Source organism: Pongo pygmaeus, chromosome 5 (genome assembly GCF_028885625.2).
Source record: "Pongo pygmaeus isolate AG05252 chromosome 5, NHGRI_mPonPyg2-v2.0_pri, whole genome shotgun sequence".
Lineage (NCBI taxonomy): Eukaryota > Metazoa > Chordata > Mammalia > Primates > Hominidae > Pongo > Pongo pygmaeus.
In genome coordinates this window covers 149,997,084-150,141,262 of record NC_072378.2, presented here as the reverse complement: position 1 = coordinate 150,141,262, position 144,179 = coordinate 149,997,084, and the positions used below count along the sequence as shown (strand labels likewise).

The 144,179-nt window shown below is 42.0% G+C and overlaps 3 protein-coding genes, 1 non-coding gene and 1 pseudogene across 9 annotated transcripts in view; 2 read left to right on the top strand and 3 right to left on the bottom strand.

Moving 5' to 3' along the window:
* The window catches only part of LATS1 (large tumor suppressor kinase 1), a 66,129-nt gene extending 22,721 nt beyond the window's left edge, over positions 1-43,408 (top strand). The window contains exons 3-9 of one of the 4 annotated variants that reach the window (XM_063667105.1): positions 6,522-6,669; positions 17,074-18,587; positions 21,190-21,772; positions 24,853-25,035; positions 25,233-25,339; positions 32,406-32,510; positions 39,313-43,408. In XM_063667105.1, the coding sequence (XP_063523175.1) occupies positions 6,522-6,669; positions 17,074-18,587; positions 21,190-21,772; positions 24,853-25,035; positions 25,233-25,339; positions 32,406-32,510; positions 39,313-39,822 (3,150 nt within the window). In that variant the 3' untranslated portion in view covers positions 39,823-43,408. Of the gene's footprint in view, positions 1-6,521; positions 6,670-17,073; positions 18,588-21,189; positions 21,773-24,852; positions 25,036-25,232; positions 25,340-32,405; positions 32,511-38,241; positions 38,362-39,312 lie in introns of those variants that run through there. The other 3 variants (XM_054491985.2, XM_063667102.1, XM_063667103.1) reach the window with 3 other exon arrangements.
* Positions 43,409-52,513: 9,105 nt separating this feature from the next.
* KATNA1 (katanin catalytic subunit A1) lies at positions 52,514-115,168 on the top strand. Of its 3 annotated transcripts, none has more exons than XM_054491981.2 (11): positions 52,514-52,654; positions 63,890-64,064; positions 69,513-69,670; positions 78,936-79,116; positions 105,174-105,295; positions 106,674-106,779; positions 108,294-108,452; positions 111,705-111,831; positions 112,415-112,549; positions 112,867-112,993; positions 114,810-115,168. In XM_054491981.2, exons 2-11 carry the CDS (start codon positions 63,903-63,905, stop codon positions 115,006-115,008), a joined length of 1,476 nt encoding a protein of 491 aa, XP_054347956.1. In that variant the 5' UTR covers positions 52,514-52,654; positions 63,890-63,902; the 3' UTR covers positions 115,009-115,168. The 3 variants fall into 3 exon arrangements, with proteins under 3 accessions (XP_054347956.1, XP_054347955.1, XP_063523171.1); XM_054491980.2 differs by lacking the exon at positions 52,514-52,654 and adding an exon at positions 52,947-53,088; XM_063667101.1 differs by lacking the exons at positions 52,514-52,654; positions 108,294-108,452 and having other exon boundaries at positions 63,894-64,064.
* Positions 115,169-115,275: 107 nt separating this feature from the next.
* Positions 115,276-115,410, bottom strand: LOC129039770 (small nucleolar RNA SNORA2/SNORA34 family). The gene has a single exon (XR_008503471.1). It is a non-coding gene; the product is annotated as a small nucleolar RNA SNORA2/SNORA34 family (small nucleolar RNA).
* Positions 115,411-115,452: 42 nt separating this feature from the next.
* On the bottom strand, positions 115,453-117,395 carry LOC129038677 (small ribosomal subunit protein uS13-like; annotated as a pseudogene).
* An 879-nt stretch (positions 117,396-118,274) lies between these two features.
* On the bottom strand, positions 118,275-143,792 carry GINM1 (glycosylated integral membrane protein 1). The gene is made up of 8 exons (XM_054491979.2): positions 143,437-143,792; positions 137,708-137,767; positions 137,449-137,545; positions 131,017-131,168; positions 129,992-130,148; positions 129,255-129,385; positions 127,369-127,532; positions 118,275-119,285 (listed from the first exon to the last, which is right to left on the bottom strand). Exons 1-8 carry the CDS (start codon positions 143,554-143,556, stop codon positions 119,174-119,176), a joined length of 993 nt encoding a protein of 330 aa, XP_054347954.1. The 5' UTR covers positions 143,557-143,792; the 3' UTR covers positions 118,275-119,173.
* Positions 143,793-144,179: the final 387 nt, after the last annotated feature.

The window sequence follows — 144,179 nt, the reverse complement described above, 5'->3', positions numbered from 1 at the left end:
CAACCCCTGCCTTTTTTTGTTTTCCATTTGCTTGGTAGATCTTCCTCCATCCTTTTATTTTGAGCCTATGTGTGTCTCTGCACGTGAGATGGGTTTCCTGAATACAGCACACTGATGGGTCTTGAGTCTTTATCCAATTTGCCAGTCTGTCTTTTAATTGGAGCATTTAGTCCATTTACATTTAAAGTTAATATTATTATGTGTGAATTTGATCCTGTCATTATGATGTTAGCTGGTTATTTTGCTCGTTAGTTGATGCAGTCTCTTCCTAGTCTCGATGGTCTTTACATTTTGGCATGATTTTGCAGTGGCTGGTACCGGTTGTGCCTTTCCATGTTTAGCGCTTCCTTCAGGAGCTCTTTTAGGGCAGGCCTGGTGGTGACAAAATCTCTCAGCATTTGCTTGTCTGTAAAGTATTTTATTTCTCCTTCACTTATGAAGCTTAGTTTGGCAGGATATGAAATTCTGGGTTGAAAATTCTTTTCTTTAAGAATGTTGAATATTGGTCCCCACTCTCTTCTGGCTTGTAGAGTTTCTGCCGAGAGATCTGCCGTTAGTCTGATGGGCTTCCCTTTGATGGTAACCCGACCTTTCTCTCTGGCTGCCCTTAACATTTTTTCCTTCATTTCAACTTTGGTAAATCTGACAATGATGTGTCTTGGAGTTGCTCTTCTCGAGGAGTATCTTTGTGGCGTTCTCTGTATTTCCTGAATCTGAATGTTGGCCTGCCTTGCTAGATTGGGGAAGTTCTCCTGGATAATATCCTGCAGAGTGTTTTCCAACTTGTTTCCATTCTCCCCGTCACTTTCAGGTACACCAATCAGACGTAGATTTGGTCTTTTCACATAGTCCCACATTTCTTGGAGGCTTTGCTCGTTTCTTTTTATTCTTTTTTCTCTAAACTTCCCTTCTTGCTTCATTTCATTCATTTCATCTTCCAGGGCTGATACCCTTTCTTCCATTTGATCGCATCGGCTCCTGAGGCTTCTGCATTCTTCACGTAGTTCTCGAGCCTTGGTTTTCAGCTCCATCAGCTCCTTTAAGCACTTCTCTGTATTGGTTATTCTAGTTATACATTCTTCTAAATTTTTCTCAAAGTTTTCAACTTCTTTGCCTTTGGTTTGAATATCCTCCCGTAGCTCGGAGTAATTTGATCGTCTGAAGCCTTCTTCTCTCAGCTCATCAAAGTCATTCTCCGTCCAGCTTTGTTCCGTTGCTGGTGAGGAACTGCGTTCCTTTGGAGGAGGAGAGGTACTCTGCTCTTTAGAGTTTCCAGTTTTTCTGCTCTGTTTTTTCCCCATCTTTGTGGTTTTATCTACTTTTGGTCTTTGATGATGGTGATGTACAGATGGGTTTTTGGTGTGGATGTCCTTTCTGTTAGTTTTCCTTCTAACAGACAGGACCCTCAGCTGCAGGTCTGTTGGAGTACCTGGCCGGCCGTGTGAGATATCAGTCTGCCCCTGCTGGGGGGTGCCTCCCAGTTAGGCTGCACGGGGGTCAGGGGTCAGGGACCCACTTGAGGAGGCAGTCAGCCCGTTCTCAGATCTCCAGTTGTGTACTGGGAGAACCACTGCTCTCCTCAAAGCTGTCAGACAGGGACATTTAAGTCTGCAGGGGTTACTGCTGTCTTTTTGTTTGTCTGTGCCCTGCCCCCAGAGGTGGAGCCTACAGAGGCAGGCAGGCCTCCTTGAGCTGTGGTGGGCTCCACCCAGTTCAAGCTTCCCGGCTGCTTTGTTTACCTAAGCGAGCCTGGGCAATGGCGGGCGCCCCTCCCCCAGCCTCGCTGCCGACTTGCTGTTTGATCTCAGACTGCTGTGCTAGCAATCAGCGAGACTCCGTGGGCATAGGACCCTCTGAGCCAGGTGCGGGCTATACTCTCCTGGGGCACCGTTTCCTAAGCCCGTCGGAAAAGCACAGTATTCGGGTGGGAGTGGCCCGATTTTCCAGGTGCCGTCTGTCACCCCTGGAAAGGGAACTCCCTGACCCCTTGTGCTTCCCCAGTGAGTCAATGCCTCGCCCCTGCTTCGGCTGGCGCACGGTGCACTCACCCACTGACCTGCGCCCACTGTCTGGCACTCCCTAGTGAGATGAACACGGTACCTCAGATGGAAATGCAGAAATCACCCGTCTTCTGCGTCGCTCGCGCTGGGAGCTGTAGACCGGAGCTGTTCCTATTCGGCCATCTTGGCTCCTCCCCCCCTTATTTTTTAATTAAAAAGTAAACTTTAATGTCAAAATGCAAACTTGGGGAGGGCAGAAAGATCACACCCAAGGCTGTCACTTCACACATGGAGGGTTGCACAGTGGCCAGGCAGAGGCGCTCCTCACTTCCCAGACAGTGGGGCAGCTGGGCAGAGGACTCCTCACTTCCCAGATGGTGCGGCGGCCAGGCAGAGGCGCTCCTCACTTCCCAGACTGTGAGGTGGCTGGACAGAGGTGCACCTCACTTCCCAGACAGTGCAGAAGTATGGTATTATTTATACCAATGGTGATATAAAGAATCTGTCAGTCCACTTCTACTTCCTTGAATCACTCATTCTGGTAGCATCCCATTATATTGTAGAGTTTATCTTGTTCAAGATCCTAACTTGGTATTTCAAAATTATTATCTAGTTTTCACTTCGTTCTTTTTTATCATTTCAGAAACCCTAACCTACTCTTTTTATTAGCTATGCCAAGTTCAAGATAGTTCCTTTTTTTTTGAGAATATGTTTCTGGTGACCCTGTAAAATTAAAAGCTCAAATATTTCAAGATTAATTTTCTCATAGGAATAAATGTTAAATAGGATTGATGCATTCTTGGAGCACATAATACAATCACTGGGGTATATTTTTGCTTATAAGCATGAAAAACAAAAGCATAATTATGTGGACATATTTTCTTATCACATAAGACTTCCGGCCAGGCATAGTGGCTCACACCTGTATCCTAGCACTTTGGGAGGCCAAGGCGGGTGGATCACTTGAAGCCAGGCGTTCAAGACCAGCCTGGACAATATGGTGAAACTCCGACTCTACAAAATAAAACATTAGCTGGGCCTGGTGGCGCATGCCTGTAGTCCCAACTACTTGGGTGGCTGAGGAAGGAGAATCATCACTTGAACCTGAGAGGCGGAGGTTGCAGTGGGCCGAGATCACACCATTGCACCCCAGCCTGGGCGACAGAGTGAGACTCTGCCTCAAAAAGAAAAAACGACTTCTGGCTGGATGTGATGGTTCACACTTGTAATTCCAGTGCTCTGGGATGCCAAAGCAGGAGGATTGCTTGAGGCCAGGAGTTCAAGTCCAGCCTGGGCAACATAGTGAGACCCTGTCTCTACAAATAAAAGTTAAAAATCAGCCAGGTGTGGTGGCATGTTCTTGTAGTCCCCAACCACTTAGGAGGCTGAGGTGGGAGGATCACTCAAACCCAAGAGATTGGGACTGCAATGAGTTGTGGTTGCACCACTGCACTCCAGCCTGGGCAACAGAGCAAGACCCTGTCTCTAATGGAAAAAGAAAAAAAAGACTCCCATTCCAAAGTTACTGATTTGAGCATGTTCTTTTTCACACTGGCACTAACACCTCCACTTAATGAATGCTTGGTTGATGTTTTTACAGCTGTAAGAAATATTGTAAAACATAGCAATAAATATTAAAATATAAAGGTTAGCATAGTAATCACCAAAATCACAAGGCTGAAATTCTAGTGCATTTAACAAGAATATGGGCCAGGAGTGGTGGCTCACACCGGTAATGCCAGCACTTCAGGAGGCCAAGGTGGGTAGATCACTTGAGGTCAGGAGTTCGAGACCAACCTGGCCAACAAGGCAAAACCTTTTATATATTTACTAAAAAATATAAATTAGCCAGGCGTGTTTTCGGGCGCCTGTAAATGCCAGCTTCTCTGGAGGCTGAGGCAGGAGAACTGCTTGAACCCGGGAGGCGGAGATTGTAGTGAGTTGAGATCACGCCACTGCACTCCAACCCCGGGCAACAGCGAGGCTCCGTCTGAAAAAAAAAAAAGAAAGAAAAGAAAGAAAAATGATTCCCACAATATTGGAAAAGGGTAGTGGGTGCTAATTTTCTTACCAATGGAGGTGTTACTGCTGTGTAATAATAGCATAAATACATACAGAGTTCACTTGACTTAACCAGTTTTAAAATTAAACACTCCCTGATGAATTTTAGTGGGTGATTTCTATTATTTTACAGTTGCACATATTTGGTTTTAACAAAAATCTAAATAATAATGCTTTTAGCAAGATAGTGATTCAGTTAATTACGATTAGCTCAACGTCTTAAAGATTTCAGAGGCTAGGACTCTTATGAATATCTTAAATTTTACTTCTTGGTGGCAACATGCTCTAGCACAGGTGTCATATCTGTTGCCTAGGAAACGGGGTCAAGGAAGGACCAGTACCTAGATAAGGCAGGCATGGCAAAATTTTTATGGCAACCCTTGCTGCTTCCAACAAAATCAGTAACTTTTTCCAAGAAAGGGAGAAATGACCTTAGGTAGGCAATAAGTTCTTACCACATCCTTTCTTTGGTTGGTCTCACATTCTTCTCTTATCATTTCATATAGGAGGATCATCTGTCAGTAGCCTGTTCACCCATTAGTCTTACTAAGCCATTTCTCATTTAAAAATGTCATTTGAAATACTGAATCCTCTAGGACAAGTAAGTAATTGCCTCCCTCTTGAAAAATGCATGTCAGCATACTTTCTGCATGATAGTGAGTGATTTATGTTTACATAAAACATAAAGTACAAGGAGTGGAAGAGAGCAGCCAACATTTTAGCTCCAGGCACTGTGCTTGGTACCTTACATGTTTTCTTATTTAATCCTCACATCAACCCTATGAGCCTATTACAGGCAAAGACACTGAGCCTCTGAAATGTGAAATAACTTGCCAGGTGTCACTCTACTTTACAGAGCTGCTGGAACTCAAACTCACATCTGTCTGATTCCAAATCCTCTGTTTTTTTCATCGTACTATATAGCCTCCTAAAGTCTTTATCACATAATCATATATAGTCTAAGTATCTTCTTTCGTCTGATATTTGTATTCCTGTAATATAGTTCTCTGAAAACGTAATCTCTAAGAGGATAAGAGCCAGAACTACTAAACACAATGGCAAATGTGCTTAATAAACTACTAAAATACTCATATAAAAAAGTAGTTCTTTTTTTTTTTTTAGATGGAGTTTTACTCTTGTTGCCCAGGCTGGAGTGCAGTGGCGTGATCTGTACTCACTGCAACCTCCACCTCCCGGGTTCTCCTGCCTCAGCCTCCCAAACAGCTGGGATTATAGACATGCACCACCACACCCAGACAATTTTATATTTTTAGTAGAGATGGGGTTTTACCATGTTGGTCAGACTGGTCTGGAGCTCCTGACTTCAGGTAATCTATCCGCGTCGGCCTCCCAAAGTGCTGGGATTACAGGTGTGAGCCACCGCACTCAGCCCAAAAGAGTTGTTTCTGATATTTTGATTGCTACCTTTTTAACAATCTGATAGTCTCTGATTGTTTATATAAGAATTAGAAAGCTGGGAGCGGTGGCTCACGCCTGTAATCCCAGCACTTTGGGAGGCCGAGGTGGGTGGATCACCTGAGGTCAGGAGTTTGAGACCAGCCTGGCCAACATGGTAAAATGCTGTCTCTACTAAAAGTATAAAAAATAAACCGGGCATAGTGGAGCGCGCCTGTAATCCCAGCTACTTGGGAGGCTGAGACAGGAGAATCGCTTGAGCCCAGGAGGCAGAGGTTGCAGTGAGCCAAGATCGCACCATTGCACTCCAACTTGGGCAACAAGAGCGAAACTCCATCTCAGAAAAAAAAAAGTAAAAAGAATTAGAAGTAATCAGAATCATGTTGCTATGATTGTACCCAAAGAAGTTGTTAATCCTAATTCAAGCCAACGATGGTGTGTTGAACAAAATAAAAATTTAAAAATACTTTAAAAAAAGACGTTAATCCTAGGAGGAAATAGAAATACGTTACATAAAGATGAAAATGCTAAAGAAACATTTGGAAGATTTGAGGGTTTTGTTTTCTTTCTTTCTTTTTTTTTTTTTTTTTTTTTTCCAAGACAGCATCTCCCTCTGTTGCCCAGGCTGGAATACAGTGGTCATCTCAGCTCGCTGCAGCATACTCCTCCCGGGTTCAAACAATTCTCATGTCTCAGCCTCCTGAGTAGCTGGAATTACAAGCGTGCGCCAGCACACCTAGCTAATTTTTGTGTTTTTTTTGCAGAGACTGGGTTTCACCGTGTTGGTCAGGCTGGTCTTGAACTCCTGGTCTTAAGTGATCTGCCCACCTCGGCCTCCCAAAGTGGCTTGAGCCACTGCGCCCTGCCTGTTTAAGTTGAGATTTTGTGCGGGGTTTTTAGTAGCTACAAACAGAACATTAATATCATGGTTTGGGGCCCTGTTCTTCATAATTATGGATTTCGCTAGTGGAACTCATAGTATTCTTTCCCTTGTATTATTATAAGATTTAAATTTTGTTTCTTTTTTTTTAAACTTCATATCAGGATATGGTTATACAAGCTCTTCAGAAAACTAACAACAGAAGTATAGAAGCAGCAATTGAATTCATTAGTAAAATGAGTTACCAAGATCCTCGACGAGAGCAGATGGCTGCAGCAGCTGCTAGACCTATTAATGCCAGCATGAAACCAGGTGATTAATCAGATATTTCATTTTCTCATTTCTTCTTTTACTGTGTAGTTTAAAAATACTGAAGTCTATCAAATCTTCCTTCTTAGAAATTGTAAAAGCATCCCAGTAAATGAAAGTCTCAAATTAAGGTAATATTATAATGTTATACCAAAATGAATTTAAGGATGGGGTCCTCACATTTAAAAGTTAACAGATAATTATGGTAAGCAGCAGTCTAGATTGAGATCTATTTGACGGGTAATACTGCAGCTGAAATATGTCTATTTTCCCTCCAAATCCCATCATTCAGACTACTCTTTTTTCTTTTTATATATTTTTTTCATATTATGGGAGTAAAATATGATCCACATAGAATATTTAGAAAGCAAATACAAACGTCGCTGTTAATAACAATATTTTGGTGTATTTTGTTTCCCAGTCTTTTTTCCTGTGGGAAACCAGAATAGGTTTCTCTGTGCGTATTTTGATTCTTGTTGTTTAAGCAAAAAATGGGAACATACTAAAACCTAGTTTTTTCACTGAATATAGCATGCACAATTTTACTTGTTATTAAATTTTCTACAGAATGATTTTACTAGCCACATTAAATAGACTTATTTGCTGACTGCAGTGGCTCACACCTGTAAGCTCAATACTGTGGGAGACTGATGTGGGAGGATTGCCTAAGCCCGGGTGACCCTGCCACTGCACTCCAGCCTGGGCAACAGAGCCAGACCCTGTCTCAAAACAAACAAACAAACAAAAAAGATGTATCATATACTTTATTTAACTAATCTCCCATTTTTGGGCATCAGCTTTGTTTCCTTTATTATTTGCCATTATAGACAGCACTGCAGTAATTACCCTTTATAGCTAAATCTTTGTACATACCTAATGATTTCCTAAAAGTAAGTTTTAGAAAACTTAAAAAACGTTAAGGCTTTTCATAGATATTGCTGTCTAGAAAGATAATACCAATTTATTACTTTATTATTTTTTTTTTTTTTGAGATGGAGTTTCACTCTGTTGCCCAGGCTGGAGTACAGTGGCATGTTCTCAGCTCATTGCAACCTCTGCATCCCAGGTTCAAGCAGTTCTCCTGCCCCAGCCCACAAGTAGCTGGGATTACAGGTGCCCGCCACTATGCCTGGCTAATTTTTTGTATTTTTAGTAGAGACGGGGTTTCACCATGTTGGCCAGGCTGGTCTTGAACTCCTGACCTCAAGTGATCTGCCTGTCTCAGCCTCCCAAAGTGCTGGGATTACAGGTGTGAGCCACCGCGCCCAGCCAGTAGTACCAATTTATAGTCTCCCTGTCAGTTTACTATGAGAATGCCTATGTTTGTAAAGCCTTGGTATTATTATTTTTGTCTGTTTAATGGTTATGGAAACACTATCTTATTTTACATTTGCATTTCTTTGATCACTGCATTTGTTTATTGGTTTGTTTTGGTGTTTGTTTGTTTTTGAGATGGAGTCTTACTCTGTCACCCAGGCCAGAGTGCAGTGGCACAATCTTGGCTCACTGCAACCTCCACCCCCCGGGTTCACGCGATTCTCCTGCGGCAGCCTGAGTAGCTGGGATTATAGGCGCCTGCCACCGTGCCCGGCTAATTTTTGTATTTTTAGTAGAGATGGGGTTTCACCATCTTGGCCATGCTGGTCTTGAACTCCTGACCTCGTGATCTGCCTGCCTTGGCCTCCCAAAGTGCTGGGATTACGGGTGTGAGCCACTGCACCCGGCCTATTGGTTATTTTTCATTGCCACTTTACCTCTTTTAATTTTTTTTTTTTCTTTGAGACAGAGTCTTGTCACCCAGGCTGGAGTGTAGTGGCACAATCTTGGCTCACTGCAACCTCCACCTCCCAACCTCCGCCTCCCGGGTTCAAGCAATTCTCCAGCGTCAGCCTCCAGAGTAGCTGGGGTTACAGGTGCGCACCACCATGCCTGGCTAATTTTTGTATTTTTAGTAGAGATAGGGTTTCACCATGTTGGTCAGGCTGGTCTCGAACTCCTGACCTCGTTATCTGCCCGCCTCAGCCTGCTGAAGTGCTGGGATTATAGGCGTGAGCCACCGCGCCTGGCCTGTCTTTGTGTCCCAGTGCAGTGGCTTATGCCTGTAATCCCAGCACTTTGGGAGGCCGAGGCGGGCAGATCACTTGAGGTCGGGAGTTAGAGACCAGCCAGACCAACATGAAGAAATCCCATCTCTACTAAAAATACAAAATTAGCTGGGTGTGGTGGCGCGTGTCTCTAATCTCAGCTACTTGAGAGGCTGAGGCAGGAGAATTGTTTGAACCCAGGAGGCGGAGGTTGCGGTGAGCTAAGATCGCACCATTGCACTCCAGCCTGGGCAACAAGATCGAAACTCCGTCTCAAAAAAAAAAAAAGAAAAGAAAAAGAATTGATTTATAAGAGGGCTGTAGTCATTCTTCCTAGTCAACAAATTTTTATTGGTCAACCACTGTTTCAGGCTCTTTGTTCTGCATTGGGTAAGTTCTTGCCCTTTTGTGGAGCTTACCTAGTAAGGGAGATTAAATAATCACCCAGATACATGTAGAATTACAGCTATATATGGCGTGAATGAAGAGAGGAGAGTTACATGGTACTGTGGACTCATATAATAGTGGGTTTTTTTTTTTAACCGCATCAAGAAGTTCAGAAAAACCCTTCCTTACAAACTGATTAATAAAGCTGATATCTGAAGAAGTACAGAGTTAATGGGAATGGGTTTAGTGAGTGTCCCTTTGCATGGCTGCTTTGGCAGATTCTGATGCCACAAAAAAATGAAAATGCTTGGAGCACTGAACACAGGATTGTGAAATGTGACTGGAAAAGTCCATAGGGGCCTGATTCTGCAGAACTGTTTATTAATTTTATCCTAAGAGCAGCAGAAAGGTGTAGTAGTGTTTCAAGCAGGGTAATAACATTATTAGATTTGTATTTCAGAAAGATGGCTGCAATGGATGAGAATGGGTTAGAGAGGAGCGAGGATAGATATGAGGATGGGTGTGATAGGAAACACAGTAGTTTCTGAGGGTAATTTGGGCTTGGGCAATAGCAGTGAAGAAAATGAATGAATTAAGAGGGATGGGAGTGGTAAAATTGACAAGGACTTGGTAATAGATTACATATGGTGCGTGATGATAGAAGGGGATAACTTAGGTTTTTGGCTTAGAAAAATAGATGGATGATAATACCCTACATTAAGAAAGGGAATGTTAAGAGAGAATAGAATTGGGTGGGAAAGATCATAAATCTGGCTATAGTTTTCCAAGTGGAGATGTCAAGTAGGGAGCTGGGTATGTATGTATGAGCCATGCATATGAAATAGGTCACCTAAGGGATGTTACATAGACAAAATAATAAGATGGCCTGCAACCAAGCTTATTATTTAATAGCTAGTAGGAAGGGGTAAACCTGCAAAGGGGGCAGAGAAGAAATAGGTGAAAAGGAAGAAAACCAATAAGGTTTTCAGTGTTTTGGAAGCCACAGTAAGAGAATGTTTCAAGAAGGGGAGGGAATGGTTAAAATGCCAGATACTGCTAAGAAAGAGATGTTGACCAAGATGAGAGCTAAAAAATAATCTTGTTGACTTTAGTGACGTGGTGTATTAGTTTGCTAGGGCTGCCATAACAAAATAGCACAGACTGGGTGGCTTAAACAATTAAGATTTATTTGAGTGCTGGAGACTAGAAGTCCAAGATTAGTTACTGGCAGGTCTAGTTTCTTCTGAGGCCATTCTCCTTGGCTTACAGATGGCTGCCGCCTTGCTGTGTCCTCATATGTTTGTCCCTCTGCATGTGCATGTGTCTGGGGTCTCCGTCTCCATGTCCAAATTTTCTCTTACAGGGATACAGGTCATACTGCATTAGGACCCACCCTAATGACCTAATTTAATCTTAATTACCAAATACAGTCACATCTTGTGGTACTGGTGGTTAGGACTTCAGCATATGGATTGGGGGTTCAGCAAATGAGGTAACTTGTCATGTCATGGGAGCATAATTCAGATTGGAGTGGGTTGAGGACTAAATAGGATATGTAGTAGTAAAAAAAACAAGGTATACCTTCAAGAAGTGTTTCTGGAGGAGAGAGTGAGGACATTAGCAAGAGTAGAGCTTCTCAAACCATCTATGGTAATTTTTCAAATTTCCAATTCATCATGACTTCAATTCATAATTTTATAACATACAATAAATTATTAGAAAATGAAAATTTAAGTGCCAGGCATGGTAGCTCATGCTTGTGATCACAGCACTTTGGGAGGCTTGAGCTCAGGAGTTTTAGACCAGCCTGGGCATCATGGTGAAACCCTGGCTCTACAAAAAATTATCCAGGTTTGGTGGCATGTGCCTGTAGTCCCACCTACTCAGGAGGCTGAGTTGGGGGGATTGCTTGTACCCAGAAAGTTGAGGCTGCAGTGAGCTGTGATTGCACCGCTGCACTCCAGCCTGGGCAATAGAGTGAGCCCCTTTCTCAAAAAAAAAAAAAAGAAAGTTAAAATTTTAAATGACATAAAAATATAAGTTTAGGCTGGGCACAGTGGCTCACACCTGTAATCCCAGCACTTTGGGAGGCTGGCGGGTGGATCACCTGAGGTTGGGAGTTCGAGACCAGCCTGACCAACATGGAGAAACCCCGTCTCTACTAAAAATGCAAAATTAGCTGGGTGTGGTGGTGCATGCCTGTAATCCCAGCTACTGGGGAGGCTGAGGCAGGAGAATCACTTGAACCTGGGAGGCAGAGATCGCGGTGAGCCGAGATCGCGCCATTGCACTCCAGCCTGGGCAACGAGAACAAAACTCCGTCTCAAAAAAAAAAAAAGAAAATAAAAGAAAAAAATACATATATGTATATGTTTAAATAGTTTATCATTGTATTTAACAGACATAAGTTTATTCTGTCAAATTTCTATAAATGTTTCTCAATCCTCACTCTCCATTTCCATACTTAATCTCATGTCAGTTTGTGATATATCTTATGTCAGTTTGTGGACCAGCACCAGATAACACTTTGAGGTAGAGCTCTATATATGGGAGTGGAAGGAGAGTCTTTTTTTTTTTTTTTTAAGTAGAGACTTAAACATGTTTAAAAGATAATTAGAAGCCTCCAGTTAAGAGGATGAAATTAAATATTCAGGAGATACTTGAGGATCAAGTAAGCTTCCTGAGAAACCGGGAGGAACAGGATCCAAAGCATAGCATGAGGGACTATTAGCCTTAGATAGAGGAACAGCTATTTTTCTCTAACAGCAGCAGACGGGCCTAGGTTATGTAAGGAAGCTAAGGGAGTACTTTCTGATGCCTGCTGTTTTCTCTGAAATAGAAAACCAAGTCATTTTCTATGAGTGATGAGTGAGGAATAGAGCAGGCAGTTTGAGGGGACGGAGGACTGGCAATAGTGAGACTATAGAAAGAGTTTCCTGGTGGTGCTGAGGCCATCAAAGGATGCTGATCCTGAATTATAGTAAAATCAGTCTGCCCACTGCATCACTTTTTCTTTTAAGTTAAAAACAACAACAAAAAAAGATAGCTGGAATTATCCCTGACTGGAGTTTCACTGAACCAGTACAAAATAAGATCGATAATATTGCTAAAAGGGTAATTTTTTTTTTTTTTTGAGACAGGCGTGAGCCACCGTGCCCGCCTGAAAGGATAATTTAAATCCTTAATCAGAGCATACTCCTCCTCTACCTTTATCGGCTTCTTATTCTTCCAAATTCCTTGTCCATGGCCTGGCTACCTCTTAGATCCCATCCAATACCACATTCCCCCCTCATTTACTGTTATACAGCCATACTGGGTTTATTTTGTTCTTGGAAAATACCAAGCTCCTACCTCAGGACCTTTATGCAGTCTTTTTTTTTTTTTTGAGACAAAATTTTGCTCTGTCGCCCAGACTGGAGTGCAGTGGCACTATCTCAGCTCACTGCAACCTCCACCCCCTGAGTTCCAGTGATTCTCCTGCCTCAGCCTCCCAGGTAGCTGGGATTACAGGCATGTGCCACCATACCCAGCTAATTTTTGTATTTTTAGTAGAGACAGGGTTTCACCATGTTGGCCAAGCTGGTCTTGAACTCCTGACCTCAGGTGATCCACCCGCCTCGGCCTCCTAAAGTGCTAGGATTACAGGCTTGAGCCACCGTGCCTGGCCTGTGCAGTCTGAACTCATATATTATCCCTCAGAGGAGCCCTTATCCCTTTCTAGCCTCCTGTTGGTCTCTATCATTTGATGCCATTTATGTTTCATTCACAGAGCATTTATCATACCCTGAAGTTACCTCGTTTATTTATTCACCTGCTTTGTGTCTGGCTTCTCCTTCGAGAATGTAGGTTCCATGGGCCAGGGATGTTCTGTTGTTTACCAATGTCATTGGATTGCTTAGAGCAGTGTCTGGTATATAGTTGATACGCAATAAATATTTAATGAACGGCCCGGGTGCAGTGGCTCACGCCTGTAATCCCAGCACTTTGGGAGGCCAAGGCGGGCAGGTCACGAGGTCAGGAGTTCAAGACCAGCCTGGCCAGCATAGTGAAACCCCATCTCTACTAAAAATACAAAAAATTAGCTGGGCATGGTGGTGGGCGCCTGTAATCCCAGCTACTTAGGAGGCTGAGGCAGGAGAATCGTTTAAACCCGGGAGGCGGAGGTTGCAGTGAGCCGAGATTGCGCCATTGCACTCCAGCCTAGGTGACAAAGCGAAGACTCCATGTCAAAAAACAAACAAACAAACAAAAAACCCAAATATTTAATGAATGAATAAAAAGGAGGTGATCTCGGAGAAAAAGAATAGAGAGGGAAAAACAAAGTGATAGACCATGGATTTAAGTTGGCTAAAATGTGTCATAAAGAAAGAGGAGGGCCAGGCTAGGCACGGTGGCTCATGCCTGGAATCCCAGCGCTTTGGGAGGCTGAGACGGGCGGATCATGAGGTCAGGAGATCGAGACCATCCTGGCTAACACAGTGAAACCCTGTCTCTACTAAAAATACAAAAAACTTAGCTGGGCGTGGTGGTGAGCGCCTGTAGTCCTAGCTACTCAGGAGGCTGAGGCAGGAGAATGGCGTGAACCCGGGAGGCAGAGCTTACAGTGAGCCGAGATCGCGCCACTGCACTCCAGCCTGGGCGACAGAGCGAGACTCCGCCTCAAAAAAAAAAAAAAAAAAAGAGGAGGGCCAAGTACGGTGGCTCACGCCTGTAATCCCAGCACTTTGAAGGCCAAGGTGGGAAGACTGCTTGAAGCCAGGAGTTTGAGACCAGCCTGGGTATATTAGGGAGACCCCGTCTCTACAAAAAGTTTTAAAAATAGGCTAGGCTTAGTGTCTCCTGCCTATAATCCTAGCATTTTGGGAGGCTGAGGAAGGAGGATCACTTGAGCCCAGGAGTTTGAGACTAGCCTGGGCAACTTAGACACCATCTCTACAAAAATAAATAAATAAAATAATTAGCTGGGCTTGGTGATGCATGCCTGTAGTCCCAACTACTTGGAAGGCTGAGGTGAGAGGATTGCTTGAACCCAGGGGTTCAAGGCTGCAGTGATTCATGATCATGCCACTGCCCTGTAGCCTGGGTGACATCAAGACTGTCTCAAAAGAATAAAAATAAGAAAAAGGAGGACTGATAAAGTAGGGGATTAACCTTGGAGATGTTGGCTGGATGCGGTAGCTCATGCCTGTAATCCCAACACTTTGGGATGCTGAGGTGGGCGGATCACCTGAGGTCAGGAGTTCAAGACCAGCCTGACCAACATGGTGAAACCCCATTTCTACTGAAAATACAAAAATTAGCTGGGTGTGGTGGCACCTTCCTGTAATCCCAGCTACACAGGGGGCTGAGGCAGGAGAATCGCTTAAACCCAGGAGGCAGAGGTTTCACTGAGCCGAGATCATGCCACCACGCTCCAGCCTGGGCGACAGAGCAAGACTCTGTCTTAAAAAAAAAAAAATCTTGGAGACCTTGGTGGGGTTGCTACTCAATAAAGTTTAAAAACTTTTGCAGTAGGAGTAAACAGAAGAAGAAGTTGTAGTCTGGGAGTATAAGCGTATAAACCTTAAAGTAGTGATTCTGAAACAAGAGCAGATATGAGTAATACCAAAATTTGAAATATAATCATGAGAATGATACTTGATGTGGAGTGGAAGAGGGGACGTCAAGAAGCTGAGATATGAGGGCAATAGATGGTTTATCCTTGTGGATATTGAGGTTACAGGATGAAGGCAGGGCTTAGAGAAGCTGTGGCTGAATGAAACAGAGCAAATAGGTAGGAGCTCATTAGGTGAGACGAATTAGTGTGGCCTCCCACATAGCATGAAGTTCAAAAGAGCTGGCTCTTTAAAAGGAGTAATATCAACCTGTAAGAACAAATGTTAGAACCCCATCTTTTGGCCAGGTTATTTTTAAAGAAAACCTTAATTTCAAAGGGCTGAAAGGAAAGTAGTATCAGCAGAAGAAAACCAGCTTCAAGGAGGTGGCAGGAAAGTTTGGAGGAGAGGTTACTGATAAGGCACATTTGCTGGCTGTGGAGCCAAGTGGATCCAGAGGGCATAGTGGAAAGGTTCAGGAAGTGGAAGAACTTGGAGAGCTCTGTGGGAGGCACAGAACAACAGGGGTGACTGTATACTCTAAAAGCTGAATGAGTGACATGGTGTATTTTGCCTCAGCTGGCCTCTGAGGAAAGTGAGAAAGAGCCTGATGGCCAGAGGACTTGTCCGGTTTATCCGGAGTGATAATGTTCCCCAAACATAATTTACTCACTTGCTTTTTGTCTGGCTCCTCCTTCGAGAATGTAGACCCAAAATGCTGTCCAGCCTAGATGAAAGGGAGTGTTAAACTGAACATTATGAACATTTACCACATTTTACCACTTTTTTTCTCAGATGTGTTGTTAGATATATTTTTGCCCAGGATGATGTTGACCTTTCAAATTTATTAGTATTCTTTTTTGTTTTGTTTTTAATGGTAATGAGTGTTTGTATTTAGATCTCTACTTTTGTCATGCCTGGGAAGACATTCGCAAGAGGTACCCCAATATTATTGAATAGTCTTTTGTTTTTTTCTAGTGCTTACATGATTTCATCTTTAATATTTAAACCTTTAGTCCTTCTGGAATGTATATATGTATTGTCTTTATACCAATGTATCTTGCATATTTTTCCTAAGTGGCTGGACTATTCTATTTTAAATACTTCTCTTTTTTTGGTATTGTATTTTTTTTTGCTTGTTTTATTGATTTGGAAATTCTATTAAAGACAGTTTCTGTAAAATCTATACCTTATTTAATGTTCAGCTAATTATAGCCTACTATCTTTTTCTGTTTTAAAAACCATATTAAAAGGCCAGGTGCAGTGGCTCACACCTGTAATCCCAGCACTTTGGAAGGCTTAGGCGGGCGGATCACTTGAGGTCGGGAGTTTAAGACCAGCCTGGCCAACATGGCGAAACCCCGTCTCCACTAAAAATACAAAAGTTAGCCGGGCGTGGTGGCGCACGCCTGTAGTCCCAGCTACTCAGGAGGCTGAGGAAGGAGAATCGCTTGAATCCAGGAGGCAGAGGTTGCAGTGAGTCTGCCACTGCACTCCAGCCTGGGTGACAGAGTGAGACTTTGTCTCAATTTAAAAGTATATATATATATATAAAAATATATTTAAAATCAGTAGTAGCTATGAAAATTACAAATAGATATGCCCTTTGGCCTAATAATGCTACCTCTAATAATTTATCTACAAATATACATGTATATATATGAAATTATATCTCTTCAAAAATATATATATTTTTTTGAGTTGGAGTCTTGCACTGTCACCCAGGCTGGAGTGCAGTGGCACAATCTCAGTTCACTGCAGCGTTGGCCTTCTTGGTTCATGCAATTCTCCTGCCTCAGCCTCCTGAGTGGCTGGGACTACAGGTGCACATCACCACGCCTGGCTAATTATTTTGTATTTTTAGTAGAAATTGAGTTTCCCCATGTTGGCCAGGCTGGTCTCAAACTCCTGGCCTCAAGTGATCTGCCTACCTCAGCCTCCCAAAGTGCTGGGATTACAGGCGTGAACCACCACGCCTGGTCAAAAATAAATAAAATTCTAAAAGGTAAAAGGAAACCACTTAGTGAAATTTTATTTTTATAACTCTTTTTTTTTCTTTTTTTGCTAAATTGAGCCAAATAACATGTATTATTACCTCACATATCATTTTTTTGTAGTGAGAACGCTTAAAATTTACTCTCAGCAATTTTCAGGAGTACAATACGTTGTTATTAACTACAGTCACCATTTTGTACAAGAGATCACTTGAACTTTTTTATATTTTTATAATTCTTGAAAGAGAAATGAGTATCATTTGTAATCAGAATTGCAAGCTAAGGTTTTCAAAAATAAGAGGTTAAAAACATGATTCTTTTTTCTCTTTATCTCTCTTATAACCATAGGGAATGTGCAACAATCAGTTAACCGCAAACAGAGCTGGAAAGGTTCTAAAGAATCCTTAGTTCCTCAGAGGCATGGCCCACCACTAGGAGAAAGTGTGGCCTATCATTCTGAGAGTCCCAACTCACAGACAGATGTAGGAAGACCTTTGTCTGGATCTGGTATATCAGCATTTGTTCAAGCTCACCCTAGCAACGGACAGAGAGTGAACCCCCCACCACCACCTCAAGTAAGGAGTGTTACTCCTCCACCACCTCCAAGAGGCCAGACTCCCCCTCCAAGAGGTACAACTCCACCTCCCCCTTCATGGGAACCAAACTCTCAAACAAAGCGCTATTCTGGAAACATGGAATACGTAATCTCCCGAATCTCTCCTGTCCCACCTGGAGCATGGCAAGAGGGCTATCCTCCACCACCTCTCAACACTTCCCCCATGAATCCTCCTAATCAGGGACAGAGAGGCATTAGTTCTGTTCCTGTTGGCAGACAACCAATCATCATGCAGAGTTCTAGCAAATTTAACTTTCCATCAGGGAGACCTGGAATGCAGAATGGTACTGGACAAACTGATTTCATGATACACCAAAATGTTGTCCCTGCTGGCACTGTGAATCGGCAGCCACCACCTCCATATCCTCTGACCGCAGCTAATGGACAAAGCCCTTCTGCTTTACAAACAGGGGGATCTGCTGCTCCTTCGTCATATACAAATGGAAATATTCCTCAGTCTATGATGGTGCCAAACAGAAATAGTCATAACATGGAACTATATAACATGAGCGTACCTGGACTGCAAACAAATTGGCCTCAGTCATCTTCTGCTCCAGCCCAGTCATCCCCGAGCAGTGGGCATGAAATCCCTACATGGCAACCTAACATACCAGTGAGGTCAAATTCTTTTAATAATCCATTAGGAAATAGAGCAAGTCACTCTGCTAATTCTCAGCCTTCCGCTACAACAGTCACTGCAATTACACCAGCTCCTATTCAACAGCCTGTGAAAAGTATGCGTGTTTTAAAACCAGAGCTACAGACTGCTTTAGCACCTACACACCCTTCTTGGATACCACAGCCAATTCAAACTGTTCAACCCAGTCCTTTTCCTGAGGGAACCGCTTCAAATGTGACTGTGATGCCACCTGTTGCTGAAGCTCCAAACTATCAAGGACCACCACCACCCTACCCAAAACATCTGCTGCACCAAAACCCATCTGTTCCTCCATACGAGTCAATCAGTAAGCCTAGCAAAGAGGATCAGCCAAGCTTGCCCAAGGAAGATGAGAGTGAAAAGAGTTATGAAAATGTTGATAGTGGGGATAAAGAAAAGAAACAGATTACAACTTCACCCATTACTGTTAGGAAAAACAAGAAAGATGAAGAGCGAAGGGAATCTCGTATTCAAAGTTATTCTCCTCAAGCATTTAAATTCTTTATGGAGCAACATGTAGAAAATGTACTCAAATCTCATCAGCAGCGTCTACATCGTAAAAAACAATTAGAGAATGAAATGATGCGGGTAAAACCTTTTAAAATGTCCATTTATATACTTAATCATCTGTTTGCTTGATGTTTATTTTAAAATATTGTGTCCAGTATTTTTCTTTCTTTTTATAGCTAAATACAATATATTATCAGTTACAGAATTTAAAAGCGAATAAATATTAAAGTACTTTTGTAGCATTTTATTTTAGTATTTCAAGATTTATTCAGAATTTCCTATAATAAAATCTCGTGTAAATTAAGAAAAATATAATTTGCGGTATACAGTTTAGGTGTACATAATACCTTTATATGAAAATTGGAGGAAGGGTTGTCTTCTAGGTTTCATACAATATCTTACAACATTTAAAAATAAACTAGAAATATGTGGGTCTCAGGCCAGGGCATGGTGGCTCACTCCTGTAATCCCAGCACTTTGGAAGGCTGAGGGGGTCAGATCATGAGGTCAGGAGATCGAGACCATCCTGCCTAACACAGTGAAACCCCATCTCTACTAAAAATACCAAAAAAAATTAGCCGGGCATGGTGGCGGGCACCTGTAGTCCCAGCTACTCTGAAGGCTGAGGCAAGAGAATGGCATGAACCTGGGAGGCGGAGGTTGCAGTGAGCCGAGATCGCGCCACTGCACTCCAGCGTGGGCGACAGAGCGAGACTCCGTCTCAAAAAAAAGAAAAAAGAAATATGTGGGTCTCATCTCTTGATATACTTACGAAACATTTACTTTTAGAAAATTTGGAGTTTATAGGTTTATTCATCACATAGATCTTATTAAAAAGTGTAAAAGAAGTTCCCTTCAGTTATTTCTCCCTTCTCATTTCATTTTTATAATATACTGGAGAAAAATGTGCTAAAATTATTTAGTGAAACTATACTAAAAGGGAGATCAGAGTAAGTAAACACTTTAATCTGTGTTGTCATTCCACATAGATCTCTTCACTAGATATTAAGGTAGTACGATCATCATTTTTTGTTTGTTTGTTTTTGAGACAGAATGTCACTCTGTTGCCAGGCTGGAGTGCAGTGGCCCCATTTCGGCTCACTGCAACCTCCGCCTCCCGGGTTCAAGCAGTTCTCCTGCCTCAGCCTCCCCACTAGCTGGGACTACAGGCGCCCGTCAGCACGCTGAGCTAATTTTTTATTTTTAGTAGAGGCGGGGTTTCACCGTGTTGGCCAGGCTGGTCTTGATCTCTTGACCCCGTGACCCACCCACGTCTGCCTCCCAAAGCGCTGGGATTACAGGCGTGAGCCACTGCGCCCGGCCATTATTGTTTTTATCATATGCTTAGAATTCAAAGATTTGACTCCTAATCTTACATCTGTTACTCACAATCCAAGAGGCTTCACCTTGTGATTAAACACCTTTATATACTTGAACCATTATTTTAAAATGATTTTAACAAATCTGATTTTACAGTATTGTTATTTCTATTTTATATTTTATTAAATGAGAAATACCATAATAATTTCTATGACTTATCCATATTTTAGTTCTTAGGATTTCTTACTAAAGTCTGTCTATGTGTATTTTCTTAGTTTATTTTTCCTTTTTCCTCTTCACTTTCACTAATAGCTGATTTAAACTTTTATGGTGTTGGAAGCTTTGCTGACTTCTGTAGTCTCCATTACTGTGTAGGCAAGTAAGATTTTAAGAGAAACAGTTCTGAACTAAGTCTGGCATGCCATCCTTCTTAAAAGATTTTGCATGCAAATGTGAATCCTAACAGAAGCATGTGGTTGCTCTATTTTAGTCTTGTATTTCTAGAATTAGACCCCACTTTTCCAACTGAATTTCTTTTCTATTTAAACCCTTTAATTAATTCTTTATTAATTGGCCAAAATGTTTCTCCCTTCTAAATCCAGGCATTCCATATCTATAATATTTAGAAGTTTTTCTTTTTAATCTATTTTTTGATATCTTCATGAGTCACACTGAAGTATTCCTAAATATCCAAAGGATATCTTGTAAACAACAAGGTTGTTCTTTTCGAAGTAGGAGAAACCCTTTGCAATTTGTGTTAGTGGTGGACTGTGAGTCGCACCTTTACTGTAATGCCCTGAAAAATAGAAAAGGAAAGATTATTAATGACTGTTGTATATTTATTGAGAATAGGGAAAGGATTGGTGGGTTAGAAAAGGCATTGTTTTGTTGTTCTTTGGTACATTAATTTTTTAGAATAAATGAGCCTGAAGTGGAAGAATTTTTTTTCATGAAAGACAAAATAGGAAGAATATTTGAGGCCTAGGCATTCCACCAAGAGAAGCATATACAGAGAGATAAATGAAGATGCATGTTAACAGATGTTTGTTGCACACTGAGAACCTTTTTTTTTTTCCGAGTGCATTAGAGAAGAGTAGAAAGCTTACTCATCTGGTACCCTCTTCTTGCGCTCCGCAGCTGAATTTGCATATGTACTCACTTTGAATATCCTTTTAACTACCCCTTAGGCTGCACTTTTGATCATTAATTTCCTTTGAAATGTTTTCTAGATTTCTAACATGCTTTATTAAAAATTATGCATTTAACCTTTAAATATATGCCTGAATTTTTCCCAAGCTATTTCTTAATATTCAATATTGAAGAAGATAATTCTTATTTAACATCTAGTTTATTTGCCTAGGTTGGATTATCTCAAGATGCCCAGGATCAAATGAGAAAGATGCTTTGCCAAAAAGAATCTAATTACATCCGTCTTAAAAGGGCTAAAATGGACAAGTCTATGTTTGTGAAGATAAAGACACTAGGAATAGGAGCATTTGGTGAAGTCTGTCTAGCAAGAAAAGTAGATACTAAGGCTTTGTATGCAACAAAAACTCTTCGAAAGAAAGATGTTCTTCTTCGAAATCAAGTCGCTCATGTTAAAGCTGAGAGAGATATCCTGGCTGAAGCTGACAATGAATGGGTAGTTCGTCTATATTATTCATTCCAAGATAAGGACAATTTATACTTTGTAATGGACTACATTCCTGGGGGTGATATGATGAGCCTATTAATTAGAATGGGCATCTTTCCAGAAAATCTGGCACGATTCTACATAGCAGAACTTACCTGTGCAGTTGAAAGTGTTCATAAAATGGGTTTTATTCATAGAGATATTAAACCTGATAATATTCTGATTGATCGTGATGGTCATATTAAATTGACTGACTTTGGCCTCTGCACTGGCTTCAGATGGACACACGATTCTAAGTACTATCAGAGTGGTAAGTAAACTCATAAAATTTATTTTAGTTTATTCATAATAATGTAATTTATTGATACAGTAAAATATAAGATGGTATCATCACTGGATGAGAGCCAGAAGATGTGGGTCAGGTCTTGATTCTGTTGGATAAACTTGGGTGAATCCTTTAGGCACTTAGACTTATAAAATGAAAGAATGTGCTAGACTTGAGATTATTTCTAAATATTATTAACATTTTTGAGTCACACCTTTTACATTTTATTTGAAAATATGTCAGACAAATAACTTTTTTTTTTTTTTTAATGGAGTCTTGCTCTGTTGCCCAGGCTGGAGTGCAGTGGCACGATCTTGGCTCACTGCAACATCCCCCTCCTGGGTTCAAGTGATTCTCCTGCCTCAGCCTCCCGAGTAGCTGGGATTACGAGCACCTGCCACCATGCCCGGCTAATTTTTGTATTTTTAATAGAGATAGGGTTTCACCATGTTGGCCAGGCTGATCTCGAACTCCTGACCTCACTGATCCACCTGTCTCAGCCTCCCAAAGTGCTGAGATTACAGGTGTGAGCCCCTGCACCTGGCCAAATAACATTTTAAAAATAATTTTTTAATGAATCCTCATATCCACCATTCAGTTAAAGAACTAGATTATCAGTACTTTAGAAGCCCCTAAACAATCACTTCCCCTTTTCTCCTCCACAAAGATAATTATTATTTCAGAACTTTATAATCGGTTCTTTACTTTTATCGATACTTTTATCACAAATGTGTATATCTTTAAATAATATATTATTTCATTTTGCCTACTCTTTAACCTTTATTTAAATATAATCTATATATATTCTTTGTGTTGACTTTTTTGAGGTTCCTCCATGTTATTGCATGTAACATTTATTTTCACTACTATTTAGGATTTCATTACATGACTGTTACACAACTATATAACCCTAAACACTTTATGATCCTTGATCCTATTTTATCCTCACAATGTCACTGTGAGGCAGGATGAAGAAACAGACCCAGTTAGATGAAGTAACTTGCCCAAGGTCAGACAGAAATCAAGTGTAAGGGCTAGGCTTTGAACCCAGGTTTGTCTGATTTCAGGGCCCATGTTATTTCTACTACACCACACTGCCTCACCAAGATCCCTCCAAGCGCTAATGGAAGTGTAAGTCAATCTAACATTTGTTAAATACTATGTACTAGGTGCTTAACTATATTCTAATATGCTCACAACAATTCTCTGAGGTAAGTATTATTAGCCTCCTGTGCTTCTGTGAACACAAGTAGATTGACATTAAAATGGGTAGAACTGAGACAATTGAACCTACTTTAATGTTTGACATAGTGGAATTTAGTGTCTCCCCAGATTTGACTGAATTATTACCTGGAAAGCCTCTTAAAAACATGATTCCTAGGCTCTATTCCCGTCTTTTGATCAAAAATCTTCACTGGGGCATAGAAATCTTTTTGTTGTTTTTTGTTTGTTTGTTTGTTTGTTTTTGAGACGGAGTCTCGCTCTGTTGCCCAGGCTGGAGTGCAGTGGTGCAATCTCGGTTCACTGCTAGCTCCGCCACCCAGGTTCACGCCATTCTCTTGCCTCAGCCTCCCGAGTAGCTGGGACTACAGCCGCCTGCAACCACGCCTGGCTAATTTTTTTTTTTTTTTTTTTTTGTATTTTTAGTAGAGACCAGGTTTCACCGTGTTAGCCAGGATGGTCTCAATCTCCTGACCTCGTGATCCGCCCGCCTCGGCCTCCCAAAGTGGCTGGGATTGCAGGCGTGAGCGACCGCGCCTGGCCTGTTTGGTTTTTTTTTGAGACGGAGTCTTGGTCTGTTGCCAGGCTGGAGTGCAGTGGCGCGATCTTGGCTCACTGCAACTTCCATCTCCTGGGTTCAAGCGATTCTCCTGCCTCAGCCTTCCAAGTAGCTGGAATTACAGGTGTGCTCCACCACACCCAGCTAATTTTTGTATTTTTACTAGAGATGGGGTTTCACCATGTTGGCCAGGATGGTCTCAATCTCTTGACCTTGTGATCCACCCTCCCCGGCCTCCCAAAGGGAAATCATATTTTAATCAAACATCCCAGATAAATATTACAATTAGGTTAATTTCTTATATTCTAGGTGACTTCATGCCATCTATATGTCAATGAATTCCAAATCTCTCTCTCCAGAAATGGCCTTTCTCTGAAATTCTTAATTTCTCTATCCAGCTGCTTCCTGGCTATCTTCACATGGATTTCAAATAGGCCTTTCAAACTTCACATGACCCATAAAGAACTCTTTTTCTTTTTTTAAGCATAAATCAGATACTGTTATCTTGTTGCTTCGAACTCTGCAATATCTTTTCACTTTACTTGAGGTAAAAGGCAGACCATTTCTATTGCTTGCAAAACCCATGTGTATTCCTGCCGCATTTCTTACAGTTCTTGCCCCATTTCCTACACTTCTCCCCTTTATCAGCTGCACTGGTCTTCTCTCTGTTGCTGTTATTTCTGTGTGGAATACCTAATCCTGATTTTTAAATGGTTGAGTCCTTGTTTTATTACGATTTAGCTGAAGTCACCTTCTCAATTGGTCTTCCCTAGCCATTCAGTCTTATGTAGCTATCCAGTCACATTTGTTACATCGCCCTGTGTTGATTCTCTGTGTAGGGTATGTCACTGTTCCTTATATGTGTAATTGTTTGTTTTGTTTCTTTTCCTACTAGAATGTAACCAGAGCTTTGTCTTATCACTGTCATTTATTGAATGAAAGATGGATCTAATTTGTTTGAAAGTTTGTCCAGAGTAGTAACAGGGAGTGGGCTAAATAACAAACTCTTAATCTCCCGATGACTCATATTGTTGTTATTTAACATTGCATAAATTGCTAAATCTTAGGCTAATTTTTTTTTAAGTGTAAAATCCTTCCTATTGACATCTCAGAAAGCAGGCTCTAATTGGTAATAAACACCATCAGTGATTTGGCATACATTGTGTCTTAGTTTGTCACAAGGGAGAATATTGTTAACCCTAAACCATGATGTCAGAAGATTAAATAGACTTCAGGTTTACTGTCGTCCTTGTTGACTTTATTTATTTATTCTTTTGTTGTGCAGGTGACCATCCACGGCAAGATAGCATGGATTTCAGTAATGAATGGGGGGATCCCTCAAGCTGTCGATGTGGAGACAGACTGAAGCCATTAGAGCGGAGAGCTGCACGCCAGCACCAGCGATGTCTAGCACATTCTTTGGTTGGGACTCCCAATTATATTGCACCTGAAGTGTTGCTACGAACAGGTAAAGCACTTCTTTCATATATATTCTCAGTAGGCCTTTAGACCAGCCAAAACGACACTAGAATATGCCTTATTTTTTAGTCTTATAATAAAAGTATTAATTTTAAAGTATAAATTGGTGATTTAATGTTAATTTTTATTGTATTCTGAGCATTTTTAAAGTGCTTATAAATAACTAACTTTGATATCTTATTTTAGGATACACACAGTTATGTGATTGGTGGAGTGTTGGTGTTATTCTTTTTGAAATGTTGGTGGGACAACCTCCTTTCTTGGCACAAACACCATTAGAAACACAAATGAAGGTAAGGTATGGCATCTATATCAAAAGAATTCTCACAAAGTTGCTACATCATTGACTTTTATTTGTTAGTACTTAGAGCATTTTAGTCTGGAGTTAAAGAATGAACTTGGGCCGGGTGCAGTGGCTCACACCCATGATGCCAGTTCTTTGGGAGGCTGAGGCAGGAGGATTGCTTGAGCCTAGGAGTTCAAGATCAGCCTGGCAACAACGTGAGACCACATCTCTACAAACAAATATTTTTTAATTTAAAAAAGGCAAAGAATGAACTTGTAAGGGTATATGAACTCACCAGAATTGCATGTGTGAACTCCAGTCTCCATGATGCCATATCCCCATAATCTTGTATGCCCCCTCACTCATACACCATACTCATATATCATATATCATTCTCAAAAAGGTCTTTAGGCTAGGCACGGTGGCTCATGCCTGTAATCCTACCACTTTGGGAGGTGTAGATCACCTGAGGTCAGGAGTTTGAGATCAGCCTGGCCAACATGGCGAAACCTCGTCTCTACTAAAAATACAAAAATTAGCGGGGTGTGGTGGTGGGCACCTGTAATCCCAGCTACTCGGGAGGCTGAGGCGGGAAAATCCCTTGAACTCGGGAGGCAGAGGTTGCAGTGAGCCAAGATCTCGCCATTGCACTCCACCCTGGGTGAAAGAGTGAAACTCCTCAAACAAAACAAAACAAAACAAAACAAAAAGGTCTTTAGTCCATTTTGAAGATTTATTCCAGTTTACTCTTTGTCACCTACTGCCTCCTGGCTTTGTCTCCTTCTATGCAAACTACAAACAAATGTTTATATCCCCACTTGAAAATACCTCTGGCACTTAAATGAGAAGCTACCCACAATTTTGACCATACACTGTCTGATTTAATACCCTTTAGTGATTGTCCGTGGGTTAAAGTTGAAATTTGCCCTCTGTTCATACCGTTCCCTCTGTCTGGAATGTGCTACTTCCATCTCTCTCCTCTATAACCCTTCCTCCTTTCTGAAGTCTAATTAACTCCTGGTCATTCTTTTTTTTTTTTTTTTTTTTGATACAGAGTCTTGCTCTGTCATCAGGCTAGAGTGCAGTGGCGTGATCTCAGTTCACTACAACTTCTGCCTCCTGGGTTCAAGCAATTCTCGTGCCTCAGCCTCCCGAGTAGCTGGGATTACAGGCACGCGCCATGACACCCAGCTAGTTTTTGTATTTTTAGTAGAGACGAGGTTTCACCATGTTGGCCAGGATGGTCTCAATCTCCTGAACTCGTGATCCTCCCGCCTCGGCCTCCTGATCATTCTTAATTATTCTTTGAGGGCCAGACATGATGGCTCATGTCTGTAATCCCAGCACTTTATTTATTTTGAGATAAGGTCAAAACATTTCAGCTACGGTGGAATGCAGTGGTGTGATCTCCTCTCATGCAACCTCTGTCTCCTGGCTCAAACGACCTATCTCAGCCTCCTGGGTAGATGGGACCGCAGGTGCATTTTTTTTGTATTTTTTGCAGATACAGGGTTTTGCCATGTTGCCCAGGCTGGTCTCAAACTCCTGGGCTCAAGTGATCCACCCACCTCAGCCTCCCAAAGTGCTGGGATGGGTGCAGTGGTTGACACCTGTAATCCCAACACTTTGCAAGGTCGTGGCAGACAGATCACTTGAGCCCAGGAATTTGAGACCAGCCTGGGTAGCATGGTGAAACCCCATCTGTACAAAAAATTCAAAAAACTTAGCCAGGCATGGTAATGCGTATTTGTGGTCCTAGCTACCCAGGAAGCTAAGGTTGGAGGGTCACTGGAGCCTAGGAGACGTTGCAGTGAGCCATATTTGTGCCACTGCACTCCAGCCTAGGTGACAGAGTGAGATCCCGTCTCAAAAAATAAAAAATTTGGCTGGGTGCAGTGGCTCACACCTATGATCCCAGCACTTTGGGAGGCCAAGGCAGGTGGATCACCTGAGATCAGGAATTTGAGACCAGCCTGGCCAACATGGTGAAACCCCGTCTCTACTAAAAATACAAATATTAGCTGGGTGTGGTGGCACACCCCTGTAATCCCAGCCTCTTGGGAGGCTGAGGCACGGGGATCGCTTGAACCCAGGAGGCAGAGGTTGCAGTGAGCTGAGATCACACCATTGCACTCCAGCCTGGGCAATAAGAGCAAAACTCTGTCTAAAAGAAAAAAAAAATTATTCTTTGAGAGTTTCCTGAGATTCCATCGTTTCTTTCATTTCCACCTTTCTTAAGCTATAACTTCTTCAGTCATTGCATTTAATATAGAAATGGTTTTACATTAGCCGGGCATGGTGGCTCATGCCTGTAATCCCAGCACTTTGGGAGGCTGAGGCAGGTGGATCACCTGAAGTCGGGAGTTCGAGACCAGCTTGACCAACATGGTGAAACCCCGTCTCTACTAAAAATACAAAAATTAGCCGTGCATGGTGGCTGGCACCTGTAGTCCCACCTATATGGAGGCCCTGAGGCAGGAGAACTGCTTGAACCTGGGAGGCAGAGGTTGCAGTGAGCCGAGATCGCGCCATTGCACTCCAGCCTGGGCGACAGAGCGAGACTCCATCTCAAAAAAAAAGAAAAAGAAAAAGAAATGGTTTTACATTTTAAAACTTTTTTTAGGATTTTTTATAGTATAGGTCTGCTGATAATGCATTCTCTCAGGTTTGTCTCAGGTATGTCTGAAATTATCTTCATTTTGCCTTCATTTGAATATAAGTATATTTGTGTGTAGGTGTATGAGAGAGAGACAAAAAATTGTATGCTTTCTCCCTAAGGTTGAGAACAAGGCAGGAATGTTCATTCTCATCAATTCTATGTTCTGGAATCTTAGCCAGCATAATACAGCAATGAAAAGAAATAAAAGGACTGGGCGCAGTAGCTCATGCCTGTAATCCTAGCACTTTGGTAAGCCAAGGCGGGTGGATTGCTTGAGCCAAGAATTGGAGACCAGCCTGGGCAACATGGCGCAACTGTGTCTCTACAAAAAAATAGAAAAATTAGCCGAGCATGGCAGTGTGCACCTGTAGTCCCAGCTACTCACGAGGCTGAGGTGGGAGGATCACCTGAGCCTGGGGAGGTCAAGGCTGCAGTGAGCCATGATTATACCACTGCCCTCCAGTCTGGGTAATAGAGTAAGATCCTATCTCAAAAAAAAAAAAAAGAAAAGGAAGAAGTAAAAAATAAAAACTTCACCTATTCAAAAATGATATAATTTTCTATATAGAAAATCACAAGAATAACACATAAAATCCATCCATTTCTTTGTGTTTTTTTTGTTTTGTTTTGTTTTGTTTTGTGAAACAGTTTCACTCTTGTTGCCCAGACTGGAGTGCAATGGTGCTATCTTGGCTTACTGCAACATCTGCCTCCTGGGTTCAAGCGAGCCTCCTGCCTCAGCCTCCTGAGTAGCTGGGACTACAGGCGTGCACCACCATCCCAGCTAATTTTGTATTTTTAGTAAAGACCGGGTTTTACCATGTTGGTCAGGCTGGTCTTGAACTCCTGACCTCAGGTGGTCCACCCGCCTCGGCCTCCCAAAGTGCTGGGGTTATAGGCGTGAGCCACTGCGCCCGGCCAGAATCCATCTATTTCTATATTTAAGCAATGAAAACTGGAAAGTAAAATTTAAAAACTATACCATTCGCAATAGCTCCTCTGAAACAAAATACTTTGGTATAAATCTACAACATGAGCAAGATTTGTATGCAAATTGCTACTGAAAGAAATCATAGGCTGGGCATGGTGACTCACACCTGTAATCCCAGCACTTTGGGAGGCCAGGGCAGGCAGATCACCTGAGGTCAGGAGTTTGAGACCAGCCTGGCCAAATTGTGAAACCCTGTCTCTACTAAAAATAAAAAATTAGCCAGGCATGATGGCAGGCACCTGTAAACTCCAGCTACTCAGGAGGCTGAGGGAGGAGAATCACTTGAACCTGGGAGGTGAAGATTGCAGTGAGCTAAGATTGTGCCACTGCACTAGCCTGGGTGACAGAGCGAGACTCCATGTCAAAAAAAAAAAAAAAGAAAAGAAATCATAGATCTTGGCCAGGTATGGTGGCTCACGCCTGTAATCCCAGCACTTTGGGAGGTCAGGTCGGCGGATCACTTGAGGTCAGGAGTTTGAGACCAGCCTGACCAACCTGGCGAAACCTCACCTCTACTAAAAATACAAAAAAAAATTAGCTGGGTGTGGTTGCACACACCTGTAATCCCAGCTGGAAAATAGCTTGAACCTGAGAGGAGAGGTTGCAGTGAGCCCATATAGTGCCACTGTACTCCAGCCTGGGCAACAGAGTGAGACTCTGTCTCAAAAAAAAAAGAAAGAAAGAAATCATAGATCTAAATAAGTGGAGACACATACCATGTTCATTGATTGGAAGAGTTAATGTAGTAAAGCTATAACTTCTCCTGTAATTAATGTGTAGGTTTAACTCACCTCTAGTCAAAATCTCAGCAGGATTTTTTGTAGATATAGATGAGTCAATTTTAAAATTTATATGGATGGACAAAGAAAGTAGAATAGCAAAATCGATTTTTAACAAGAAAAGTTGGAGGGTTCAACTACCTGATTTTAAAATGTACTGTGAAGCTTCAATAATGTAGACAGTAAGATAGTGGCAAAAAGATACACACTTAGATCAATGGAACAGAATATAGAATGCAGATATAAGACCACATCACTATGGCCATTTGATCTTTAACAAAGGTGCAAATGGAAAAACGATAGTTTTCCAACAAATGGTATTGAAAAAACTGGCCAGCCGTATACAAAAAAACTGAACATCAGGCCAGGTGCGGTGGCTCCCACCTGTAATCCTAGCACTTTGGGAGGCCGAGGCAGGTGGATCACCTGAGGTTAGGGGTTTGAGACCAGCCTAGTCAACATGGCGAAACCCCATCTCTGCTAAAACTACAAAAATTAGCCAAGTGTGGTGGTGCATGCCTGTAATCCCAGCTACTCGGGAGCCTGAGGCAGGAGAATCTCTTGAACCCAGGAGGCAGAGCTTGCAATGAGCCAAGATCATGCCACTGCACTCCAGCCTGGGATGACAGAGAGAGACTCTGTCTCAAAAAAAAACAAAAACAAAACACTGAACCTCAAGTGACCTCACTCCTTTACAAAGATTAACTCAAATTGAGTCACATGTATATAGATAAAGCTTAAAACTATAGTACTTTTAGAAGAAAACATAGGAGAAAATCTTTGTGGGCTGGAGTTAGGTAAAGAGTTCCTAGAAATGACCCCAGAATCATGACCCATAGAAGAAAAAATTCATCAAAACTAAGAACTTTCCCTCTACCACAGATAACAGTCAAGAGAAAAGACAAGCTACAGGCTGGGAGAAAATATTTACAAATCACATAGCTAAGAAAGGTTTTTTTAATCTATCATATATAAAGAACCCTCAAAACTCAACAGTAAGGAAACAAAGAACCCAAGCCAGTGACCTGACATGTTTCTTTAAATGTCTGGGTCAAAAAAAGAAATGAATCTCTGTCTCTTTAAATCTGCCAGAGCAGGTCAAAGAAAGGCAGGCATCTGTGCTGGTCCCTCAGGGAATCACTAACACCAACCAAGATGGACAACCTCAAATTTTTGGAGGGCAATGTTCTTACTGCCCACCTTGGCACTAACGAGCTGCTCCAGGAAGGCAAGCTGTGGTTTTCATGACTGCTGCAGGACTGAGGAATGGTAGATGTAGTGGGTTCACACATGCTGCTGTCTGAACCAAATTTTAGCAGCCTCTCCCTTCATGAAGCACTCTCCTGGCTGCTGTAAGTATCTGATCAGGTTTCAAAGTTCCAAAATAGTTTATCCTGATAGTCTTTTTCCAGTTTAATTATTGTTTTTAGGGAAGGGTAGACCTCTGATGCTTCCTACTCTGCTATTTTCTGTGATGTTTCCTTCTACTGTGGTTTTTACTGTTATCTCTTTGTATAGTTTTGTTTGTGGTTGCTCTAGTGACTACAAAATATATATTAAGTTTTCTTTTTTTTTTTTTGAGATGAAGTTTCACCCTATTGCCCAGGCTGGAGTGTAGTGGTGCAACCTCATCTCACTGCAACCTCCACCTCCCAGGTTCAAGCGATTCTCCTGCCTCAGCCTCCTGAGTAGCTGGGATTACAGGTGCCCTCCCTGACACCTGGCTAATTTTTGTATTTTTAGTAGAGACAGGGTTTCACTATATTGGCCAGGCTGGTCTCGAACTCCTGACCTCAAGTGATCCACCTGCCTCGGCCTCCCAAAGTGTTGGGATTACAGGCATGAGCCATCACACCCAGCCTAAGTTTTCACTATCTACCTAGAATTTATACTTTACCACATCAAGTTCATTGTAGAACCATACTGCCATATAGGTCCCTTTATTCTCTACTATTTATGTTGTAGTTATTTGATTTTTCTTCTTTTTTCTTTTCTTTTTTTTTTTTTTTTTTGACAAGGTCTTGTTCTGCCGCCCACACTGGAGTGCAGGGTCGTGATCTCAGCTCACTGCAACCTCTGCCTCCCGGGTTCAAGATTCTCCCGTGTCATCCTCCCAAGTAGCCTGGATTACAGGCACATGCCACCACGCTTGGCTAATTTTATTATTATTTTGTAATCAAGACTAGTCACTATGTTGCCCAGGCTGGTCTTGAACTTCTGGGCTGAAGCAATCCTCCCACGTTGGCCTCCAAAAATGTTGGGATTGCAAGCATGAGCCTGCACCTGGCTTGTAGTTATTTTATACATTACATCTACATACGCTTAAAACCTCATCCAGCCAGGCACGGTGGCTCACGCCTGTAATCCCAGCACTTTGGGAGGCCAAGGCAGGTAGATCATGAGGTCAGGAGATCGAGACCATCCTGGCTAACACGGTGAAACCCCGTCTCTACTAAAAGTACAAAAAATTAGCTGGGTGTGGTGGTGGGTGCCTGTAGTCCCAGCTACTCAGGAGGCTGAGGCAGGAGAATGGCGTGAACCCGGGAGGCGGAGCTTGAAGTGAGCCGAGATGGCGCCACTGCACTCCAGCCTGGGCAACAGAGAGACTCCATCTCAATCAATCAATCAATAAATCCTCATCCAGCCAGGTGTGGTGACTCACACCTGTAATCCCAGCGCTTTGGAAGGCCGCAGCGGGAGCAGGAAGAACACTGGAACCCAGGAGTTTGAGATCAGCCTGGGCAACATAGTAAGACCCTGTCTCTACAAAAAATTTTTTTTAATTAGCCTAGCATGCTGGTGCGTGGTAGTACATGCCTACAGTCCCAGCTACTTGGGGCGGGGGCACCAGTAAGTGGGAGGATCCCTTAAGTCCGGGAGGATCCCTTAAGTCCAGGAGGTCAAGGCTGCAGTAAGAGCTAAGAGTGTACCACTGCACACCAGCCTGGGCAACCAAATGTGACCCTGTCTCAAAACCTACCTCATCCAACAATGTAACAATTTTGCTTTCAACCATCAAGTTCTTTTAAAGAACTCAAGGTGAGAGGCTGAATGCAGTGGCTCATGCCTGCAATCCCAGCACTTTGGGAGGCTGACGCAAGAGGATTGCTTAAAGTCAGGAGTTCAAGACCAGCGTGAGTAACAAATCATAGACAGTGTCTCTACCAAAAAAAAATAGCTGGGCATGGTGGATGGTAGCACATGCCTGTGGTCCCAGCTACTCCAGACATAGGAGGATCACTTGAGCCCGGGAGTTTGAGGCTGCAGTGAGCTATAATCATACCACTATGCTGTAGCCTGAGCAACAGAATGAGACCCTGTCTCTTAAAAAAAAAAAAAAATCAAGATGAGAAGAATAGTCATTTATGTTTACCTGGATATTTAGCGTTTTCCTTGCTCTTCATGCTTTCCTGGTGTTTCAAGATTCCTTCTATATCATGTCTCTTCCATCTGAACAACTTCCTAAAGCAGATACTTTAGAGCAAGTGTGTTGACAACAGAGTCTCTTAATTTCTCTTCATATGAGAATGTCTTTATTTTGCCTTCCTTAGAATATTATCACTTGAGGCCGGGTGCAGTGTGGCTTATGCCTGTAATCCCAGCACTTTGGGAGGCCGAGGTGGGTGGATCACCTGAGGTCAGGAGTTTGAGACCAGCCTGGCCAACATGTTGAAACCCCGTCTCTACTAAAATACAAAAATTAGCTGGGCTGGTGGCGTGCACCTGTAATCCCAGCTACTTGGGAAGCTGAGGCAGGAGAATTGCTTGAACCCAGGAGGCGGAGGTTGCAGGGAGACAAGATGACACCACTGCACTCCAGCTGGGGCGACAGACCGAGACTGCATCTCAAAAAATATATGTATTATCACTTGATACAAAATTCTGGGTTTTAGTTCTTACAGCACTTCAAAATGTCTACTTCCTCCTGTCGTTCATAATTTGATGAGACATCTGCAATTATTCAGATATCTCAAATAATGCATTATGTTTCTCTAGCTGCTTTCAATAATTTTTTTTCTGTATTGTAATTATGATATGTCTAGGCATGGATTTCTCAGGTTTTATTCTGTTTGGTATTCACCAGGCATCTTAAATCTGTAGGTTTATGTCTTTGATCAAATTTGGGGTGTGTTCAGCCATCATGTCTTCAAATATTTATCTGTACCACACATTTTCTTTTGTGATGTTAATCACAGGAATGTTAGGCCTTCTGGTGTGGTCCCACAGATTCCTGAAGTTCTACTTATATTTTAAGTTTTTGTTTTTTCTGCTGTTCAGAATGAGCAGTTGATTGAATTGCATAAATAGTATCCACCTCCTTTTTTTTTTTTTTTTTTTTGAGACACAGTCTTGTTTTGTTGCCGAGGAGTGCAGAGGCATGATTTCAGCTCACTGCAACCTCCAGCTCAAGCTCCTGGTTCAAGCGATCCTTCCACCTCAGCCTCCTGAGTCACTGGGACTATAGGCACACCACCACACCCAGCTAATTTTCTGTATTTTTAGTAAGACAGGGTTCTCACCATGTCAGCCAGGCTGGTCTCCAGCTTCTGGCCTCAAGTAATCCACCTGCCTCGGCCTCCCAAAGTGCTGGGATTACAGAAGCGACACCACCGTGCAGGGCCAGTATCAACCTATCTTCAAGTTCACTGATTTTTTTTCTCTGACATCTTCACTCTGCTATTGAGACTATCCATTGAGTTTTTTATTTTGGTTATTTTTCCATTATAAAATTTCTTTTTGATACTTTATATCTTCAATTTCTTTGTTGCGACCTATCTTTCATTTCATGAGTGTTCATCCTTATTTGGAGCATTTTTTTTTTTGAGACGGAGTCTCACTCTGTTGCCCAGGCTGGAGTGCAGTGGCGCAATCTCTGCTAGCTGCAAGCTCCGCCTCCTGGGTTTACACCATTCTCCTGCCTCAGCCTCCTGAGTAGCTGGAACTACAGGTGCCCACCACCACGCCTGGCTAATTCTTTGTATTTTTAGTAGAGGTAGAGTTTCACCGTGTTAGCCAGGATGGTCTCGATCTTCTGACCTCGTGATCTGCCCACCTCGGCCTCCCAAAGTGCTGGGATTACAGGCCTGAGCCACCATGCCCAGCCTGGAGCATTTTTATAATGGCTACTTTTTTTTTTTTTTTTTTTTGAGACGGAGTCTTGCCCCGTTGCCCAGGCTGGGGTGCATTGGCGCTATCTTGGCACACTGCAGCCTCCGCCACTGCCTCCCGGGTTCAAGCGATTGTCCCGCCTCAGCCTCCCGAGTAGCTGGGACTACAGGTGCCCGCCACCACGCCTGGGTAATTTTTTTGTGTTTTTAGTAGAGACGGGGTTTCACCACATTGGCCAGGCTGGTCTCGAACTCCTTACCTTGTGATCTGCCCGCCTCAGCCTCCCAAAGTGCTGGGATTACAGGCGTGAGCCACCGCACCCAGCCTATAATGGCTACTTTCAAGTTTTTGTCAGAAAATTCTAGCATCTATGTCATATCAATACTGACTTTTTCTATGTCGACATTTTCCGTTTTTGTTTTTTTGTTGTTGTTTGTTTGTTTTTTGTATACTAAGTTATTTTGGATTGTATCCTGGACATTTTGAATAATACATTATGAGACTCTGGATTTTTTTTTTTTTTTTTTTTTTTTGGAGACGGAGTCTCTCTGTCACCCAGGCTGGAGTGAGTGCAGTGGTGCGATCTCGGCTCACTACACCACCCAGGTTCAAGCGACTGTCCTGCCTCAGACTCCCAGGTAGCTAGGACTACAGGCGTGTGCTACCATGCCCGGCTAATTTTTGTATTTTTAGTAGAGACGGGGTTTCATTATGTTGACCAGGCTGGTCTCGAACTCCTGACCTCAGGTGATCTGCCTACCTTGGCTTCCCAAAGTGCTGGGATTACAGGTGTGAGCCACCGTGCCCAGCCGAGATTCTGGATCTTATGGAGAATTTTGACCTTGTTTTGGCAAGCATTAAACCCGGTTGGGTTCAGGCCACAAGTTCCAACCAGGGTTTTTTGATTTCAATGTCAGTTTCAAAGCCTTTTCCTTTCTAGGCAGATCTCTTTGTAGGCTGTGGTCTTTTCCTTAGTTCAGTTCTCAAAGTCTTTGGTATGCTCCTTAGGATTAGATCCACATAGATACAGTTTGGAGGGGGAGCCCAGCAGTTCATAAGCAACTTAATGGGGTCACTTGCCCAATCTCCTCCCTCTCTGTGATGTCCCCAGTACTGTCCTGTTCCCTGGGGTTCCCTATTTAGTTCTCTGACCAGAAAGTGAGACTTTACTTATCCAACTCTGCCAATATCTCATAACTACATCTGAATCCAGGACAAGGTGGCAAAAGGACACAGAGAGAAAACGAGCAACAGAGATTCAACCCATCTTCTTGGGACCCCATGCTTTATTAATTTATATATTTATGAGATGGAGTCTCACTCTGTCACCCAGGCTGGAGTGCAGTGGCACAATCTTGGCTCACTGCAACCTCTGTCGCCTGGGTTCAAGTGATTCTCCTGCCTCAGCCTCCTGGAGTAGCTAGGATTACAGGTATGCACCACCACACCCCACTAATTTTTGTATTTTAATAGAGATGGGGCTTCACCATTTTGGCCAAGCTGGTCTCGAACTCCTGACCTCAAAGTGATCCACCCGCCTCGGCCTCCCAAAGTGCTGGGATTACAGGCATGAGCCACCGTGCCCAGCCCCGTGCTTTGTTATTTTATTTACAATTGGAGAGGAAGGTTTGCCTGTCAGTTTTAGGTGCATACTGGCTCTTATTGCCACCTCCGTTGCTACCAGGAAACTCCTTTTCTACATCCTGAGCCTGAACTAGAGGGACTTCTCCTAGAGCTCTCTGTCTGTGCTCAGCTCCTTCCAAGTTTTGGGCTACCTTGAGTCCAGCCTGCAGACAACTAGAGACAAAAAAAATGGAGCTGGGTGTGCTGGCAGAGGCCTGTAGTCCCAGTTACTCAGGAGGCTGAGGTGGGAGGATTGCTTGAGGCTAGGAGTTCAAGACCAGCATGGACAACACAGTGAGAATCCTGTCTCTTACAAAATAAGTTTTTTTTAAATGGTCACCAGGTTTAATGGTACTTCAAATTTACATCTTCTCCCCTAATCTACCTGTTATTATTTACTTTTCAGGATCTTGAAGTAGCTGCTTCATGCATCCTGACCAGGTTTTATAGCTGCCTTCCGTGGGAGGGAGATGGGAGAGTATATGTAGTACATCTTCCTCAAAACTGGGACCTCTCTGGTTGCTTTTAGGGTTTTTTTCTCTTTAACTTTGGTTTTCTTCAGTTTGACCATGGTGTGCCTATGTGTAGTTTTCTTTGTATTTTTCTTGGTTGAGATTCACTCAGTTTCTTGAAATGTACATTAATGACATTCATCGATTTGGGGAAATTCTCTGTCATTATCCCTTCAAAGATTTATTTTGCTTCCTTCTCACCTTTTGAGACTCTAATGATTATGCATGTGCTATTCCTTTGATACTGTCCTCCATTTCTCTTATGCTTTATTCTTTCTTTTATTCTACATGTTTTCTCTCTGTGCTCCAGTTTATATAATTTTATTCATCCATCTTTGAATTATCTGAATCTTTTGCTGTGCTTAGTCTTTTTTTTTTTTTTTTTTTTGCCTTAAACTAAAAAATCCTAAATATACCTTAAAATAAAAAATATTAAACTTGGCCAGGCACAGTGACTCACGCCTGTAATTCTAGCACTTTGGGAGGCCAAGGTGGACAGATCACTTGAGGTCAGGAGTTTGAAACCAGCCAGGCCAACATGGTGAAACCCCGTCTCTACTAAAAATACAAAAAAATTAGCTATGCGAGGTGGCGGGCACCTGTAATCCCAGCTACTCAGGAGGCTGAGGCAGGAGAATCACTTGAAACCAGGAGGCAGAGTTTGCAGTGAGCTGAGGTCACGCCACTGCACTCCATCCTGGGCGACAGAGCGAGACTGGGTTTCAAAAAAAAAAATTGTTCATCTCATTATATATTTTTTTATTTCTCCTGTTTGAAATAAGTGATGGAACTGGAAGCATAAATAACTATTATTAACTGTATCATTTTTTTTTCCAAAAAGGGTTTTTAAAATATTCTATTATTAGTTGAAGCCTCTCCATTTTCTAATCTGGGATAAGACTTTAAAAGGAACAAATAATAGAAGAGGGAGTATATTTTTCTTCCCTCTATAGTAGCTGACTAGCTCCTCTACGAATAAGGAAGATTATACTGTTCATTCATTCAGCTTTTTAACAAATATTTATTGACTGCCTACCATGCGACAAGTTGAAGATTTTTTTTTCCTCTTTTGAGACGGTCTTGCTCTGTCGCCCAGGCTGGAGTGCAGTGGCACAATCATGGCTCACTGCAGCCTCGACCTCCCTGGGCTCAGGTCATCCTCCCACCTCAGCGTCTCAAGTAGCTGGGACCACAGGTGTCCACTACCAACCTGGCTAACTTTTGTATTTTTTGTAGATATGGGGTTTCACCATGTTGCCCAGGCTGGTCTTGAACTTCTGGGCTCAAGCAATTCACCTACCTCGGCCTCCCAAAGTGCTAGGATTACAGGTGTGAGCCACAGTGCCTGCCCAAGTTGAAGGTATCTAAACTTGGTTAAATGACAATGCATTCTACCACTTAACAGAGTTTGCCCCAAATCCATTTAATATCGTACTTGGAGTTGTATACCAATTCCCCTGCCTCCAAGAGTTCAGCAGGAGAGACTAGGTAGTCTTAGGTAGTCTGGCTTCACTTGGCATTCCTTTCTTCCTCATTTCATTTTATTCATAACTAGAGGTTTTTTTTTTTTTTTTTTTTTGGAGACAGTGTCTCGCTCTGTCACACAGGCTGGAGTGCAGTGGTGCAGTCATGGCTCACTGCAGCCTCAAACTCCTGGGCTCCAGGAATCCTTCTGCTTCAACCTCCTGAGTAGCTAGGACTACAGGTGCATGCCACCATACCTGGCTAATTTTTACAGTTTTTTTGTGGAGATGGGGTCTCGCTTTGTTGCCCAGGTTTGTCTTGAACCTTCCCGGCTTCAAGCAGTCCTCCCACCTCCGTCTCCCAGGGTACTGGGATTACAGGCAAAAGCCACCACACTTGGCACCAGAAAAAGTTTTATCAAACATGTATTAAGTATGTGCCAGGCAATTTACTGAGCACTAGGAGATACAAAGACCACTAAAACATAATCCCTAGCCTTAATGGATACATTTCAGTAGGACATAAACATAAATAGGTACCACAAGGTATTAGAAATATGATAGAAATAAATATATGGTACAGGGGAGGCAGAGTAGAAGTAGTCACTTCTACCATAGGCAAAAAGGTTTACTAGGGGAGATTAAAACTGACAATGAGTCTTATAATGTGCGTAGAAGTTGCCTGGAGAGGATGGGATAGGAGAAAAAATTATTTTCCAGCAAAATATCATGTAATTTATTTAAAATACAAAAATAGCCCAGTGAGACTTTTGGTATAAAACTTGAAGGAAATCTTTATTTTTCTAATTTATCTCTTCCCCCTAATTTTAAAAAATCTTTAAAGGTTATCAACTGGCAAACATCTCTTCACATTCCACCACAAGCTAAACTCAGTCCTGAAGCTTCTGATCTTATTATTAAACTTTGCCGAGGACCCGAAGATCGCTTAGGCAAGAATGGTGCTGATGAAATAAAAGCTCATCCATTTTTTAAAACAATTGATTTCTCCAGTGACCTGAGACAGCAATCTGCTTCATACATTCCTAAAATCACACACCCAACAGATACATCAAATTTTGATCCTGTTGATCCTGATAAGTTATGGAGTGATGATAACGAGGAAGAAAATGTAAATGACACTCTCAATGGATGGTATAAAAATGGAAAGCATCCTGAACATGCATTCTATGAATTTACCTTCCGAAGGTTTTTTGATGACAATGGCTACCCATATAATTATCCGAAGCCTATTGAATATGAATACATTAATTCACAAGGCTCAGAGCAGCAGTCGGATGAAGATGATCAAAACACAGGCTCAGAGATTAAAAATCGCGATCTAGTATATGTTTAACACACTAGTAAATAAATGTAATGAGGATTTGCAAAAGGGCCTGAAATGCGAGGTGTTTTGAGGTTCTGAGAGTAAAATTATGCAAATATGACAGAGCTATATATGTGTGCTCTGTGTACAATATTTTATTTTCCTAAATTATGGGAAATCCTTTTAAAATGTTAATTTATTCCAGCCATTTAAATCAGTATTTAGAAAAAAATTGTTATAAGGAAAGTAAATTATGAACTGAATATTATAGTCAGTTCTTGGTACTTAAAGTACTTAAAATAAGTAGTGCTTTGTTTAAAAGGAGAAACCTGGTATCTATTTGTATATATGCTAAATAATTTTAAAAGACAAAAGTTTTTGAAATTTTTTTGAAAGACAGTTTTAGTTTTATCTTGCTTTAACCAAATATGAAACATACCCCGTATTTACAGAGCTCTTTTTTCCCCTCATAACCTTGTTTTTGGTACAAAATAAGCTAGAGAAATTAAGCCATCGTGTTGGTGAGTGTTCCTAGGCTAATGATAATCTGTATAATTCACATCCTGAAACTAAGGAATACAGGGTTGAAAAAATATTAATATGTTTTGTCAGAAGGAAAAATAATGCATTTATCTTCCCCCCACCCCACCCCGTGGAATATTTAATCTATTTAATCTTCTTGCATTTATTTCTCAAGAATTACTGGCTTTAAAAGAAGCCAAAGCACTACTAGCTTTTTTTCCATATTGGTATTTTTGATGCTGCTTCCAATTTTAAAAGGGAACAAAGCTGCCATAAATCAAAATTTTCAATACTAAAAGTAAAATATTTCTCACCATCCTAAGCAGAGAATTATTTTAATTTTCATATACTTTTCCTGTATAGTAACTATTTTGATTATATCATCAATGTTACCTGTTTCCTCTTTCAGAACAGTGCTGCATATACAGATTGTTATTGGCAAAGGAAAATCTGGCTATCTGGCAATATTTTACCTAAAGGCAGATTAATTGGTGAAAAAATTAACTCTTAAGATGGCCATTAATAATTAGGAAAGTTTACAGAGTGGTCTTAGTAGAAAATTCAAGTCCTCCTAATTTATTTAAGGTTAAATAATGTGTTCAACATGCCTATTATGTATAATGCTTAGGTTCTAAGGAAGATTAAGGTTTCATACCAAAATACATGTAGCTTATCTTTTAGGAAGGGGAAAAAGGCTCTGTTTTGACCATAGTAAAATTTGTATTGTATTTTATTTCCTTTTCTTAAGCTCCACTGATAAGGGATTGTTTTTATCAAAAGTTACTATTTGTAGATTGGAGGCATAATTTTAAAGATTTTCATACTTTTAGCTTTCTTCGCATAAAAGCTAATTGAAACCGTGTATGTAGCAAAATTAAAGGCAGAGCTGTTGCAGTTGAATTGGAGAGTCAGGGCAAAGAACACTTATTAGCCCACACTTCCCACCTTTCTACAGGTGGTCCTTTCAGAGCTCAGCCTGAAAACCTACTACTGTGTTATCGTGGGTCTTTTGGGGTTAGTGGTTCTTTTGAGAATCTGAAGGAAGCTGTGGACTCTTCCCAGAAAAAAAAAACAAAAAAAAATCAACACATACACATACAATGTTGGATGCAGTTTCAAGGGATTTTGGACATATTGAAACCTATCACAGGCTCTAGGTTATGGACATCTGTCCCATGAGAAAATTGATACATTAAACTAAGAACTTTGTTTTTAACTTACCAATCACTACTCAGCGCATCTTATATAAGCTGATAGTTTGTGATGGAAAAGGTCTGTAGCATGTGATATAAGGTGACCTTATGAATGCCTCTCTTGCTGGTACATTAAGTTGTTTTAAATATATCATTTGGAGGGGACTGAAATGTTGGGCTCATTACAAGCTTGATACAGAAATATTTCTGAAGGATTTCTAATCAGAATTGTAAAACAATGTACTATCATGAAATGGCAGTCTTCACCTCATGCTTCATGGAACATTTGGTTAGTCCCATAAAATCCTATGCAAAACATAGTAGTTCAAGAATTTTTAGGTGGGTACTCACATTTATAAGGTATTCCTCTTACTCTTTGGGCTTTTTCAGTGTGATTTATTTAAATTTTCATTTAGTTGTTTTACTTTTGGACTAAGGTGCAATACAGTAGAAAATAACTTTGTTACATTTATGTTGTAGGAAAACTAAGGTGCTGTCTCCTCCCCCTTCCCTTCCCACAAAATCGTATTCCCCCTATTGCTGAAATGTAACAGACACTACAAATTTTGTATTCTTTTTTTGTTTTTTGTTTTGAGACAGGGTCTCACTCTGTCACCCAGGCTGGAGGGCAGTGGCGCTTCACAGCTGACTGCATCCTCAACCTTGGGGGCTCATGCCAGTCTTCCCGCCTCAACCTCCCAAGTAGCTGGGCATCCGCCACCAAGCCCAGCTAATTTTTGTATCTTTAGTAGAGATGGGGTTTCGCCATGTTGCCCAGGTTGGTGTGGAATTCCTGGGCTCCAGTTATATGCCCACCTCAGCCTCCCAAAGTGCTGGGATTACAGACGTGACCCACCATGCCTGGCGCAAATATGTATTCTTTTAAAATTTTCTCTGATACTATAAGCTTTTTGCATTTATCTGAAGCAGTATATATGCCTTTGGTATCAGCAATTTTAACAGTTTGGATATACTTATCAGCTATCTTATTCCAAAACTACATCTACTTCTTCCAGTATAGAATCTGGTGCTTCCTGACCAAAAAGATGAGAAAAACAATGTTAAAAATATAGATGCTTTCCATTGAAATGGAGTGAAAACATTGGTTCTGTATGTTTTCTTTTAAAGTAATTTTCTTATTAAAAACTTGCTGTCTTTATTATACTTACCCTTTTTATGCATATCAATAGTATTTATAAAATGTGTTCTATAATTATGTAATTGTAGATACTGTTATGTATTGTCCAGTGACATCATAAGGCAGGCCCTACTGCTGTATCTTTTCTACCTTCTTATTTGTAATAGAAACTATAGAATGTATGACTAAAAAGTCACTTTGAGATTGACTTTTTAAAAAAGTTATTACCTTCTGCTGTTGCAAAGTGCAAAACTGTGAGTGGAATTGTTTTATTCTGACTTAATGTGTTAGGAATTAGAGAATACAGTGGGAGGATTTTTAGACATTGCTGCTGCTGTTACCCAAGGTATTTTAGATAAAAAAAATTTTAATAAACATCCCTTTGGTATTTAAAGTGGAACATTTAGCCTGTTCATTTTAATCTAAAGCAAAAAGTAATTTGGGTCAAAATATTGGTATATTTGTAAAGCGCCTTAATATATCCCTTTGTGGAAGGCACTACACAGTTTACTTTTATATTGTATTGTGTATATAAGTATTTTGTATTAAAATTGAATCAGTGGCAACATTAAAGTTTTATAAAATCATGCTTTGTTAGAAAAGGAATTACAGCTTTGCAATATAACTAATTGTTTCGCATCATTCTGAATGTAATAGATATGAATAATCAGCCTGTGTTTTTAATGAACTTATTTGTATTTTCCCAATCATTTTCTCTAGTGTAATGTTTGCTGGGATAATAAAAAAAAATTCAAATCTTTCAGTTATGTGTGGAAAGCTAATTTTTACACTGCTTAACTATGTTGTTTTCTAATTCAAAAATTTATGTAAATCTTTTTATTCTCTGAGAAAGTTATGATTAAAATTTTGATGCTTTGGAATTAAAATAACTAATGATAGTACTTAGGTTAAGGCAAACTGAGTATCATGTAAATGTCCAATGTTTTCAATTAAATGTTTTCATTTTGTCCAATATAAGTACAATATTTCCTGTTAAAGGCTTCCATTAGATTACAGGTTTAGAATTTAATGATTAAATTCTACATTTAGTACCATTTGATTATGGTATATAATTTTTTAAATGTAAAATTGTTGGTTAATCTGTTTTCCTTTATAATCCTTTTTGTTTGTTTTATTTCTTAGAGATGGTCTTGCTTTGTCACCCAGGCTGGAGTGCAGTGGCACGATCAAAGCTCACTTTAACCTTGAACTCTGGGCTCAAGCTGTCCTCCTGCCTTTGTCTCCCAAGTAGCTAGGACTACAGGAGTGTGCCACCACACACAGCTAATTTTTTATTTTTATGTTTGTAGAGATGGCGTCTTGCTAAGTTGCCCAGTCTGATCTCAAACTCCTGGATGCAAGCGATCCTCCCGCCTCTGCCTCCCAAAGTATTGGGATTACAGACCTGAACCACTGTGTCAAAATATATATGTTGATATTATATCTTATATCAACTTTATTTGGATAAACAAGTACTGTTTTTCATCTTCTTTTCAAGCATTACCATCATTAGATCTTCTTTTATCCTCTTGTTTGCACTCCCTTGTAAGTTTGTATTTGTTCTACATAAGGCTATTGTACAGCTGACACAAATTGCATTATTCCTATGATTTATTGTACTACATTGTGGGCCCACATTTGGTGTACTTAAAATTGTGACTGTACTTTGCTACACACACACACACGCGTGCACATCTGCTTGTGTATGTGAAGAGTAGAGGGAGGTTGCCAAACAGACAGTTATTGTCCAGTTTTTCCTCCTTTCTTTCAGTAACAGCTACCCAGAGATTCCAAACATTTTGCTGGATTTAGGCTATGAATGGAACTTCGGGTTGTTTCCCTTGGGGAAGGGTTAAATTTGTTCTGGAGGAGAAAAAAAAGATTCTCGTGAATACCTAGTTCACAGAGGGGTTGACAAATGACAGAGGCCACTCTTGCTCCCCAGTATCCACTCTCCCATTTTTCCTTTTACTAATAGAGCCAATATCCCTTTCTAAGTTTTGACTACCCCAGTAGAGTCCATGTTTCTCCTATTCCCTTGTAATTAGTTTTGGGCACATGACTAGGTTTTGGCCATTGGGACATGAGCAGACGTGGTATGTGCAAATTATACATATAATTAAAGTTGACATTGCTTACCCACCACTTGCTCTTTACCTCTTCCCACAGGATGGAACACGTACATAGTGGTGACTTTATATTGACCATGAAAATTAGAAAAACACTCTAGTGGCTGGGTGCAGTGGCTCACGCCTGTAATCCCAGCACTTTGGGAGGCCGAGGCGGGCGGATCACGAGGTCAAGAGATCGAGACCATCCTGGCCAACCAACATGGTGAAACCAGTCTCTACTAAAAATACAAAAATTAACTGGGCATAGTGGCGCACTCCTGTAGTCCCAGCTACTCTGGAGGCTGAGGCAGGAGAATCGCTTGAACCCAGGAGGCGGAGGTTGCAATGAGCCTAGATCACGCCACTGCACTCCAGCCTGGGCAACAAAGCAAGACTCCATCTCAAAAAAAAAAAAAAAAAAGGAAAAACACTCTAGTGATGGTGAATCAACCAAATGAATACAATCTGGTTACCTGAGAGATTGTGTGAAGCAGGGTCATCTTTCTAGTCTGGACTGACTGCAGGATGTAAGAGAGAGGGGAGAAAAATCAAATTATATCTATATATATAATATCCATTTGTTACTGCTTCTGAGCCTGTACCTTAAGTAATACAGCATATAATTTGTATTAGTGTATAATCTGATTTGCAGGACAATTTAAAGTCATTTTGTACTTTGGCCATCTCCTATGGACTCAACCATAAAATTCAGTTATTTTACCTCTTAGGTTTTTCTCTAATTCATCATCTTTATTCTCGTTGTTAACTAATTTGGTTAAGGTCCTCATCAGCCTGAATTAATGTAATAATTCTCTAACACGAGTCTTACTTTATTCTGTTACCTCAAGTTTATTATCCAACCTGTCACCAAAATGACCTTAAAAGATAATTCCAGATTCTGCTTCTAATACAACCAATCAGATCCTAATGGATTTACTGTATGACAGCTAACAACTATAAAGTCTGGGGGAAAATACCCAACTACCTAAAGATATTGGAATGGAACAAAACCAGGCAAATTCTGGAATGGAGCTGATCCTTGGAAGAGAGGAAGGGCACTAAATGAGTATTCTGTTTTTATGACATCTTGCCTGAGAAAGGCCCAAATCTTTGGCTGAATCATGAATCAAATATGTAGGGAAGGCTGGGCATGGTGGCTCACGCCTGTAATCCCAACACTTTGGGAGGCTGAGGTAGGCAGATCACTTGAGGTCAGGAGTTTGAGATCAGGCTGGCCAACATAGTGAAACCCCGTCTCTATTAAAAATACAAAAATTAGCAGGTGTGGTGGTGTATGCCTGTAGTCCTAGCTACTCAGGAGGCTGAGGCAGGAGAATCGCTTGAATCCAGGAGGCAGAGGTTGCAGTGAGCCGAGATCACCACTGCACTCCAGCCTGGGAGACAGACAGAGACTCCAAAAGGAGAGGAGAAGTGAGGAGAGAGGAGGAGAAGGGAGGGGAGGGAAGATTACTCAAGAAAATCTATTAAAATTTGGTGTGAGTTTTGAGAGTCTGTGATATTTGAACCAATATTCACTTAAGGGTTTTCTATCGCCCATGTTAAGCAATTTAATTATGATGTGCCTGGTGTCAAGTGTTTATTTTTCTTGTGCTTGGGGTTTGTTGAGCTTCTTAAATCTGTGGAGCAATGGTTTTCATTAATGCAAGATTTTTTTTAGCCACCATTTCTTTTTTTTTTTTTCCATCTTTTTTTATTATACTTAAGTTCTGGGATACATGTGCAGAACATGCAGGTTTGTTACATAGGTATACATGTACCATGGTAGTTTGCTGCACCCATCAACTCGTCGTATACATTAGGTATTTCTCCTAATGCTATCCCTTCCCTAGCCCTCCACCCCCTGACAGGCCCCGGTGTGTGATGTTCCCCTCCCTGTGCCCCTGTGTTCTCATTATTCAATTCCTACTTGTGAGTGAGAACATGCGGTGTTTGGTTTTCTGTTCCTGTGTTAGTTTGCTAAGAATGATGGCTTCCAGCTTCATCCATGTCCCTGCAAAGGACATTAACTCATTCTTTTTTATGTTCAGCCACCATTTCTTCCAATTGAGTGCATACTGAAATAATATCTCTGAAAGGTAATGAATGAATTTGGTATCCTTTTTTTTTTTTTTTTTGAGACAGAGTCTCACTTTGTTGCCCAGACTGGAGTGCAATGGCGTGATGTTGGCTCACTGCAACCTCCACCTCCTGGGTTCAAGTGATTCTCCTGCCTCAGCCTCCCAAGTATCTGGGATTACAGGTGTCCGCCACCACCCCTGGCTAATTTTTATATTTTTTAGTAGAGACGGGGTTTCACCGTGTTGGCCAGGCTGGTATCAAACTCCTGACCTTAGGTGATCCACCTGCCTGGGCCTCCCAAAGTGCTGGGATTACAGGCGTGAGCCACCATGCCCAGCCCTGAATTTGGTATCCTCGATTGCCTCTGGGAATGGTAAACTGGATTTGTAGGGTGACAAGAATTGTAGAAATACTTCTCACTATATGACCCTCTATATCATTTGATTTTGCATCATGTGAATGCATTGCCTATCCAAATATATAACATAAAATGGAATTAAAAAACAAAACAACTCAAAACTTTAAGTCCAAGTGGAAGAACTGGATTTAGACAAAGGAAGATACACATTCATTGGGACATGAGGCAAAAACCAAAAGGCAGATGTGAGGTAAAGAAGTTTGTAAGTTGGAGAGTAAGAGTATTAATTTAGGTTAAGCTCCGCTGCACATAAAACCCAAAACAGCCATACCTTAGACATATAATGTCTGAAGTTGGCAGTCCACTTCTGGTATGGCAGCTCCACAAAGTCAGCCCACACTTCATCTATTCAATTCTGCTGTCCTTGTCAACCTAAAGTTTGCTCTGGTTAGTAGTTGGCTGCTTATGTTCTCTACACCTTGGGTGTGTGTGTGGCTTTGTTTGTTTGTTTGTTTCTTTGTTTTTCAGGTTTTTTTAATATTGAGTCTTACTGTCTCCCAGGCTGGAGTGCAGTGGCACGATGGCTCACTGCAACCTCCGCCTCCCAGATTCAAGCAATTCTTGTGCCTCAGCCTCTAGAGTAGCTGGGATTACAGGTGCCCGCCACCACGTCCAGCTAATTTTTGTGTTTTTAGTAGAAATGAGGTTTTACCATATTGCCCAGGCAGGTCTCAAACTCCTGGGCTCAAGCAATCCACCCACCTCAGCCTTCCAAAGTGTTGGGATTACAGACGTGAGCCACTGTGCCCAGCCTTCTTTTCCTTGTTCTCACCTGGTGAAAAGACCAGGGGGAGGGGTGGAGGGAGATTTCTATGGCTTCTCCTTTTAAAGATGCCTTCCTAAAAGTTCTACACAACACTTTCACTACCAGAAGTTAGATCCATGGTCGCATCTAGCAGCAAGAGTGTCTGGGAAATAGTCCTTATTCCAGGTGGTCTGATTTTATCAAACCAGGTTCTGTTATGAGAATGGGTATTTGGCATCCAGTCTCTGCCACAGTGAGCAAGCTGAGAGAATTTCTTTTTTTTTTTTTTTAATTATTATTTTTTGAGACAGGGTCTTGCTATGTTGCCCAGGCTGGAGTGCAGTGGTGTGATCTCAGTTCACTGAAAGCTCTGCCTCCTGGGTTCAAGCAATTCTCCTGCCTCAGCCTCCCAAGTAGCTGGGATTATAGGCACATGCCACCATGCCCAGCTAATTTTTGTATTTTTAGTAGAGATGGGGTTTCACCATGTTGGACAGCCTGGTCTTGAACTCCTGACCTCAGGTGATCCACCCACCTCGGCCTCCCAAAATGCTGAGATTACAGGCCCGAACCACCGTGCCTGGCCCAAGTTGAGAGAATTTCTGATAGCTTCTATTTCTTTGAGGTTGGAGGCATAGTAATTCACTGAAAGGGCAGAAAGGGCTGGGTAGCTGCCTTTCTGGGGTAAAAGTCTGAAATAGGTTGGGTGCACTGGCTCACATCTGTAATCCCAGCACTTTGGGAGGCTGCAGCGGGAAGATCATCTGAACCCAGGAGTTCGAGACCAGCCTGGGCAACATGGTGAGACCTTGTCTCTACAAAAAAATTAAAAATTATCTGGGCTTGGTGGCATGTGCCCGTAGTTCTAGCTACTCAGGAGGCTGAGACAGGAGGGTGGCTTGAGCCTTGTGGGTCAAGGCTGTGGTGAGCCGAGATCCTGCCACTGCACTCCAGCCTGGGGGACAGAGCAAGACCCTGTTTCAAAAAATAAAAGTCTGAACTAATGGGAAGAGTGAGACATAACTGAAGTGAGACAGGCAGAAAAATGTTTCAGCTGGGTTAGAAAGACATGAAATTATGGCGCATCAATCTTCACAGAGATGTGATTTTCTTGGTAGCGTTCAACAGCCTGGTATTAGCAGATCAGTGATGGAAGCTGTTGTTTAGGAAGAATGTGTATAAGGTTAGTGAAGAACACTGGTGAATCTGTCCCAGTCTGTTACTGCAGCTATGGTGTGACATAATCTAAAAATTCAGTAAATCTTACTTATGGTTAGATTTTCTAGCCTTATACATACTGTATCCCAGGAGATGGCTCAAATGTTTGAAGTATAGAAGAGGAATGCCAGATGCATCAACCACGTGAGTGAAGTTAATAAACTGGTCCTGAAAGTCCTTTCCAATTCCTCTCATGAAATGTAAAAAGTGTCTCAAATTCTTTTATGTATTTATTTTTTGAGACAGAGTCTCGCTCTGTTGCCCAGGCCGGAGTGCAGTGGTGCAATCTCTGCTCACGGCAACCTCCACTTCTGGGTTCAAGTGCTTCTCCTGCCTCAGCCTCCCGAGTAGCTGGGACTACAGGCACCCACCACCCTACCCACTAATTTATGTGTTTTTAGTAGAGATGGGGTTTCGACATTTTGGCCAGGCTGGTCTCAAACTCCTGACCTCAGGTGATCTGCCTGCCTTGGCTTCCCAAAGTGCTGGGATTACAGGCGTGAGCCACCACACTTGGCCCTCAAATTCTTTGAAATTATTTTATTTTATTTATTCTACAAATATCTAATTAACACCTACAATATGCCAGACATTGCTCTACTCAAATGGACAAAGTATCTGACTTCATTAAGTTTACTCACTGGGGCAAGAGAAACAAATATATAATGTGAAGAAGGTCTTCATGGCCATTCCCCTTCTGTGTAATTCCAGGGGTCACAGTACCTCTTGCAACAGTCCCCCAATCTATTCTCTCTCCTCTCCAAAACTTCCTACGTTTAGTTGTCAAATTAATCCTCCTATTTGCTATATAACTTATGTCTTCATTTGAAACCTTTCAATGGGTCCCCTTTTGTCTACTGAATAAAGTTTAAACTCTTTAGCTGGCACCTATCTTTCTACGTCTTTTCCCCTAACTTCTTTTTGTGTGTCCTGTGATTCTGCCCAATTAATCTGACCATTCACCAGGAAAATATAATCTCAGGTTTTCTGAGTCACAGTTTGGATACAATCATTTTAGAAGGGTGGTGGTTGTAGAAGCCACACTGTAAAAGAAGAAATGACTCCTAGTCATGAGAGTGGTACACAAATATTCTGCTTCTTCAAGGCACAATGCAGAGATGAACAACCGCATTTCTTTGAAGTCAGGCTTGACGAGTGACTTGCTCTGGCCAAAAAAATGTAGGCAGAGTGGCAAGTTTCACATCCAGGCAGAGGCTGTGCACTTTGTCTTCCTTTCTTTTTTTCACTGCCAAGGGTCCCACTGCCTGCATCCACTCAAGCTATGAACATAAAGAGTACATAAGAAAAAAATGCTGTTGTTGAAGCCTCTGTGACTTAGAGGTTGCTACAGCGTAACCCACTCCTGCTTGACTAGTACAGCTAGTAAAGAAATGGAAGTAGTGAATATAAGCCACTCTCTGGAGGTTTGTCTTTCCACCTAAAAAAAATCTTCAGCCAGGAGCGGTGGCTCACACTTGTAATCCCAGCACTTTGGGAGGCTGAGGCGGGCAGATCATGAGGTCAGGAGTTTGAGACCAGACTGGCCAACACAGTGAAACCCCGTCTCTACTAAAAATACAAAAATTAGCTGGGCATGGTGGCGGGCACCTGTAATCCCAGCTACTCGGGGGGGTGAGGCTTCAACCTGGGAGGTGGAGGTTGCAGTGAGCCGAGATCGCGCCACTACACTCCAGCTTGGGCGACAGAGCTACACTCTGTCTCAAAACAACAACAAAAACCCAAAAAATCTTCATATATAATAGGCGTATGTACACGAATGTGCCCAGTTTATATACTGTTGATGAATTTTAATAAATGTATACACCTGTGTAAGCACTACCCTAACAGAACATTTCCTTCCCATCACCTTAAACATTTCCTGGGGACTTTGAGCAATCTATTTCTTCTCCCCCTCTTCCTGAATACAGCCTCAGGCAGCCAACCACTGATCAGCTATTACTATAGATTAGTTTTACCTGTTCTAGAATTTCTTTTTTTTTTTTTTTTGAGACAGAGTCTTGCTCTGTCACCCAGGCTGGAGTACAATGGCGTGATCTTGGCTCACTGCAGCCTCTGCCTCCTGGGTTCAAGCGATTCTTGTGCCTCAGCCACCCAAGTAGCTGAGATTACAGGTGTGTGCCACCAGGCCCAGCTAATATTTGTATTTTTAGTAGAGACGGGGTTTCACCATGTTGGCCAGGCTGGTCTCAAACGCCTGACCTCAAGTGACCCACCCGTCTCGGCCTCCCAAAGTGCTGGGATTACAGGTGTGAGCCACCATGCCTGGCCTAGAATTTCTTATAAATGGAATCATACAATATGTATTTATTTTGTGGCCTTTGACTAGTTTTTAAACTGTAAATTGGCTTTATAAATTAGCATAGCTTTGAACTCACATAAAGGATGAAGGTTGAATTAGGGTAATTAATCTGTACCTCCCTGAATTGGTTTTGATTCCAAAAATATATACTAAATATAGTTTCTGTTCCCTATTACAATAGAATTCATATTTACTACAGTGAAACCATTATTTTCCACTCAGTTGAGAATGTTACAAGACTTTAAGCCCCACGTAACATTCTATTTTGTGACCGCTGTATATCCAGTGCCAACGCTGTCTCACACATAGTAGTTGCTGAGGAAACATTTGTTGACTGAATGGATGTATTTCCCCTGAATTGCTTTTACATGTCTATGTTAGATGACTGGGATGCTTTTATCTTTGTAGAGATAGGGCCTCACTTTGTCTCCCAGACTGGAGTGCAATGGTGCCATCATGGCCCACTGCAGCCTCCAACTCCAGGGCTCAAGTGATCCTCTTGTGTCAGCCTCCTGAGTAGTTGGGACTACAGGCGTGCACCACCATGTCCAGCCAATTTTTGTACTTTTTGCAAAGACGGGGGTCTCACTATGTTGCCCAGGCTGGTCTTGAACTCTCGGCTCAAGCTATTCTCCCGCCTCAGCCTCCCAAAGTGCTGGGATTACAGGGATGAGCCACTGTGCCCAGTCGGGATGCTTTCATGTTAGAAACTCAATTACCTTGCGTTTTTAAAGGAATGTGTGATAAGTGCCCTATTCTGCCTCAAGTGATGGCAGAGGGTGGAGATTGAGACTGGAGGAAGCCCTGTGCAGTACATATCTGTAAGTCATTAAATATCATTTTCCTTGTCTCGTCGTATTAAAACGGTGATAAACAAATCAAGAAAATAAAATCCCACTAGCAGTGTGTCCGAGAATCTTTGTTTACCTCCTCCCTATTGTTATGTCATGACACGGAGCCCAGCTGGGGAATTCTGAATACTAGGTTCTAAAACAGGATTTGTCATAAACGAATTGCTTGATCCTGGACATTCACCTCTAAAATAGACACCTGACCTCGGTGTGTGTGTGTGTGGTGAAAATCAAATGGGAGGGAAAGTGAGCAAGCACCTGAACAAGGTACAGAGGCGCGCGAGGTAGTACTACAATACCACCTATACCAAGGTCTATACTATCTCTGGTCTCCGCCGCGTCCGCTGGGAGGCGGCGGCGCCAGACTGCGCACGCGCGCCCCCGCGCCCGGCCACACCCTCTTCCGCCGCTCCCGCCCAGCGACCTCGCTCCCGGGGCGTCGCCCCGCGTGCGCTGGAGTCGCTGAGGTAGTCCCCGGCACCGGAAGTGACCCTGGCGGGTTTGTCTTCAAATTCTTAGCGAGCAGGAGCCGCGCCGGCAGGTGGTGTTGACGATTGAACTGGGCAGTACTGGGGCCGTGAGCGGAGAGCAAGGTGGGCTGGACTGGGTCAGGCCCGCCTTCCTCGCTGCCGGGACCTCCACTCGGCTAATCCCCTGTGCCTGGCGTTGGGCGGTTTCCCGAGGAGCTTGGGCCGCCGCAGGTGAGTTTTCAATCTGGCGGTGCTCTGGGGACCCCCGATTTTCCAGGGCCGGGCTGGTGAGGGACTCGGGGGGCCCGCAGCGAGAACCCGCCGCCCAACCCTCCGTGAGCCTGCCTGTGCCTGAGCTGAGATCTTAGGTCCTTGCTGTTGTCCCCGATAACTTGGCTTAGGTGACAGTCCCCCTACCTGAGGAATCCTGCCCGGCGGGGGACTTTCCGGGGGCTCCTGTCGATCCCATTTTTTGATCTGTGTCGTTAGCGAGAGTTTTTAGTCCTTCGCTTTTTCGACTGGTTCTCTCCCCAACCCGTTCACGCCCCCGACCCCGAAACCCTCAGAGGTAAAAACCCCAATGGCCATGACATTGGGAGGCAACTTCTTTTCTTAAAATTTGTTAGGTGCGAGTGATGTTGTTGGGGATGTTATTTCTTATTTATTCTAGAGCACGGCTTCCTCTGGAAGGCCTGTGGGCCTTTTGGTTTAGAGTTGGTACCTTTTAGAAAAGTTTTCCCTCGAAACAGTTGTTTCATACAAATGTGATGACAAAGTTAGAGATCAACGTAGATCCTGAAGTGCCTTACAGTGGATAATCTCTTATTTAATCAAAAATAGTTTCCTGTTATAACCGCGAAGGGCCGCTTTTATATTAGTTACTAACTTCCAACAGCACAGTGATGCTCTTTTCTCTTGAAAGCACTAATTTACATCTTCCTCTTTGAAATTAGACCTTTAGTTATTGCTGAAAATATTCCCGATGTTTTAGAATGGGTGCAGTAGATCTTTGTCACGTAGTCACAGTGATAGTCACCTTAGTAGATATTAAGACAGATTCTTGAAATGTTTTTACGGGCTTAAATGTCTCAGTATAAAGCCCTATTTTCTTTTCCAAAAGAGCTGGGTTTTGTTCTTTTTTTTTTTTTTTTTTTTGAGACGGAGTCTTGCTCTGTCGCCAGGCTGAAGTGCAGTGGCGCGATCTCGGCTCACTGCAACCTCTGCCTCCCGGGTTCAAGCGATTCCCCCACTCCACCACGCCCGGCAAATTTTTTTTAATTTAGTAGAGATGGGGTTTCACCATGTTGGCCAGGCTGGTCTCGATTTCCTGACATTGTGATCCGCCCGCCTCCGCCTCCCAAAGTGTTGGGATTACAGGCGTGAGCCACTGCACCCGGCCGGTTTTTGTTCTTATACCAAGAAATAGGAGCAAAACTTTGTTTTGTATTAACATTAACAACTTGTGGCCTGTAAATACCTTTAAAAAAAAAAAACACGCAGTACTGATCAACTTTCCACATTCCTTGACTATGAAAAGCTATATAAAGCTTCTTTATAGCGTTGGTTATTCAAGAAGCGTTTACATTTTTAGAGGTAATAGGCATGCTATGTAGTCCACAAGGGATTCTCCACCTCATTTTGAAACTGGTATCAAGATGCTGACAAATATTGAGGACTAGAGAATCTTGTTGAATTCACTCTATTAACAACATTGTTGAATTTCTGTTAACAATAGTTTGGATTTTTTTACTCACTTGACTGTTTAAAAAAGATAGTATTATCACATAAATATGGTCAGTGTTGATAACATGCTAAATAGCTTTTGTTTGTGGCGTTTATCATTAGGGCTTGAATATGACTTTTAAATTACATTTTAATAATTATACTCTGATTTGTTTGTTTAGGGTAAACTGAAAGTTTACTGTATAAATAGAGTGGACTTTATATGTACTTTTTTTCTGAACAGGTTGCTTTTTGGTGTTTTTAAAAAATAGTGGTAACTTTCTTGTGCTTAAGTATTTATCATATGATGGTTATAAAGGTAAGAAAAATGTATGCCATGCTGTAATTGGTCATGGGTCATTCATTTATTGTGCTTATTCATAATAATCAGTGGCTGACTGTAAATTAGCATGTGGTTTCTTTCATATCCCAGAGATGAACATTCTGAAAATTGCTTACCAATGTACGGCCACTTTTGAAGTCATATACACTTGCTTTACTGAAATGCCTTCAGGAAGATGCATGATTGGGTTTCGTGATCTTTTTGTTTTAGGAAGTAAATTTTACAGATAGGTATTTTAAAAACATTTTCCGGCTTCCAGCATTGCTGCTGATTTTTTAGTCTGTGTTTAATAATATTCTATGTTTGTCTTCTCTTACTAAGCAAAGAAAAAAAACCCACCTAGAATAAATAAGGTGATATCTCTTCTATTAAACTTCAAGGATTTCAAGGTCTAATTCTGTCTTATTTTTGTCTTCAGTGCAATTCCTTGCAACTTAGTTGATGTTCCTTTAATATTTCTTGAATGAATGACCCATGCATGTTATGTTAAAAAACTGCAAATAAGTGGAGCCCAGCCTGAGTCCTTTAAAAATTAAGTGGGTAAGGTATCCTCTTTAGGTGTGAAATAGGCAGGGCCCTGTATTTGTTGTTTAGAGAGAGAATAAGAATCTTAGAACTCAGATATTTTGATATTTTGCCTGTTCTTTTTCAGTCTCTGTGATCACTTCTTTTTCCTAATCCTAGAGGAGAAAAAAAAAAAAAAAAAACTTTCTCTGTGGAGACACAGCACTGCATCACATACTATATTGCTAGAAAATTTGCTGTAAAATTGCGATTTCAGTATTTTAAAAAATTTGATTCTGTCACGAGTTAAAATTTCACATTGCATCTTGCTCACTTTAAATAAGTTAATTTAGTCATTCGCTAACTCATAAATTCTCAAGGCATGTAAGCAAAAGCGTGGTTCTGTTAGAATAATGTAAAGGAAAAACTTGCTGTGAATAAAGCAGGCATAGCATATGGTTATCCTTCTCTCTAATAATCTGTGTAACCAAGAGCCTGAATTTTGGGGCAATCTCATCTTTATAAGTGTTCTATTAATGTTGAACCAATAGATTGTGTTTATAGTTCATAGTGCTTAAGCTGTGTCAGTCAGCTTTTTTTTCTTTCTTTTTTTTTTGTTTTTTGTTTTTTGAGACGGAGTCTTGCTCTGTCGCCCAGGCTGGAGTGCAGTGGTGCGAGCTTGGCTCACTGCAAGCTCCACCTCCTGGTTCACGCCATTCTCCTGCCTCAGCATCCCGAGTAGCTGGGACTACAGGTGCCCGTCACCACACCCGGCTAATTTTTTGTATTTTTAGTGGAGACGGGGTTTCACAGTGTTAGCCAGGATGGTCTCGACCTCCTGACCTCGTGATCCGCCTGCCTCGGCCTCCCAAAGTGCTGGGATTACAGGCGTGAGCCACTGCGCCCAGCCAGCTTTTTATTTCAAATGGATTCAATTCTTCAAATATTGCCAGATATTGTGCTTAATAGAGCCAGTTTCTAGGCTTCCTGCAGTGGAATTTTAGCAATGATAAAGATATATTGTTGAAAATTGGGATAATTTCATAAATTTACAGTTGTGACATTCATTTGAGAAGGATGTTTTAGGCTTAGAGAGTAATAAGGGAATGGGGAAAATTATTTTCGGCTAACATTTAGTGAACTAAGAGTGCTTTAATACTATTTTCTGCAAACACATTGTTTCTTTGATAATCAGGGATTTTTCAAGTCATTTGTTAATGTGGCCTTGGATTAGACTTTACATTCATGTTTGTTAGAAAATATCAATTCATTGGCTTCTAAATAATTTTATCTGACTAGAAAGAGTTCAAAACATGGAACCTTTAAAGAAGGCTTGGAGGGACTTGTATGAGTTTTGGGCCGTTGAATCATGGCCCTCAAGAAAAAAACGAGGACTACCTATATATAAGTAACAACTTAATTTAAGTTTATTTTTATTTTATTTTATTTATTTATTTTTTTTTTTGGTACAGAGCCTTACTCTCTTACCCAGGCTGGAGTGCAGTGGCATGATCACAGCTCATTGCAGCTTTGACCTCCTGGGCTCGGATGATCCTCCCACCTCAACCTCCTGTTAGCTGGGACTACAAGCATGCCTTATCATGCCCAGCTAATTTTTTGTATTTTTTGTAGAGACAGGGTTTCACTGTGTTGGCCAGGCTGGTCTTGAACTCCTGGGCTCAAGCGATCCTCCCACCTTGGCACCCCAAAGTACTAGGATTACAGGCGTGAACCACCATGCCTGACTATTTTAGATTTTTTTAGTGAGAAAATGGGAAGAAAGATCTCCAGGGAGACTATTAAGGAAAAGAGGGAGAGAGGGAAAAGACATGAAAGGCTTTTGACATCCAAGCTCATCTAGAACAACTGTATACTTTTAGCAGCGGGCCCCAGTTATGCTTTTCTAACACCGTTGCCCAGGCTAGGTGTCTCTGTAGGGCATGGATGGCTTCAGGGCAGAAGTAATCACACAAGAATCAAGCTGTAATCCCAGCTTGGAAGGGATGAGCTGAGGATCAAGGAATGTGACCATGCTGAGGGTCAGGAACTGGACAAGGTTACGAACTCTTGGTAGTTACAACAAAAACCTGGCCAGGCATGGTGGCTTATGCCTGTAATCCTAGCACTTTGGGAGGCTAAGGTGGGCTGATCACTTGAGCCCAGGAGTTCAAGACCAGCCTGGGCAACATGGTGAAATCCCCATCTCTACAAAACATACCAAAAAAAAAAAAATTAGCTGGGTGTGGTGGTACACATCTGTGGTCCCAGCTACTTAGGATCCGTTGAGCCCAGAAGATTAAGGCTGCAGTGAGCCGTGATGGCACCACTGCACTCCAGCCTGGGCTACAGAGTGAGACCCTGTCTCAAAAAAAAAAAAAGGACAACAACTAGGCAGTATTCAGTCATTCGAAGATTGATTGAGATCTACATTTGAGGACATGATTCTAGGTGCTAGAGATATATCAGTAAATAACAGAGAGATATGGTCCTTGGCCTTTAGGCTTTTATTAAGATAGAATATGATCAGTGGTCATGAATCCAGGGAGGCAAGATTTAGGTGATAGGATTTTATTCCTTTCTTTTGGAGCTCGGATGCCCAGTCTTGAGTTACTCATAGACCTTAGTTCATAGCTATATTGCTTCATAACAGATTATCCCAAAACTTGGTGACTTAAAACAACAGACATTTATTATCTCTCTGACTGTTTCACTGGGTCAGGAATTTGGGCATGACTTAGCTGGATGCCTTAGATTCAGGGTGTTTCTCAGAGCTGTGATCAGGTATTGGCCAGGCCTGTAGTCATCTCAAGGCTCTAGTGAGGAAAGAGTCACTTCTGATCTCACTCACATGGTTGTTGGCAGAATTCAGTTCCTCAGGGGCTGGTGGACTGAGGGCCTCAGTTCCTCACTGGTTGTTGGCCTGGATCCTGCCTCAGCTCTTTGCCGTGTGAGCCTCTGCCCAGGCAGCTCACTGCGTGGAGCTGGTATTCCGTTTGAGTGGGGCCAGCAAGAGACAGCAAGCAAGATGCAAGTCATAGTCTAATCTCAGAAATGGTATTATGTTATTTGTTACAAGCACACATTCAAGGGGTAGTAATTATATAAGGGTATGGATACCAAGAGGCAAAGTCATTGAGTGCCATCTTAGAGGCTCCCTATGATTATCCATGGATATAAGGCCCTTCTTTTGTTTTATTTATTTTTTGTTTCTCTCCTATGTTTCATAAGCAATTTCTCCACTCACATATTTTCCTCCTCACCTTCCATAGACTCTCTAATATATTTAAGGTACTTTCTTGGATATGTATGCATCCTTTAAAAATGAGTATTTTATATAGCATATGTATTTTTAATTTATAAAATGGCATTGGGATTTAGATCTTGTTCTATGTCTGAGACCTTTTCAGCCAACCCTGTATTTTGATGATCCATCCATGTTGCTGTATGTAAATTTTATTCATTGCTTCCATCTGCTACATGGTACCCTGTGGTCTGTATCCACCGTATTTCCCCTAGCAGGGAATAAATAGATTGACTCTACTTGATTTCTCAAAGATTTCTGTCATTAATGTCCAAAACCAAATTCCTTTATGGATCTGTGTGGGACTTTCTCTGGAAGATTTACACAAGAGTGGGATTGCTGGGTCACAGGGTGTATATATATACATATATGTGTGTATGTGTGTGTATATATACATATACATATACATGCATACATAATTTCCCCAAGTACTGGCAGATTGCACTCCAAAATGACTATGCCAGTTTATGCCTGCAAATTGATGTAAAGGTTTCCTTTTTCCCAAATCCTTGCCAATACTTAGTATCATTGCACTTTTGAGTCTGGTAAATAAAAGAGGTCTCTCGGCCGGGCACGTAGGCTCACGCCGTAATCCCAGCACTTTGGGAGGCCCAGGCGGGCAGATCACAAGGTCAAGAGATTGAGACCATCCTGGCCAACATGGTGAAACCCCATCTCTACTAAAAATACAAAAATTAGCTGGGTGTGGTGGCGAGCGCCTGTAGTCCTAGCTACTCGGGAGGCTGAGGCAGGAGAATTGCTTGAACCTGGGAGGCAGAGGTTACAGTGAGCCGAGATCACGCCACTGCACTCCAGCCTGGGCAACAGAGTGAGACTCTGTCTCCAAAACAATAAAAAAAAATAAAAAAATAAAAAGAGGTTTCTCATGGCTTCAGTTTGTATTTATTGGTCACTCCTGTCTGTGCTTGTTAGCCGTTTGGGTTTCCTTTCTGTGAATTATCCTTTATGCTGTTTCCTCATTTTCTTGTGAGGTACTTTTGTCCGTTAGCGTGAGGAATTACAATGATAGATTTTCTGATCTTAAGTCATCCATGCATTTCTGTGATAAACCCTTCTTGATCATGCGGTGTGTGTGTTGATGCATTGTAGGTAAACTAATATTAGGATTTCCATGTTCATAAGTGAAATGGGTCTTGTGTTCTTATTCGGTTCATTGAGATGATTTCAGCCTCATAAAAAAGAATTGCTCAGCTTTTCTCTTGTTTTCTGGATCAACTTTTATGTGGTTGGAATTATTTCTGTTTAGAAGTTTGGTTAAAAAAAACCCCAAGGCCGGCTGGGTGCAGTGGCTCACGCCTGTAATCCCAGCACTTTGGGAGGCCGAGGCAGGTGGATCATGAGGTCAAGAGATTGAGACCATCCTGGCTAACATGGTGAAACCCCATCTCTACTAAAAAATACAAAAAATTAGCTGGGCGTGGTGGCGAGCGCCTGTAGTCCTAGCTACTCGGGAGGCTGAGGCAGGAGAATGGCGTCAACCCGGGAGGCGGAGCTTGCACTAAGCTGAGATCGCCCCACTGCACTCCAGCCTGAGTGACAGAGCGAGACTCTGTCTCAAAAAAAAAAAAAAAAAAAACCCTGAGGCCAGACCAGGTGCGGTGGCTCACACCTGTAATCCCAGCACTTTGTGAGGCTGAGGCGGGCAGATCACCTGAGGTCGGGAGTTCGAGACCAGCGTGACCAACATGGAGAAACCCTGTCCCTACTAAGAATACAAAATTAGCCAGGCGTTGTGGCACATGCCTGTAACCCCAGCTACTCGGGAACCTGAGTCAGGAGAATCGCTTGAACCTGAGAGGTGGAGGTTGCAGTGAGCCGAGATTGCACCATCACACTCCAGCCTGGGCAACAAGAGCAAAACTCTGTCCCAAAAAAAAAACCAAAAACAACAACAACAAAAATACAAACCTGAGGCCAGGTGTGATGAGTCACGCCTGTAATCCCAGCACTTTGGGAGGCCGAGGCGGGCGGATCACGAGGTCAGGAGATTGAGACCAATCTGGCCAACATGGTGAAACTCCATCTCTACTAAAATACAAAAAATTAGCCGAGTGTGGTGGATGCGTGGCTGTAGTCCTAGCCACTCGGGAGGCTGAGGCAGGGGAATCGCTTGAACCCGGGAGGCAGAGGTTGCAGTGAGCAGAGATTGCGCCACTGTACTCCAGCCTGGCAACACAGTGAGACTCCGTCTCAAAAAAAAAAAAAAAAAAAAAAACTGAAAAACCACCATACTTATAGAAATCATCTGGGCCTGGAGCTTTTTTTTTTTTTAATGTTTTCTTGAGATATGGTCTCACTCTGTCTCTGTTGCCCAGGCTGGAGTACAGTGGCACTATCTCGGCTTTACTGCAGCTTTGACCTTCCCAGGCTCAGGTAATCCTCCCACCTCAGCCTCCCAAGTAGCTGGGACTACAGGTGCACACCACCATGCTCTGCTAATTTTTATATTTTTTGTAGAGATGGGGTTTTGCCGTGTTGCCCAGGCTGGTCTTGAACTCCTAAGCTCAAGCAGTCCTCCTGCCTCAGCCTCCCAAAGTGCTGGGATTACAGGCATGAGCCACCGTGCCTGGCTGAGACCACTCTTAAGAGCTGCTGTGTTGACATCTCTTTTTTCATCAGCTCCTCACTCTATCCAGGTTCTAGGCTGGCCCTGAAATACTCTACTATCTCTGTCTGGTATTGGGCTGGCACTGCTGTTTTTCTGCCTGATGGTGGGATAGGGCTAGAGTGAGCAAAGATTGGCCAGTGCCAATCGGAAAGGATGCAGCTGGAAAACTAGCTATGAAATACGCTTATCTAGATACCCCACTGACACACAAAAGAAGTAAAAAAAATCTTCTTTTCTTTATACTTATATGTCTTCTCAGCTTTACTGTAATCTTTCATGATTTCTTCACCTTTTTAGTCCTCTAGGCTTGAAACTTCATTCATTTTCAACTTTTTCTCCACACAGTGAGTTCCTAAGTAATCTCAGCAGTTCTTTCACCACAGTATTTCTGGTTTGTTTCTTTTTATTCCCATAGCCACATCCCTAATCCAAATTATTGCCCCCTAAAAGCACATAAATCTTTCCAGCCTTGAACTTCACCTTGTGATTTACAGTTAGAAAATAATAATAGTCATTGTGAACATTAACAAAGCTGACATTTATCAGGCATCTGCTTCTAATGCTTTATATCCACATCCATATATCCATATCCTACTAAGTGCATTTTTTAGAAAATGTTTTCTTGAGATACAGTCTCACTCTGTCTCTGTTGCCCAGGCTGGAGTACAGTGGCACTATCTCGGCTTACTGTAGCTTTGACCTCCCCAGGCTCAGCTAATCCTTCCACCTCAGCCTCTTGAGTAGCTGGGACTACAGGCGCACACCACCATGCTCTGCTAATTTTTTTTTTTTTTAGAGATGGGGTTTTGCCATGTTGCCCAGGCTGGTCTTGAACTCCTAGGTTCAAAGGTTGGATTAGGTTCTCATATATAGAAAGCTTCATGGTAGATACATTTAACATTTATTGAAGACCTACTATTTGTCAAGTAGTATGCTTAGTACTTTAAATAGCCATTTATTGTTTATAGCATAACTCTCGAAAGTAGTTGCTATGACAGTTCTACAGATATTAAAACAGGCTTAGAAAAAAGTTAAGGGACTTGACTAAGGTGGCACAATGACAATTCTAGCCAAGATTTTTCTAACTTCAAAATACATACGCCTTCTGCTAATCCACACTGCTTCAAAAAATATATCTAATATTCACTATTAATTCTTCAGATGTTTAATAAGATGTGTGTCATGCAAGGATCATATAGTCTCATACCTTTCAGATGCAAATCCTACTGTCAGATAACAGTCTACTAGAGATAAGACATATATAGAAACTATAATTTGAAGTAGACAAGTGTCTTGGGATGAAAGTCACAGTAAAGTGCAAGGGGACTTTAGAGGAGGCAGAGTTTATTTTGAACTGAGGAGTTCAGGGGTAGACATACTAGGAAAACTGCCATCTGAGCTGGACTTTGACAATAGGGAGGATTTGAATGTGCGAACTTTTTTAAAACAATGTTTTAAATTAAAAATTTTTTTTAAATTTTTTATTTTTTGAGACAGAGTCTCACGCTGTTGCCAGGCTGGAGTCCTGTGGTGTGATCTCAGCTCACTGCAACCTCCGACTCCCTGGTTCAAGTGATTCTCCTGCCTCAGCCTCCTGAGTAGCTGGGATTACAGGCACGTGCCACCATGCCCAGCTGATTTTTGTATTTTTAGTAGAGACTGAGTTTCACCATGTTGGCCAGGATGGTCTCGATCTCCCGACCTCATGATCCACCCACCTCAGCCTCCCAAAGTGCTGGGATTACAGGCGTGAGCCACCGCGCCCGGCCTGTTTTTTTTTTTGTTGTTGTTGTTGTTTTTAAAACAGAATCTTGCTCCGTCTCCCAGGCTGGAATACAGTGGCGCGATCTTGGCCTACTGCAACCTCTGCTACCCTGGTTCAAGCGATTCTTGTGTCTCAGCCTCCCAAGTAGCTGGGACTATAGGCATGTGCCACCACGCCCGGCTAATTTTTACATTTTAGTAGAGACAGGGTTTCGCCATATTGGCCAGGCTGGTCTTGAACTCCTGGCCTGAAGTGAGCTGCCTGCCTTAGCCTCCTAAATAAAAGATTTCTTTGAGGCCGGGCGCAGTGGCTCATACCTGTAATCCCAGCACTTTGGGAGGCCGAGGCGGGCAGATCACCTGAGGTCAGGAGTTCGAGACCAGCCGGGCCAACATGGTGAAACCCCATCTCTACAAAAATACAACAAAAATTAGCCAGGCATGATGGTGGGTGCCTGTAATCTCAACTACTTGGGAGGCTGAGGTGGGAGAATCGCTTGAACCCGGGAGGCAGAGGTTGCAGTGAGCTAAGATCATGCCATTGTGCTCCAGCCTGGGCCACAGAGTGGCACTCTGTCTCAAAAAAAAAAAAAAAAAAACTTTCTTTGAAGGAATGGAAATAGCATGAGCACACATACAGAGATGGGAAGTGTGGTATGTGTGATTGTGAGTTTCTTGAGGGAGCCCTGGAAAGTATTTTTTAATAACTATACTTATTTTTAAGAGACATGTAAGCTTAAAGTGTTTTTTTTCTTCTTCTTCTTTTTAGCTTACAGTTGAACATGAGTCTTCTTATGATTAGTGAGAATGTAAAATTGGCTCGTGAATATGCATTGCTGGGAAACTATGACTCTGCGATGGTCTATTATCAGGGAGTTCTTGACCAAATGAACAAGTATCTGTACTCAGTCAAAGATACATACCTCCAGCAGAAATGGCAACAGGTGAGAATAATGGCTGCTGTATGTTTTAATGGCTTAAGTACTCGGAAGAGAAAATTTAGATCAGATGTCAATGCTATATGTAGTTACATGTTAAGACTGTATGACTACCAAGCACAGTACACAGTGGCTCACTCCTGTAATCCTAGCACTTTGGGAAGCCAAAGCAGAAGGATCACTTGAGGCCAGGAGTTCAAGTCCAGCCTAGACAACATAGCAAGACTTCATCTCTACAAAAATAAAAAAATTAGCCAGATGTGGTAGTGTGTGCCTGTAGTCCTAGCTACTAGGGAGGTTGAGGTGGGAGGGTCACTTGAGCCTGGGAAGTTGAGGCTGCAGTGAGCTATGCTTGTACCACTACACTCCAGCCTGGACAACAGAGCTAGACCTTGTCTCAAAAAACAAAACAAAACAAAACATGAGTATGTGAGTTATTACACAGATTTCTATATAATATTACTTGAAACTTTATTATATTAATAATAATCCACTATCACCATCAGCAGTATTATGAGTTCTACTTAATTCTAATTGCTGGAATCTAATAAGAGGGTTTTTTTTTTTTCCTCGAGACAGAGTTTTGCTCTTGTCATCCAGGGTGGAGTGCAGTGGCACGATCTCTGCTTAGTGCAACCTTCGCCTCCCAGGTTCAAGCCTCCCGAGTAGCTGGGATTATAGGCGCCTGCCTCCACACCCAGCTAATTTTTGTATTTTTGGTAGAGACAGGGTTTCACCATGTTGGCCAGGCTGGTGTCGAACTCCTGACCTCAGGTGATCTGCCCACCTTGACCTCCCAAAGTGCTGGGATTACAGGCATGAGCCACCACGCCCAGCCAAGAGTTTTTTGAAATAATGGTTTTGACATTTTTTGATGAGATTTTTACTTCGTAAAAATAGACTTTATTAAGCCATTGTCGAAACTGTAAATGGCTTGTGAATCTCACAGGTACCATATTTTTTAAAAAACTTTTTGAGAGAGGGTCTTGCTCTCTTGCCCAGGAGGGAGTGCAGTCTCTACAGCCTTGACCTCCCAGGCTCAAACAATCCTCCCACCTCAGCCTCCTGAGTGGGTGGAACCACAGGTGTGCCCCACTGTGACCTGCTAATTTTTAAATTTTTTGGTAGAGATGGGATCTCCCTATGTTTCCCAGGCTGGTCTCAAACTCTTAGGCTAAAGTGATCCTTCCACCTCAGCCTCCCTAAGTGCTGGGATTACAGGTGTGAGCCACCATGCCTGGCCTCATATTCCTTGTATAATAGAACTTTATGAAGCAGATTATGTTGAATCCCATTGAGAAACTTCAGTCACTGCGGACTAACAGAAATTTAAAATTGGAAATTGTAGAACTTACAGGTCCAGTGGAGGGTGGCATTTATAACAAGGCTCAACTATGTCACAAGAGAAAAAAACGTTAAGAAAATAAGTCTTGCGGGGCGTGGTGGCTCACGCCTGTAATCCCAGCACTTTGGGAGGCTGAGGTGGGCAGATCACCTGAGGTCAGTAGTTCGAGACCAGCCTGACCAACATGGTGAAACCCCATCTCTACTAAAATACAAAAAAATTAGCTGGGTGTAGTGTCGGGCATCTGTAATCTCAGCTACTTGGGAGGCTGAGGTGGTAGAATCACTTGATACCAGAAGGCGGAGGTTGCAGTGAGCCGAGATCGCGCCATTGCACTCCAGCCTGGCAACAGAGCAAGACTCAGTCTCAAAAAAAAAAAAAAAAAATGAAAGTAATAGTCTTTTTGAGGTGGTCTTCTAGATAGAATATTATACCTCAGATTCTGCTGAGCTGCTTTTTAAATATTGTTCAATATTTGTCCTTAATTTTTTTGAGAGAAACAGCCTATCTCTTTGAACTTCATCTATTTTCCTATATCTGTCCCTCCAATATCCTTTACCATATCCGTATAATTACCAGAAGGGGCAAATATTTTATTTTATTTATCTTGTATTTATTTATTTTTTACAGACGTGGCATCTCACTATGTTGTTCAGGCTGGTCTTAAACTCCTGGGCTCAAATGATCCTCTTGCCTCGGCCTCCCAAAGTCCTAGGATTATAGGCATGAGTCACCATGCTCGGCCTAGAAAATATTTTATTTCATAAGGAGTCTTAAGTTTGTCAGTGAAGGACTTTTTAGATCTTTTGTTGTTAGGCCAAAGACTTTTACTTAAGTCTAAGCTTTTGTTTAAAGGTACTTAAGATTAAATCGTTTAAGTTATAAAGCAAAACATTATCATCTTAAATTTTATTTCAGTATTATATATATAGTTTTTTTTTTTTTTTTTTTTTTTTTACCATTTTCTGGTTTGTTTTCTTTTGAGATGGAGTTTCTCACTTGTTGCCCAGGCTGGAGTGCAATGGTGCGGTCTCAGCTCACTGCAACCTCCACCTCCTGGGTTCAAGCAATTCTTCCGCCTCAGACTCCCGAGTAGCTGGGATTACAGGAGCCCACCACCACACCCAGCTAATTTTTGTATTTTTAGTAGAGACGGGGTTTCACCATGTAGCCAGCTGGTCTCGAACTCCTGACCTCAGGTGATCTGCTTGCCTCGGCCTCCCAAAGTGCTGGGATTACAGGCATGAGCCACCATGCCCGGCCTACCGTTTTCTTATTGTGGTAAAATATACATAACACTTTACTGTTTTTTGTTTGTTTGTTTGTTTTGAGATGGAGTCTCACTCTGTTGCCCAGGCTGTAGTGCAGTGGCGCAATCTCAGCTCATTGCAACCTCTGCCTCCTGGGGTCAAGTGATTCTCCTGCCTCAGCCTCCCGAGTAGCTGGAATTACAGGTGTGTGCCACCACACCCAGCTAATTTTTTTGTACTTTTAGTAGAGATGGGGTTTTTGCCATGTTGGCCAGGCTGGTCTGGAACTCCTGACCTCAGGTGATCTGCCCGCCTCAGCCTCCCAAAGTACTGAGATTACAGATGTGAGCCACTACACCCGGCCTTGGCCATTTTTGAGTATACAGTTCAGTGGTATTAAATACATATATAATGTACAACCATCACCATATATAGTTTTTAGGCTGAGTTAAGACCCATTACTATAATACAGTTGAATCAAAACTATATATAGGTTTTTGAGGGTTTTTTCGAGGCAGGGTCTCAGTCTGTTCCCCAGGCTGGAGTACGGTGGTGCAATTATGGCTCACTGCAGCCTTAACTTCCCAGGCTCAAGCAATCCTCCCACCCAGCCTCCAGAGTAGTTGGGGCCACAGGCACAAACCAACATGCCTGGCTTATTTTTTTTTTTTAGAGATGGGGTATTGTTATGTTGCCCAAGATTAGTGTTTTTAAATTGCGTCAAGATTCCTTTTCTCTTTTTGAGGTGGAGCCTTACTCTCAAAACTAGGGCCATTTTACTGCATTCCATACTGGATGACAGAATGAGACCCTGTCTCTAAAAAATATTTGAAAAAAAAAAAAGACTGCTTTTAAAAAAATACCTTGGTTGCGTATGAATTGAGACCTTTTTTAGTCTGTAGGTTGTGACCCATTAGCCATAAAATTAGTATATTCTGATCAGTGTTGTATTGATTTTTTAGAAATTATTTACTGATATATAATAGTTGTACATATCTTGGGCATACACATTATATTTTGATTTCTGTATACAATATCTAATGATCAAATCAGGGTAATTGGGATTAATCAGCATTTAAAAAGTTAATTAAACAGAATAAAAATTATCAAAGTAGGGCTGGGCATGGTGGCTCGCACCTGTAATCCCAGCACTTTGAGAAGCTGAGGTGGGAGGATGGCTTGAACCCAGGAGTTTGAGGTTATGGTGAACTATGATCGTGCCACTGCAGTACAGCCTGGGCAACAGAATGAAACCTTGTCTCTAAAACATAAAAATAAAAGTTTGACAAAAATGAGACTTTCACAAGTTGTGCTTTGATGGTTTTTTTTTTCCCCCTTGGGCTCAAGCAATTCTCTCACCTCAGCCTCTAAAGTAGGCAGGACTACAGGCATGGACCACCATGCCCAGCTAATTATTCTTCTAGAACTTTAAAGTTATGCCTAACTTTTCAATTTGTTATGCAATTTATTTTATTTTATTTTATTTTATTTTTTTGAGATGGAGTCTTGCTCTGTTGCCCAGGCAGGAGTGCAATGGCACGATCTCAGCTCACTGCAGCCTCCACCTCCTGGGTTCAAGCGATTGTCGTGGCTCGGCCTCCCAAGTAGCTGAGATTCCAGGTGCCCGCCACCACACCCAGCTAATTTTTGTATTTTTAATAGAGGTGTGGTTTCAACATGTTGGCCAGGCTGGTCTTGAACGCCTGACCTCAGGTGATCTGCCCTCCTTGGCCTCCCAAAGTGTTGAGATTACAGGTGTGAGCCACCACGCCTGGCCTGTTATGCTATTTATTTATTTATTTATTTATTTATTTATTTATTTATTTGAACCGGAGTTTCACTCTTGTTGCCCAGGCTGGAGTGCAATGGCGCGATCTCTGGCTCGCCGCAACCTCCGCCTCCCAGATTCAAGCGATTCTCCTGCCTCAGCCTCCCGAGTAGCTGGGATTACATGCATGTGCCACCACACCCGGCTATGCAATTTAAATAAGAATATAAATTAGTAGTATGATTTAGTTAGCCTGGATTTTTTTTTTTTTTTTTTGAGACAGATTCTTGCTATGTTGCCCAGGCTGGAGTGCAGTGGCGTGATCTTGGCTCTCTGCAACCTCCACCTCCTGGGCTCAAGAGATTCCCCTGCCTCAGCCTCCCAGGTAGCTGGGCCTATAGGCGCCTGCCCCCATGCCCAGCTAATTTTTTGTATTTTTAGTAGAGATGGGGTTTTTACCATGTTGGCCAGGCTTGTCTCAAACTCCTGAGCTCAAGTGATCCATCCGCCTCAGCCTCCCTGAAGTGCTGGGATTACAGGCGTGGATGTTTCCTATCCTGGATGTTTTAATTCATTTTATCAGAATTAATTTTGCAATTGAGGGCCGGGCGCAGTGGCTCATGCCTGTAATCCCAGCATTTTGGGAGGCCTAGGCGGGTGGATCACGAGGTCAGGAGATCAAGACCATCCTGGCTAACATGGTGAAGCCCTGTCTCTACTAAAAATACACAAAATTAGCCAGACCTGGTGGCGGGCGCCTGTAGTCCCAGCTACTGGGGAGGCTGAGGCAAGAGAATGGCCTGAACCCAGGAGGCGGAGCTTGCAATGAGCCGAGAGTGATCATGCCACTGCACTCCAGCCTGGGCGACAGAGCAAGACTCCATCTCAAAAAAAAAAAAAAAAAAAATTGCAATTGAAAACATAAATTTAATGAACTGTTATCAACATTTTGATAGAATATCTTGATGTGGTTTACTGGATATCTGATATCAAAATGGAGTTGTGTAACATCTCTAGTAAATGGCCCTCATTTGATTTTGACAGTGATATATTATAGAAATTTAAAGATCCATCTTCTTCTTTGAAATCAGGTTTGGCAGGAAATAAATGTGGAAGCTAAACATGTTAAAGATATTATGAAAACACTAGAGAGCTTTAAACTAGACAGCACTCCCTTGAAAGCGGCACAGCATGACCTTCCAGCTTCTGAGGGAGAAGTCTGGTCCATGCCTGTACCTGTTGAACGAAGGTAAGTGGAAACCTTTTAAGAAACCAGTTAGCCCAAGAAGCTTATAGCATTGATTATATTTAGGAGGAGGATGGGGTGGCTGAGAGACAGGAATGGGAGGGAGTTTTCTTTACTGAACGTTCTCTCTTTTATAACTCACTGGTCTTGAACCTTGTGCCTTTTTGACCTATTTCAAAAAATAAGATTTAGGTAGGAATAATTTAAAAATATGCTTTTGTGAATGACCTTACAGTGGTAGAGACAGTGTTATCTTGTGGAAGGAAAATGGGATTAGGAATTGAAATATCCAAGCTCTGTGTCTGTCTTTGCCACTCTCTGTAGCTTTGGGAAAATAATAGAACCTTTTTAGACCTCAGATTTTTCTTTTTTTTCTTTTTTTTTTTTTAAGATAGAGTCTCGCTCTGTCACGAGGCTGGAGTGCAGTGGCACGATCTCGGCTCACTGCAACCTCCACCTCCTGGGTTCAAGCGACTTCCCTGCCTCAGCCTCCTGAACAGCTGGGACTACAGGCACACACCACCATGCCCGGCTAATTTTTTGTATTTTAGTAGAGACGGGGTTTCACCATGTTGGCCAGGCTGGTCTCGATCTCCTCACCTTGTGATCCACCTGCCTCAGCCTCCCAAAGTGCTGGGATTACAGGCCTGAGCCACCACGCCCAGCCAGGCCTCAGATTTTTCTTATGCAAAGAGATTAAGTTAGACTAACAGTGGTTCTCAAACAGGGATCACAGAATACGTCTTTTCATCAAGCTATAACAAAAAATGGAAAATTTTTCTAAATTTGCTAAAATTGAAAAAAATGGGCTTTTTAATTCATAGAGAACAGTAAAAATAAAATGTTCTGAATTGTAGGGTTTTCTCTGGCTTTTTTTCCCCAACTTCCTACTACCAAGTGCCAGCAAATGAACAACTAGTGATACTGATATTTACTGAAATGCTGTAACTAGCCAATCATGCATAGTTTTACTGCACATTTTTAAACTGACAAGTGTGCAGGTGGATGTTATCTATTTCACTTACATAATAGATTTCCTAGTTTGTATAATAAATTTAAATATTGACTGTGTCATGTCTTTCTAGAAAGAACGCTTATGACTTCCCAGGTTCATTGCCCGTTAACCGTGCCTTAAGATGTTGCTCAGATGGTTTTCAGTTTTAACATTTTGTCATTGCAACTCTGATTTCTTGTTTGTTTGTTTGTTTGTTTGTTTTTAAGACTAGTTAAGTGCAGTAGTGAGAAGGAGGGGAAGAATAGAACAAGGAGTTTGATCTGTAACTGACTATAAACAATCGAGATAACTCACTACCTTCGGACCAGCCTTGGTTGTATTTTATTTTATTTTATTTATTTGTTTTTTGAGATGGAGTCTCACTCTGTCGCCCGGGCTGGAGTGCAGTGGCATGATCTCGGCTCACTGCAACCTCTGCCTCCTGAGTTCAAGCAATTCTCCTGCCTCAACCCCCCCAAGTAGCTGGAATTACAGGCACCTGCCATCATGCCCAGCTAATTTTTTGTGTTTTTAGTAGAGACAGGGTTTCACTATGTTGGCCAGACTGGTCTCGAACTCCTGACCTCGTGATTCGCCCACCTTGGCCTCCTAAAGAGCTGGGATCACAGGCGTGAGCCACCACACCCGGCCTGGTTGTATTTTATAATACAGGTGCTGGATTATACACCCACAGTGTCTTGAACTATTTTAGGCTATAGGTGTTATTTTATTTGTTACAATAAGCCTTCCAAATAAGTCATATTTTCCCTGTATTTCAGATAAGACAGCTGAGGTACAATAAGGTTGGGTAACTTTTCTCCACTATCACAAAACTGATAACTGGTAGAGCTAGGATTTGAACCTAGATATATTGTGTTTTATAATAATGATTACAAAGCTGGCACTCTCTGCTATAGCAGTCCTAACAATCTCTAATTAAAAATGTGCATTTAGGGGCATCACTCCCAGAGAGTCTGATATGGTAGATAGCAGGTAGAACTCAAGAATCTACAGGTGATTCTGATGTCGGTGGTCCATAGGTCACATTTTGAGAAGACCCATACCATCATGTTCTTGATATTTAAAATCAGTTAATGAGTATTGATTATTTCTTAGCCACTTTCATTTTTATTTTTATTTTTTTTGAGACAGAGTCTTGCTCTGTTGCCCAGGCTGGAGTGCAGTGGCACGATCTCGGCTCACTGCAACCTCCGCCTCCCGGTTCAAGCAATCTCCTGTCTCTGCCTCCCAAGTAGCTGGAATTACAGGCACGCGCCACCGCGCCCAGCTAATTTTTGTATTTTTAGTAGAGACGGGGTTTCACCGTCTTGGCCAGGCTGGTCTTGAACTCCTGACCTCAGGTGATCCACCCGCCTTGGCCTCCCAAAGTGCTGGGATTACAGGCGTGAGCCACTGCACCCAGCTGCCACTTTTGTTTTTTTAATCTCCACATAAAAGGACTGTACTAATGTTCTGTTACTGACTCCTGATATCCTTTGGATATTTACTAAATTTTTCCCGTGCCTCATAAGCACTTTCACATAATTACATTTTCTGTTATATTACATAATAGTTCACTAAAACAGGGTAGCTCATTAAAGAAAAATAGAAAAATTCATTGAAGTAGGGGGAAAATCACATAGTCATCCTAGTTTGTTTCCTTCTGTTCTTTTATGCATTATTTTCATAGTTGTAGTTGTGCTATATCCATAATTTACAACATTGAACCCCCTTTTAAGAAAAATCCTAATAATAGTCAACAATCATTGCATATTACTGTGTGCCAGGTACTGTGTTTGTTGTTTTACATGTATTATTTAATTCTCAAAACCACCTTAGAAGGTAGGTACTAATTTTTTTAGCCCCAGTTTCTGATGAGGATAAGCTAAGATAGGTTAAGTAATTTGCTCTTCATATTTTAAACATTTATGATTTATAAACCATGTCAGATCTTTTTCTCTGCAGTTTTTTAAGAGTTATTTGCCACTGTTCTGACTGGTGTGTAACCTATATAGTTAACCATGCTCTTAATGTTTTTTCCCCTCTTTTTTCATTATTATAAATAAAGTTGCAGTGAATAGTTGTGAGTAAAAATTTTTCCACATTTATAATTTTTTCCCCTAATTTCAGAAGTAGAACTAATAGATGAGTCAAGTTGTGTTTTTGCTTTTGTCTGTTAATTTGTTTTATTCTTATTTACTTGCTCTTTTCTTTTCTCCTTCTGGAGAATCATCACTTGGGTCTTGTATTAGTCTGCTTGGGCTACCGTAACAAAATACCATACACTGGGTGGCTTAAACAACAGAAATTTGTTTCTCACACTTCTCGAGTCTGGGAAGTCCAAGATCAAGACGTGGCCAATTTGGTTCCAGGTGAGGGCTCTCTTCCTGAGCAGACAGCCACCTTCTCTCTGTGTGCTCACATGACAGAGAGAGTGAGTGAGCTCTTTCACATCAGGGACTCTTACTTACTTCCTTACTCCTAATAGTCATATTGGGCACTGGGGCTTTAAAGTATGAATTTTGGGGAGGACACAAACATTCAGCCTCTAACAGTCCTATAACTCCTCTCAGTTATTGGTAAGATCTTTCCAACAAATAGATGTTCCCAGTGGGAAATCAGTTGATTCTGAATTTAGTGAAGTATTTGGTCACCTCAGTCTTACAAGCAGAGAGGGAGGATTTCCTCTGAGGGGTGGTGGGAAGTTAAGCCCTAAATGGTGTTCCTTCTTATTGCTTCTTGCTTTCTTCAGTATTGTTTTCTGTTCCTGATTTTGAATGCTCTAGATTACTGTTAAGTTTTCCTTTTTGACTTTATCTGTGGCATCTGTTTCTTCCTATAATTTATTTTACTTGCTCCCTTAACTGGGTATCTTTTAAGATTCTTTTTATTTTTCTATTAGTCTTTATTTGTACTCATGCTTAAGATAGTCCTTCTTTTTTTTTTTTTTTCTTTTTCTTTTTTTTTTGAGATAGAGTCTCGCTCTGTTGCCCAGGCTGGAGTGCAGTGGCACAATCTCGGCTCACTGCAACCTCTGCCTCCCGGGTTCAAGCAATTCTCCTGCCTCAGCCTCCCGTGTAGCTGGGACTACAGGTGTGCGCCACCATGCCTGGCTAATCTTTGTATTATTAGTAGAGACGGGGTTTCACCTTGTTGGCCAGGCTGATCTCGAACTCCTGACCTCGTAATCCACCTGCATTGGCCTCCCAAAGTGCTGGGATTACAGGTGTGAGCCACCGCTCCTGGCCGAGAGTAATTCTTTTTTCACCTGTGTTGGTGATCCTAACCTTATCATCACCTAAATTTTAGTACCATTAAAGAACAGATTCAGCTGATCCAGTATTCTCTCCTAGAATTGTACACAAAAAATGTGAGTACAGGCCAGGCACGGTGGCTCACGCCTGTAATCCCAGCGCTTTGGGAGGTCGAGGTGGGAAGATCACAAGGTCAGGAGTTCGAAACCATTCTGCCTAACACAGTGAAACCCCATCTCTACTAAAAATACAAAAAAAAATTAGCTGGGCATGGTGGCAGGCGCCTGTAGTCCCAGCTACTCGGGAGGCTGAGGCAGGAGAGTGGCGTGAACCTGGGAGGCGGAGCTTGCAGTGAGCCGAGATTGCGCCACTGCACTCCAGCCTGGGCAACAGACACTCCATTTAAAAAAAAAAAAAGTGTGAGTACAAGGAGGTTCATTGAAGCCTTATATAGAAAAGGTTAGACATAGCTTAAATGCCACTAGATGTGATTCTTTTCAAATGTCAGCTGATTTCCCTCAAATATCTTCCCATCTCACAGAATAAAACCCGGAGTTTTCATGTCTTTCAAGCCCTATGAGACCTGGTTCCCCACAGCCTCTGGGACCTAAGTTCGTACAGCTCTCTCCCTCAGGCACTGTGCTGTGGCCTTGAACAAGCCAAGCCCACAAATGCTTCACTCCTTTTACCTGCCTTTCCCTCAGCTCCAGTGCTGAATGACCTGTTCCCTTCTTTCATTTAGCTCTCTACTCAGTTGTCACCTCAGAAAGTCTGTCTCTGACCATGCCATCTAAAAACCACCCCCAATGATCCTGTAGCCCCTTGCCCTTCTTTTTTTTTTTTTTTTTTTTGAGTCTCGCTCTGTCACCCAGGCTGGAGTGCAATAGTGCATCTCAGCTCACTGTAGCCTCTACCTCCTGGGTCCAAGCAATTCTCATGCCTCAGCTTCCTGAGTAGCTGGAATAATTACCCAGCTTTTTTTTTTTTTTTTTTTTTTTTTTTTTTGAGATGGAGTCTCACTCTGTCGTTCAGGCTAGAATGCAGTGGTGTAATCTTGGCTCACTGCAACCTCCGTCTCCCAGGTTCAAGCAATTCTCCTGCTTCAGCCTCCCAAGTAGCTGGGATTACAGGCATGCACCACCATGCCTAGCTAATTTTTTTGTATTTTTAGTAGAGACAGGGTTTCACCATGTTTGCCAGGCTAGTCTCGAACTCCTGACCTCAAGTGATCTGTCCGCCTGGTCTTGAACTCCTGACCTCAAGTGATCCACCTGCCTTGGCCTCCCAAAGTGCTTGGATCACATGCGTGAGCCACCACGGCCGGCCAAATTTTTGTATTTTTAGTAGAGATGGGGTTTCTCCATGTTGGCCAGACGGGTCTCAAACTCCTGACCCCAAATGATCCACCTGCCTCAGCCTCAAAGTGCTGGGATTATGGGCATGAGCCACCATGCCTGGCCCCCTTCTTTATTCTTCTTGATAGCACTTAATATTACCTGATGTACTGTTTGATGCACCGCTAATACACACACACATATGTAAGTCTATGACAGTAAGGGTTGTTGTTGAAATTATTATTATTATTATTTTTTAAGATGGAGTCTCACTCTGTTGCCCAGGCTGGAGTGCAGTGGCATGACCTCAGCTCACTGCAACCTCCGCCTCCTGGGTTCAAGTGATTCTTCTGCCTCAGCTTTCCAAGTAGCTGGGATTATAGGCACCTGCCACCACACCAGGCTATTTTTTGTATTTTTAGTAGAGACGGGGTTTCACCATGTTGGCCAGGCTGTTCTCGAACTCCTGACCTCAGGTGATCCACCTGCCTCAGCCTCCCAAAGTGCTGGGATTACAGGCATGAGCCACTGCGTCCAGCCAGATGGTGTATATTTGCATATAACCTGCACAAATCCTCCTGTATGCTTTAAATCATATTTAGATTACTTGTAACACCTAATACAATGTTATATGTAACATTGTATGTAAAAGTAAATGTTATATAAATAGTTGTTTCACTATATTATAAAGAGAATAATGACAAAAAAAAGGTTTGTACATGTTCAGTACTAACTCAACCATCTTTATTTTCAAAATATTTTTCATTGGCAATTGGTTGACTCCACATTGTGGAATCTGCAGATATGGAAGGCCAACTATACTTTATTATATGTCAGTGTCTATTTTGTATTATTTCTCTAGCAAAGGGAAAAATACATACACAGGAATATTTCCTGAATCCAAAATTGAACCCCCATCATTGCTTCACATACACGTTAGTTTGGCGTTATCATCCTCCCAAATTCTCATTCTCAACTTTCCATATCTGGGAGTGTCTTTTTTTTTTTTTTTTCAGATGGAGTCTCACTCTGTCATGCAGGCTGGAGTGCAGTGGCATGAGCTCGGCTCACTGCAACCTCTGCCTCCTGGGTTCAAGTGATTCTCATGCCTCAGCCTCCCAAGTAGCTGAGATTACAGGTCCACAGCACCATGCCCATCTAATTTTTGTATTTTTAGTAGAGACAGGATTTCACCATGTTGGCCAGGCTGGTCTTGAACTCCTGACCTCAGGTGATCCACCTGCCTCGGCCTCCCACAGTGTTGGGATTACAGGCGTGAGCCACCGCACCCAGCCTAGGAGTGTCTTTTCTTTTTTTTTTTGAGACAGTCGCGGTCTGTTTCCCAGGCTGGAGTGCAGTGGCACAATCTTGGCTGACTGCAACCTCTGCCTCCCGGGTTCAAGTGATTCTTCTGCCTCAGCCTCCTGAGTAGCTGGGATTACCGGTGCGTGCCACCACACCCAGCTAATTTTTTGTATTTTTAGTAGAGATGGAGTTTTGCCATGTTGGCCAGGCTGGTCTCGAATTCCTGGCCTCACGTGATCTACCCACTTCAGCCTCCCAAAGTGCTGGGATTGTGAGCCACCGTGCCCTGCCTGGAGTGTCTTTACTAATAGCATGTCTCTGAGACTCTTCTCATTGTTACTGCCTTAAACTAGGCCCTTATCTCATGTCTCAGTAACTTTTGTAATCACAGACATCTCACTGCTTTCTGTGTTTTCTTTATCAGTATATCACGTTCAGTATTAGACTAATCTTTCTAAAATGTTTTCAGTAGATCCTTGTTGGCAGTTAGCTAAAAGCTAAGCCTCTTGAACTGGTATTTATATCTTCTGTGTACCGAACCATTTCTGCTCAGTATTATCGCTTAATGTTCAGCATTATGTGTTAGACTGGTGTCTGTATTATCCTTTACATAGATTAAGCCATTTTTGTTTCTTTGCTTTTCTTTATTGATGTTCTGTCTATAATTGTACCCTCTTGTTTAGTTCAACTCCTGCATTTCCAGTCCCAGTTTCTTTTCTGTCTTCATGAGGCCATTCCCATTGCCATGGCGCTAGGTCTGTTTCACACCATCTAGTATATGTGCCTAGCTTTACGTAGCTTCTGTCTGTTTAACTATACTGTGGTTTATTTGAGAATAGGACTCCTTTTTTGTTTGTTTGTTTTCCCCCTTGTAAATGGCTGCAACCAAATCTGGGAGCAGAGTAGGAGCCTAACGGATATTTGAGAAGTCTGAATTCTGCTACAGAAATAAGCATGAAACGAGGACCGACACAGGGGCTCACGCCTGTAGTCCCAGCTCTTTGGGAGGCCAAGGTGGGAGGATCAGTTGAGCCCAGGGGTTTGATACTAGCCTAGGCAACATAGTGAGACCTTGTCTCTACAAAATACAAAAATTAGCCTTGTGTGGTGCCATGTGGCTGTAGTCCTTGCTACTCGGGAGGCTGAGGTGGGAGGATTGCTTGAGCTTGGGAGGTCAAGGCTGCAGTAACAGAGCAAGACCTTGTCTCAAAAAATAATAATAATAAAAAATACATAAAGGTGAAATGAGGTGGTGTATGTAAATGTAAAGCATTGAACATGAGTTCTAGTAACTGTTCATAGCTAGTGCTATATCAGTTTTTTAAATGGGAAAACAATTAAATTTTATTAATTAAAACACAAAAATTATGGTATAGATTGAGCTTCCCTGATCTGAAAATTCAAAATGTTTCAAAAACTGAAACTTTTTGAGCACCAACATGACACTCAAAGGTCATGCTCAAAGGAAGTGCTCATTGGGACATTTTAGATTGTGGATTTTCAGATTAGAGATGCTCAGCTGGTATGTATATGCAAATATTCCAAAATCTGAAAAAATCCAAAATTCAAAACACTTCTGGTCCCCAAAATTTTGAATAAGGGATACTCAATCTGTATATTCTAAATAAATGGTACCAAATTACATATATACCACTGGATAAATGTGAATTGAATACTTGTACTATATTTTGGTTGTCTCGATAAAACTCTCTTCTCTGATAATTTTTTTTCAGCTTCCAACAGTCAGATACATTCATCTTTGATATACAACAATTTCCTTTCTAAGTAGAGGTGACCATTACTTCCCCTGCATTATTTCTGTAATATAACTATACTGCATTCCTTTAATTAAATCACCAACAGATATGTCAGATTTAAATTTTATTTTATTTTTACTTTTTATTTTTATTTTTTTGAGACAGAGTCTCGTTCTGTTGCCCAGGATAGAGTACAGTGGCGTGATCTTGGCTCACTCCAGTCTCCACCTCCCAGGTTCAAACGATTGTCCTGCCTCAGCCTCCCGAGTGGCTGGGATTACAGGTGCGCATCACCACGCCTGGCTAATTTTTTGTATTTTTAGTAGAGACGGGGTTTCACCATGTGGGCCGGGCTGGTCTTGACCTGACCTCAAGTGATCCTGACCTCAAGTGATCCACCCACCTTGGCCTCCCAAAATGCTAGGATTGCAGGTGTGAGCCACCGTGCCTGGCCCAGATTTAAATTTTAGATCTTAGGTTTCAACATCCTGAAGTTTATTCAGTTGTGTCTTGTGTTCAGTTGTTGCATTGGCTTCTTTAGTTCATAGACTCAAACTTACACAATATGTGTGTTCATCCATATGTGGAGTTGATTATGATATTAATGAGTTTTTGTTTGATTAGACCCTCACCAGGACCTAGAAAACGCCAATCTTCTCAGTACAGTGACCCTAAATCACATGGTAATCGTCCAAGTACAACTGTCAGAGTTCACCGTTCATCTGCACAGAATCTTCACAATGACAGAGGGAAAGCCGTTCGTTGTCGTGAAAAGAAAGAACAGAATAAAGGAAGAGAGGAAAAGGTAAATGTTAATTGATTTTTATAAATGAAAAAGTTATTTCTGAACCATAAAAATGAAGACTGTACAAATTTATTTTTTCTTTTTTTCCTTTTTTGAGACAGAGTCTCACGCTGTCACCCAGGCTGGGGTGCAGTGGCGTGATCTTGGCTCACTGCAACCTCCACCTCCTGGGTTCAAGCAATTCTCATGCCTCAGCCTTCCGAATAGCAGGGATTACAAGTGGGCGCCACCACATCGAGCTAATTTTTGTATTATTAGTAAAGATGAGGCTTCAGCAAGTTGGCCAGGCTAGTCTTGAACTCTTTACCTCAGGTTATCCGCCCCCGCCCCCCCCCAGGCCTCCCAAGGTGCTGGGATTACAGGTGTGAGCCATTGTGCCTGGCCCAAATTTCAATAAGTTGTAGTCATCAGTTTGCCAGCGCTATAATAAAATCCTAGTTATACTACATCTAGGCTGGGATATTCCCCACTTGCGATTCAACAAATATTTTGGCTTTTTTTGGTAACTTTATATTTTGATATAATTTCAGACTAGCAGACAATTTGCAGGAATGGTATAAGGAACTTCCATATATACTTTACCTAGTTTTACCAATTATTAATATTATGCCCCTTTTGACTTATCATTTTCTTTCTCTGTATACCCTTTTCCTGAACCATTTGAGACTAAGTTGTATATATAATGCTCCTTTAACCTTCAATGTTTCAGAATGTATATCCTGAGTACTAAGACATTCTTTTACGTAAAAACAACACAATTATCGGCTAACACAGTGAAATCCCATCTCTACTAAAAATTAGCCGGGCGTGGTGGTGGGCGCCTGTAGTCCCAGCTACTCGGGAGGCTGAGGCAGGAGAATGGCGTGAACCCGGGATGTGGAGTTTGCAGTGAGCCGAGACCGCACCACTGCACTCCAGCCTGGGCAACAGAGCGAGACTCTGTCTCGAGAAAAAAAAAACAACACAATTATCAGAAGCTGTAAATTTTACATTGTTATAGTACTGTTCATCTAATCCACAGACCTTTATAAAATTTTGCCAATTATCCCAATAATGTCATATAGAGATCTTCCCCCTTCTGTCCTTGCTAGGTCAGATTACAATGTAGAAGCACACATCGAATTTAGTTATCGTGTTTCTTTAGTCCCTTTTAATACAAACATCTCAGCTTTTGCGTTTCTTGGACTCGAATTTTTGAAGAATTCAGTCCAGTTATTTTGTGGAATATTCCTCAGTTTGGGCTTGCCTGATACTTCCTCAGGATTAGATTAAGATTATTCTTTTTTTTTTTTTTTTGGCCAGGCATGGTGGCTCATGCCTGCAATCCCAGCACTTTGGGAGGCCGAGGCAGGTGAATCACTTGAGGCCAGGAGCTCTAGACTAGCCTGGCCAACATGGTGAAACCCTATCTCTACTAAAAATATAAAAATTAGTTGGCATGTTGGCAGGCACCTATAATCCCAGTTACTGGGGAGGCTGAGGCCGGAGAATCGCTTGAACCCGGGAGGCGGAGGTTGCAATGAGCTGAGATCACACCACTGCAGTCTAGCCTGACCAACAGAATGAGACTCAGTCTCAAAAAAAAAAAAAAAAAAAGATTATTCATTTTTGGCAGGCATACCATTGGTATGATGGTTTTTTTCTCTCAGTGTATCATATGAGAAGGCACAGGGCCGGGCGCGGTGGCTCACGCCTGTAATCCCAACACTTTGGGAGGCCGAGATGGGCGGATCACGAGGTCCGGAGATCGAGACCATCCTTGCTAACACGGTGAAACCCCATCTCTACTAAAAATACAAAAAAATTTAGCCAGGCATAGTGGCAGGTGCCTGTAGTCCCAGCTACTCGGGAGGCTGAGGCAAGACAATGGCTTGAACCCGGGAGGTGGAGCTTGCAGTGAGCCCAGATGGCGCTACTGCACTCCAGCCTGGGAGACTGAGTGAGACTCCGTCTCAAAAAAAAAAAAAAAAAAAAAAAGAAGGCGTAGGATTTCTGTTTGTCCTATTACTGGTGATAAGTTGGATCGCTTGGTTAGGTAGGTTAGGTAGTGTCTGCTTGGTCTCTCCACAATAAACTTACCGTTTGACCCTTGTAATAATTTGTGGGAGGTACTTTGAGACTATGTAAATACTCTGTTTCTTATCAATATCTCATCTACTAGTTTTAGCACCCAGTGATTCTTGTCTGAATCAGCTATTTCTGCACTGACTGCAAAATCATAATTTTCTAATGCCAGTATTGCTTCTATATTAATTATAAAAGCTGAGTGTAGACGTTGCTTTGGTTTTTAAAAATTTTCGTTTGTTATTTTTAATTTGACACATAATAATCATACATATTTATGGGGTACAGTGTGATAATTCAATACACATATACAATGGGTAATGATCAAATCAGAGTAATTAACATATCCATCACCTCAAACATTTATCATTTCTTTGTGTTGGGAATATTCAAAATCTGTTCTTCTAGTTATTTGAAAATGTACCATAAGTTGTTTTTAATTACAGTCACCTGGCTGGGTGTGGTGGCTCACTCCTGTAATCCCATCACTTTGGGAGGCCGAGGCAGGCAGATCACTTGAGGTCAGGAGTTCGAGACCAGCCTGGCCAGCATGGTGAAACCCTGTCTCTACTAAAAATACAAAAAAATGTTAGCCAGGGGTGGTGGCACACACCTGTAATCCCAGCTACTTGGGAGGATGATGCAGGAGGATTCTTTGAGCCCGGGAGGCGGAGTGAGCCAAGATCGTGCCACTGCACTCCAGCCTGGGAGACAAAGTGAGACTCTGTCTCAAAAAAATTAAAAAATAATAGTAATTGAGTCACCCCATAGCACTGTAGAACACTAGAATTCATTCCACCTATCTGGCTGTACTTTTGTATTTGTTAACCAATGTCTGATATACCCACCTTCCCCTACCCATCCCAGCCTCTAGTAACCATTATTCTATTCTGTACGTGTATGAGATCAACTTTTTTAGCTTCGTCATGAGTGAGAACATGTGTTATTTATCTTTCTGTGCCTGCCTTATTTCTCTTAACATGATATCCTCCAAACGCATCCATGTTGCCATGAATGACAGAATTTCATTCTTTTTTATGGGTACGTAGTATTTCACCATATATATATATATGGTGAAATATATATATATATATATATATATTTATTTATATATATATATATATAAATATATATATAAATATATATATATTTATATATATATAAATATATATAAATATATATATATATATTTCATATATATATATATGAAATATATATATATTTCATATATTCATATATATATATATATATATATATATATGCATGCCACAGTTTCTTTATTCATTCTTCTGTTGATGGGAACTTAGGTTGATTCCATGTCTTGGCTATTGTGAATAGTGTTTATAATAGTATGGCGGTTCCTTAAAAAACAAAAACTAGAACTACCATATAATCTAGCAATCCTGATGCTGGGTATATCCAAAGGAAAGGAAATGAATATGTCAGAGATATCTGCACTCCTATGTTCATTAATCCTATTCCTCCCATGAGGAACCTCCATACTGTTCATAGTGGCTATATTATCTTACATTTCCAAGAACTTTGTATACGAATTCTTTCTTTAAATCCTCACCAGCATTTGTTGTTTTTGTCTTTTTTTTTTTTTTGGAGACAGTCTCACTCTGTTGCCCAGGCTGGAGTGCGGTGGCGTCATCTTGGCTCACTACAACCTCCACCTCTCAGGTTCAAGCAGTTCTCATGCCTCAGCCTCCTGAGTAGCTGCGACTACAGGCACACGCTACCACGCCTAGCTAATTTTTTGTATTTTAGTAGAGACGAGGTTTCACCATGTTGCCCAGTCTGGTCTCGAACCCCTGAGCTCAGGCAGTCCACCTGCCTCAGCCTCCCAGAGTGCTGTGATTACAGGTGTGAGCCACCACGCCCAGCACTTTTTGTCTTTTTGCTAACACCCATCCTAATTAGGGCAAGATGGTATCTCATGGTGGTTTTGATTTGCAATTCCCTGATGATTAGTGACACTGAGGATTTTTTTTCATATGCCTCTTGGCTATTTATATGTCTTCTTTTGGGAGATGACTATTCCAATTCATTTACCCATTTTTTAATTGGATTATTTGTGGGGGTTTTTTTGCCCTTGTTTGAGTTCCTTGTGTATTCTGGATATTAATCCCTTGTCAGATGAATAGTTTGCAAATATTTTCTCCCATTCTACAGGTTGCCTCTTTATTCTTTTAATTGTTGCCTTTACTGTGCAGAAGCATTTTAGTTTTATATAAACACATTTGTTTAGTTTTGCTTTTGTTGCCTGTGCTTTTAAGGTCTTCCTAAAATCTTGGCCCAGACCAATGTCCTGAAGCATTTCTCCTACGTCATCTTCTAATAATTTCATAGTTTCAGGTGTAAACGTTTATATCTTTAATTTATTTTGAGTTGGTTTTATATATGGTGAGAGTTAGGGCATCTAGCTCCTTATTTCTGCAAATGGATATCTAGTTTTCTCAGCACCATTTATTAAAGACACTGCACTTGCTCCGGTGTATGTTCTTGGTGCTTTTGTTGAAAATCAGTTGGCTGTAAATACATGGATTTCTGGATTCTCTATTCTGTTCCATTGGTCTGTATGTCTGTTTTTATGCCAGTACCATGCTGTTTTGGTTACTAGAGCATTGCAGTTTAGGGTCAAGTAGTGTGATGTCTCCAACTTTGTTCCTTTTGCTCAGGATCTCTTTGGAGTCTTTTGTGGTTCTCGAGTTGAACTCCTGACCTCAGGTGATCCGCCTGTCTCAACCTCCCAAAGCGCTGGGATTACAGGCGTGAGCCACTGCACCCAGCCGAGACTTTTCTATTTCTATGAAGAATGTCATTGGTATTTTGATAGGATTGCATTGAATGTGTAGATTGCTTTTAATAGTATGGTAATTTTCACAATATTAGTTCTTTTAATCAATGAACAGGAGATATCTTTCAATTTTTTGTGTTATCATCAGTTTCTCTCAACAGTGCTCTATAGTTTTTCTTGCGGAGTTCTTTCACCTCTATTTAAATTTATTTAAAAATTTAAAAATTTATTCTTAGGGTTACATTTATTCTTGGGTTTTTGGGGTTTTTTGTTTGTTTTTTAGCTACAATAGATGGGATTGCTTTCTTGATTTCTTTTTCTATTAGTTCATTATTGTTATATAGAGACACTACTAATTTTTGTATGTTGATTTTGTGTCCCACAGCTTTACCGAATTTATCAGTTCAAAGAGTTTTTTGGTGGATCTTTTAGTTTTCTAGATATAAGATCATGTTGTCTCCAAACAGGGACAGTTTGACTTCCTTGTTTCTGTATTTCTTTCCCTTGCCTGATTGCTCTGGCTGGGACTTTCAGTCCGAATAAAAGTGGTGAGAATGGACAGCATTGTCTTATTCTAGTTCTTAGAGGAAAAGATTTTAGCTTTGTCCCATTCAGTATGATGCCAGCTGTGGGTTTGTCATAAATGGTCTTTATTGTTTTGCAGTATGGTGCTTCTGTATCCGGTTTTTGAGAGTTTTTATCATGAAAGGATGTTGAATTTTATCAAATACTTTTTCTGCATCTGTTGAGATGATCATGTATGGTTTTTGTCCTTCTGTTGATGTGATAGATCAGGTTTATTGATTTGCATATGCTAAACCATCCTTGTATCCCTGGAAAAAATCCCACTTTATCATAGTGAATGATCTTTTTGATGTGCTGCTGTATTTGGCTTCCTTGTATTTTGTTGAGGATTTTGCATCTTTGTTCATCAGGGATATTAGCCTGTAGTTTTCTTTTTTTGTTGTGTCTTTGTCTGGTTTTGCTATCAGAGTAATGGTAGCCTCATAGAATGAGTTTGGGAGAAATCTACTCCTCTCTTCAATTTTCTGGAATAGTTTGAGAATTGGTATTAGTTCTTCAAATATTTGATAGAACTCAGCATTGAAGCCATCAGGTCCTGGGCTTTTCTTTGATGGAAGACTTTTATTACTGATTTAATCTCATTATTCATAACTGGTTGGTTCAGGTTTTCTATTTCTTCTTGGTTCACTCTTGGTAGATTGGTTGTTTCCAGGAATGTATCCATTTCCATTAGCTTTTCCAATTTGTTGATGTATAGTTGTTCTTAATAGTCTCTAATGGTCCTTTACATTTTGTGGTATCATCTGTATGTCTTCTTTTCTGTTTCTGATTTTATTTTTTGAGTCTTTTTTTCTTGATTAGTCTATCTAATGGTTATTTTGTTTGTCTTTCTTTTTTTTTTCTTTTGAGATGGAGTTTCGCTCTTGTAGCCCAGGCTGGAGTACAATGGCATGATCTCAGCTCACTGCAACCTCCGCCTCCTGGGTTCAAGTGATTCTCCTGCTTCAGCCTCCCCAGGAACTGGGATTACAGATGCACCCCACTACACCTGGCAAATTTTTGTATTTTTAGTAGAGACAGGGTTTTGCCACGTTGGCCAGGCTGATCTTGAACTCCTGACCTCAGGTGATCTGCCCACCCTGGCCCCCCAAAGTGCTGAGATTACAGGTGTGAGCCACCGTGCTGGCCTTGTTTATCTTTACAAAACAACTTTTTGTTTTGTTGATCTTTTTTTTTTTTTTTTTTTTTTTTTTTGTTGAGATGGAGTCTTGCTCTGTCACCCAGGCTGGAGTGGAGTGCAGTGGCATGACCTTGGGTCATTGCAACCTTTGCTCCTGGATTCAAGCAGTTCTCCTGCCTCAGCCTCCCAAGTAGCTGGGACTACAGGCGCACGCCACCACGACTGGCTAATTTTTGTATTTTTAGTAGAGACGGGTTTCGCCATGTTGGCCAGGCTGCTCTCGAACTCGTGACCTCAGGTGATCCACCCGCTTTGGCCTCCTAAAGTACTGGGATTACAGGCATGAGCTACTGTGCCTGGACTTTTTTTTTTTTTTCAATGACAGTCTCTTGCCTTGTTGCCCAGGCTGGAGTGCAGTGGTACTATCTAAGCTCACTGCAACCTTCACTACCCATGCTCAAGCGATCCTCCCGCTTCAGCCTCCCAACTAGCTGGGACTACAAGCACACACCACCATGCCTGGCTAATTTTTTTTTCTTTTTTTGAGATGGAGTCTTGCTCTGTTGTCCAGGCTGGAGTGCAGTGGCACAATCTTAGCTCACTGCAAGCTCTGCCTCCCGGGTTCATGCCATTCTCCTGCCATAGCCTCCCAAGTAGCTGGGACTGCAGGCACCCGCCACCATGCCCGGCTAATTTTTTTTATTTTTAGTAGAGATGGGATTTCACCGTGTTATCTAGGATGGTCTCAATCTCCTGACCTCGTGATCTGCCCGCCTCGGCCTCCCAAAGTGCTGGGATTACAGGCGTGAGCCACTGCGCCCGGCCTGCCTGGCTAATTTTTGTATTTTTTGTAGAGATGGGGTTTTGCCATGTTGCCCAGGCTGATCTCAAACTCCTGGGCTCAAGCAATCCTCTAGCCTCAGCCTCCCCAGGTGCTGGGTGTGAGCCACTGCGCCCAGCCTTGTTTATCTTTTGTGTTAGTCACAATTTACTTTTTTCCACTATGATTTTTTTTTTCATGGGGTGGGGAGACAGAGTCTCAGTCTGTCACCAGGCTGGAGTGCAGTGGCACAGTCACTGCTCATTGCAACTTCAACCTCCTGGGCTCAAGCAGCCCTCCTGCCTCACCCTCATGAGTAGCTGAGAGTACAAACATGTACCACCATGCCCAGCTAATTTTTAAGTTTTTTGTAAGAGACAGAGTTTCACTACATTGCCCAGGCTGGTCTTGTACCCTGGGGCTCAAGCAATCCTCCCAGTTTGGCCTCCCAGAGTGTTGGCATTACAGGCATGAGCCACTGCACCTGTCCTTGCTCTGATCTTTATTATTTATTTCCCTCTACTAATTTTGAGTTTGGTTTGTTCTTGCTCTTCTAGTTCCTTGAGCTGCATTTCTGTGTTGTTTATTTGAAACCTTTGTGCTTTCTGGTATAGGCAGTTATTGCTATAAACTTACTAGTACTGCTATTGTTGTATCCCATAGGTTTCAGTATATTGTGTTCCGATTTTCATTTGTTTCAAGAAATGTTTTATTTTCCTTCTTAATTTCTTAATTGCCTCATAGTTTCTTCAGGAGCATGTTGTTTAGTTTTTCTATATTTGAATAGTTTTGAAAGTTGCTCTTGTTATGCCAGAAAAGATACTTGATGTGATTTCAGTTCTTTTCAATTAGTTGAGACTTGTTCTGTGGCCTAACATGTGGTCTATCCTGGAGAATGTTCTCCCATCCAAGTACTAACTAGGCCTGACCCTGCTTAGCTTCCCAGATCAGACGAGATTGGGAGTGTTCAGGGTGGTATGGCCATAGACCCTCCTGGAGAATGTTCTGTGTGCCAGTGAAAATAATTTGTATTCTGTACCTGTTGGATGAAATGTTCTGTATAAATACCTGTTAGGTCCATTTGGTCTAAAGTGCAGTTTAAATGGAGTGTTTATTTGATGATTTTCTGTCTAAATGACCTGTCTAATGCTGACAGCGGGGTGTTAAAGTCCCTATTACTGTATTGGAGTCTATCCCTCCTTTTAGATCTAAATATTTGCTTTATATTTGTGGGTGCTTCAATGTTGGGTGCATAGATACTTACAATTGTTATATCTTCTTGCTGAATTGATCCATTTATCATTGTATTATGACCTTCTTTGTCTCTTCTTACAGTTTTTGACTTAAAGTTTATTTCATATAAGTATAGCAGCTCCTGCTTGTTTTTGGTTTCTGTCTGTGTGGAGTATCTTTTTCCAATCCTTCACTTTCTTTCAACATGTGTCTTTACAGGTGAAGTGAATTTCTTGTAGGCAGCATATATTTGAATAAAGTTTTTAAAAGTCTGTTCAGCCATTTTTTAATTGGGGAATTTAATCTGCTTACATTCAAGGTTATTAATAGATGAGGACTTACTCCTGTCATTTTGCTAACTTTTTCTGGTTGTTTTGTATATCTTTTGTTCCTTTCTTCTCTCTTACTATCAGTGCAGTTTGGTGTGTAGTGATAAGGTTTGATTGTTGTATCTTTCTCCTTTGTATATCTGCTGTTCCAATGTATTTTATACTTTTGCATGTTTTCATGATGGTGATTATCATCTTTTCCCTTCCAGATGTACATACAGTACCCTTGTAAGGCTGGTCTAGTAGTGATGAGTTCCCTTGGGTGTTTGTTTTGTTGTGTTGTGTTTTTGCCTGGAAAAGACTATTTCTCCCTCATTTCTGAAGGATAGATTTGCTGGATATAGTATTCTTGGATGGTAATTTTTTTTTTCTTCCAGCATGTTGAATAGTCATCCCCTTCTCTCCTGACCTGTAGGGTTTCTCCTGTTAGTCTAAAGGGGATTCCTTTATATGTGACTTGACGCTTTTCTCTTGCTGTTTTTAGAATTCTCACTTTGCCTTTGACTTTTGACAGTTTGACTATAATATACCAAAAAGGGAGGACCTTTTTGGGTTGAATCTATTTGGGGCTTTTGAGCTTCCAGGATATAGATATCCATATCTTCCCCCAGACTTGGGAAATTTTCAGCTATTGTTTTATTAAATAGATTTTTTCCTTTTCTTTTTTTTTTTTTCTGAGACAGAGTCTCGCTCTGTTGCCCAGCTGGAGTGCAGTGGCATGATCTCGGCTCACTGCAACCTGCACCTCCCAGGTTCAAACAGTTCTCTCCTGCCTCAGCCTCCCAAGTAGCTGGGATTACAGGCACATGCCACCACACCCAGCTGAATTTTTTTGTTTTGTTTTGAGATGGAGTTTCACTCTTGTTGCCCAGGCTGGAGTGCAATGGCACGATCTCAGCTTGCCGTAACCTCCACCTCCTGGGTTCAAGCGATTCTCTTGCCTCAGCCTCCCAAGTAGTTGGGATTACAGGCACGCACCACCATGCCCGGCTAATTTTGTATTTTTAGTAGAGATGGGGTTTCTCCACGTTGGCCAAGCTGGTCTTGAACTCCTGACCTCAAGTGATCTGCCCACCTCGGCCTCCCAAAGTGCTGGGATTACAGGCGTGACCCACTGCGTCTTTGAAGTTAAAAGATTTTTTTTTTTCTGCTTTATCAGTTCTGTGGTTGAAGCTCTCTATTCTGTTTTTTAATTTCATTAATTGAATCCTTCAGCTGCAAGATACGTTTTGTTTTGTTTTTTGTTTTGTTTTGTTTTGAGACAGAGTCTTGCTCTGTTGCCCAGGCTGTAGTGCAGTGGAGCAATCTCGGCTCACTGCAAGCTCCACTTCCTGGGTTCACGCCATTCTCCTGCCTCAGCCTCCCGAGTAGCTGGGACTACAGGCGCCCTCCACCACGCCTGGCTAATTTTTTGTATTTTTAGTAGAGACAGGGTTTCACCGTGTTAGCCAGGATGGTCTCAATCTCCTGACCTCATGATCTGTGCGTCTCGGCCTCCGAAAGTGCTGAGATTACAGGTGTGAGCCACCGCGCCTGGCTGTTTTTTTTTAATTATGATATCTGTCGCTTTGTTGAATTTCTCATTCATATCGTGAATTTTTTTCTTATTTTGTTGAATTGTCTATCTGTATTTTCTAGTATCTTATTGAATGTCCTTAAAATATTTTTCTTTCCTGGCATTTGTTGATTTCCTTTTTATTGGGGTCTATTACTAGAGAGTTATATTCTTCAGGTGGTATCATATTTTCTTGTTTTTTTATGTTTCTTGTCTCCCTGCACTGATGTGTGTACATCTGTTGGAGTAATTGCCTCTAGAGCCACTCTTCTAGTAAAAGACTTTCATCTGTAGCTGGATCTTTGTGTGCCAGTTGGGAAGAGTGTGGTTACTCTGTTTCCTTGTAGGTGCTGCTGTGGTATGGTCTCTGTGCAACTTCTTCAGCTGCTTTCAAAATCAGCAATAATGGCAGACACCTCAGTGTTCTAGCCTGTAGAAGTTTGTAGCAGTAGCTACATAGGTTGTTGATGTCCTTGGTGGCAAGGGCTTTTGGAGTCTTCCTGTTTTCCCCTCAATGGGGAGACTTAGTCAAGGGGATTCTTCTAATGGTGTCAGAACTGACATGGTCTCCAAGCAGCTGCAGAGGAGCTGGGTTCCAGGTGCAAATGTTTGGATTGGCTGTGGGACTGGGGTCTTAGGCTCAGGGTCTTGTGAACCCGTTGTGGTACCTGGGTCTTGATATGCTGGTTTGCTCTCTGTGGCAAAACTGGATGTAGGTTGACCACAGAGCCAGTATCTGTGACTATGAACCATTCTCTAGCAGCCTGGGTCCAGGGGGCTGGGATGCAGCTGTAATTCTGTCCCTGGAGGGCAGGGTACAGCTCTGGCCTGACTCCAGGAAGAAGGGGTACTCTGCAAGTTTGGGCCCCGAGAGCAGGGTATGGCCACTGCAATTCAGGAACCTGAGCCAATAGAGCACAGTCACAACAGGGGATAAGCCATTGTATACTGGTGAGTCTAGACCCTGGGATGGTGGCACTTGGCAGTCTTCCAGACTCTGAGGCCAGGTGGAGCCATTGCTGTGCTGTTCCCTAGGGCCCAGATAACAGCTGTGTTCTGCCATTCTGAGGTATTTGCTACCCCTGTACCTGGCCTCACAGAGTCTGGATACAGGATGCAGCAGCAACTGGGGAGAGGTATATGCGGCCCCTGCACCAAGGCACTGTTCCCTCAGCCCCTAGAGACAGGGTGCAGCAGTAACTGGGAGTTGTAAATGGAGGAGCTTGGCCAGCGCACATATCCTCAGGTGGGAGTACATTGCTTTAGATCTGCAGGGACAGGGCTAGGTAGATTGGCCCATGGGGATGGGCATAATAGCTACTCACAGCTCAGCTTGGGGATGTCAGGCCACCAGGCAGGGGTGGTTCAGGGGCAGCTTAGCCTCAAGGAGGAGGGAGTGCCCTGGCTACCTGCCCCATTGCAAGACACACTCCAGCAGTAGTTCTAGTTCCACAGTGGTGTAGCACAGTAGCTGCATGGGCCACAGTGGGTGAGACGGTGCCTGCTCCCCTGGGAAGGGCACAGCTTTGTGGACTCCAGGTAACTCCCTCAGCTGGGCTTAGTCCCTGAGGTGGCTGCTGGGATCCACTTGCTACCTTTTCAGCACAGGAAGTTCCTCCTGGTTCCCAGCTGATCCCAGCTGGGGGATGACGGGTGGAGGCCTGGTGTTCCCTTGTTTTCTATATAGCTATCCTGAGTTTCTATGCTCACTTGGGTTTCTGTTACTCCTTTGATGTACTCCTGTGCTCTCTTGTAGTTATTTTCATTGAAATGTAGCTGTTTATTTATTGTTTTGGCTATCCTTTTTGGGATGTAGGGATAAGCACGAAGGACTTCTAGTTAACCATCTTGCTAACATCACTCCAGCATTGCTTTGTTAGTAGCTAAAGTCCTCAGAAATTAAAGCAAAAGTGTATGGAATAGGTATTCTTCCCAAGTTAGTGTGTGTTTGTTGAAAATAAGTGCCCAGACTACTGCTGAGAAAATTACATTTCAGAATACCACACTAATATATTTTCAACAATTATAGAATAATTATGTTAAATCTGTATATCAATTTGGGGAAAATTGGTATTTTTTTATTATGAGTCTTCTAATTCATAAACATGGTATATATCTTCATTTATTCAGATCATTGATTTCTTTCATTAGTGTTTTTATAGTTTTTTTTTTTTTTTTTTTTTTTGAGACAGAGTCTTGCTCTGTCACCAGGCTGGAGTGCAGTGGTGCGATCTCAGCTCACTGCAACCTTCGCCTCCTGGGTTCAAGCAATCCTCCTGCCGCAGCCTCCCGAGTAGCTGGGACTACAGGCACGTGCCACCATGCCAAGCTAATTTTATTTATTTATTTATTTATTTATTTGTTTATTTATTTATTTTTGGAGACAAGAGTTTCACTCTGTCACCCTGGCTGGAGTGCAGTGGCACGATCTTGGCTCACTGCAACCTCCACCTCTCGGGTTCAAGCGATTCTCCTGCCTCACACTCCCAAGTAGCTGAGACTACAGGTGCAGGCCACCATGCCCAGCTAATTTTTGTGTTTTTTAGTAGGGACGGGGTTTCACCATATTGGTCGGGCTGGTTTTGAACTCCTCACCTTAGGTGATCCACCTGCCTTGGCCTCCCAAAGTGCTGGGATTACAGGCGTGAGCCACCTCACCTGGCAATGTTTTGTATTTGTAGTGGAGACAGGGTTTCACCATGTTGATCAGGATAGTCTCAATCTCTTGACCTCGTGATCCGCCCGCCTCGGCCTTCCAAAGTGTTGGGATTATAGGCGTGAGCCACTGCGCCTGACCAGTGTTTTATAGTTTTTAGCACATGTCATATATATATGTCTTGTTAGATTTTATACCTAAGTATTTCATTTTTGTAGTGATTGTAAACAGTGATGTATTTTTAATTTCAGTCTGTATGTTAATTATTAAGCTATAGAAATTCAACTGAGTTTTAAAAATTTTTTATTTTTTAAAAGTTGTGGTAAAATATACATAACATAAAATTTACCATTTAAAATATTTCAAGTGTGCAGTTAAGTGGTATTAAGTAGTACATTCACATGTTACACTAGTTGTGGAATCATCACTACTGTCTATCCACAGAACATTATTTATTTTTCAAAACTGAAACACTACACCCATTAAAGTCATCATTCTTATCATTCTCCCCCTCATCCCAGCCCTTGGTAACCACCATTCTGTTTCTCTCTGAATTTGACTACTCTAGGTACCTCATCTGAGTGGAATCATACAGTATTTTCCCTTCTGTGACTTACTTGTTTTACTTAGCATAGTGTTTTAGGGATTTTGCCATGTTACAGTATGTCAAAATTTCCTTCCTCTTTAAGGCTGAGTGCTATTCCATTGCATGTATATTTCATGCTTTGTTTATCATTCATTTGTTGATGCACACTTGGGTTGCTCTCACTGTTTGGCTTTTGTGAATAATGCTGCTTTGAATATGGGTGCACAGATATTTCTCCAAGACCCTGCTTTTAAGATTTTTGGACATATACAAGAAGTGGATTTGCTGGGTCATATGGTAATTCCATTTTTAATTTTTTTTTTAAGACAGAGTCTTGCTCTGTTTCCCAGGCTGGAGTGCAATGGCGCGATCTTGGCTCACCGCACCCTCCGCTTACTGGGTTCAAGTGATTCTCCTGCCTCAGCCTCCCAAGTGTCTGGGATTACAGGCACCCGCCACCATGCCCGGCTAATTTTTTTAGTAGAGATGGGGTTTCACCATGTTGGCCAGGCTGGTCTTGAACTCTTGACCTCAGATGATCTGCCCGCCTTGGCCTCCAAAAGTGCTGGGATTACAGGATAAGCCACTGCATCCGGCCTCATTTTTAATTTTTTGAAGAATGACAAAACTGTTTTCCACAGTGGCTGCACCATTTTACATTCCTACCAGGATTACAGTTTCTCTACATCCTCATCAATGCTTGTTATTTTCGAGTTTCTTTGATAATAACCATGTAATTGGGTGTGAAGTAGTATCTCATTGTGGTATTGATTTGCATTTTCCCAATCATATAGTTGACATTTTTCCCAATAATATAGTTGACTTTTTTGTATATAGTAAAATGCACATAACATAAAATTTACCATTTTAACAGTTTTTAAGTGTACAGTGCAGTTGTACTAAGCGCATCAACATTGCTATGCAGCCATCACAACCATTCATTTTCAGATCTCTTCATCTTGCAAAACTGAAACTCTGTACCCATTAAACAATAACTCACCATTCACCCTCCCTCCAGCCCCTGGCAATCACCATTCAACTTCCTGTCTCTGTGAATTCAGCTGCTTATGTAAGTGGATCATATGGCATTTGTCTTTTTGTGACAGGCTTATTTATAGCCGTCCCTGCTATCTTTAGGTTACTGCTTGTGTGGAGTATCTTTTTTCATTCTTGCACTTTTAACTTATTTGTGTGTCTAGATCTAAAGTGTCTCTTGTAGACAACATATAGTTCGTTCATGTTTTTTTATTTTAAAATTTATTTTATTAATTAATTTTAGAGACAGGGTCTGACTGTGTTGCCCAGGCTGGAGTACAGTAAATATTCACAATGTACTATATCATAATGCACTAAAGCCTCAAACTCCTGAGTTCCAGTGATCCGCCCCCTGACCCAGCCTCCCAAGTAATTGAGACTATAGGTGCATACCCTGTCAGTTTTTTGTCTATTCTGCCAGTTTGTCTTTTGATGGGAGGTTTTAATCCATTTAAGCCAATTACCGATAAGGAGAGACTTCTGTTATTTCAGTCTTTATATGCCTATCTGTCTTTTTCCTTAATTTTCTACATTACTGGCTGGGGATGGTGCTCACGCCTGTAATCCTAGCACTTTGGGAGGCTGAGACAGGCAGATTGCCTGAGCTCAGGAGTTCGAGACCAGCATGGACAAGATGGTGAAAGCCCGTTTCTACTAAAATACAAAAAATCAGCCGGGCATGGTGGCGGGCACCTGTAATCCCAGCTACTCAGGAGGCCGAGGCATGAGAATCGCTTGAACCCGGGAGGCAGAGGTTGCAGTGAGCCGAGATTGCAACATTGCACCCCAGCCTGGACGACAGAGCAAAACTCCGTCTCAAAAAAAAAAAAAAAAAAAATCAAAACAAAAAAATAATTTTCTACATTACTGTCTTCTTTTGTGTTTAGTTGATTTTTTTTTTTTTTTTTTTTTTTTTTTTTTGAGACAGAGTCTTGCTCTATCACCCAGCCTGGAGTGCAGTGGCGCAATCTCAGCTCACTGCAACCTCAGCCTCCCAAGTTCAAGCGATTCTCTTGCATCAGCCTCCTGCATAGCTGGGATTACAGATGTGTGTCACCACACCTGGCTAATTTTTGTATTTTTAGTAGAGACGGTTTCACCATGTTGGTCAGGCTGGTCTCGAACTCTTGACCTCAAGTGATCCACCCGCCTCGCCTCCCAAAGTACTGGGATTACAGGCGTGAGCCACTGCACCAGGCCATTTAGTTGATTTTTTACAGTGAAATGTTTTAATTCCCTTCTCATTTTCTTTTGTGTATATTTGTATATTTTATAGCTGTTTTCTTTGTGGTCTCCATGTCTCTCAGGCTGGTATATGGTGGCAGGATCAGAGCTACTTGTAGACTCAAGTTTCTGGGCTCAAGCAATCCCTCCCACCTTAGCTTCCTGAGTAGCTGGGACTACAGGTATACACCTCCAAGCCTGGCTGATGTTTTCATCTCTTTTGTAGAGACAGGGTCTCACTGTGTTGCCCAGGCTTGTCTCAAATCCTGGCCTTAAGCAATCCTTGCATTTCAGCCTCTCAAAGTACTGGGATTACAAGCATGAGCCAACCATGTGTGACTCACAGAGACTTTAAAAATTCCCCTGTGTGTGGTTACTTTTGAATTTCCTAGACTTTAAATGTCTATTTCCCCAAAAGGGAAAAAAGAGAAAAATGAAGGGGATGGGGGAAATAAAAGGTTGGTGGCCCTTTAACTCTCCTGAAGTTGCTTCAGCCTGAAGGGGAAGGGCTTGCAACAATGGGAGGAGGTTTGCAACCATAGCTGCCCCCTATGACTGCAAGGTCAGAAGCTGCATTCGGCAATCAAAACATACATACCTAGTTTTTGGAGGACAGGGTCCTTTTTGACCATCCTGGCTCCTATGAACTGCCTGCAGACTACTCCAGGAGCACCTGTACAGTTGCCTACTAAGGGCCTATGGGCTGAGTTGTTTATTCAATTTTGTGCTGCTATCACAGAATACCACAGACTGGGTAATTTATAAAGAGCAGGATTTTTTTCCCTCACAGTTCTGGAGGCTAGGAGTCCAAGATCAGGGTGCTGGCATGTTCAGTTGTTTGGTGAGGGCTGCATCCTCTGGAGTAGAGGAACACTTTGTTCTCACATGGCTGAAGGAATAAGAGCAGGAAATCCAAATGCTGTGTGATACCTCTTTGTAAGGGCCTTAATCCCATTCATGAGGAAGGAACCCTTGTGGCATAATCCCCTCTCAAAGGCCCAACTTTTAATACTAGCACATTAGCTATTGAGTTTCAACACCTTGCTTTTGGAGGGACACATTAAAACCATAGCAGTAGCTGGGCTGAAATTAACCAGAATTAACCATAATTTGTCATTTACCATCCAGGTTTCCCCCTGGAAGTTGCAGTCCTCCCAATAGACTCCAGAGTTCCTAAATAGTCGCATCAGACAGATTCTGCGGGTGCAGTTTTTGTTTACGTGGAGATACAGATTCTTGATGCTTCCTACTCTGCCAGTCTTCCACGATCCTGTCCCAATAATTGATTCTTATATGTTTATCTTCTATCTTGTCACCTTAATACTATGCTAGAATTGTTCATTCTAGGAGAATTTTTGTAGATTACTTAGTATTTTCTGTGTGGACAATTATGTTATCTGCAAATACTTCTGTATTTTTGGATTTCTATGCCTTTTATTTCCTCTTCTTACCTTATTGCATTGGCTAGAACTTCCAGTACTATGTCAAATATTTAAGAGTGACAAAGTAGATGTCCTTGCTGTGTTCCTGATTTTAGGAGGAAAGAATTCAGTGTTTCATCACAGAGAGTATAATGTTAGCTGTAGGTGTTTTTGTAGATTTTTTTTTTTTTTTTTTGAGACAGAGTCTTGCTCTGTTGCCCAGGCTAAAGTGCAGTGGCGTGATCTCCACTCACTGCAAGCTCTGCCTCCCGGGTTCACGCCATTCTCCTGCCTCAGCCTCCCGAGTAGCTGGGACTACAGGCGCCTGCCACCATGCCCGGCTAATTTTCTGTATTTTTAGTAGAGACGAGGTTTCACCGTGTTAGCCAGGATGGTTTTGTAGATACTCTTTATCAAGTTGAGGATATTCCCTTTAAATTCTATTTTTCTGAGAACTTATGTCCTGAATGGGTATTCAGTTTTAGCACATGCTTTTCTGCATTTGTTGCATGATCATATGGGTCTTTTTCTTTAGTCTCTTAATATAGTGGATTATATTGATTAATTTTTTAACATTGAACTAGTCTTATGTCCCTGGAATAATTCTCACTTGGTCATGGTATGTAATTCTTTTTATATCTTGCTGAATTCTATTTGGTAATATTTTGTTAACAATTTTTGCATCTGTATATTCATGAATGGTCTATAGTTTTTCCTTTGTTTTGTTTTTTGGAACTGTCTTCATCTGATTTCTGTATCAGGGTAATATAGCCTTTTATAAAATGAATTGAGAAATTTTCCTTCTGTGCTCTGGAAGAGTTTGTATAGAATTGATTTAATTCTTAAAAAAAAATTTTTTTTTGAGACAGGGTCTCACTCTGTCACCCAGGCTGGAGTGCAGTGGCGCGATCTTGGCTCACTGCAACCTCCACCTCCTGGGTTCAATAGATTCTCGTGCTTCAGCCTCACGAGTAGCTGGGGTTACAGATGCGTGCCACCACGCCTGGCTAATTTTTTTGTATTTTCAGTAGAGACAGGGTTTCACCCTGTTGGCCAGGCTGATCTCAAACTTCTGACCTCAGGTGATCCACCCGCCTCGGCCTCCCAAAGTGCTGGGATTATAGGTGTGAGCTACCGCGCCCGGCCTTAATTCTTTTTCAAATGTTTCTACAATGAAACTACCTGGGCTTGAATATTTCTTTAAAACTATGAATCACCTTCATTAATAGTTATGGTACTGTTCAGATTATCTTCTTTTATTAGGTGAGTTGTGGTAGTTTGTGGTTTTCAAAGAATTAGTCCAGTTAGTCCAAGTTGTCAAATTTATGTATGTAGCATTTTTGTAGGATTCCTTATTCGTTTTTTTTTTTGTTTTTTTTGTTTTTTTTTTTTGAGATGGAGTCTCGCTTTGTCGCCCAGACTGGAGTGCACTGGCGTGATCTGGGTTCACTGCAAGCTCCGCCTCCCGGGTTCACGCCATTCTCCTGCCTCAGCCTCCCCGAGTAGCTGGGACTACAGGCGCCCGCCACCACGCCCAGCTAATTTTTTGTAATTTTAGTAGTGACAGGGTTTCACCATGTTAGCCAGGATGGTATCGATCTCCTGACCTCGTGATCCACCCACCTTGACCTCCCGAAGTGCTGGGATTACAGGCATGAGCCACCATGCCTAGCCATATTCCTTATTCTTTAAGTGCTTGCAGGTCTATAATGATAGCTCCTTTTTCATTCGTTATATCAGTAATACGTATTCTCTGTCCTTTTGCATTGTCAGTATTGCTAGAGGTTTGTCAATTTTTAATCTTTTTAAAAGACTCCTTTGTTTCATTGAATTTTCTCTATAGTTATTCTGTTTTTAACTTTATTGCTTTTTGGTCTTATCAATATCTTTTTTTTTCCTTTTTTCTTTTTTTTTTTTTTTTTTTGAGACAGAATTTCACTCTTGTTACCCAGGCTGGAGTGCGATGGCGCGATCTCAGCTCACTGCAACCTCCGCCTCCCAGGTTCAAGTGATTCTCCTGCCTCAGCCTCCTGAGTAGCTGAGATTACAGGCCCCCGCCACCACGCTCAGCTAATTTTTGTATTTTTAGTAGAGACAGGGTTTCGCCATGGTGGGTAGGCTGGTCTCGAACTCCTGACCTCAGGCAATCCCTCCTGCCTTGGCCTCCCAACGTGCTGAGATTACAGGCGTGAGCCACTGCACCTGGCCTATTATTTTCCTTTTTAGCTTTGAGTTTATTTTGTTCTTTTCTACATTAATGAGGTAAAAGCTTAAATGATTATTTGAGACTTTTTTGTTTGTTTGTTTCTGAGACGGAATCTTGCTCTGTTGCCTGGGCTGGAGTGCAGTGGTGCAGTCTTGGCTCACTGCAACCACCACCTCCCAGGTTCAAGCAATTCTGCCTTAGTCTCCCAAGTAGCTGGGACTATGGGCGTGGAACACCATGCCCATCTAGTTTTTGTATTTTTAGAAGAGACGGGGTTTTGCCACGTTGGCCAAGCTGGTCTCGAATTCCTGACCTCAGGTGATCCACCTGCCACAGAGTCTCACTCTCTCGCCCAGGCTGGAGTGCAGTGGCATGATCCCAAAGTGCTGGGATTACAGGTGTGAGACACCATGCCTGGCCTGAGACTTTTTTTCTTGCCTAACATATGCATTTAGTGCTCTAAATTGCCCTCTCAGCACTGCTTTAACTGTGTCCCAGAAATTTTGATAAGTTGTTTCTTTATTTTTCTTCAGGTCAATGTGTTCTTTGATAGCCATTGAGACTTCCTCTTTGACCTGGATTATTTAGTAGCATGTTGTTTAGTTTCCAATTGTGTGGAGATTTTCTTGTTTTCTTCCTGTTACTGATTTCTAGTTTGAATCTTTTGTGCTTTGAGAATATACTTCATATAATTTCAATATTTTTAAACTTGTCTAAGTTTGTTTTTGGCTTAAGATATGGCTGTTTTGGTATATGTTCTGTGAACACTTGAAAAAAGTGTGTATTTTACTGTTGTTAGGTGGAATTTTCTATAAATGTCTGTTGGATCCTTTGGATGGTGGTGTTATTGAGCTCTACATCCTTGCTGATTTTTTTTTTCTTTTTTTTTTGAGATAGGATCTCACTCTGTTGCCCAGGCTGGAGTGCAGTGGCACTGATCATAGCTCAATGCAACCTTGAACTCCTTAGGCTCAAGGGATCTTCCTGACTCAGTCTCCCAAGTAGCTGGGACCACAGATGTGTGCTACCACACCTGGCTAATTTTTTAATTTTTATTTTGTAGAGACAGGATCTCTTTTTTTTTTTTTTTTGAGACAGAGTTTCGCTCTTGTTGCCCAGGCTGGAGTGCTATGGCGTGATCTCGGCTCACCACAACCTCCACCTCCCGGATTCAAGCGATTCTCCTGCCTCAGCCTTCCGAGTAGATGGGATTACAGGCATGTGCCACCACACCCAGCTTATTTTGTATTTTTAGTAGAGACGGGGTTTCTCCATGTTGGTCAGGCTGGTCTCGAACTCCGACCTCAGGTGATTCTCCTGCCTTGGCCTCCCAAAGTGCTGGGATTACATGAGCCACTGCACCTGGCCTTTTTTTTTTTTTTTTTTTTTTGAGACGGAGTCTAGCTCTGTCACCCAGGCTGAAGTGCAGCAGCATGATCTCAGCTCACTGCAACTTGTGCCTCCTGGGTTCAAGTGATTCTCCTGCCTCAGCCTCCCGAGTAGCTAGGATTACAGGTGCCCATCACCATGCCCAGCTAATTTTTGTATTTTTAGTAGAGACGGGGTTTCACTGTGTTGGCCAGGCAGGTCTCAAACTCCTGACCTCGTGACACGCCCACCTCGGCCTCCCAAAATGCTGGGATTACAGGCCTGAGCCACCATGCCTGGCCGAGACAGAATCTTATTTTATTGCCCAAGCTGGTCTTGAAGTCTTGAGCTCAAGCAGTCTTGCCACCTTGGCCTCCCAAAGTGCTAAGATTATAGGCGTGGGCCACCGCACCTGGCCTGAGTTTTTTTCTTGAAAAAATACTTTTTTTTTTTCCTTAAAAAATACTATGCTACTTCCTCTGGCTTGCTTTTCTGAGAAGCTTTCATCCAAATTGTTTTTCCCTATAAGCAAGGTGTTGATATTCTTTCATTGCTTTCAATTTTTTCTTTGTCTTTGGTTTTCAGAAATTAAAGTATAATGTGTGTTGGCATGGAGTCTTTGGGATGTTCTGTTTGTTTCTGAGGCTATTTTTCTTCATAATGTTTCAAGTACATTCATAATTATTGAAGCATGTAAAAGGCTTTAAAATCTGTCAGGAAACTCTAACATCACTGTCATCTTGGTCTTGGCATCGTTGATTGTCTCTTTACGTTTAATTTGAGATCTTCATGGTTCTTGGTATGAGGAATTTTCTGTTGAAACCTGGACATTTTCATATTATATCATGAGACTCTAGATCTTATTTAAACCTTCTGTTTAGCTGACTTTTCCTAACATTACTCTGGCAGGGAGAATAGGGGTGCCACCGCTGCCAGGTGGGGATGGAAGTTCAGGTTCCCCAGCCATCCTTTGTCGGCACCTGCCTAGGGGCAGAGGCCTTCTCATTACTGCTGAGCTGCGGTGGAAGTTGTCCACATGCTCTCCAGGGACACTGTGGTTGAGGAGTGGAAGTCCAGGTTCCCTCTATGATGTCCAGTGACTGTGGCGGGGAGGGGTGGGGGAGAGAACATGCAGGGGCTCTTGTTCATTTCATTTTTGGGAATGAAAGTTTCACCTTCTTATTTAGCCTCTGATTCTACCCTAGTGGGGGTTTGAGGTAACTCACTGTAGGCTTCCAGAGGTAGAAAGTCCTAGGCCTTCCACCCTGCCTTTGCTGCCCTGGGTGGGGCCGGGGCCACAAGTCTTTGGTGATGCTTGACTGGAGTAGAGTGTTACTGTCTAAAAGCTCTGTCTTGCTAGACTGCCCCTTCCTTGGTCCTTTGCCTAGAAAGAGCAAGCTTCTGTTGGGGTGTTTTTGTTTGTTCAAATTGGCTCTTCAGCCCCAAGTCTGGATATTTGAAAGAAAGAAAACCCAGGGAACTCACACCATGTTTGAGTTCCTTAGTGGCTCTGCTGGCTTCTTTGCACCTTTCAGAGTCCTCCTGTGTTTGTGGTATGTATAATACCCAAGGGTTTTAGCTCTACTTAGCAGAAGAAATGCTGAAAAGTATGCTCCATCTTCCTGGAAATGAGAACCCAGCTGTCATTTTTAATTAACTCTTTTAATTGAGGTAATGGGTTTTGTATTTATAATTTTGCCAGCTTTAAAAGAACTAGTTTTTTGGTTTTGTTTTGGTTTTTTTTTTTGAGACGGAGTCTCACTCTGTCACCCAGGCTGGAGTGCAGTGGCCTGATCTCGGCTTACTGCAACTTCTGCCTCCCAGGTTGAAGCGATTCTTCTGCCTCAGCCTCCCGAGCAGCTAGGATTACAGGTGTGAGCCATCACACCTGGCTAATTTTTGTATTGTTAGTAGAGACGGGGTTTCATCATGTTCTCCAGGCTGGTCTCGAACTACTGACCTAAGGTGATCTGCCTGCCTTGGCCTCCCAAAGTGCTGGGATTACAGGCGTGAGCCACTGAGCCCAGCAAAAGAACTAGTTTTAAACCCAAGAACTTATGTACTGATTAATCCATCTATCTGAAACTTTATTTTGAGCATGAAAAAAGGAGTCTAGGTCCCTTTGAATCCCTCAACTGTTTTTTTCCACTTCCTACTAGTTACTGTTTTCACTTAGAACAAGTTATTGTTTGTTTTTATTTGAGATGGAGTCTTGTTCTGTTGCCCAGGCTGGAGTGCAGTAGTGCAGTCTCAGCTTAGTGTAACCTCTGCCTTCCTGGGTTCAAGCGATTCTCCTCTCAGCCTCTTGAGTAGCTGGGACTACAGGCATGTACTACTATGCCCAGCTAATATTTTTGTATTTTTAGTAGAGAGGGGATTTCACCATGTTGGCCAGCCTGATCTCAAACTCCTGGCCTCAACTGATCCACCCGCCTCAGCCTAAGTGCTAGAATTATAGGCATGAGCCACTGCACCTGGCCAGGAGCAAATTATTAGATAGATGTATATCTAAAAGAAATTGTGCTAGTTCAACTAATTAAATAAAATCCTATTAAATATGTCAGCATTTGAAATTCCACAGCTTCCTTTGGCTGGCCTATTACAACCCTGTTTCTTTTTTCTGCCTACTTAAATTTGTTTTGCTTTGTCTGCGAACATTCCCTTAGTACTGTGTTCTATGGGAGAAAAGAAAAAGAAAGAGAAAGAGAAAATGCCTTATATTTGTATCTTCCCTGGCTTACAGTATATGTTCCTGATAGTCAGGGACAGTGTCTTCTTTCTGTTCTCCATAGCTGCTAACATGGAACAAATACTTGTTAAATATCTGTAAATGATTAACAGCTTTATAAATACTTTGAAGAAAAGATTATCTTCTTCTCTTTTAAATGTTACACAGTTCTGGCCGGGTGTGGTGGCTCACGCCTGTAATCCCAGCACTTTGGGAGGCTGAGGTGGGCAAATCACCTGAGGTCAGGAGTTCAAGACCAGCCTGGCCAACATGGTGAAACCTCATCTCTACTGAAAATATAAAAAGTCAGCCAGGCGTGGTGGTGCATGCCTGTAATCCCAGCTACTCAGAAGGCTGAGGCAGGAGAATTGCTTGAACCTGGGAAGCAGAGGTTGCAGTGAGCCAAGATCGTGCCACTGCACTCCAGCCTGGGCAACAAGAGTGAAACTCCATCTCAAAAAAAAAAAAAAAAAAAAAAAGTTACACAGTTCCTTCCTTGAATCTTTTATGTTAATATTGGAGGCTCAATACACATCGTGGAACTGATGCTTATTTGGCCGTCTAGGTTAACATTTTGAATATCATAAATATTAGTTAAGTCTGGACATTAATAATGGCATTAGACAGCACCAATTGGCAAAGGAATCATCATGTTACATGCAAAAAAAATGTTATGGGAATTGGGTAACAATCTTAGTATGGCAGAAAAAATGTTTATTTACCCTAATGCAGGGCCAGGGCTTCATAAATTTTCTTGGCCTATAATATTCATAAGTATCTTAGTAATTTTTATATAGCATCTCTAGGCCAGGATACCCATCCACTTATGAAAAATACCTATCCATTTATGAAGAAGTTAGGTTCAAACAGTTTGTGTCCTAGCAGTTGAACACCTACTGGGCCCTGTTACACAGTTTCTCAAACCCTGCAGTCAGAACGGACATTCTACCGTCATTCCTCTTGCACATTGATTTTCTCTCTGTACATCTTATCACAGCAACTGCCCAAAACCCAGCTCCACAAAAATACGGCATTACTCAGGCCGGACACGGTGGCTCACGCCTGTAATCCCAGCACTTTGGAAGCCGAGGTGGGCGGATCACTTGAGGTCAGCAGTTCAAGACTAGCATGGCCAACGTGCTGAAACCCCATCTCTACTAAAAATAATTAGCCGGGCGTGTTGGTGCACACCTGTCATCCTACTCAGAAGGCTGAGACAGGAGAATTGCTTGAACCCGGGAGGTGGAGGTTGCAATGAGCCAAGATCACACTACTACACTCTAGCCTGGGCGACAGAGTGAGACTCTAGCTCAAAAATAAATAAATAAATAAATAAATAAATAAATAAGGCATTATTGAAGAGGAGTATAGCAGTCTTATGTAGGAATTGTGAACTACCTCTAGCTAGTAGTTCACACAATGTTCAACAGATGTTGCTGTGTTTCTTTCAAAAATTTAAACTATCCCACAATACCTTGTGAGTTTGCCATTGTGTCCTGGGTATTGAGTACATAGTTTGGGAACCGTGGCCCTAATGACTGTCATCACAGAGGATGAGAGGAATCCCATGTAAGGACTGAGATGTGTCTTTTGGAGGGTAGTGGGAATAATGAAAAGGGATATTTTTAGGAGCATTGATGAGGGACAAGTAGGTGTTTAAAGATTGAGCCATAGTCTTGGCTAAATAAGCCATGTGTCTTTAATCTTATCTCCTCTAAAGGATTGAAATACATTTTGTGTATATCTGATATTCACTTGTGACCACATTTATCTCAGTATTAATTTTTTTATGCTAGCCCGTTCATATGCATGGTCATTTTTATTTTTCTTTGATACTTTTGATATATCAAACCGATGTTGATGTAGAAGGATGACTTAGAGTCTTTGGTCCTATCCTTGTTATTGTATTATTATATTAGCTGCTTTTTTTTTTTTTTTTTTTTGAGATGGAGTCTCACTCTGTCATCCAGGCTGGAGTGCAGTGGCATGATCTTGGCTCACTGCAAGCTCCGCCTCCCGGGTTCACACTATTCTCCTGCCTCAGCCTCCCAAGTAGCTGGGACTACAGGTGCTGCCACCATGCCTGGCTAATTTTTTGTATTTTTAGTAGAGATGGGGTTTCACCCTGTTAGTCAGGGTGGTCTCAATTTCCTGACCTCGTGATCCACCCATCTTGGCCTCCCAAAGTGCTGGGATTACAGGTGTGAGCCACTGTGCCTGGCCAAATGATGTATTAGCTTTTTAAAGGATGTCACTTGAGTCCAATCTGTGTTTCCGATTCACAGAAACAAAATAAATGAATCAGCTTGTTTTTTCTCTTGATGTAGAACAAATCACCTGCTGCAGTAACAGAACCAGAGACAAATAAATTTGATAGTACCGGATATGATAAAGACTTAGTAGAAGCTTTGGAAAGAGATATAATTTCTCAGAATCCCAATGTTCGATGGTAAGTTATATCACAACCAAATAATTGGGTGCTGGTGATGCTATTTGGAATGGAAAATGGAGCAAATGTGAGCATGTACTGAAGAGTAGAGCTTGAGGACAGAACCGGAGTATGTGCAGCGTGAGCATGACTTCCCTGCATTCAGCCTGTTCCAATTTTTGTCTGAGGGTCTGAGGTTTTTGTTTTTGTTTTTTAGAGACAGGGTCTTACTTTATTGCCCAGGCTGGAGGACAGTGGCTTGATCATAGCTCACTGCAGATTCAAACTCCTAGGCTCAAGTGATCCTCCTGCCACAGCCTTCCAAGTAGCTGGGACCACAGGTGCACACCACCACATCTAGCTAATTTAAAAAAATGTTTTGTAGACTTGGAGTCTTGATCAGGCTGGTCTTGAACTCCTGGGTTCAAGTGATCCTCCTGCCTCAGCCTCCCAGAGTGCTAGGATTACAGTCATGAGCCTTTGCACCTGGCCAAGGCAATGATTTGTATGTATGTGTGTTGCTTATTATCTATAGCATCCTAGAAATGTTGCTTTTATTTTCTTTTAGAGCAGTGATTCTCAACTTTATTAATATTACATATAATCAAAGATCTGTAATGTATCATAATGAGTTATAAAAGTTAACTTTTCCACAAAGTTAGGCATATTATGTTTATATTTCTGTTAAAACCTTAATGATTATTAGGTATGGGTTTGATATTTTAAAATATTGGGGACATTAATATTTTATACAATGAAAATACTTTTTTTAACAGAAATTGCCACATGTAGCAGTAGTAGTAGGTATTCTAGTGGTTGGAGATGACTTTATAGCAATCTCTGTGATACTCTTTAACCTTGGCATCTACCTCTTAATAGAGCTGGAGGCAAAGCAGCTATGTTGTAGCCTGTCTCTGCTTTATACCATTTTTATTCTTTATGCTTTTTTTTAGTTTTAAAAAACATGGGCTCATTGTTTCTAAATCATGGAGGTTGTGGAATGAGGACCATAAGAGCAGGAGTTTAAAATGAGATGACACATAACCCTGAAGAGTGTGCCTGTAGACTATGTTCTCATGATCCAGGCTAAAAACTGTCAACTGCCAATAACTGAAGAAAAGGTTGTGCTCTTTATATATCTGCTGGTTGACATGGTGGGCCTCGTCGCAGTGTGTTAGTCCACCCGTGTTCTGAGAGAGGCTCACCATTCTGTCAGCAGCGTATATATCTGCTGGTTGACATGGTGGGCCTCATCACAGTGCGTTAGTTCACCCGGGCTCAGAGAGAGGCTCACCATTCTGTCAGCAGCACAACATCATGTGCTTCCAGTGGTTCTCAAGAGTGACTGCATAGACATGTATCATCTAAAGGGTTGTTAATAAAATGTCTTCTCTTTCAGGGACGATATCGCTGATTTAGTAGAAGCTAAAAAGTTGCTTAAGGAAGCTGTAGTGTTACCAATGTGGATGCCCGAATTCTTTAAGGGCATTAGGAGACCATGGAAAGTAAGTTTATTACTGTGTGGCATTGTCAAAGTAAATGGCAGCATGTTGATACAGAAAGCCAATATTTATCTATATTGGGAAAAGTGGAGGGAGAAAGTGGAGTAAGGAAATTTTTAAATTAAAAGGTATATGTTGTGCTACTGAGAATTTTGTTAGACCAGAAGCTATTGCAAGAGTCCTAGAATAAGAAATACATACAGTGTGATCTTTGGAAAGTTGAATACACAGCATTAAAATTTAGAATTTGGCCGGGCATGGTGGCTCACGCCTGTAATCCCAGCACTTTGGGAGGCCGAGGCAGGTGGATCACCTGAGGTCAGGAGTTTGAGACCAGCCTGACCAACATGGAGAAACCCCATCTCTACTAAAAATACAAAACTAGCCGGGCGTGGTGGTGCATGCCTGTAATCCCAGCTACCCGGGAGGCTGAGGCAGGAGAATTGCCTGAAACTGGGAGGTGGAGGTTGTGGTGAGCTGAGATCACTCCATTGCACTTCAGCCTGGGCAACAAGAGTGAAACTCTGTCTCAAAAAAAAAAAAAAAATTAGAATTCACCCCATTTAGAATGACCTTGTATTTGCAAATATGACCTAGTCAGCTAATGCAGAAACACTCCATTTTATATGTCATGTTGCATGATTGTAACCTGTATTTTGGGGATTGTTTTCAATAAATTAATGGGAAATATCTGCATGTGATAAATACTTTTTAAAGTCATGGGCTGATCTAAAAAAAGACCATCAAAAAAGCCTTTCTTGGATTTGGAAAATACACTGATAGGTAACTCTGCATGTATGAATAGTTGTAAAAATCCTTTATACATTAAGTGATAAGCAAGATACAAAATGATAGACATACTTTGAATAAATTATATATATATGTATTTTGTTTGTTTTGTTTTGAGACGGAGTCTCGCTCCGTCGCCAGGCTGGAGTGCAGTGCGATCTTGGCTCACTGCAATCTCCGCCTCACGGGTTGAAGCGATTACCCTGCCTTAGCCTCCCGAGTAGCTGGGATTACAGGCATGCACCACCATGCCCAGCTAACTTTTTTTGTATTTTAGTAGAAACAGGGTTTCACCATGTTGGCCAGGATGGTCCCGATCCCCTGACCTCGTGATCTGCCTGCCTTGGCCTCTCATCAAAGTGCTGGGATTACAGGTGTGAGCCACCATGCCTGGCCGAATAAGTTATATTTTTAAAAAACCTAATTTGTCTGAGCAAAAGGACAATCAGGATATAAATCCAGATGCTCATGGTACCTCTGTTAGGGTGTTGATATTATAAACTACTTTTTCTCATCTTTGAGTTCCAAATTTTTAATAATGTAGTTATCTTCTTTTTTAACGGGAAGAGTAAATTTGTGACAAAGTATCCTCCTGTTTATCTCTTTGTCTTTTATTTGTCTTGATATTATATATAAGTTGGTTGAAATTTGCTACTTAGTAATGACACTTTTATGAATTAGAACAATGGCAGATAAATCCTCTGCTGAGGCTATTATATTCGCAACAGGGAGTACTGATGGTCGGCCCACCTGGCACGGGGAAGACGCTCCTTGCTAAAGCAGTGGCTACAGAATGCAAGACAACATTCTTCAATGTCTCTTCATCAACTCTGACTTCCAAATACAGAGGAGAATCTGAGAAGCTTGTTCGTCTTCTGTTTGAAATGGTGAATGTTTGAGACAGCTCTAATGATTCTTTACCTCTCTAAAAGGGGAGAAAGTGAGCTGTAACTATCTCCAGTATATGGAATAGTTAGGCAGGATGCCATTTTGCCCAGAGTATGATTCCTTGTCCTTAAAGCTAGCTTTCTTTACAAACATGAATAATTAGAGTTTCTCTTTGTCTTTTTTTCTCCAGATGTAGATCCAAATCTACCAGTTTTGGGGCATGCTCACGTTATGGGATCTGCATTACTAATCTTCTGTAGGAATCTGAAATTATTATGTTTTTTAAATCAATAGGTTTAGTTATAATATGATAACCACAGTATTGTAACAATGATGCCAAAAGGTGAGAATCATAAGTTACTATGGAACTCAGGTCACCTCCGATCTATTAACTGTACCAAATGCCTTCATTTTAATGACCTAATCTTGGATTAGGTTCTTTCTTCCACCAATACAAATCAGAGTACCAACAGAAGAAATGTAATTCAACAAGTTCTGATAGAGTGTTTAGATTGAATTCCACAACCTTTTAAACTTCAGACTTTGTTAAGCTTCACTGATTACCTCACTCTTGCCTCTAAGAAGCAGAGTGGTTTTATGTAATTAGGATAGAGTTATGCTATTAGTGACAAAGATGTGAATCTTCTTTTTTTTTTTGGGTTCTCAGTCTTGCCTAGGCCGGTATGCAGGAGCATGATCACAACTCGCTGCATCCGTGACCTCCCAGGCTCAAGTGATCCTCCCGTCTAAGCCTCCCAAGTAGGTGGGACGATGGACATGAGCCACCACACTCAGCTAATTTTTTTTTTTTTTTTTACAGATGGGGTCTTGCTGTGTTGCCCAGGCTGATCTTGAACTCCTGGGTTCAAGTGATCCTCTTGCTTCAGACTCCCAAAGTGCTGGATTTACAGGCATGGGTCACCAATCCTGGTCAAGACATGAATTCTATTTTTTTAGACAGGGTCTCATTCTGTCACCTAGGCTGGAGTGCAGTGTTGCAATCTCCGGTCACAGCAGCCTTCACCTCCTAGCCTCAAGCAATCCTCCCACCTTAGCCTCCTGAGTAGCTGGGACTACACATGTGCACTACCATGCCTGGCTAATTTTTGTATTTTTAGTAGAGATGAGGTTTTGCCATGTTGACCAGGCTGGTCTTGAACTCCTGACCTCAGGTGATCTGCCCACCTTGGCCTCCCAAAGTGTTAGGATTACAGGTATGAGCCACTGCGCCTGGCCTTGATTTTTTTGTAGAGATGAAGTCTCACTACGTTGCCCAGGCTAATCTAGAACTCCTGGCCTCAAACACTCCTCTTGCCTAGACCCCATAAAGTGCTGGGATTACAGGCAAGAGCCATTGTGTTCAGCTTTTTTGTTTTTTTGGTTTTTTTTTAAGATAAGCTCTCACTATATTATACAGATTGTAGTGCAGTGGTTATTCACAGGCACAATCATAACATACTGCATCCTCCTCTCTCAGCCTCCCAAGTAGCTGGGACTTCAGGCGTGTACCACTGCAACTCAGCTTTCAAGTCTTATTTTTATTGTCCTTAGGGTAATGAACTCTCAGCGAAGTTAGCCCTCATTTTGTCATAGTTCCAGCAAAAGTCCAAAGATTAATATTTGGCCTGTTTTGAGTTTCATACCTATGCCTAACCTCCTTGTTTTTGGTCAGAGAATTGGAGTGCTCTGATTGGCCAGGCCTGAATAAAACCCCTGGAGTTCCAAGTAAAGTTAGCCTCTTTTGAAGTAGTGGAATAGGAATGAAAGAGGGGCCCGGCATGGTGGCTCACGCCTGTAATCCCCGCACTTTGGGAGGTCGAGGCGGGCAGATCACTTGAGGTCAGGAGTTCGAGACCAGCCTGGCCAACATGATGAAACCCCATCTCTACTAAAAATAGAAAAATTAGCCAGGTGTGGTGGTGCATGCTTGTAATCCCAGCTACTTGGGAGGCTGAGGCAGGAGAATCGCTTGAACTGGGGTGGCAGAGGTTGCAGTGAGCCAAGTAGGAGACACAGTGAGAGTTCTGTCTCAAAAAAACAGAAAGAGAAAGAAAGAAAAAGAGGGATGATTTGCAAATGAAAAAGAGGCTTCTCTTACCAGAAGTGTGCTGTGCAGGGAGAACCAATTGGTGTCCTCTACAGTACCTGCCTGGGCCAGCTAAACCCAGGACACATAGCCTTTACTTGAAGTCAGATCATTCTGCATACCCTCAGTATGTGGGAAGAATCGGTCTAGTCACTTTTGCTTTGTGTGGCAACAGACTGAAATTTAATTTTTGTTGATGTAGGTTCTTTTGATAGATGGTTCCTAAAATTTTAGTTGAGAATTTTCTTGGATGTTTTAATGATGATTAAGTTCACTCTTTCCCTCTCTCCATTTGTTGAAAAAGTACAAAAATATTTATACATAAAAACCCAAGTATTGACTCTCTTTAAAGATGAAATTATCCCACTAGGTACAGTGGCTCATTGTAATCCTAGCATTTTGGGAGGCTGAGGCAGGAAGATTGCTTGAGTCTAGGAGTTTGAGACCAGCCTGGGCAACATAATAAGACACCATCTCTACCAAAAATATAAAAATAAGCCTGGTGTGGTGGCACACACCTGTAGTCCTAGCTACTCAGGAGGTTGAGGTGAGAGGATTGCTTGAGCCCAGGAGCTCAAGGTTGAAGTGAGCCAAAATCATATCACTGCACTCCAGCCTGGATGACAGAGCAAGACCTTGCCTCTTAAATAAATAAATAAGTAAATAACGGTTCATTAGAAGCCATATTTTAGCTGTTCTAATTCTATCCCATCTCCCCAATATTAGCGTGAGAGAAAGATGCACAGTGTGGCAGGCTCCTTAGCTGTTGTGTTGTTTTCTTTCTTTCCTCTTGTTTTAGAGACAGGTTCTCACTCTGTCACCCAGTCTGGAATACAGTGGTGTGGTGTGATCATAGCTCACCGAAGCCTTGAACTCCTGGGCTCAAGGGATCCTCTCACCTAGCCTCCTGAGTAGCTGGGACTCAAACACGTGTAACCACACTCAACTAATATTTTAATTTTCTGTAGAGATGGAGTCTTGCTATGTTGCCCAGGCTGGTCTCGAACTCTTGGGCTCAATCCATCCTCCTGCCTCACCCTCCCAGTGCTGGGATTACATGTGTGAGCCACTGCGCCCAGCCTCCCTCAGCTATTTTCTGATTGCGAGTCTGTAGATTATTTTAAAATGAAATAATAGCTTGGTATTGCATGGTTTCTTCCTTTAGGCTCGATTTTATTCTCCAGCCACCATATTTATTGATGAGATAGACTCCATCTGTAGTCGCCGAGGGACTTCTGAAGAACATGAAGCAAGCAGGAGGGTGAAAGCGGAGCTGCTGGTTCAAATGGATGGTATCTGTGTTTAGCATGAGTTGACCAGGGATGGGAGGTTGTTAGGTGTGGCATCTCCAGTTCCAGTGGGTCAAACTTTACTCATAGTGCTAACCCAAGGCTTTTAATAGGTGTTCTTAACTTCAGATGGACTAGAGGGGGTGGCAAGTAGTTCCTGATAGTGATAGTAATAGATTTGGTACACTGACAGTGGTGACAAGTCAGAACTAATGGCCACCCACAGGGCACCCTTTTGGTATATACAACTATCTCACTTTAGCTATGAAATTGAAATAAAAATAAATGCAGATAAATTGGCCTTAGAGTTTATGTATGCTTTGAAAAAGATTTAAAATTGTTATGTAGTTGAGATCTGGCTTTTCGATTAAATCTATTTTGAGTCATATATTTGCATACTACAGAACTCATTTTCTTTGGATTACAAATTCACATATGTACCAGTTAACCTAAGTCTTAAGGAGGCTTTAAGACTGTGCTTCCTTGTATTGTTGTACTAAATAGTTGTTGATCTTTAAATAGCTGAGCTTTATTTGGTATAATCCAACTTAATATCTTTTTCACTCTCTCCTTACCCTTATTTTAGGTGTTGGAGGTGCTTCTGAAAATGATGACCCTTCCAAAATGGTTATGGTTCTGGCAGCTACTAATTTTCCCTGGGATATAGATGAGGCTTTAAGACGACGCCTTGAGAAACGAATCTATATTCCTTTGCCATCAGGTATCTTCCTTTCAATCTTGTCAGAAAGCCTGTTAACTTCCGTGTAGTTTTGTTTAGAGAATTTAAAATTTGTTATTAACTAACTTTCTTGAAGAGATACATGAGGAGTATCTTCCTTTACGGTACTAGTTTGGCTATATGCCTTAATACTAAATAGTAAGGAATTAAAAAGTAAAGAATGGCTCTTTACTTAATGATCTCTTCTTAGAGATCCAATTCTTACTGGAAAACAACATCTCACACAAAGAAGATTTGAGACAATAGTATACTATGTTTATGCTGCAGGCTTACATTTTAAAATTTGTTTCTACCATTAGCAAAAGGCAGGGAAGAGCTATTACGAATAAGTCTACGTGAGCTGGAATTGGCTGATGATGTTGACCTTGCAAGTATAGCAGAAAACATGGAAGGTTATTCAGGTGCGGACATTACCAACGTGTGCAGGTATGAATTATCACAGAAGCATAGGTTTTTGAAGGCATAAACTTCTAATATGAAGTTTTTTGGTTTTGTTTTTTGAGACAGAGTCTCGCTCTGTCGCCTAGACTGGAGAGTAGAGGCGCAGTCACAGCTTACTGCAGCCTGAAACTCCTGAGCTCAAGTGATCCTCTGACGTGAAGTTTTTATGCTGAATTAAGACAGATCAGTATCTTGGTGGCGGCTCAAGCCTATAATCTCAGCACTTTGGGAGGCCAAGTGGGAGATCACTTGAGCCCAGGAGTTTGACTGGCCTGGGTAACATAGCAAGACCTCATCTCCATGAAAAAAATTTTAAAAATTAGCCGGGCATGGTGGTTCCCACCTGCTCAGGAAGCTGAGGCAGGAGGATCGCTTGAGCCCAGGAATTTGAGGCTGCAGTGAGCCATGATTGTGCCACTGCACCCCAGCCTGGGCGACAAAGCAAGACCCTGTGTCCAAAAAAAAAAAAAAAAAAAGATGAATAAAGACCCACATTCCAGTTTTGTTTTGTTTTTTGAGACGGACTCTTGCTCTGTCACCCAGGCTGGAGTGCAGTGGTCCAATCTCAGCTCACTGCAACCTTTGCCTCCTAGGTTCAAGTGATTCTTGTGCCTCAGCCTCCCGAGTAGATGGGATTACAGGAGCGTGCCACCACACCTGGCTAATTTTTGTATTTTTAGTAGAGACGGGGTTTCACCACGTTGGCCAGGCTGGTCTTGGAACTCCTGACCTCAAGTGATCCGCCTGCCTCAGCCTCCCAAAGTGCTGAGATTACAGGTGTGAGCCACGATGCCCGGCCCCACATACATTTTGTAGTCAGGGTCACAAATTCTGGTTTTGTTGGTGTTAGCAGGTGCTGGTAAGATATCTGGGTATCTTTCATGTCAGTGAAGAGTCTACGGTTCATTTGAAAGCTACAAGTTCAAGAAGCTAATGTTAGGATAAATTGTGTAAAACAGAAAATCAGTAATTGTCTTGGATTAAATTGTTGGTGCCTTTGTTCACTATATTATAAAATAGGAAATGATTGTGAAATATATTGACTTGACATATGCACAGAATACAGTCTCATTCTCAGTGAACTTATCCTAAATGTGATAGAATAGCAGTAAAAAGAAAAAAGAATGTCTTTAATCCAGCTGGTTCAAGTAGGTTTTGTCCTAATCTAAGTATTAGTAGAGACACTTAATTAACCAGGGGCTTGACTGCGCTCATTTCCTCCTCTCTAAAGTGAGCATACCACACGGGGTTCTGAGGATTAAAGCTAACATGTATACATCAAACAGCTATATTGCTATCCCTTTGCATAAATGGTGGCCGCTATTAAGGATAAAACTTGGTAAAAGGAAAGAGCTGTTTGCATCTGAAGTTTTTTTTTATTTAAACACAAATGAGAAAAGGAGAAACCACTGAACTTACCTAGCTTTTCCTCTACATGGAGAAAATATTTAATTTTCTTGTTAACAGGTTCTCTTCTGACTCTGTGATGCTTATTCTTCATTTTACTGAATAGTTATAATGAAATTCAAATTGCTAGCTTTAACACCACTTTTACTTTTTCTGGGGTTTTATATTCAGTATTAATTATTTAAATTAGCATCCTTTTTCATTACAGAAGATTTAACTGCTTAAAAAAACAACAGGCTTTGTATTCCAATAAGTTTCTATACAATACTACATATATATGTAATATAATTAGAGAGTGCTACAACAGATCAATTGAAAATTTTTCTATTAACAGGTTTTCATTTAACCAAAGTAACACTGTGTGTGTTGTTGTTGTTTTTAACTTAAAACCTAGGGATGCGTCCTTGATGGCAATGAGAAGGCGCATTGAAGGTTTGACTCCAGAGGAAATCCGAAATCTTTCCAAAGAAGAAATGCACATGCCTACAACTATGGAGGATTTCGAGATGGCTTTAAAAAAGGTTTCTAAGTCAGTGTCTGCTGCAGACATTGAAAGATATGAGAAATGGATATTTGAGTTTGGATCATGCTAAATTCTCACATGTAAACTGTGAGAAATGTGCCTTAAGTGTTTGAATATTAAATGTAGTAATTCATTGTATTGAGTGCTATTTTTTTTTAACTTTCATAATGGTATGATTTTTTTTAAAACCCTTATGATTCTGAATAAAGGCAATATTTTTAAGCTGAAAATTTGTTTTACTTTAGCATTACTAGATTTCTATTTCACTGACCACAAATGTTACTTAGCTTGGAAAGCTGTCTTTTTTTTTTCTTTGCTTTTTCTATTTTTTTCAAGACTGTGTTTCTTCCAACTGAACTGGCCATTCATACTGGGATTAGCCAACAGACCATAAGAAAGACATCAATCTTGGCTCTTGTTTGAAACCAACAGCTACAATGGCAAACCATCACCTTTCTTGATTCAGGGCCTAGGAAAGCTGACTTTATATGCACTTTTTTTTTGGTGGGGGAGGGTATATAAACTATTTATTAACAGACAAGGCCTACAGACTTATTTCTTCTTGGACACACCCACGGTGCGGCCATGGCAGCCTGTGGTCTTGGTGTGCCGGCCTCGGACACGAAGGCCCCAGAAGTGACGCAGCCCTCTATGGGCCCGAATCTTCTTCACTTGCTCCAGGTCTTCACAGAGCTTGTTGTCCAGACCGTTGGCTAGGACCTGGCTATATTTTCCATCCTTTACATCCTTCTGTCTGTTCAAGAACCAGTCTGGCATCTTTTGTACTGGCATGGATTCTGCATAATGGTGATCACATGTTCCACCTCATCCTCAGTGAGTTCTCCCACCCTCTTGTTGAGGTCATTGTCTACTTTCCTCAACACCACATGAGCATATCTTTGGCCCACACCCTTAATGGCAGTGATGGCAAAGGCTGTTTTCCGCCACCCATCAATGTTGGTGTTGAGTACTTGCAAAATATGCTGCAACTTTTCAAGGATCACTAGAGACATGGCGGCAGCACAAGCAGCGGCGTGTAGGCCTCCTGTGGAAGAAAGCTATATGCACTTCTAACTTGGCATCTTCTCTCCTACTGTTTGCTGCTGTTACTCCTTCTAGGAAGAAAAAAATTGGCTCTAGCTCCAGTTAACTTCACCCATTGCCTCTGGGTGCCAGTGGATAACTGAAAATCCCTGAACATTTTTACACAGTAGCTAATTAAAGCATGAGCCAAGCCCAATATGTCTTCCTTCTCACCTGGTGTTATGGTAGCTTCCCTTCACCTCCTGGGAGAGTTTTAAAGACACATTTTACTTTGCATTTTAAAAAGGAGAAATAAAATTCTTACTTGACTTTTATTTTGCCTATATAAGAGGCTGCACTATAGGCAAATAGGCATTTCTAAACCTGTGCTGCTCATAGTACTCTAATCACTCATTAACTCATGCATACTAAACATAGCTAAGGTATTAATGGTATGAGTTAATAAGTGAAATAAAAGTTAATGGTATAAAATTTTAGATAAGATTTCCATGTGTGACTACTTAGAAGAAAATAACTTACCATGTTATCCGAACCATAGAAAAGAGCCTCAGGAGATTGCAGACCTTGCTGTGGTCCCAAGTCTTATTGAGAAAGACAGAAGCCCGGATAGGGATCTTCTGACTGCAGAGCCTACACTCTCCAATAGACCATGTAGCCTCCTAAAGTTTTTTCTTCACTAGAATCTGTAAGCTTATGGTTAATAGATAAAATAAGACCATGTCATCATTTGGAGTTAGAACTGGTGCTTTCTAATGACTTAGGGAATGAGAAAGGGTGTAAAGATAAAGTGTTACTAGTTGGTAACTCAAGGATCAAATTATAAGTTGCAGATTATTTTTTTCAGCAGTATGGAGATAGTATTGCATAATAGAGCTCCATGCAATGTAATTAATTTAAAGTCTGGCAAAGTGAAACATCACTCCTTCATTCTACTTTGTCATCCTCTCCACCCCCACCACACACACACCTATTTGGCCTAAATATAAAGTGGTCTCAAAAAAACCAACCATGGCCGGGCATGGTGGCTCATGCCTGTAATTCCAGCACTTTGGATGGTCTAGGTGGGTGGATTACCTGAGGTCAGGAGTTTTGAGACCAGCCTGGCCAACACAGTGAAACCCCATCTCTACTAAAAATACAAAAATTAGTCGGGCATGGTAGTGGGAGTTTGTAATCCCAGCTACTCAGGAGGCTGAGGCAGAATTGCTTGAACTTGGGAGGCGGAGGTTGCAGTGAGCTAAGATCACACCATTGCACTCCAGCCTAGACAACAAGAGTGAAACTCCGTCTCAAAAAAACAAACAAAAAACAACCATTACTTTCTTGGACAATGTTTTCAAAATGATGGGTTGCAGTAAAAAAAAAAAAATATATATATATATATTTTGAGACAGAGCCTTGCTCTGTCGCCCAAGCTGGAGTGCAGTGGCGCGATCTCAGCTCACTGCTAGCTCTGCCTCCCGGGTTCACACCATTCTCTTGCCTCAGCCTCCCGAGTAGCTGGGACTACGGGAGCCCGCCACCACGCCTGGCTAATTTTTTGTATTTTTTTTTTTTTAGTAGAGACGAGGTTTCACTGTGTTGGCCAGGATGGTCTCGATCTCCTGACCTCGTGATCCGCCCGCCTCGGCCTTCCAAAGTGCTGGGATTACAGGTGTGAGCCACCGTGCCCAGCCAATAAAAATATTTTTTAATGAAACAATAGAAAGTATCACATAGAGGGCCGGGCACGGTGGCTCATGCCTGTAATCCCAGCACTTTGGGAGGCCGAGGTGGGCGGATCACGAGGTCAGGAGATCGAGACCATCCTGGCTAACATGGTGAAACCCCGTCTCTACTAAAAATACAAAAAATTAGCCGGGCATAGTAGTGGGCGCCTGTAGTCCCAGCTACTCAGGAGGCTGAGGCAGGAGAATGGCATGAACTCGGGAGGCAAAGCTTGCAGTGAGCCGAGATTGCGCCACTGCACTCCAGCCTAGGCAACAGAGCCAGACTCCGTCTCAAAAAAAAAAAAGTATCACATAGAGATGTTATATGTACTCGTTCCCATTGTAAAATATTAATATGTCAATATGAGTGATGGTTAAAAGAGGTAATAAAACACTTTTAGGGTAAACAGCACTATATCTAGAACCACAAGACCAAGGGCACAGTCTAACTCATGATATCAATTGACTCATTCAATTTGAGCCATGGTTTCAGCCAGTGTAAATGAAAGTATACCTACTCCTGCATCTCAGCCATTCTTACCTGGGCAAAGGTTTTATATCAGTGTAACCAAAACGGCTATACTTTTTTCCTCAAAAAAAAAAAAAAAAAAGTTTATTTTAGAGTGAGAACATGTCATACTACTTGTAAATCTTGGAGCATTCAAGGTAAGTAGTCTTGGTACAGGATATAATCAAATCATGATACACTTCAGTGATTTTATACTGAGTCACATACTTAATATAAAGGCACACTGTACTGAATAAAAAAATAAGTGTTAAGTTCTTGACCTTTTAAATTAGAATTTTATAAAGTGCTTTTCATAAAGTCTTATATATTATAGTGATTAAGTAGATATAATTTCCTTAACAAAGGCACCTTGAAAAGTTATTGGCACATGAGATTTTGTCTGGTCTTGATAATTTCAAAGTCTCTTCACATGTCTTCTCTTCCACTTTTAAGTTTTCCTTAACAATTCATCATATGAATAGCCAGCCCTTTTAGAGAATAAGGTCAACTTTTTTTGTTTTTCAGACGGAGTCTTGCTGTGTCGCCCAGGCTGGAGTGCAGTGGCGTGATCTTGGCTCACTGCAGCCTCCGCCTCCCGGGTTCAAGCTATTCTCCTGCCTCAGCTTCCCAAGTAGCTGGGACTACAGGCGTGCACTGCCACGCCCGGCTAATTTTTGTATTTTTTTAGTAGAGACAGGGTTTCACCATGTTGGCAGGATGGTCTTGATCTGACCTCGTGATCCGCCCGCCTCGGCCTCCCAACGTTCTGGGATTACAGGCGTGAGCCACTGCACCCGGCCGAGAATAAGGTAGACTTTAACTTGGCACTGTAAAGGTCAATTTTCAGGCAGTCTTAGAGTCTAGCAATTTCTCTAGTGTACAAACTGATTCTTAACGATTTAAAGAAAATTATATTCAAGTGGCAAATTTGGAGGCAATAGGCTACTTCGGAGTCCATGATATGAGATGGCGTTTTAAATACATGTTTTATCTTCAAGGTTTTCAGCTGTTTTCTCTGGACCATCTGGATATAAGTTGATAGCTGTCACAGGTATGACGTCCACTTTATCCAACTGAAGAATTCCTCTGAAATAGAAAGTGATTAATTACTATCAAAATTAAATGTTTCCTCTGCCTGTAGTTTGATCATGAGAAAAGGCTACTTCAAGGTTATAATATACAACTAAGGTTAGGTGCTTTTGCTACATTCTATTTAAAAATTCATAGTGGTTGTACAAACTGAGCCCAAAGTCACTTTAACCAAACTGGCTGAGAGAACAGAAAGGCATCGAGGAAGTTCATTATTTCCTATTTTAGGGAAGAATAGGGTAAGTATAGATCTCCAAGGCAGAGTTAGGTTCCTAGATACACCCAGGCTGAGCAAAAAGCCTAAGCCTAAGCCCCTGTCTAAACAATACTCACCACCACAACACAACCTTAGGTCTTTAGATAGTGTTGCTCTTTTTGTTACTTAAAATCCCTGACCAGAGAGTACGTCTTTGGATTGAATCTAGGACCCTGTATTGTAAATTCAGTGTTATTCTAATAAGAACATCAACGGAGGTTAGTTGTTTATAGAACCAAACAGATTCTAAAGTTCACAGGGGAGTAACTGCAAGAATAGCCATAAGATTTTTTTTTTTTTTAAAGAACAATGGGGAGAAGAGAAAGTTGCCTTAACTAGCTCTCAAAGGTTTTATTAAAACATGATAGTAGGCCAGGTGTAGGGGCTCACACCTATAATCCCAGCACTTCGGGAGGCCAAGGCGGGCAGATCACTTGAGGCCAGCAGTTCGAGATCAGCCTGGGAAACATGGCGAAACCCCATCTCTACTAAAAATAGAAAAAATTAGCTGGGCATGGGACACCTGCAGTCCCAGCTAGCTATTCAGGAGGCTGAGGTGGGAGGATCGCTTGAACCCGGGAGGTGGAGGTCGCAGTGAGCTGAGATCGTGCCACTGCACTGCAGCCTGGGTGACAAAGTTAGCCCATGTCTCAAAAACAAAAACAAAACATGAGAGTAATTAAAACTGTGCTACTGGCACAGGAATAGACAAACAGATCACTGGGACAGAAAAGAGTCCAGAAAAAGACTAACGTATATGGAAATTTAGTTTATAATAAGGTAACATTCTAAGTCAATGAGAAATTACTAATGGAAAAATGGCCTCTGTCTGGGAAACAAAATGAGAACTCTAGCTTTAAAAGTATACAGAAAAGTAATGCTAAAAAATAAATTTTGGCCGGGCGCAGTGGCTCATGCCTGTAATCCCAGCACTTTGGGAGGCTGAGGTGGGCGGATCACCTGAGGTCAGGAGTTTGAGGCCAGCCTGGCCAACATGGTGAAACCCTGTCTCTACTAAAAATACATAAATTAGCTGGCCGTGGTGGTGCACACCTGTAATCCCAGCTACTCGGGAGGCTGAGGCAGGAGAATCTCTTGACCCCAGGAAGTGGAGGTTGCAGTGAGCAGAGATTGTGCCACTGCACTCTAGCCTGGGCAACAGAGCGAGACTCTGTCTCAAAAAAATATATAATAAATAAATTTTAAGAAAATATAATGGCTGGGCACAGTGGCTCATGCCCTTAGTAATCCCAGCACCTTTGGAGGCTGAAGCAGGAGGACTGCTTGGGCCCAATGAGTGCAGCCTGGGCAACATAGTGAGACCCTGTCTCTACACAAAATTTTTTTTCAAAAAATGGCTGGGCACAAAGGCTTAAGCTGGGCACGGTGGCTCACGCCTGCAATCCTAGCACTTTGGGAGGCCGAGACGGGTGGGTCACTTGAGGTCAGGAGTTCGAGACCATCCTGGCCAACATGGTGAAACCCATCTCTAGTAAAAATACAAAAATTGGCCAGGCATGGTGGCGGGCGCCTGTAATCTCAAGCTATTCAGGAGGCTGAGGCATAAGAATTGCTTGAAACCAAGAGGTGGAGGTTGCAGCAAGCCAAGATCATACCACTGCACTCCAGCCTGGGCAACAGAGCAAGACTGTGTCTCAACAACAACAGCAGCAACAAATTAGCCAGGCATGGTGGCAAGTGCCTGTAGTCCCAGCTACTTGGGAGGCTGAGGCAGGAGGATCGCTTGAACCCAAGAGTATCAAGGCTGCAGTGGGCCTTGATAGCACTGCCACTGTACTCCAGCCTGGGCAACAGAACAAAACCCTGTCTTTAAAAAACAAAAAACAACAAAAAAAAAAGCCCCATAATTTTAAGATAGGAAAGTCTGGCCTACTTAGTAGGCAAAATAAAAACCCTAGATGCTGTAAAGGAATAACATGAATTACTTAGGCCTCGAATTTAAAGCTTTTGTATGATGAGATACCATAAATGAGCAAAAGACAAATGATAGGCTGGGATCATTAAAAAAATCTGCAATGTGCATTACATATGTATAATAGACAAAAGAGCTCTTATATACTAATAGCTACAAAATGCAACACAATTGATAAATGGCCAAAGGCTGTACGTAAGCAAGTCATGAGAGAATCATATATAGCCAATTATCACAAAGATGCTGAACCCACCCAGACCTAAACTAGCAAAGATGCTAGTAAGATGAAAATGCAAATTAAGATGAATTATATTTTTAGTAGCAAAACCAAGAAAGATTATCATCAGGTTGTAAGGAGTTAATACAATTACTTGTGACACAGTAATTTTACTTTTAGGAATCTATTCTACATAAATACACATGCAAAGAAATATATGTGCAAGAATGTATACTAGAACATTATTGGGATTAACATGAAATTGGAAATTACCTAAATGTTAGAGGAATGGTTATATTAAGGTATATCTATACTGTGGAACACCTGTGATATTGTGACTTGTAAGTTCCTCTGGCTTCCTGGAACAGCTCCTAAAATCCTTAAATCTCCAAAGTGGTAAATATCTTTTGGATGCTAATGATGACTGATGGCTGGGGGATCCTGGATAGCCTCAACAGGGGAGCTGGTTGCCAGGGGTTATCAACCATGAGATCAGTCCCATCCCCCAACCTTGGGGAAGGGAATGGGGTACTGAAGGTTGAGTTGATCACCAGTGACCAATCATGTAATCAATCATGCCTGTGTGATGAAACCTGCAAAAAAACCCAAAAGGACTAGCTTTGGAGAGCTTCTGGATAGCTGAACACACAGAGGTATGGGACCTGGATAGAGGTGCACCTAGGGAGGGCAGGGAAGCTCTGAACCCCTCTCCCCCTCCCCATGTCTTGCCCTATGCACTTCTTCCATCTGCCTGTTCATGTTTCCTTTGTAATAAACCAGCAAGTGGAGGTGTTTCCCTGAGATCTGTGAGCCGCCCCAAAGACGTCCCAAGCAAATTAATCAAACCCAAAGAGGAGGTCATGGGAACCTCTTTATACCCAGCTGGTCAGAATCACACGTCACAACCTGGGGCTTACAACTGGCATCTGAAGGAGGGCAGTCTTGTGGAACTAAGCCCTTAGCCTGTGGGATCTGATGCTGTGTCCAGGTGGAAAGTGTCAGAACTGAACTGAATTAGAGGACACCCAGCTGGTGTCCACTGGAGAATTGGTTATTGGTGGGGAAAAATCCCCACACACGTATTGGTGCCCAAACGTGAAGTACTCCAGAGTGTCAGAGTAGGAAAAACCAAAGTATTTTTCCTATGCTTCGGTTTTTCCTATCTCCTTTAGAACTATGCAGCCATAAAAAGAATAGGTAAGCTATACATAATTATGACATGTCAGTTAAAAATAATATTAAGGGCTGGACACGGTGGCTGATGCCTGTAATCCCAGAACTTTGGGAAGCCAAGGTGGAAGGACTGCTTGACCCCAGGAGTTTGAGACCAGCCTGGGCCAACCTGGCCTCTACAAAAAATAAATTTAAAAAATTAGCTGGGCATGGTGACACACACCTTAGTCCTAGCTACTCAGGAGGCTGAGGTGAGAGGATCACTTGAGTCTTGGGAGATTGAGGCTGCAGTGAGCCATGACTGAGCCACTGCATTCCAGCCTGGGTGTCAAGGTGAGACCTTGTCTCAAAAATAAGTAATAAAAAATAAAATGGAATTAAAATAACTAAGGGGACAAAAAAGAATATATGTAGTGGTAAGAAAAGATCTCAGGTCTATGGTTCCCAAACTGCACTGAGGTCCCTGGGTTGGTGAGCAAACTCACAGCAGCACCACAGAATATGATACATTTTCAAGAGACTTCATGTGTAATATTACCTTGAGGTTACTTCATGCTTTTACATTAGATTGCAAAACATTCAATGAAGTCAATCTTTCCAAAGCTGGGTTTTGGTGGTGCTAGATTTGGAAAGTTTTTCCCCTCCAAACCTCATGTTGAAATTTAATCCCCTGTGTTGGGGATGTGGCCTAACAGGAAGTGTTTGGGCCATGAGGACAGATCCTTCATGAACAGATTAATGCTCTCTCTGGAGGGGAAGGGAATGAGTTCTCATTATTCAGTCCCTGGAGACCTGGTTGTTAAAAAGAGCCTGACACCCCCCTGCTGTTCCTCTTGCTTCCTTTCTTGATATGTGATCTCTGCACATGCTTTGCCTTGCGATGCTGCTGAGTGGAAGCAGCCTGAGGACCTCACCAGAAGCCCAGCTGATGGCAGCACCATGCTTCTTGTACAGCCTACATGGTTCTTGTAGAACCATGAGCTAAATAAATAACCTCTTTTCTTTATAAAGTAACCAGCCCAGGTATTACTTTATAAGCAACACAAAATGGATTAACACAGGTGGTTACTATGATAAAAAGCAAATACTGTACAAAACTAACACTGAACAAGAAATGAGGATGCCAATTTCCAGTCTGATGCCAAGATATGAGGTATTGTGTAGTGCTCTATAGGCACTCACATCCCATTAGTATTTCTTAAATTAGTAATTTAAGAACAAAATTGCCAGGCGTGGTGGCTCACGCCTGTAATCCCAGCACTTTGGGAGGCCGAGGCAGGGGGATCACGAGGTCGGGAGATCGAGACCATCCTGGCTAACACAGTGAAACCTCGTCTCTACTAAACATACAAAAAATTAGCTGGGTGTGGTGGTGGGTGCCTGTAGTCCCAGCTACTCGGGAGGCTGAGGCAGGAGAATGGCATGAACCCGGGAGGCGGAGCTTGCAGTGAGCCGAGATTGTGCCACTGCACTTCAGCCTGGGCGACAGAGCGAGACTCTGTCTCATTATAAATAAATAAATAATAAAAATAAAAATCTTTAAATTTGTCTTTTGGCCTAAGTATAGGGGCATTAAAAAAAATTACTGGCACACTAAGGATACTGTAAACCAAGAAAGTTTGGGAAACCTCTGTCTTAAGTGAAAAATGCAATGCAGAACAATTAACAATCTGAGTTGATAAACAATTATGATTATCTAGTGTACATTCACATTAATACATAGAATTTGGATTAAAAATGTCAACTCAGTTGACAATGACTACCTCTAGGTAGAGTAAGAATTGAAGAACAGAGAAGGGATACTTTCAGTTCACTGCTCTCTATAGTTCTGTATTAAATCCTTTTCTACCAGGAAGTATCCGCAGTACAACTGCAAATTTGGTTTTTAATTTTATATTGCATCTGTTCCTGCAGAGAAAGCCATAACAAAACAATGGCAAAAGAAAAAGAAGAACATTACAACACTGTTTTCTATGCAGGTATACATAATAAAGTTCAAAAAAAGTTTGGAACTTCCTGGCCAAAGGGGAAAGAAATCTGTTAAATTACAGAATTTTTATTACAGGTCAAGCATCCCTAATCCAAAATCCAAAATGCTCCAAAATCCAAAACTTTTTGAGTGCCAACATGATACTTAAAGAAAATGCTTGGCCAGGCACAGTGGTTCACACCTGTAATCCTAGCACTTTGGGAGGCCAAGGCAGGAGGACAACTTGAGGCCAAGAGTTCAAGACCAACCTAGCCAACATAGCAAGACCCCCATGTCTCTCTCTCTCTCTATATATATACATTTATAAATATTTATATAAAATATATACAAGTATTATATATATATTTCCATATATGCAAAGGAAATGCTCCCAAGAGCATTTTGGATTTTGGGTTGAGGATGCTCAACCAGTAAGTATAATGCAAATGTTCAAAATTCCAAAAAAATCTGAAATCTGAAACACTTTTGATTCTAAGCATTTTGGATAAGGATATTTCTGTATCAGAAAGGAATGGGAATGCCAATTCAGTGGAAATGTAAACTAAGAGGTGGGAGGGGCAACTAATATTTCTTTACTCTGCAGGTGCTTTGCTTGCTTCATGACTTTGACTTTCAACAACCCTTCAAGGGAGGCATTAGTTCATCATTACACCTGAAGAAGTCGGAGGTTCAAAGACCTCACAACAAGCAAGTGGAAAAGTAAATGTTCAAATTAGGTCTTCTTTTCCAAAAATCCTGTTACATAACAGTATAATGCAATGTAGCTAAGCCAAGAACTGTGGTCATCTGCATTGAGATTTGTTTCTGTTAAGATAATTAAAATGACTAATGGGCCAGGTGCAGTGGCTCACGCCTGTAATCCCAGCATTTTGGGAGGCCGAGGCATGATCCACCTGATCCATCTGAGGTCAGGAGTTCGAGACTAGCTGGGCCAACGTGGCAAAACCCCGTCTCTACTAAAAATACAAAAATTAGCCAAGCAAGGTGGCGCATGCCTGTAATCCCAGCTACTTGGGAGGCTGAGGCAGGAGAATCACTTGAACCCAGGAGGCAGACGTTGCAGTGAGCCGAGATCATGCCACTGCACTCCAGCCTGGGTGACAGAGTGACATTCCATCTCAATAAATAAATAAAATAAAATAAAACGACTGATTTAACTTGAAAAAATACTAACAATAATTCATTTTAAATTTTATTATAATTTTTCACTAAAAAATATACAAAAGGAAGTCAAAGTCAGTCTCTCCACCTCTGCTCTCATTCCCACTCATTAGAGATAACTTGTTTTCTCATTCCAGAAATTTTCTATCCATTTATATACACATAATACTTTTGTTTTACCTAAGTGTGATCATACTGCTTTGCCATATTTCCCCCCACATAATAGATTTTGGACTTATTCAGCCAGAGAATATCTCATTAGCCCTCACTGATATACAGTTAAGAGGATTTTTATTTTGCTTTTACTTTTTTTTTTTTTTTTTGAGATGGAGTTTTGCTCTTGTTTCCCAGGCTGCAGTGCAACGGCATGATCTTGGCTCACCACAACCTCCGCCTTCCGGGTTCAAGCGATTCTCCTGTCTCAGCCTCCTGAGAAGCTGGGACTACAGTTGGGTGCCACACGCCCAGCTAGCTTTTATTTTTATTTTTTGAGATGAAGTCTCACTCTGTCGCCCAGACTGGAGTGCAGTGGCGCAATCTCGGTTTACCGCAACCTCTGCCTTCCGGGTTCAAGTGATTCTCCTGCCTCAGCCTCCTGAGTAACTGGGACTACAGGCGCCCGCCACCACAGCTGGCTAATTTTTGTAGTTTTAGTAGAGACAGGGTTTCATCATATTGGCCAGGCTGGTCTCAAATTCTTGACCTTGTGATCCGCCCACCTCAGCCTCCCAAAGTGCCGGGATTACAGGCGTGAGCCACCAGGTCCAGGCTAATTTTTTTTTATTTTTAGTAGAGATGGGGTTTCACCATGTTGGCCAGGATGGTCTCGATCTCTTGACCTCATGATCTACCTGCCTCGGACTCCCAAAGTGCTGGGATTACAGCCATGAGCAACTGTGCCCAGCCTATTTTGCTTTTATTTTCTATTACAAACAATGCTGTAATGAATATCCTGCTTGTCTACTGAAATTAACTACATTTTAAACTGATACTCTGGGGTTGAAAATACATCATGAAGTCCTCTGGTTTTGTTCACCTCTGATCATACACTTGCATTTTCCATTACACATATTTGTTTCCTTCCGCCGCTACTAGATTTTAAGTTCTTAGCAGAGTTTGTCTTACTTACATCTGAATCTCTAAGAATGTCTTGATCACAATGGCTATTCAATAAATGTGTTTCAATTTTGCTAACGTTGGAAGATGGGCTAGAAAAACAGTAGGTGTTATGTTCCCTCCCATTTGTCTTACTCTTTCTAATTTTTATATTTTCTACTCTAAAACATAGCAAATATGTCTCACTTTTTAATCATTAAAAATACTAACATTTCAAAAATAAGAAATACTTACTTGTATTCAGAAACTGGGAAAAGCACCTTTAAGATGGTTATTACCACAGCTGCTCCTGTAATTCCAACCACCATGATGTTCAAAAACTGAAAGAATACTGGGAAAACACTGCTCCAGAACCTACACAGATCTTTTCTAAACTTTTCCATCCACTGACACATTACCTGAAAAAGGAATTTCAATTAGATATGCAAGTTGCATCGATCTCTAAGAATAAACTTTAAATTTTTTAATGTTTTAGCTTTGGGATGATAAAAATATTCTATATTTTGATTGTGCTGGTAGTTACATGGGTGACTACATTTGTCAAAACTAATTGTATATTTTAAACGGTGATTTTATTTTAGAATGTACCTCAATAAAGTTACTTATAATTTTAAAAATTATGTTCTAACAACACAAGCACAAAAATGTTAATAGCCTGTAAAATTATTTATATTGTTTTCTAACTACAAATCAAGTGAAAATAATTGCTAATTGACAAGAGATTCGTTAGGCTAGTCCATTATAAATGAAATGGAGCAGAGTCAACTGTTTCCAGTACCTAGAGCACAAGAGAAGGAAGAGAAAGACAAAGATATTAGTAAATTTTAGAATAGATGGGAAGTTCACTGTGTACAAAACATGTTTCTATACTTTAAGAGTGAGAGAAGAACCTAAGGTTGGCACTGATGGCATGGACTATGAAGACAGTATGCTCTGGGGCTGAGCTGCTAAGGGAGGTGAGGTAGACAGGGTAAAGGTGCTAAAGTCCAGACTGCTAAAGTGACCTCAAATATGCAATCCTGACCTTCAGTGAGAACTACTACTCCTTTAAGACCAACCATAGACCCTGCTCATTTAAAATGAATTTCGGGTAGGGGTCTACTTAATATACAGAGATATCGGGATGCTTTCTGAACCCATGAATATATTCCTCGTAAGCAGTACAAATGTCACAGGTAACATTCGAGAAATTAGTAGGTGCCAATGCATATTTATATGTAGTACCCAACTTATTTAATCCTTATAACAACTTCATGAGATACTACTTTACACTACTATTCAGATTAAGTGGGTGCCCCACTGTACAGATAAACTGAGGTTAGTGAGATTAAGTGCCCCAAAGTGGGAGTACGGGGAAATAAAGAGTAATTATCGGCCAGGGATGGTGGCTCACGCCTATAATCCCAGCACTTTGGGAGGCCAAGGTGAGCAGATGACTTGAGGTCAGGAGTTTGAGACCAGCCTGGCCAACATGGTGAAACTCCGTCTCCACTAAAAATACAAAAATTAGCCAGGCGTGGTAGCATGTGCCTGTAATCCCAGCTACTCAGGAGGCCGAGGTGGGAGAATCACTTGAACCCAGGAGGTGGAGGAGTAAGCCGAGATCACACCACTGCACTCCAGCCTGAGTGACAGAGCGAGACTCCATCTCAAAGAAAAAAAAAAATTTGTTCAAGATCACACAACTAGTCAGCGGCAGAACCAGGTTTCAAGCCTGGGCAGGCTGACTCTAGGAAGTATATTCTCAACCACCTGAGCTGAATCACTGGGCAAGATCCTGGGGGCACAATGCACATGTGTGTATGCAAGGTAGCGGGTACAGAATAAACACAGAAATCTGGATATGAGAAATAACTGTGGAATTTATAATTCCAACCAAATGAAATCCAGCACCTTGATAATCATGATCGGACTACGATATTATTAAACAAAGCTCGAAGAGAAAAATAGGAATACTAAAAATATCACATTAAGACCAAGATGAGTCCATTATCACCCATGCTCTACAGTTCCATTCTTCAGGATTTCCACTCCATTTTAAATGCTAGGATCCATTTTCATCATAACCATGAATGCTTATGATAACACCAAATAAATATAACACCAAATACTTGATTTACCTTATATGAAGATGGAGGCTCTGCTCTGAGAGGAGTTTCAGGTAACTTGCCAGGTAAAACATCTTCATCCACAGTGGTTTCCACATTCCTGATAAGATACTGGCTAGTGGTTTGCAGTGAACTAACACTTTCTACCCAGGAGAAAGAGCAACGTTACCAAAATGCTGGTGTCTTATCCTACTAGTCCTAAGATTACGATACCAATAGCATTTAGGATAATAAGAACACATATTTTACCATGGGAGAAAAAATAAACACATCTGAATGTTCACTGATTTAAATGTCAGAAGAGAACTATAAACTAAGACACGTATAAGGAGCTAAAGCAGTTATGATTCTGTCACATAGAAAGCCAAAATTTTAGAAGTTCTATGTTTCTGTGAAAAAACGAATAGTTCTTCCTCTGAATGAACCTTTACAATACTCTTATTACATATTTTGTGATCAGTACCCACAGTAAGAGTGAGTAATTACTGAAAAATGTCACTATGCAACCAGCACTGATCACATTCTACTAAGGCTCAAAATAGAGTCCTAAAGTCCTTAAATGGACATACGAAGCAATACATGTTACGAAGCATTTTTTTAAAGAAGCTCATTTCCAAACATATTAACTATTAATTAAAGATAAATAGCAACTTTTGCAAATAGCGTAAAAAATAACAAAGTTCAAGAGTATATAAAGCTACCAACTAAATAATCTCCTTAATACTTTAAATAATGGTCTTTTAAGTTACCTTTTTTGGAGAGGTTAGGAAGGGTAAATAAAATGTCACTGTCTCGAGAAATAGAGTGGAGCATGCTTTCTTCCAAAGGGAGGGTATAGTTTGAATGTCTGAGCACTCCCCAGTTCTTAACTAAAATATCAATTTCAGTGACATCCTTTTGCTGAACCTGTGAAAGAAAATATAATTATTCTTTATTTTAAATAGTAGCACAGCCCCATAAAAATTTAAAAGCAAATTTTCCTCCCAGATTTATATAACTAAAACACATGTCCTATTCAGACAATTACTCTTTTTTTTTTTTTTTTTTTTTTTTTGAGATGGAGTTTCGCTCTTGTTGCCCAGGCTGGAGCGCAATGGTGCGATCTCAGCTCACTGCAACTTCCGCCTTCCAGGTTCAAGCGATTCTCCTGCCTCAGCCTCCCGAGTAGCTAGGATTACAGGCATGCGCCACCATGCCCAGCTAACTTTGTATTTTTAGTAGAGACAGGGTTTCTCCATGTTGGTCAGGCTGGTCTAGAACTCCTGACCTCAGGTGATTCGTCCGCCTTGGCCTCCCAAAGTGCTGGGATTACAGGCGTGAGCCACCATGCCCGGCTGACAATTACTCTTTATTTCCCCGTACTCCCACTTTGGGGCACTTAACTTGCAACTTTAATAATATTCCTGTCTGCTTTAACACTTACTATTATAAGCTTAATCTCGATTTTACTTCATTTACACACAGAGACTTCATTTACCATAGAGGAAATGGTAGCAGAACTATGAGTCAAATTGAATCTCTTTGCTTACTTTCTATTTAATAATGTCTGTATATTTTAAAGTGATACAAACATGTATGAATATGGGAAATTTTAAAAATACATTTCAAATGCTAAAATAAATATACAAAAATTCTAAATAATTGGATATAGGCAACATTAGGCACCTTCCTTATCAAGTCGGAAACAAATAAAATAACTGAACACATGCATAATATCTAGCACAAATCTAAGTCTTTATCATTTAATTCCCAATTAATAAACATACTGTCTTACTTGTTTTCCATCAATCTCTACTACCTCTTCTTGAATGACAATTAGTTGCAAACTGGAACCAGATGTCATAGGCCACTCATGAACTAAAATCCTTACACTGACAATTCCAAAATATTCTTTTTCCTCCAAATTTTCAAGATTTTCATTCTTCACTATAAAAAAAAAAAGTAGTGACACCTTTGAACAAAAATTACCACCAAATCTGTTACTGAGTTTGATTATTTTGATGACATTTACATGGAACAAGACAGTTGTAAACCAATTTCTTTGGCTTTCTTCATCCCTGACCTCAATGCTGTTTCAGGTTTATTAAAAACAAAGACAATCTGACAAATCTTTATGACTGCTTACACTCATTTGAAAGGGTAAAATGTGTTGATCTTTAGACTTTGTATGAAATACCACACTAGCAACATCTTTCCTATCCTTTTTTTTTTCTTTTTTTTTTTTTTTTGAGATGGAGTCTTGCTCTGTCGCCCAGGCTGGAGTGCAGTGGCGCCATCTTGGCTCACTGCAACCTTTGCTTCCTGGGTTCAAGGGATTCTCCTGCCTCAGCCTCCCGAGTAGCTGGGATTACAGGCTTGCACCACCATGCTCATCTGATTTTTTGTATTTTTAGCAGAGACAGGGTTTCACCATACTGGCCAGGCTGGTCTTGTTAACTCCTGACCTCAAGTGATTCACCCACCTTGGTCGCCCAAAGTGCTGAGATTAGAGGCATGAACCACCACGCCTGGCCCATCTTTCCTATTCTTTTACGCCCGGCCCATCTTTCCTATTCTTTTACACAGGTTGGCAATGAGGAACCAACATGGCACAACTATAAAGCCAGCCATAAGATACAGCTAATCCCATGTTTTAACATAATAAGCACATACATTCATCCAACCACAAAATCCTGTGAGAGAAGATGCCCAAGCAGTAAGAACACTGAGTTTTTTAAATCAATCCTTTCCCCAATTAGTGAATCATTACTATTAGAGAGAGCAGGAATGGGGAAAGAGGGTGGGGGAGACCTGTCATTTCTCTCTGGTAATCGATAATGGGGTAGGACTAGCTATTGTCTATGTTCTTCTCTAGCTAGGAAACCTCTACTCCTGCTCTAGTAGAAACGGGATGTAGTAGCTGCAGCTGGTTTACAGAGCCAACGGCTACTCTATTAAGGTAGAAGTGCTATCGAAAAAGATAAAACAACATACACCAATGCACCTGCCACAGACGGAGCATTTTATTTCTATCCCTCAAATAATCTGAAGATTTTTGCCAAACAGGAACCCAGATATACAATCTGAATGCACACCCAGCTGTTTAATCTGATTCTGTGCGTCTATAGGGCTACTTCCTTTGTCTGGAACATCTCAATATCTAGTTCATTAACTACTTACTATTACAAGATATACCTACCTATTCTCCCCTGCTTTAGTCCCCGCCTCCAAACCATTCAGACAACAGGCCAGGCTCGTCTCACTGTGACGTGGTTTTCCGTCCACAGCCTCCTGCTCATATACCTTTAGTGGCACTTCTGTGAGGTTCCCGGTCCTCTCACTGGTCCTCCTCAGGCTCCTCATCTGGCCTCTCACTGCTCCTCTCTGTAGTGTGCCTAATCATTCATGCCCTTTGAAAAGCACCACTGTCAAAGGTACCCCCGCTCTCATGGTCCATCCCCGTGTTTCAACTGACCGTTACCACCCGTGGGTCTCCTTCATGGAACAGCAGGTGCTGTGTCAGCATGTCCGTAAGCCCAAAGACTAGGGTACAGGAGACTCAATGGGTGAGAAAATGCAGTCATAAAAATACACCCAAGTGGCAATTCTTCAGCCTGCAAATTTGGTGCCTGATATAGTTTGGATGTTCCCCGCAAATCTCATGTTGAGATGTAATTCCCAGCGTTGAAGGCGGGGCCTGGTGAGAGATGTTTGGGCCATGGGGTCAGATCCCTCATGGCTTGGTGTTACGGCACCCCACTGCCACTCTCGCGCTCTCTTGCTCCTGCTCTGCCATGTGAGATACTGGCTCCCCCTTTGCTTTCCACCACGAGTAAAAGCTTCCTGACGCCTCCTTAGAAGCTGAGCAGATGTTGGTGCCATGCTTACTGTACAGCCTGCAGAACCATGAGCCAATTAAACCTCTTTTCCTTATAAATTACCCAGTCTCAGGTATTTCTTTATAGCAATGTGAGAAGAGCCTCATACAGTACCTCTAATACAGCGTAAAATTAAATAAAAAACAACAAAGCCCTTCATATTCCGACTTCCTTACTGTGGTAGGCAGCTTTCAAAAATGCCCCTCAATGACCCTTGCCTCTAAGGAGTCAGACATTTCTGCAATTCCTTCCTCAAGTGGGCTGGACCTAGTGACTGACTAGTCAGTTAGTTACCTATCTATCTATCTATCTATCTATCTATGAATGAGACAGTCTTTTTTTTTTTCTTTTGAAAGAGACAGCCTTGCTATCTTGCCTAGGCTGGTCTTGAACTCCTGGCCTCAAGTGATCCTCCAGCCTTAGCCTCCCGAATAGCTGGCATTACAGGCATGAGCCAATGCACACAGCCTAGTGACTCGTTTCTAACAAACAGAGCATAGCCCAAGTGATGGAATGTTACTGCCACAATTAGATTATTAATGGCTATGACTTCTGTCTTGCTAATACTCTTTTTCTTACTGGCAGTCTCTCTTGTCCTCTCAATGATGAAGCTAGTTGCCATGTTGTGAGATGCTCTATGGGGAGCTTCGTGTGACAAGGAACTGAGGAAGGCCTTCAACCAACATCTGGTGAGGAACTGAGGCCTCTGTTCAAGAGCTCAGAAGGAACTGACTCCTGCCAACAACCACATGAATGAGCTGGGAAGCAGATTTTTCCCAGCTGAGTCCTGACGTGATGACAGCCTTTTGAGAACCACAGGACCCCGCTAAGCCAAGCTCAGATTCTCGACCTACAGAAACTATGAAATAATAAATATTGTCTTAGGCCACTGATTTCTGGGTTAAACTGTTATGCAGCAATAAACAAATACACCAACTAAAGAAAAAGTTTCTTTAAAGAATTAAAGAAGATTTGTTGTTGTTGCTGCATTTAATGTTTTGAAGATTCTTGCTGTAATTGGGTAAGATGAGCATTTATTTCAGTTATCATAGAAACAAACTCAGTGCAATGACTGGGATGACTAAAAGACGGCCATAAGAGAGGAGACAGGCTATATTCCACGTCCAATTCCCAGTGAATACAACAACAAAAGAATTATTACTTCAGTAGTACTAGCACTTCCTTTCTTAGCTACCATGGATCAGCTTGTAGCACACCAACCCTCTTGCAATGAACCACTTGCAAAGAACTGCTAGAAAAGATGTAAAAAATACACACCCACACATACACACAAAACCTACATCTGTCTAGAGGCATCAGAAGCTAAAGATGGCCAGCACTTGAAGGGCCAAGAAAAGAGCTCCCTGAGGTGAGTACAATATCCTATGTGATTTCTTCCCCCGAAGGCATTTGCCAACTCCCAAGCAGAACAGGTGGAGAGGTTGAAAAGCTGAGTAGAAAGCAATGACTAGAGGCAAAAAAGCTCGACAAAGTGTCTGGCAGTCTCACCCAGCAGGGGAGAAAATGAAGTGTTTAAATGTTAAAACAAAAATGCTAAGCTATGCTTCCACAGCCAGCAAAAATAGCCTTCTAAAATGAAGGCAAAGAGATGTTTTCAGACAAATAAAACCTCAGACCATTCACTGCTAACAAACCTGTACTGAAAGAAATACCAAAGGGAATTCTTTAGGCCGAAGGAAAATGACAACCAGGGCACAACGCATGTGTGTGAGGGCAAGGCAGGAGTTGCAGAATGTACAGAGAAATAGGGATAGAAGAAAGAATTTTGGAACTTGAAATTCCAATCAAATGATATAGAGTGGAGCACAGATAGGAAGGAATAAAGAGCAATGAAAAAGGTAACTATGATGGCAAACACACATGAATATTGGACTACATAAAACAATAATTATGTCACATGGGGTTTAAGAACACAAAGAGTTAAAATATATAATAATAACCCAAAAGCAAAAAGGGAATAAATGGAATTTAAGTGTTCTAAGGTTCTTGCATTGTTTGGGAAGTGATAAAAGTACAAATTTATTTATTTTTATTTTTTAAATTCATTTTTTGAGAGAGTGTCTCACTCTGTCACCCAGGATGGACTACAGTGGTACAATCACAGCTCACTGCAGCCTGTATCTCCTGAGCTCAAGGGATCCTTTCACCTCAGCCTTCTAAGTAGCTGGGAAAACAAGCCTGAACCACCACACTGGGGTCACAGGTTTCCCTATGTTGCCCAGGCTGGTCTCGAACTCCCAGGCTGAAGTGGTCCTCCAGCTTTGGCCTCCCAAAGGGCTGGGAATACAGGCATGAGCAACCATGCCCAGCCAAAAGTACTAATCTATTGATAGCAAGGGTAACCACTAAAAGAATAGTAAAACTATGTAAAACCAAGACAGAAGGGAACTATGATACCAAAAATAATTAACCTAGAAGAAGGCAAAGGGGGAAGAAAAAGAAACACAGAACTTGGGACAAAGAGGAAACAAGAAGGAGGATTTAAATCCAAATGTATCAGTAATTTTATTAATGTAAATAAGTTAAAATCCCAACTAAAAGACTGACAGAAACAACAAGTGGGCTGGGCACGGTGGCTCACGCCTGTAATCCCAGCACTTTGGGAGGCCGAGGCAGGCGGATCACCTGAGGTCAGGAGTTTGAGACCGGCCTTGACCAATAGGGTGAAACCCCATCTCTACTAAAAATACAAAAATTAGCTGGGCATGGTGGTGGGCACCTGTAATCCCAGTTACTCGGGAGGCTGTGGCAGGAGAATCACTTGAACCCGGGAGGAGGAGGTTGCAGGGAGCCGAGATTGCGCCACTGCACTCCAGCCTGGGCAACAAGAGCAAAAACTCCATCTCAAAAAAAAAAAAAAAAAAAAAAAAAAATTCCACGTATATCCTTTGTATTTGCTATTTCATCCAAATAATATGGCATATTCCAATGCAACATACCTGCTTACCTTTAAACAACTCAAAATTTTTAAAGGTTAAAAAGAAAATGTTCTACTGACATAAGGGTAGAAGAAACTGAATACTAGATAATCAGACAATTCATTTTCTTGGTTCTTGCTATCCCATTTACTACCTTTATGCACATTTCTTTTTTTTTTGAGCCAGGGTCTTACTCTGTTGCCCAGGCTGGAGTACAGGGGCGATCCTCCCACCTCTCAGGAGTAGCTGGGACTACAGGCACACACCACCACACCCAGCTAATTTATTTTTGTATTTTTTGCAGAGACAAGGTTTTACCATGTTGCCTGGGCTGGTCTCCAACTCAGGGCTCAGGCAGTTCACCCGCCTCAGCCTCCCAAAGTGCTAGAGCCACCGTGCCCTGCCTCTATGCACATTCTTACATCGTTATCAACTTACCAGAAATGCAGTTTCATCAATGCTGATCTTATGGAAAATAGTGAATATGCGAGAAGCAGCCAATATACAATAAGAACAGAGTTTTAAACACATTAGTGTTATTGTACATTCTGATAATGATCTGTGTGTGTATTTTAGAGATGGGGTCTTGCTCTGTCACCCATGCTGGAGTGCAGTGGCATGATTATAACTCACTGCAGCCTCAAACTCCTGGGATCAAGTGATCCTCTTGCTTCAGTGATGTATATGTTTACTTTATTTTTATTTTTTTTTTTTGTGACGGAGCCTTGCTCTGTTGCTCAGGCTGGAGTGCAGTGGCGTGATCTCAGCTCACTGCAGCCTCCGCCTCCTGGGTTCAAACGATTCTCCTGCCTCAGCCTCCCAAGTAGCTGGGATTACAGGCACACACACCACATTTTCAGTAGAGATGGGGTTTCACCATGTTGGCCAGTTTGGTCTCAAACTTCTGACCTCTCGTAATCTGCCCACCTCGGCCTCCCAAAGTGTTGGGATTACAGGCGTGAGCCACTGTGCCCAGCCTATTTTTACTTTAAAATGGAAATATATAACATCCAAAAATTGTTTTGCTAATTTAGTATTATTAAAAACAGAACAGGCCAGGCACAGGGGCTCACATCTGTAATCCCAGCACTTTGAGAGGCAGAGGAGGGTAGATGGTTTGAGGCTAGGAGTTCAAGACCAGCCTGGCCAACATGGAGAAACCCTGTCTCTACTAAAATTACAAAAATTAGCTGGGTATGGTGGCACATGCCTGCAGTCCCAGCTACTGTGGAGGCTGAGGAATGAGAATCATTTGAACCTAGGAGGTGGAGGTTGCAGTGAGCTGAGATCGCACCATTGCACTCCAGCCTGGGAGACAGAGCAACTGTGTCAAAAAACAAACAATAACAACAACAACAACAAACACACAAAAAAACAGAGCAATTATGGAAATAATTTAGTAGTACTCACCTATCAAAGTCTGACAGCTTATTCGGGTTACACCACTATTTACAGGTAAGTCATTTACATACACCTGTCCACTCTCATAGGTTATGTTAAGAACAACCTTAAAATAAAGCAGCATATACATTAATTCCAATATTTATAAACAACAGCAAACTCTTCAAGTCAAAAAAGATTAACTAAATTAGATGTGCAGGTTAAAAAGTCAAATAAGCTGCATAGCACTTAGCTAAATTATATATTAAAACCAGAAAAGGAGACAAACCTGCTGTTTAGATATGTCCCCATCATCTTTCAGTGTAGTTACATTAATTCTGATGCCGTCCTGTAAAACAAGTATTGTGTAAATTGGAAGGTGTGCATCTCACAGATGGAGAACAACGTGGCTTTCTCTTTTCCCTCCAATTATATCTATTGTACAATCACTTATAACAGCATTAAGAGAGTTTAAAAGACCATCTTTTCCATTTTATAGCCATTTTTCCACCCTTATTTACAATTCCAACTATTTATTTATTTATTTATTTATTTATTTTGAGAGTCTCACTTTGTCGCCAGGCTGGAGTGCAGTACTGCGATCTGGGCTCACTGCAATCTCCGTCTCCTGGGTTCAAGCAATTCTCCTGCCTCAGCCTCCCGAGTAGCTGGGATTACAGGCATGCACCACCATACCCAGCTTATTTTTGGTAGAGACGGGGTTTCACCCTGTTGGCCAGGATGGTCCTGAACTCCTGATCTCGTGATCCGCCCGCCTCAGCCTCCCAAAGTGCTGGAATTACAGGCGTGAGTCACCGCGCCCAGTCTAATTTTTTATAATATATATTTTTTCTATTTACTTGTGAAAAGTATCACATGAGTATATAATATGTAAATGTAGAGTTTAAAAGATGAGCACTCCTGTAAGTACCACCGAGGATAAAATATAAAATATTACCCCTGCCTTGGCAGGCTCTGCATGATTGCCCTCTATCCCTCGAGAAGGAATCCTATACCCAATTCCATTTGAATCATTTCTTGCTTTTCTTTATAGTTTACTACCTGTGTCTCTCTCTCTAAACAATATGTTGCCTAGTTTTATCTGTTTCTGAGCTTTATGTAAGTGGGATAACAGTATGTATTCTTCCATAACTTTAGTTGATATTGTTGATGCACATAGCTGTAATCACAGTAGTCCATCTCTGACTACCAATTTACTTATTTATTCTACTACCCATGGACATCTGAGTTGTTTCCAACATTTTTGCTTTTATAAATAAAGTTGCAATGACTTTTTTTTCTTTTTTGAGAGGGAGTCTCGCTCTGTTGCCCAGGATAGAGTGCAGTGGCGATCTTGGCTCACTGCAATCTCCGCCTCCTGGGTTCAAGCGATTCTCCTGCCTCAGCCTTCTGAGTAGCTGGGATTACAGGCATGCATCACCACACCTGGCTAATTTTTGTATTTTTAGTAGAGACGGGGGTTTCACCACGTTGGTCAGGCTGGTTGCGAACTCCCGACCTCGTGATCCATCTGCCTCGGCCTCCCAAAGTGCTGGGATTACAGGCGTGAGCCACCGCACCTGACCAAAGTTGCATTGACCGTTTCTTGAGTGTGTTTCTTATACAAGCATCTGTAATGCTCCAATTTTATTACCTCTCAAGGTATGATCAAAAGCAGTATACCCACATATTGAAGATGACATGCTTTATATAGAGAAGCAAGCACTATTTTAAGAAGTATTTACCACTGACCACAGGAACTACAATCTGTCATTTCTAAATCAAATTCTTTTCTAAGTTTATTCACAAATAGACATTGTTATTCTAGAATAAAAACAATACTCCCAAATACTTTTTCTTTGAGGTTGTTATTAACTTAAAAAATAGGAAAACTGTTCATAAACATCAAAAATAATATACAAGTATATCTGCTGGCCCTGAGTATCCTAAAAACTTTATATATAATTTCCCACAAATGAGAGAATAAGACTGATGAAATTTCATGAGGTTGAGCTGATTCCAGGAATAATTTGTGGAACAGGATTCATACCACACAAGACCGACATCATACATTTAGGGTGACTTTGGTTCACCTCCCAACTAGGAGCCTAGGAAGCTTTCCAACTAGAAATTCCTCAGAACTAGCCAGCTTTTTCCTGGCCCACCTTGATCTAGAGGGTTAGAACCAATAGTGCATCTAAAACAAATCAACATTCAGTGAGCCATGAGATTGATAGCTACATTGTTTTGTGTCCAAATTCAAGTCATATGGATCTCCTTTGCAAACTAGAGAATATATTAATTATAAACTATTATTCTTCTAACAGCCCAGAAGTAAGCCTCCAATGTTGTTCTAGGAAACCATTTTATAGCTTCTGCCTTTTAGCAGTGAACATACGCTATATTGTTAGCAACTTACTGAACTTTATATATATATATATCTCACCTACCTAGTAAAATTACAGAGTTTGAAAAAGACAATTAACAGACACAAGCACACTATATTTTCCAGAGAACCAAGTTCAATGAAATTATTTTCTGGTCCTTCTGAATGATTTCACTGCAAAAGGGAATCACACTGCTTACGGCCCCCTGGCCAGGAGTCCAGAGCTAGGTCATATTTATTGTTCTTGAGAACTTCTGATTGAACTGGAAGTTCAGGCTCGTAAGCCAGGGTTGCATATACTTTAAAAGTGCTTGGGGACACTGAAAAGTTTCTCCCTAACCATCTTCAATTCTTCTAATTCCTTTACTCATAGGATGCCCACTGGGGACACAAGTGTCTTCCTAAGAATAAAGGTAATAGACAGCTGGTTTAAAATACGTCTGAGCGAAATATACAGTTATGCATACAAGAAAGTAAGTGTCCTCCGAATGCCTCTCTTTGGTGACCAAGTTACTTTAATATTAGAAGAATTTACTATAAAGACTTTTATTTTTTGGTCAGGCATGGTGGCTCATGCCTGTAATCCTAGCACTTTGGGAGGCTGAGGCAGGTGGATCAACTGAGGTCAGGAGTTTGAGACCAGCTAGCCAACATGGAGAAACCCCGTCTCTACTAAAAATACAAAAATTAGCCAGGCATGGTGGCACGTGGCTGTAATCCCAGCTATCTGGGAGGCTGAGGCAGGAGAATCGCTGGAACCTGGGAGGCAGAGGCTGCAGTGAGCTGAGATTGCACCACTGCACTGTGCAGCCTGGGGGACAGAGTGAGACTTCATCTCAAAAAAAAGTGACCGGGCGCGTGGCTCACACCTGTAATCCCAGCACTTTGGAAGGCTGAGGCGAGTGGATCACTTGAGGTCAGGAGTTCGAGACCAACCTAGCCAACATGGTGAAACCCCATCTCTACTAAAAATATAAAAAAATTAGCTGGGCGCAGTGGCGGGAGCCTGTAATCCCAGCTACTTGGGAAGCTGAGGCAGGAAATCACTTGAACCTGAACCCAGGAGGCAGAGGTTGCAGCGAGCCAAGATCACGCCATTGCACTCCAGCCTGGGAGACAGAGTGAGACTCTCTCTCAAAAATAAAAAATAAAAATAAAAATAGAAAAACCAGGTGTGGTGGCACGCGCCAGTAGTACCAGATACTCAGGAGGCTGAGATAGCAGAATCGTTTGAACCTGGGAGGTGGAGGCTGCAGTGAGCCGAGATCACGCCACTGCACTCCAGCCTGGGTGAGACAGAGCGAGATATTCTGTCTCAAAAAAAAAAAGACTTTTATTTTTCAATCTTATGTGCAATATTGTATTACCTCAACTTCTGACAACTGCATACATAAAAACAGAAAAATGCTTATAATCCAATAAATCTGAGTCATTGAAAGAAGGCAGAATTTTCCTGACTTCAACCAGTTTAATTTATATCAGGCTGGAAACGAGGATGGACAGATGTGATAAAGCTAGTAATGTTAAGGGTAGTCTGGTTCTGCACTGTTCAATATGGTACACACTAATCACTTGTGACTATTTACATTTACATTGATTAAAATTAAATAAAAATTTAAAAACAGTTCCTCACTGGCACTGGCCAAATTTCAAGTGCTCAGTGGCCACAGCAGTCAAGTGGCTACCCACAAGGTGAGAAAAGACATAACCATCAAGGCAGAAAGTTCTACTGGACAGCACTTAACACGATATGTGGGACCACTGTGAAATTCTTTCCTATTGGAAATGTTTCACAATAAGACGTTGAGAAGACTTAGATCAAGGGACTTCAGTTTCCCACAGACACAGTCCAAGTAATGGGATTCTCTTTCTAGTTGTTCAGCACTCATTTAATCTGTGAAACTTTTTGTTGTTGAGACAGGCTCTTGCTATGTTAACCAGGCTTAACAGCCAACACCCAACTCTTGGTCTCAAGCAATCCTCTGGCTTTGGCTTCCCCAGTAGCTGGGATTACAGGCGTGAGCCACTGTACCCAGCTTAATATGTGAATTTCCGAGTTTAGATCTGGACTTTCTGAAAGTGAAATGAAGGCCCAAGAAGGGAGAACTGAAATAATAAAATCACTAAGAGCCAGACGACAATGCAGTGTATTTTAAGCCTGCAGTCAAAATGTATTTTTTCGCAGATTATATAGACCTAAACATCTCTTCGACACATAGGTGTCAATTATGAATCTTTAAAACTTGAAAAATAGGAAAATAATGTCCATATTTCCAGAACTTTTTAGAACTATTTCACTTTTACTTGGTCCCTTGGTGCCTGTCCATCACATTCCTATTGTTTAACCAGATGCAACTGTGGTCCACATATAATTTCAGATTATATGTGAACCATATATAGGTGGTTCTTATGGCAGGCAATGTCGTGGCTTCTTGGAATGCCCTGCAGAACTGAGACACGCTCGTCATTTTTGTACCCACGTGGGGCAATGTCATTATCCTAAAACGTTAACACTTGTTTTGTTTGTTTGTTTTTCAGCTTCGTCACCCAGGCTGGAGTGCAGCGGCACGATCTCGGCTCACTGCAACCTCTGCCTTCCGGGTTCAAGCAATTCTCCTGTCTCAGCCTCCCGAGTAGCTGGGACTACAGGCACCTGCCACCACGCCCGGCTAATTTTTCTATTTTTAGTAGAGACGGGGTTTCATCTTGTTGGTCAAAGTGACATTTACCGTGCCCTTCACCTTTGTATTTAGAGTGTTCGTATTCAAGTCTTGACTAGGAAGAGGTGTACCGACATAGTTTCTTGTCATTCTCAGAAAACTTGCACTTTAAAATATTCAAACTTTTCCCTACCATTCTACTGAAAAAAGGCTGATACTGGCCTAGGTAGGCACGACTGTACGGCAGAAATCGTGAGCATCAGCCACGTTTTAATGTTAGGATGCCTCGATTCTCCCACCTCAGCCGGCATCAGAAGCACCTGCAGGACTCGCCAACCCGGACTACTGGGCCCCGCCCCCAGAGGCCGGGCCGAGTTCCCCGGGGATGCGGACGCCGCTGATCGCGCCCCGCCGTGAGAACTTCTCCTCCAACATCCGACAAAAACACTACGTCGCGCGAGGGCCGGGTCTCTGCCTCTGCCCACCTCAGCCCGGCGGAGCCCCGCAGCCTCGTAACGGCGGACCCTCGCGATCGCAGGCCGAGCAGGCACAGGTGGCCTGGAAATGCGCGAAGTGGGCAACTTCCACACTTCCCGAGCACACAAACATTCCCTGCCCAAGCGCCGGCTCTACCCCGGGAAGACGCCATTACGAAGGCCTGTGATCACCGGCAACCGCGCGCTTAGACGGCAAAGCCCCGTCAGGTCGCGCGCCGGCTTGGGCCGCCGGAGAGTCGGTGTGGGGTGGCTCGAAGCTCACTCACAGCGACGCAGCCCCAGTGGGTCCCTTTCCTCTTACCTCGGCCTCCCACGCCGCCCCCATTTCCTGGGGTGCTTCTCCCCACACCTCCTTCGGGGGCCCGGACCCCCGCCCCTGCCCGCCGGTAGGATGTGGGAAGCGTCATTGTGGACGGCCCGGGCCTCCCGGAGGGTCGGAGTCTTAAAGCAGCCAGCCGGGCCCGCCCTGCCCTACCTGTGGGGCTCCGGACAGCGGCGGCGGCTCAGGGGCGCCTGTCGTCAGCCAGCCGGAGGCGGGTAGCGCCACGAACAGCAGGAGCCGGAGGGCGAGCGGCCCCAGTGGAGCGCCCTCCATCTTGGACTACCGGGGCAGAGGGCAGCTGCAGCCGGGAGGTGAGGGCGGAGCCGGCCCGCGGGCGGGACGGAGCTTCGGCGGGAGAGGCAGGGAGGGGCGGGGAGGGGAGGGGCTGGGCGGGGCGGGCCCTCCCCTCCCCGGGCGGCCGCGGAAGACGCGGGGAGACTCCGAGATCAGGCTCGCCAGGGAAAGGCGTTTGCGCACGCGCAGCGCCGCGCGGCGTCGAAGGGCGGAGTGAAGTCTTGGAAGGTACGGCCCCTCATTAGACTCGCCCTCAGGATTGGACAGGACTCCAACTGGAGGGGTGTAAATGTCCTCGTAGCCATTATTTTTAAAATTAGTATTTACACACATGCATGTGTCTGTGTGTGCACATGTACATGTACCTATACGATGAAAACAACGGTAATATTTCAGAAAACTGTTATACATTAAAAATGAAACATCGCATTTACAGGGGAAGTTTTTATTAAGTGGGTAATTCCCCACCCTTGGCTGCACGTGGGACTCTCCCGGGCAGCTTTAAAAAGTACTGGGGTCTCCCTGAACACCCCACTTTTCAGCCTGGGCTGCGGCTCGGGCCCTGGTGGTTTTTAAATTTTCTCGGGTGATTCATTGTGGGG

Bases quoted from the DNA above. Each gene is read 5' to 3' on its own strand.
- KATNA1 (XM_054491981.2), top strand. From the start codon at position 63,903: ATGAGTCTTCTTATGATTAGTGAGAATGTAAAATTGGCTCGTGAATAT. The intron at 106,780-108,293 runs GTAAGTTTATTA...TATTCGCAACAG, and splicing joins GCATTAGGAGACCATGGAAA to GGAGTACTGATGGTCGGCCC. The intron at 112,994-114,809 runs GTATGAATTATC...CTTAAAACCTAG, and splicing joins GACATTACCAACGTGTGCAG to GGATGCGTCCTTGATGGCAA.
- GINM1 (XM_054491979.2), bottom strand. From the start codon at position 143,556: ATGGAGGGCGCTCCACTGGGGCCGCTCGCCCTCCGGCTCCTGCTGTTC. The intron at 137,546-137,707 runs GTTTGTCTCCTT...CTTTATTTTAAG, and splicing joins GGGACATATCTAAACAGCAG to GTTGTTCTTAACATAACCTA. The intron at 119,286-127,368 runs GTAAGTATTTCT...TTTCTATTTCAG, and splicing joins TTCCCAGTTTCTGAATACAA to AGGAATTCTTCAGTTGGATA.